At 35.9% G+C, this 144,179-nt stretch overlaps 2 long non-coding RNA genes across 3 annotated transcripts; both read left to right on the top strand.

Moving 5' to 3' along the window:
• Positions 1-23,903: 23,903 nt before the first annotated feature.
• LOC144305159 (uncharacterized) lies at positions 23,904-122,973 on the top strand. The gene is made up of 4 exons (XR_013372194.1): positions 23,904-24,006; positions 31,827-32,000; positions 32,982-33,193; positions 122,654-122,973. It is a non-coding gene; the product is annotated as an uncharacterized LOC144305159 (long non-coding RNA).
• On the top strand, positions 35,345-48,264 carry LOC144305151 (uncharacterized). 2 transcript variants are annotated; one of them, XR_013372191.1, is made up of 5 exons: positions 35,345-35,610; positions 37,287-37,371; positions 37,474-37,602; positions 46,870-46,993; positions 48,043-48,264. It is a non-coding gene; the product is annotated as an uncharacterized LOC144305151 (long non-coding RNA). The 2 variants fall into 2 exon arrangements; XR_013372190.1 differs by having other exon boundaries at positions 37,287-37,602.
• Positions 122,974-144,179: the final 21,206 nt, after the last annotated feature.

Below are 144,179 nucleotides of genomic sequence, written 5' to 3'. Positions count from 1 at the left end.
ATTTATATTTCCTCTGTTGTAACACTTGTCACTTTGTGTATACTTGCTTGTAGATTCCATCTTTTCTGCAGGATGAATGTTCCTGAAGACAGTAACCATGTCTTCTTCATTGTGATTTATCTTTAAATTAGCACAGTGCCTGATGTAAAGTAGATATTAGTATACTTTCAAAAGATAGGGTGGTATAGTGGTTTAGAGCATCCTGGAGCCAAACTACTTTAATTTTTGACAATGTGTGATCTTAGGTAACTTGCTTAGCCCTATGTTATCTCTAAAATGGAGGTAATAACAGTACTTACCTCTGAGACTTGTGGGAATTCTTATGGGAGGTGATATAGCTAAGGATTTAGAACAATGTCTGATGCATAGAACAATGTCTGATGCATACTAGAAAGGATTGGTAGTTACTGTTATTAGCACTTAAATAATGCTTAGTTGAATGAAGGGATGAATGGATGAATGCATTTTCAGTTGACATTTGGCAATAAGTTGCCAAGTTAGTATCACTAATAAAGTTTGAGGCATATTTTGTTCTAATTTTAAAAATACATTAGACAATTAAAATGTCTTTAAAGCAATCGCGCATTTTGTTTTACTATGAAATTTTTCTTTTCAGCAGTGATAACATGGACTCTGTCAGAATCAATATTCTGGATAAATGTTTAAGAGGGAATGGGCTAGGATATAGTTTCCCGTAGCATTTCTGATGGCATCTGGGATTGTATTCACATCAGATTTCCTTTCATAGTATATTGTCTTTTCATTTTTCAAAATCTATTTTCCTTACAGAGCTGATACATAGTAAGGCACTTAATATTTATTGAATGAATGAATGAATGCATAGGGCAAACCATTTGAGGAATTATTGTTTATGAAGTTCACTGCTAGAAAAATACTGGAAAATTACAACTAGAGAATATCTTTAAAGAATAGATTCATTATGGTGATATTCTTTATGTTGTCTTTGTTCCTTGTCTTATATTATAAAATAAGCTTTCATTGTGATAGAGTAGAAAGATCCTTAGTCTAAATTTTTGGATGTATGAAGGGTGAATGTCATTTAAGTTCCATGGGGCTCATAATTAAATAAGGATAATTATATAAGTATAATTTTATAATAGAGTGTATATTAAATGATATAGTTGTATTGAAATACCTATGCATAGTAGTATCTGTAAAGACTTTCATTTTCTTTCCTCTGGTTAGTCATCAGCCATATTTTTCAGTTTCTCATTGCAACAAGAGAATGGTGATGATTAATGAGACACTACAATTAAAAGCACCTTGGTGGGGAGCACTCTTTGCTCATTCTGAGAAGGTATTTAATACAAAAATTTCAAGTTGAAAATGTTAACTGTATGATGGAAAAATGAATATCAAGATCAGATAGCATTTTTCAAAGTATTGGAACTTTGGACAAATAATTGGAAGTTTGGCCCTCAACTACTTCAGAAATCTATAGACCAAAGAGTTTCTGTGAACTTGATCAAGGCCTAGAGGCCTCCAACTTGAAACAAATTATTGTAAGAGCAATATAGCTATAGGCATTTCTATCAATCATAGAAGTAAAAAGCAAAAATGAAATTCCCTGCATTTGAAACTATTTATATGTTTTTGTTTCAAGTTTTTATTTAAATTCCAGTTAGTTTATATGTAGAATAATATTAGTTTCAGGGGTAGAATTTAGTGTTTCATCACTTACTTGTAATATCCAGTGCTCATCAGAACAAGTGCCCTCCTTAATACTGTATTTGCATTTTAACCTATTTCTTTAATTTTTACAAAAGACTACCATTTAGTTATACAGGTACATCTTTCAGCTTACAATGGCTATTGTATGTCAGCTAGAGAGAGAGCTTGGGAGAATAGAGATGTGGTTTCTTGACCTATTCTGATTAGGTGTGCACTTTGGTCAAGTCACAACATCTACCAAACAATCTGCATGAATCCAGGACAGCCTTTTCCTCAAAGCTGTGAGGTTTTGTACAAGAAATACCCAGCCTCACCTATTCTAAGAGACTTCAAGGTAGAGAGGCCAGAAGAGGGAAAGGCTATGAAAGCAGTGGTAATTCTAAAAGCAACCAGTTGGCCCCATTTTAATGATAAATGACCAAAGAAGGTACCATATAAATCAACCATTAATCTGATTCTAAGTTTTCCCTTTTTCAGTTGAGTTCTTTTTTCTTTCTAATAAATTTTTGAGGTAGCATGGTGAAATGGAAAAGGCACTAAACTAGAAATCAGGAAGTACATTTCCTTTTTGGACAAAGGTTATTATTTCCTTCATACGTTTTCCTTGGACAAGTCTGTCTCTGATTTTTTTCAAAGTCTGACTTTTTTTTTAAGTGAGAACAAATTTTCAGCCCTAATTTATATATCCTTTGTGATAACTTAATTTGATGAATTTAACAAGTATTTGTGTGCTGTTACTGGGTGCCAGGGCACTGACTATTCCTTTATGCAATTCTTACATTCAACAAAAAATTCTTGGACATACACCATTTACTAGATGCCCTGCTTAGTTCCAGCCTACTGTCATAGATGCTACAATCTTGCGAGGGATGATGCATTAAATCCATTGAAGTGTTCAATACTATGCCAAAAATATGACTACATTACTATAGGAAAAGAGGATGGGATAATTAACTCTGCCTCAGGTAGTGGCAAGGTCACCAAAAGCCTCAGAGAGGGAGTGGCACATGAGTTTGGTCTTAAAGCATAGATAAGATTTTTCTAGGTGAAAAGATTAGCAAAACAGAGAGTAGATATAGAAATATTTGGCAAAATAGAAAATTATGACAGATTACTGCTATTATTTGTAGCACCCTCATAGTGTACTACTGCAGACATTGAAATAGCAGTGATGTAAATCAATCTTAATTAGTCAATTGTTCAGGAACACAAATTAGAGAACCCAGACCCTAAAACCATTCTTTTATCTTCAATGTTAAGTGTCCATTTATGTGACTGGTTTGGAATTGGTTAAACTATTTACTTCACCACTGTTTGTATCAGTTGGTCACACCATTGCTTTCTTAACATTTATAAAGTCTACTATAGACTATATGCCACAGGCTATATCCCAAGTGCTTTACATACATCTTTTTGCTTACTCAATGATAAGTAATGACCCAATGATAGAGATACTGTTATTACATTCACAGAAATAAAGTTGGACACCATGTGGATCGATGTGACTTGTCTGATGACAGAATTACTCAGGGAGGTGGGTAGGGGGATGGGGGTAACTGGGTGATGAGCATTAAGAGGACACATAATGTAATGAGCACTGGGTATTATATGCAATTAATGAATAACTGAACTCTACCTCTAAAACTAATGATACACTATATATTAACTAATTGAATTTCAATAAAAATTTTAAAAATTCATCAGTGATGGGATTTCAAAACTGATATATCTGAGTCCAGTTCTCAGCTTCCATATGTTAATTCTCTAATGTATAAGAGAATATATTTAAATGGGTATATTTAAATCTGCACTATATTATATGTAAATATGTTCAGCAGAGTCTGGTATATTAGATTCTACTTTGATAGCTGATTGATCTGCAATAATTCCTCCATTCACTTAGAGTAGTCCCATTCATAGAACTGGGACCCATGGTTATATTTGTGTTGTATGATTATGTCCCTCTGCCCAAAGCTGACAGTCTAGGAATGGACTCCTGATGAAATATGGGCCAATAATACTTTCTTCTCCCTTTAGATGTATTTTGCTCTCTTTGAACTCAATATGAGAGAGTTGGCCTTTGGTGATAAAAGCCACAGTATGACACCTGGAATTTGCCAGAGGCCATTTACTTCAACCTGGAGAGGAAACTATAGTTTGTTTTTTTGTTTTTTAAATAACAGCTTTATTGTTTTAGAATTCACAACCATAAATTTCATATTTTAAAATGTACAGTTCATGGGTTTTTGGTAGATTCAGAGTTCTACAACTATCACCACTAATTCTAGAATATTTTCATTGCAAAGCAGGTCAACTCATTGAACTCAGATTTGCAGATACAGTTATTTTGCCTATATGTAATTTAAACATCTTTCCTAGACTCTCACCCACTAATCAGGAGGAAAAACTTGCCCAATATATTGTAAAGCCCAGTCCAATCCAACAATATAGCATGTCAATTCAGCTAAAACTCAGATTCTTTTAAAGAAATAGGCAAATCCTGGTAATGTATGTGAATCCTCTTTAGTTCAGTGGATAGGGGATGTGCTTTGTTATCAGACTGCGCTAGATTAAAATCTGATCTGTCAAACCAAACAGCTCCATCACTTTGGGCTAGTCATATCTCTTCCATTGAATTATTTTTCTGATAAATCAGGATAATAATTCACGGAGCTTTCAGAAAGATTAAGTGAGATAATATATGAGAAGAATCTAATGCAATCCTTGGAATAGGTAAATCCATTCTCCCTTGAGAGTCTAGGCATATGTAGGGAATGTAGGAGTAGCAGAATATACTAGAAAGTAGTATTTCCTCTTCTATAGTGTGAGGTTATTGTTGGGGCTGTTGTTGGAGAGAGGTGAGGGAGAAGCTTTCCCCTTTTGTGGTGTAGGGTTATTGATGGGGTGGGGGAGGCGGGAGGCATCCTTATCTGGAGCTCTATTTTTTCAGCTTTCCTTGTGTGACCTGGGCATGATCTATATTTGTCTAGTGGTATGTGAGTGAAAAGGATGTATATTGCTCTGAGCCAGGGTTTTAAAGATGCAAATTTATCTTTTTCCCTCCCTCTTTCTCCATATCTGGCTCTGAAGCCCTTTTGGATGCCAAGCTATAAGACTTGAACTACTCCATGGAGGAAGACTGCACACCAAATAGGAACAGAAGTATGGAAGCTTGCACAAATGAGGAATAAGCTTTTATTGGGTTATTGAAATTTGGAATGTATTGATTATAGCAGTGAGTGTTATTCTAATACAATCTACAATAAGGCTCTATCCTTGGGATCTCATTGAGAAAACACAAATTATACTATCCTGGGGTCCATTGCTTTGTTTCTTTACAGAATACCAAATCTAATTCATTTGAATCCATTGCCATTTATGTTGCCTTTATGAGAGTATTTTTCAAAAAAGATCAATGAAATAAAACCGTAAAATTCATGAGGCTATTCCATGACCCTTGAATTATTTTTTTCTACCCTCCTTCAACATTCATTCAACAAATATTTATTGAGTGCATTGGTTGGATGAGGGGGACTAGTGGAGTTATATTTTAAAAAATAGAAATACCAGACTAGGTAATTGGAAGGTAGTGTGCTCAAGGCAAGCTGTAGATCATAGGTGTATTACAACAGCCTTCATGAAAACCTGCTGACTTTTCAAAGCATATTTGATGACTGTGTCTACCTTTAAGTCGTTAGCTGTTGCTTATCAGATATAATACATTTAATTTTAAAAATATTTTTCTCTCCTACGTATTAATCCTATGTGAGCTTATTGCTAGAGGAATTTCTACCACAAGATGCTGTTAAGAGAACAGAGACTACCTAGCAGTAGGGTTTTGTAGAAAAAGCGAGGCTTTGGAGCCATTGAAATCTACATTCAAAACCTGTTTTCAACCTGAGACTCATTTTCCTTATCTGTAAAATGAGAAATTTAATGGCTATTTCTCAAGGTTTTAAAGAGAATTTTAAGTCATTTATATATAGTTAATAGTAGCCTAGTAAATGACAAAAGATAACAAGTATGATATTTGCCCCCCCAAATTCCCATCTAATTAACTCAAATTTCTTATGAACTCATGACTAACAAACACACTGCAATTATTGTGTGATTTAGCTCCTCCCCCTCTTTAACATATACAAAGAGCTCTCTGACCAAGTCTGACTCCAGTATGTGGGTATAACCATATGTGTATGCATGGTCACACATGTATACCTACCTCATGTGCACACATGGACTCTTACACATTTTTATTCTGTCAGAGCATTCATGATGGGCAGCCTAATTTCCTCAATCTGAAGATTCTAGAGATTTTTCTATTTCTACCTACATTTTAAAGTCTCTACTCAGTTTCCTGAGTGAAATTTGTTAATTTGTGTCACTATTGCATGCTTTAGGTTGTCTATTATTATTGTTTAGTCCCACTGAGAAGTGAAACCTCAGTGTATCACACCAGGAAACAAATGAAAACTCAGAATTTTAAAAACGTCATCCTAAGCCACAATCTATAAATAAGCTAAATTAAAATTTAAAAAAAATTATCTGATGTTTTTGGAAATTGTAAAAGCCCTAGTGTGAATCGAATATGCCCAAGTTTGTTTTGTTTGTCTGTTTGGTAAAAACACTTAATTTGATGAGATGCTTAATAAACTTTGGCCTTTCCTCTGACAGTATGTATCTACCCAGGTGTGCTTTTTGGCTCTTTGCATCCATGTTATTGAGGGAGAAAGCCAAACATGGAGTAAATTTAGTGGTAAGATTTGTTTTCAATAGTTTTTAGGTGGGAAGGACAGATTTAAGGTATGAAATGGTGAGGACAGCACTAAATGCTTCGCTCTAACTGCTTCTGTGCATGAAGGTAGACAGTCTGATGCTCCTTTCAGATTTAAGAAGATTGATAACTCAGTCCCTGTGGTATACAAGAAATAAAAAATCTTTTCCATTCTGATTTTTATGCCTACCAACAGGGCTGTCACCAAAACCCATTTCAGAGGAATGAAAAATCATTGTCCTAATGAACAGGGTATAATGAACATTTACTGAGTATCTAAATATTTTGTCTATTTCATTAATTCACAATATTCTCAACAATGCTTTGAGTAAGGTACTGTTTTGAGTAAGGTACTGTTATTACCCATGTTTGTGAGGAAGGAGACAGACACAGACTAAATACATGGTCAAGTAAAGAGATAAGGCTTGAACTCAGGCAGTTTGGCTTTTTACAACTTGGCTCTACCTGCCCTCAAAAGCATGTGCCCAGAGGTACCTGTGGTGGGCAGCTGTGTAATCATAGTTAAGTATATGGGTTATGGTGTTACATATCTTTAAATTGTGGTCCTGGGTGTGCCATGCATACCTGTGTGTGACTTTGAGCAAAGTATCCCATCTACTTGAAGTTTATTACTGAGTAACATGATGAGATAATACCATCTACCTGATAGGATTCCTTAGATATGTAATGGAATTTGGATGCTGAGCACTCAATACATGTTAGCTATTACAATTATTTTTCTCCTACTAGCTTTTAAGCTCCTCAAGGATAAATTGTCCTGGTCATTACTAGATTGCTCAGTGCCAGCACCATGTTTAGTAAATGATCAATAGAAGTGGAATGGTTGAAGAAAAAACACTTCCTTTTTGAAGGGCATTGACTGTTCTCTGAATGTGTGTCTCTTGTCCCAAAGGGTCTCCTGTTTTTGTCGTTGGGATACTGAACATATAGGGGCCTTCAGGCAAAGATAGGCTCTTTCCATAAATAGGTCAGGTTATTTTCCCTCCATGAGACTCTATACACTAACACAAAGTACCTTTGGGCCAGAGTCTCATGAAAAGTGGTAGGCTGGCTGGTGGCAGAGTCATCTACACAAAAATATACATGGATTTCTCTGGGTCATTCATTCATTCACCAAATAGTCATGATATAATTTTTGTGTTTCTGGCTCTATAAAGCACAAGGAAGATAAAATCAAGTGACATCAGTTCTCTCTCTTCAACAAAACTGTAACCTGGGTTAAAAATGGCAAATACATGTTCCCTACATCCTCCCTAACCATGCCCACAATAGAATATGATAGTTGTCTTCATGTTGCTATGCCTGGGCCAAGAAGTTACTAGAATAAAACTCCTTAGTAGCAGAGTTTCTGGTGTATTTGCTATGCCATTACCAGGATGTGGTCATAATAGGTGTTCAGTATATACTTGTTGAATGAAGGGATTAAACACAATTGGCACTAAGGGTGAAATCTATTAGAGGTCTCAAGAGTTTGGGAAGTTATAATTCTGATTCTAGGAAATAACAGCTTATCAAGGAAAACTAGTCTTACCCTCTAGACTTATAATTGGCAAACCCTTCCAATAAGGACTTTCACATGGTTAGTTTAGAAAGGGTATATATATATATTTTTTTTTCCTTCCCACATGCTCCTTGTGACATATCTATTGTATATTACAGGTGGTATATGCTAATGCCCTTACCTCCTCTTTAATATTAATGAAAAATAAAGCAGAATGAACAGAAAACTGTCCCAATGTGTGACAAACACAAAAACTTCAAAAAACATTTGAGTATAACACATCTGGCATCTATAGTCACTGAGTGGTCATTAAAGTGGCAGAGACTCTATAGGCTAGGCTAGGTGGGCAATGGCCCATAACTAGACTATTATAAAATTGAATGATTATGAAAAAAATGGAAAGAAGAGATTTCAGAGACAGACTGAGGTTTGTTTCCAACTATTGCTATGTGTTTTTTTTTTTTTAAGATTTATTTATTTATTCAGAGAGAGACAGAGGCAGAGACACAGGCAGAGGGAGAAGCAGGCTCCATGCAGGGAGCCCAACATGGGACTTGATCCCAGGTCTCCAGGATCACACCCCAGGCTTCAGGCGGCGCTAAACCGCTGCACCACCAGGGTTGCCCTGCTATGTGGTTTTGAGTGTTACTCAAAGCCTCTCTGGGTTTGCTTACTTAAGTTGAAAAATAGCCATGTGATCCAGCAATCCCATTTGTGGGTATACATCCACAGGAAATGAAATCAGTATCTTGAAAGGTATCTACACTTCCATATTCACTGAACCATTATTCACAAATTGGAAAGGCATGGAAACAATTGTCCGCCAACAGGTGAATAGATAAAGAAAATGTGAGATATACATATATATATGTACACACACATATACACATATGCACACACACAATGGAATATCATTCAATTATTAAAAAAAAGGGAAATCCTGCCATCTGTGTCAACATAGATGAATCTGGAGGACATTATGCTATAAGTGAAATAAGCCAGACACAGAAAGACAACTGTATTATTTCCCTTACATGTAAAATATCAAAAAAAAAAAAAAGAAAAGAAAAGAAAAGAGGAAAAGAAAAGAAAAGAAAAGAGAAAAGAAAAGAAGAAAAGAAAGAAAAGAAAAGAAAAGAAAAGAAAAGAAAAGAAAAGAAAGAAAAGAAAAGAAAGAAAAGTTGAACTCACTTAAGCAGCAGAGAGTAGAATGGTGGTTACCAGGGTCTGAGAAATGGAGAAATGAGGAGACATTAGTCAAAAGGTACAGACTTTCAGTTAGAAGATGAATAAGTTCTGGGGTCTAATGTAGGGCATGGTGACTACCAGTTAATAATACTATACTGTATACTTAAAATTTGCTAAGAGAATAAATATTAAGTATTCTTACCACACACCCAGGAAACGGTAATTATATAAGGTGATAGAAGTGTTTAGCTTGATTGTGGTAAATGTTTCACAATGTATATGTATATTAAGTCATCACGTTGTATGCCAGAATTTTTATTTGTCAATTATACCTCAATGTAGCTGGAAAAAAATTAAAAAGTCAGAATAAGAGTTAATACTACATACTTCATAAAGTTCTTGCAATTAGTTATGTGAAATTATCCAAACTGAGAGCCTAGTTCAGTGAAAGCCGAAATTATTAGTAATTTTTAGTCATAGCCATTGTTTTCTTGATTCATCTTTTACATCACAATGCAGTCAGTAGAGGACAATGTGCTTAATGTACCTACCACTTTTCTAATTGTCTGCTGGTATATGATGCCAATTAAATGAGTTTCAATTATGCAGCACTTGAATTAAAGGAGGTTGGAGAATTGAATTCTAATCAGCAAAAGAGCCACTTTCAACCAGTGTGTATCTGTGTCCCGTGACCACTTGTGTTTGTTATATTATGAGTTTCAATTGACCAGAGTGGACTTCCTTTGCCTCTAATCCCTTGAGCCAAAAGTTAGCCATCTTAGCATTCTTTCAGCCACGTAGTAAAGTACATCATAATATAATGAAAGGACCCATATTTTGGAATGAGAAAGATCTTGCTTTAAATTCTGCCCCTGTTACCAGCTCTACTGATTTGGGGAAGTCACTTAACCTCTCTAAACATTAGTTTCTCATCCCAAATGTATAGCAATATAATGATTACTTTAGAGGGGTTCCCTGGCTTTAGTCCTTACCCCTTCATATTTGTATTCTAGTCTAGTACTGAAATAATCTATCTAAAATCTAAATCAGAGACACCTGGGTGGCCCAGCGGTTGCACGTCTGCCTTTGGCTCAGGGCATTATCCTGGAGTCCTGGGATCGAGTCCCACGTCAGGCTTCCTGCATGGAGCCTGCTTCTCCCTCTGCCTATGTCTCTGCCTCTGTGTGTGTGTGTGTGTGTGTGTGTGTGTGTGTGTCTTTCATGAATAAATAAGTAAAATCTTTTAAAAAATAAAATCTAAATCATATCATGTTTCTTCCTTGCTAAAACTCTTTAAAAGACCTACTACATCTGTATTAGGTGTTTGTGGGGGGGTTGAAAATATAGGTTCTCTGCTCCTCCCCTCAGACTTAGTAAATTATAATCTCCCAGCATGAGGCCAGTTATCTAAAATTTCATGTGGCTCTCCTGTGAATCACAATGTTTACATTCATTAGCTTAACTTTTCCGTGATTTGATCCCAGTATCATTTTAGCATTATTTCACACCCACCTTATCACAGGCTCTCTGCAGCTATACCAAATGCTGATCACTAACATGGTACGTGTCTGCCGTTGCTCACGTCACTTTCTCTGCTGGAATGAATTTCATATCTCATTTTTCTACTAGGTAATCTCATCTACATTTTATAACACTCAGATAAATCTTACTTCATCTATGAAGATTTTTCTCGCCCTCCTCCCAGAAAGAACTGAATACTTTGTTTAGGCCCCCAAATATGATGTACAGACTTGAAAATCAAGTGGATGACGATTACATTCATTTTCTTGCCTATACGCCTCTAAATGGCTGGATTGGAGTTGTCTTATTTGTCTTCGTGTCATCAGCACTAGCACATAGTACATGGGCAACAAAATTTGATGAAGAAATGAAGCCCATCTTTTGAAATTATGCACTCTGGTACAGAAATGTGTAGCTTTGATGAATGAGGGCATAGAAACTACAAGTTGTAAATGATCTCTTTGCCTTTGATATGGTAAGAAACAAATCAGTCTCTCTCTCTTTGGATCATTAAACTTGGACCATTTCATTTGGAGCTTCGGAGAAGCTGTTTCTACTGAATACTGCCTTCTATTTTTTAGAGCAGTGAGTAGTTTCAGAGGTTGGTCTGCAGCTGTGGCATTAATACAGATGCTGACATGTCAGTACACCCAAGGAGCAATGCTTTTTTGGGTGGAAAGATTATCAAAGATTTTCATTTCAGTCCAACCCAGAGGTTCAGGGATGATATAAACAGTATGCTGTTTTATCCATCCATGATTGCCCAGGGAAGTGTGCTGTATTTTATGGGCAACCTGGCGGCAGGAGATATATTGTCCAGTGGTTTTTCTACCTGCTGTTTGATTTATGATTGAAGGTCAGCTATATTATGGCTCACCTGCCAATGCTAACTACCTTTTATAAAATTATGGTCCTTCTGAATGGATGAATGCTTCTTGGTTCACACTTTCCATCAGAGTTTTGTAGGTAACAGTTACTGATGCCAGTTGGTTCTTGGCAATAGCATTAAACTTCAAGCCATAGATGATGAGGACCCTTGGACCTTCTGATGTGTGGCTCAGGCCTTAAAATCTTTACAGGGAATACAAATGGTGATGCTAAATCAGGTTGATCTTTCTCCTACTCTCCTTAAACTTCTTTTCCTCTCTAGTGTCATGTTCCACTGCTGTAAAGAAGTTAAGGGTCTGTCAAACTGGTATTTATTCTCTGCTGAGTCAGGAACTCACTTTATAGCTGCATATTTTTTATTCCCTTTCCATCTAGGAGCAGTGATTTTGGGCTCCAGTTAGGTTATGAATTTTGTTGAGAAATCCTTATAGGAAGAGGGTACATCCACATAATATTCTGAAGTACTCAGTTGGCTATCACTCAGAAAATGAAGTATATAGGTTTGAAGCCTGACACCCCTTATATTCCTACAGTTCTTGACCTCTTATAAGATGTTCTCACTTACAATCTCAAGGTGATGCAGTAGAATGTTGACAAAATATACTCCAAAGCTAGATAGAACTATGTTTGAGTCCTGCTGATGTCATTACGTGATTGGCCCTGAGATTTTCTCTGTGCTCACCAGCAATAGTGCTGACAAAGTGTCATAGACAGCATATAGTAAGCATCCATTAAATATTATTTTATAGTTTTTTGGTAGCGTTTTTAGCTGGTGACTTCATCAATGCCTACTTTCTCTTGTGATCATTAATAACAACATATTAACTCAGTGGATGTCTTTGCTTCAACTTTACACAAGGTTAAGAATTCTCTAAAGGTCATCTCACTTATAGTTCTCCACATATATTTATATTGGGATTTTAGCAAAAATATTTACCTTTTAGTATAATCTCAGTATTTTTCCAGAAATACAAATTTCCTAGAAATGATTATTCTAGTCATGCTATCTGAAGGAAATATGTCATTTTAATAATTTCTTACTAAGAATCTGACTTTGTATTGAGCCCAAGGTATAGCAGGAGAGATTCAAAGTATGCGTTCAGGTATAGCAAGACATGTAACAAGGCTATGCTTTGGCTCTTTTGATTACATGCTGTCCGAATTTGGGTCAGTAATCTACCTCAGTTCGTTCTCTCTCTCTCTCTTTCTTTCTCTCTTTTTTTTTTAAATGAGTAACAGTGTACAAATATGAACAACAAAATTCAAAGGAATTTTTTGACAATGGATGAAGAAAACACTTAGATAAAACACTTATAGTGTCTGGCCCATATTTAGCACTTAACATGCAAGCTCCCACCCCAATAGCGGACTTGGCCTGAAGATGTCCAAAATCTAGTACCTACAGAGATAGGCAAAATGGAAACAAAAAACATTCTTAGCAACAGGTAGGGACTTATAGTAAGTATTTACTATTTACTACTGTAATTTCAAAGAACTTCTGTTCCCCAAACAGTGGTATTGGGAAATGCCATTTGGAAAATGTCCAGGAAACTGCATGCATAGTACAATATATGACCTCTTTGAAACGTTTTTTGTTCATAGCCTCCCTAATAGTGACACCCAGGGGGAAAGTGAGGCAACACAGCTCAGCACTGCGGTCATCTGATCTCCAGGGCTACTAAGTTACCTAATGATTGAGTCCCTGAGTACAGAGATCTCTTTTTTGGCTTTGCATAGCAGAACACAAGGCTCAAAGTCTCAAAAATTGCTGTTGAATTAACAGATAAATGAATGGAATTTAAAGATATTCAACAAAAGCTGCATTTATAATTTGCCTTGCATAAGATAGGAGCTCAAGAAATGGTTAATTAACTAATTAGTTAATGGGGATATAGCAGAAAGGTAGGTGACTCTTGAACCCCAGTAACTCAGGCATAATTGTAATTTTTCTTCAACATCTCAAAACATTTCAAATAACCTTTACTTTTCCTAATGAATGATTTTGAGATTTTTCCAAAAACTTACTAGCCAAAAACAGTCAGCATATTTTCTACCACTTGGACAGAATTATAATGTGTAGGGAGAAGGATAGGCTAATTTTTAAATAGAGTAAGAGAGGCTCCCTGTGGAGGACTCGGTTGGCCTAAGAGTTCTTAGCTCTTACTGACTGGTCTAAAAAATCTTTGAAGGTGCAAAATAGTACATTTAGTTTTTGGTTTTCACTCAAGCTCCTAACCACAGCAATATGCCTAATTCTCTCCACTTATAAACTAATAAGAAAACTTTTCTTATTGAAATAGACCAACAGCATGTTGATTCATTACTGGTCCCCTTTATAACTCTCCATTATATTGAAGACTGGAGCTTCATAGTACAGACTTTAGGCCATCTTTAAGACATAACATCTTTCAGCTATTAGAAATTGACATGGACTTTTTGAGTTATTTAAGCATCTGTGGAAACATGGACTACTACATCTCAAAGTGAAGTTCACATTTTACCAAGTATCATCTATATGTCTCATCAGTAGTTTGAAAATGATTAAAGGAACACAACATAAAACTACAATACTGGCTATTACAGGGGCACTAATTCCCAAAGCAGCATATTCTTTCAGTTACACTAAGTGTTACACTAGTGTAATCACTAAGCCATCTGGGTCTAATTGATTTCCATACAATAGATAGGAATGCTTTCTAAGAGATTATTCTATTACTAAATGAAGACTGCTGAAACCTTGGATTGGTTTGTTATTAGATTTTGAGATATATTGTTGATTCAATTTAGGCTTATCCACTTTTATTAAGACAGTCCTATGGGTTAATTGTTCTAATGCTAAGAATATATTCATGCTGCATGATAAAGGCCCTATATATTTTAATAATTAACTAAAACACAACACATGATGACTGTTTCATCACTGCAGAATCTAGAGCTGCACTGTCCAATATGGTAGCCACTAACAGAGTGTGGCTATTCAAATTTAAAATTTAGTTAAAACTAAACAAAGTTAAAAATTTGGTTTCTCAGTAAGAGTAGTCATGTTTTAGGGGCTCTATTGCTGCATATAGCTACTGTATTGGGCAGCATGTACATAGAACATTCCTACCATTGTTGAATGTTCTATTGGACAGCACTGATCTAGGGCGACCAACGAAGATATCCCAATTACAGCAGCCTTAATTAATGTCTGCAGGGTAAGCCACATGGTGTTGCATTTATCTCCATTAGCTCTGTAAATCAGAAGGAAATGTGTTTATCCTGGATGACCTGGAGTTCTCTATAGGTCATTTCTTGATTTGAGCTTCAGGATTCTGAAATTCCATATCATTATTTTTTTACCTGCTGCTCTCCTACCATTTTTCCAATTAACTCTTTGTTTCTCACATATTTCTTTAAGAATGGCGGCACACTGTCTGGCAAGGGGTAAGGAGAGTAAGGAAAAAGGATTAGAGGGTACACTGATGTCTAAGCAATAAAACCCTAGCATTCTGGGTTTAGACGTTCTCACATTGTAAGAAGTTCTAAAGTTTCACTTTAGAAAAAGAAGGAGCCTTTAAAGGGTTGATTTCTGCTTTTTCTGGCAAACCTTAACTTCCTGGTTCAAAGAAAAGACATGTATAAATGAGGCCCACAAGGCTTCTTTGACATCAAATCACTCTTACAGCACAACATTTTGATGAGTTAAGTGTAAATGAACCAGAAACATATGGATTAAATTTCCCCCATGATAGTAAGAGGTTAGAAAAATGGAGGAGGAAACGTGCCTAGGAAAATGCATTTGGGGGCTTGCTGGGCCCTCCCCTAGTGCTTAACACTCAGAGTGTACCGTTTTGCTGGAAGCAAAATGTAAAGTAGAAGCAGTCACCTCAGCTCTGTTCCTTATGCAAAGCTTCCAGGGGAAATTGGAAAAGACATTTGGGTTTCCCTTTTAGTTGATAAGACAATAATCCAGGTAGAGTGAAAGCTATGGCTATGTCTGGCACAATGGTGAATAAAAGGGAATGTGTGAATGTGTATGTGTGAAGGGGGTGCTCCCTTCCCTGTGACAGTGAGCAGAGTCAGTTGATTAGGTGGGGTGGCCCTGGCCCATCAAGGTCTCTTAGAAGAAATAACATTTTGTGAAAGGCAGAGTTTTTTTTTTTCATTTGAATACCAAGAGTCTCATTTGCCTTTTTGGGAGCCACTGAAAGATTTGAAGTGGAGGAAGATACATGATCAGATTACTCTGGCAGCCTTGTGCAGGGTGCATACCGAAGGGGAAAGATGTAGGTGAGGGAGAACAAGTCAGGGAGAGTAGGTGAGAGATGATGAGGTCTAGAAATCAGGGGAAAATGTAAATATTTATAAAAAAAAAGGATTTTAGGGCTTGGTGATCCACTTGATATAGAAGATGAAATGAGGTAATTAGGTAGAAGTTAAGTAATTTGTCCAAAGTCATAATTTTTTTTTTACATCCAGCTCTTCTTTACCCCAACGTTTGTGACAAACATAAACCAGGCAACCAATTTAATTGTCGATTCAATTCAATCACTGACAAGTATTTATTGAGCACATACCCTGTGTAAGATATTGTGTTAGATGTTTGAGATAATGCTGCTGAGTTTAGAGATAATTATTGCTGTAGCAGGGAAATTAGCTCATTAGTATCTTAAGATACTGTCTTCCAAAATCACTCCTGGAGGGCAGCCCAGGTGGCTCAGTGGTTTAGCACCACCTTCTGCCCAGGGTGTGATCCTGGAGACACGGAATCGAGTCCCACATCAGGCTCCCTGCTAGGAGCCTGCTTCTCCCTCTGCCTGTGTCTCTGCCTCTCTCTGTCTCTCTCTCTCTGTCTCTGTCTCTGTCTCTCTCTCTCATGAATAAATAAATAAAAAGTTAAAAAAAATCATTCCTGGAGACAGACCAGGTAATCAAAGAAATCTGATTTACTCATACTCCAGCGAGATTACTTTAGAACAGTTGCTGTTATACTTTGGTGTAAAGGTTTTGAAATAAGTTTGAGTTAAGGGAGAGCTGCCTGCTTTCTCTAAATCAGTTTATCTGTCTGTAACAAGCCCTTGGCCAGTCTCACTTGGCAGGCAGCAATATGCTGCATTAGAGGAAATTGCCACTGTTAATACTTATGGGCCCTTCTAAATCATTACTGCCATATAGGGTTTTAGATTAAGATGTACCAAATTAGGTCATTTACCCAAAGAAGTAACCCATTCCTTCAAAAGGACAATATGTTCCCTTTTATTATCAATAGAAGCAATAGCCTTTCTGTACATGGCTGGCCTTGTTCAAGAAAAAAAAAAAGCATCTCTGTTTTTCTTTCACTTCAAGACTGTATGATTCAATGAATTCCCACTTGATGAATTCTTGTTTAACATAAGGGATGAAAGAGGGAAATGGTAGGATCACTTCCCAGAACTTATTGCACTGACTGAAATACTCCCACAGCAAAAAAGGGGGTAGAGCTGATTTAGATGAGGTCTATCCACCTCTAATCCATGATCTTTCCATACCACCACCAGTTATGGAGTTGAGAGTGAGTAAATCTAATGTACCAAGTTAATCATCTTTCCTCCAAATTTTCTCTATGAAGAGGTGCCACAGAGAGGTGGGGTAAGGAGAAGATACACTGTAGACCAAGGAGTAAAGAAACCAAAATCTGTCACCTCTCCTGAAAGCTACAGACCCCTATACTTCACTATAGTATTTTTAACACAAGTTAAGCTTAAATGTAAAAGACATGATGGTCTCCAAATATATAGTATATTGACTGAGAAATACATGATGATGTGGAGATATGTGTATTCTTGACTGGGACTTACCATATCTGCTGTGTTTTGAGAAAGATCATTACCTTCATGTTATTGTCAACTATCAATTGCTGAGTTATGCTAAGTCCATGTTTACCTATATGTCTTCTGTGAGAAGAATAAACTGTGTTTACATACACAAAAAGGAATGCTAGTGAACATTAAATATTTACTTTAAGGAAGATTTAATATTTTTTCTCTCTTCTAAAACTTCCAAGGGCCATCCATTGTTTTCAGAAAAAAGTTCAAGTCCCTTAGAGTGGCATGGGTCCTCACAAATGGCCTATATAAAATAGAGAAAATAGACTCTAGGGGTTAAGAGGAAGATCTGGAAATAGTGTGAGTTTGTGCCTGGGCTTAGTGAGTTCCCTGCTGTGTAAACTTGGCCAAGTCACATATCTTTCTCCATCTCAGGTTCCTCATCTTGATAATGAAAAAAATAATAACACTACCACCTAACGTTTTTTGAAGATTAAATTACTGTATTTAAGGTCTTAGAATAGTGCCTGACATATAGTTAATACTCAATAAATGTCACCATTACTCTTTTTTCTCCTATATTAACTCTAAGCTACTTTACCTAGTATTCAGTGTCTAAGCCCAGACTGATTGAATTAATGTTAGTCATTTCTAGAAATTACCATTTCCTTTCAATACATGTGAATTATTTTTAAACTCAGGAAAAATATAGACTTTTTTTCAATAAAAGACTATTTGATTAAATCTTCATGTCTATAATAGAAATTTTTTAAATTTTTGGCACTTTGTATCTTTTCTAAACTTTTAACCTTCTTAGGAATATAATAAATTTTTTTAATACTGCTCTTTGCTCCACTACTATTATTTTTACTATCATAACACTGTTGCTGCTACCATTTCTTGGGAATTTACTATGTCAGGCAGTGTACCAAGTACTTTGTATGAATCATCTACTCTAAGTCTTAAAAAAAAAAAAAAAAAAAAAACCTTAAGGGTATTTATTCATTCATTCAACTCATATTTATTCAGGGCTTTCTTCTTTTTTTTTTTTAAGGTTTAAGTGGTTTTTTTCTTCCAATTTTTATTTAAATTCTAGTTAGGTAACATATAGTACAATATTGGTTTTAGGAGTATAATTTAGTGATTCATCACTTACCTACAATACCAGTGTTCATCATAATAAATGCCCTCCTTAAGACTCATCCCCACCCTTCCTCCATTAACTCTCAGTTTATTTTCTATATTTAAGAATCTCTTACAGTTTGCTTCCTTCTCTATTTTTTTTCTTCCTTCCTCTATGTTCATCTGTTTTGTTTCTTAAATTCCACATACTAGTGAAATCATATGGTATTTGTCTTTCTCTGACTGACTTATTTTGCTTAGCATTATAGACTCCAGCTCCATCCATGTCATTGCAAATGGGAAGATTTCTTGTTAATGTTCTAGGCATTGAGAAGACAGTGCTTAGGTTAAAAAAAGAAAAGAAAGAAAAGAAAAGAAAAGAAAAGAAAAGAAAAGAAAAGAAAAGAAAAGAAAAGAAGAAAGAAAAGAAAAGTAAAGAAAGAAAAGAAAGAAAAGAAAGAAAAAAAAAGAAAAGAAAAGAAAAGAAAAGAAAAGAAAAGAAAAGAAAAGAAAAGAAAGAAAAGAAAAGAAAAGCTCCTGCCTTCATGGAGCCTCTAATCTGGTGGTACCTTCTGATGCCTCGTTTTAAGAAGGTACCTTTTTCCTCTGCAGTTCAGAGTGAGCAATCAGCCCAAAGTAATTGGATGCTAAATCCCATGCAGAGCCCCTTTCCAAAGGTGCCATTGACAGTTTTTGTTTTTCCTCCTATTTCCTACTTTTCCCTTCCTAACATTCTCCATTTCCTGTTTGGAGATCCATGGAATTCTGAGGAAGCTGATTCTATCTTAGCTTGAGAGAAACAGGTCTAGTCTAAGGGAAACAATGCATGCTTTCAACTCTGCCAACTGCAGAGATTGGTTCAGGGCTAGGGAGGTGATCTAAGCTGGTCAAATCACAGTGAATTTTCATATCTTTCCTTTACAAGCAGGGATAAAATTACTCTTTTTGTGGACAGCATGTGTATACAAGAAGCCTGAAATAGCTTTAGCCATTTTTACCTCCATTAGGGAACCCAGAGTAAGAATGAAATCAACTCATCAAGGAAAACAGAGCCAAGAAAATTTGAGAGAAAAGATTGGAGTCCCAATGACAACATGAGCTCTAGTTCAAACTATGCCTGAAGCTGCCATATTTCAGAATCTGTAAGATTCACGAGGCAAGAAATTCTCTTTATTTTTAACTAGCTTGATTTTGGTCATACATGTTTTTACTGTTGTTTTGTTTGCTTTGTAACTGAAAGCATCTTAAATGATAGAAAAGTAAAGGTCAGTGCCAGTTCTTCTCCCTGCCCGTCCTTATCACTTTCATCTCCCTATCATCTTTACTTTATCCTTCTTTTACTTTTCCTTGCTATCTTCTCTTTCCTACTTCCCTGCTGTTTTACTCTCCCAAAATTCATATGGCTCCTATCAACACTGCTGGTAGAAACATTAACAGACATAATAATGAACTCCTGAAATATTTATTTCATAGAAAAATACGTTAGGACTGGAAAGGACTTTGAGAGATAATGTGTTCCAGCCCCTTCCTTCAGGCAGATAAGCTATTATTATTCTCAGGAGGCAAATGAAGTCCAGAAATACTAACTGACTTGCTCAAGCTAGTTAATGTCAGACTGGGGAATAAACCTCCAATCATAGGATCAGAGAATCTCAGCACTCAGTAGCTTTAAGGATTTTAGAGATCGTCTGGATCCAACTCATTTATTTTCTAACTAGGGAACCTGAGTATTGGTGAGGGTTAGTGACATGCCTAAGGTCACATTGCTGATCTGTGGCAGATCTAGAACAAACACATGAACTTTCTGAATTTTTCTCTAGTGCTATTTCCACTAAGTTAAACTTTTTCTTGCCTTTTTAATTTATTTTTTAAGTGTTAGCTATTTATTGAAATTAATATGCCAATACTTGATGTTCAATTCTCATTCCAAATGGCTTGTTAAATCCTCTATTTTGCCCTGATCTCTGTGGGAACTACATCCATTCATAACACCAGACTCCAGGACTCAGAAACAACTTTATTTTTTTTTTAAGATTTTACTTATTTATTCATGAGAGACACAGACACAAAGAGAGAGGCAGAGACACAGGCAGAGGGAGAAGCAGGCTCCATGCAGGGAGCCCGACGTGGGACTCGATCCTGGGTCTCCAGGATCATGCCCTGGGCTGAAGGCGGCGCTAAACCTCTGAGCCACCCGGGCTGCCCACAGAAACAACTTTAATTGTAAATACTTTCTTCTTCTTTGTTGAAATCAGTTGCTTTACACATACAGTATCCCCAACTAATTTTTAATACAGTATTTTCTTTCTCTCAGTGTTAACCCTCTAGCATTCATGGTGGGAAGGGGATTAGATGCTAAAAGCTTGCTTCTCCACCATGGCACTTTGGTGAAGTCTGGATTTTTATTATAAAAGTACTTCTCTATCAACAATTACTTGGATGAGATTGTTTCTGGATTTTAAAGCTAAAAGAAACTGAGGCAGGGTTTTAGCATCTATAACAACAGGAAATTTCCCATGTTGCTCATCCAAACAAGTACTGTTTTTCAGTCCAGTGAACTAAGAGTTGAAGAGTTTACATTTTTCTTTTTTAAATTCAAATTTAGCATCTCTTCTTTTTGTCTGAGACTAACATAGCCAGAGGTCAAAAGCTTATCCAATCTTCCTTCTAAGTCCACAGTTCTCAACACTGGTCATGGTGAGAGGGAAAATCTTTCCCTCACTCGCCTTCCTAAATGTTTTTCACACTTGATAATGTTTCCTAAGGAAATATCTACAATTGTATCAGCCAGGATTTTTGTATTTAAAACAACTCCAAACTCTCAGTTGGATAAAACAAAGTGTTTTTGGTTCCTCCCCAACCCCTGCCCATTATTCATGCTGTTTGTGCAATCAGGGTCAGCCAGAGATTCCCCTTTGTGTCCTTATTGTACTTATTCACTACCCAGGCTAAATGGGAAACTTAATATTGCTATTACAGAAAGGAGAGAGAGTTCTAGAAGGTTAACATTAGCAAATAGATACTCTCGTCCCAAAGTGATATGTATATTACCTGTGTTCAAATTCATCGCTCAAAGAAATGGCCACATCTAATTACTAGCAGAGTTAGAAAAAGACACAGTATGTGTGCAAACCCCTACATATCCTCACAACAACATTTACATTTTCTCTTGAAAAAGTGAGTTAACTGAGGAAGAAGGAGGAGAATTAGGAGGAAGCTGAGAAGGACAAAGAGGAAGGGCATGAGGGCTAGTGAACTTTAATAATTTACTTATGGGGCTTAAACATGGCGTTTTCTTTATCTTGCTACTAGAATATAGACTTAGTTTTGTCCCTGGGAGATGAAAAGGGGCTGGGAACACACAGGGTAGGTTACAAACATCATTAAGTAGCTAGTAAGGGTCTTTATGACATGGATCCTGCTTATCTCTTTTTTTTTTTTCCTATTCTTTGCTACGCTCCATCCAAGTAAAAATTCTTGAGTTCTTTCTTTATTACTATTCCATATTTTCAATAACAATTTTATTTAATAAGCTTAGTTAATTTTTTTTACATCAACTGAATGATTACATTAAAATCAGCCCATGGGGGCACCTGGGTGGCTCAGTTGCTTAAATGTCTGCCTTCAGCTCAGGTCATGATCTTGGGGTCCTGGGATCAAGGTCCTTACCTCAGGCCTCCCTGTTCAGTGGTGAGTCTGCTTCTCCCTTTCTTCTGCTCCTCCCCACCCCGTCTGCTCATTCTCTCTCTTTCAAATAAATAAACAAAATTAGAAAAATCAGTGCACAAGTTCTATAACTGAAGTTGCCCTTTCTAATCTATTGCTTGTTTCATAAAGCTACAACTAATAAAACACTTTAGATCTTCATAGATTATTTTTAATCTATCAGACATACTGTTTTTTTGCAATATTATTTTGAAATAGAATAGGCCCAAAGTTTACAGATAAAACCCAATAACTTTCCATCTGCAATAAGGGTGACAACTTAAAAAACACTTGTTCTAGCACCTTTTTGCCCTAGTGTAGACCTTTTAATCTTTGAATATCTGTTAAAGATGAAAAACAGTTGTGCAAATCATAGCCTTAGAGACAAATGATCTTATGCCAATGAATTGTTTTCTTTAGGTGATGCTTGGTTTTCTTGTCTATGGATTATTTTTAGTGTCCAACTTTCTGGTTAAATTACAACTTTTATTTTACCTGAGCTTTAATACTGAAAACTTATTCCTGAGTTCAATTCTTAGTTTAAAAACTAGAAGCCATTTGATATGGAGTCATGGATTGGAAGCAACTTGTCACTTTCAATGTCGCATTCAAACAGAAACAACCTCTCTAGTAAGAGAAAGAAATAAGCCTCTTTAAAACTCTTGTAGCAACAGAGAACTTACTACATCAAGCTTCTAGTCCATTCTTTTTAGGAAGGACTGGAGTAGGGGAAAATTGGGGTTGATCATAATTTTGGAATGGGTTGAAATGTCATAACACTTACATTTAAACAAATCCGTGTTTATGTGCCTCTATGCATTAATCTTATTCCTGTTATTTTTGTACATATAGAACAAAAGTCTCCCTTTTTATATTTAATCTTCACAAATTTGAAGTTAGCTGCTACAGCCCCTAAGCTTTTTATTTTCTTAATCTTATGTCAGATGTTCTTTATATGAGATGGATCACCATTTTTATTGTTCTCCTTTGGACACAGTCATTTGTCACGGTCACTCCTTAGGATATAGTGCAGCATATATGAATCTTCTTGTATTGGGATTCCACAAGATGTTGCATGATGTTACTTGTCATCATGTTTGGAGTAATTGTGCCTTAGAGAAGCTGAGTAAGTATACCTTAGGTAAATTTTTGTGGCCAATTAGGAAATAGGAGATCTCAATTGTTTTAAAAGTTGGTGTGAACATAGCATCGTTTTGTGTATAAGTAGACAAATGGAATACAGATAATAATCTATTTCCAAGTCTTATAAAGATAGAACCATTTTAAAACAGAACAATAACTACAGTAGTCAAATGACACTCCTAGTGACTCAAGAGGCCCTCTTTAAAATCAGGCATCAATTTACCCTTATGTTGAGGCTCTCCAACTCCAATATAACTCAGTCCCTTTTCTGGGTCTACTCTTAATAATGTATTCCCTTTTCTTCTACCAGAATTAATTAAACTACAATTGTCTTATATCGACAGTTCATGTCCCCAAAGGAATTTAGTTGGCATATGAAAACATCTTTCTCTAGTAGACAGAACTTTTGTATCAGTGTATAGTATAGGCTATGGTGCAGCCTATCAGTTGTCTGTCTTTAGGTTAGATAGCCACCCCTGGGCAAATCAGGCCTGGTCCAGAGAGAGTTGGGACATGTGTTATAAAATGTGAATTCTTTTTAATAAAAAAATACATATGGTTGTCACCTTATCAACAGCATGGAGACATGGAGAGATTATGGCTTCTTTTTGGGGATCAAAGGAAAATGAGAAGAAGAACTCAGCTATACACCTGGATCAACTCTTGATGTAAGTGAGAACAAGACAACTTTTCAGGATCTTTTCTGAAGACAATTTCCTTAAGTCTTATAATTCCGGAAGCTGCTACTGCTAAATAATGGGCTATTGATTAGAAAACCTCCAGATAAGAGAAGAGTAGATGGAACCATTGCCTGGTACATTAAAAAGCTTCATGAAGGCAGGGACAATAAGATACTTATTTTTAAAAACCCAAGCCTAATATTTAGCACACTGTAGATCTCAATAATAAGGGTAAAAATCCCTTAAATGAACAACCAAAGTACATCCCAGGATTGCTCTAAATAGAAATCTCTGAAAACAGCAATATAGACATTGGCCAAGCGGGAAGCAGGAGATAAAATATTATGATGAATTTGTTTTGGTGTAGTCCCAATAATTTTTTTGTTTCTCTTGCCTGAAGAAACACATCCATAAATATGTTACCAAGGCTTATGTCTAAGAGATTAATGCCTATATTTTCTTTTAGAAGTTTTATGATTTCAGGTCTTATGTATAGGTCTTTAATCCACTTTGAGTTCGTATGTGTGTATGCTGTAAGCGAGTTGTCTAGTTTCATTTGCATGTAGCTGTCCAGTGTTCCCAACACCGTTGTTGAAAAGATTCTTTTTTGATTGCATATTCATGCCTCCTTTATATAGATTAATTGATCATATAGGTTTATTTCTAGGCTCTCTATCCTGTTCCATTGATCCTTGTGCCTATTTTTGCACCAGTAGCATACTGTCTTATTACTATAGATTTTTAATATATCTTCAAATCTGGGAATGTGATACCTCCATCTTTGTTGCTCTTTTTCAAAATTGCTTTGACTATTCAAGGTCTTTTGTCATTCCATACAAATTTTAAAATTTGTTCTGGTTCTGTAAAAATGGTTTTTATATTTTGATAGGGATTGCATTGCATTTCTAAATGACTATGGGTGGTATAGACATTTTAATAATATTAATTCTTCCAATCCATGAACATGTACATCTTTCCACTTGCATTGTCTTCAAATTCATTCATCAGTGTCTTAATGGTTCTCAGATTATAGGTCTGTCACTTCTATGGTTAAATTTATTCCTCAGTATTTTATTCTTTTTGGTGCAGTTATAAATGACATTTTAAAAATTTATCTTTCCACTATTTTTTATTAATGTATGTAAATGAAACAAATTTCTGTAAATTAATTTTTTGTCCTGCAGTTTTACTGAATTCATTTATTTTAATAGTCTTTTGGTAGAGTCTTTAGGATTTTCTTTATATAGTATGATATCATCTGCAAATAGTGGCACTTTTTTATTCTTTTTGACTGATGCTTGCAGCTAGGCTTTGAGTACTATGTTAAATAAAAGTGATGAAAGGGAACATTCTTGCTTTGTTCCTGATGTTAGAGATAAACCTTCAGCTTGTCATCACTGAGTATGATGTTAGATGTAGGTTTGTCATATATGGCCTTTATTATGTGTGTTACCTATAAATCCACTTACTTGAGAGTTTATATCATGAATGAATATTGCATTTGTCAAATGCTTTTTATGCTCCTATTGAGATAGTTCTATGGTTTTTAATCCCTTTTTTTATTCTTACTGTGACGTATCACCATTGATTTGTGAATATTGAACCATTCTTACATCCCTGGAATAAATCCCACTTGATCATGGTGAATGATTTTTTAAATGTATTGTTGAGTTTGGTTTGCTAACATTTTGTTGAGAATTTTTGCATCTTTTTTGGAGAGGTCTTTGGTTCTGGCATCAGGATAATGCTGCCCTTGGAGAATGAATTTGGAATTTTTTTCTTCCATTTTTGGAGAATAGTTTGAGAAGAATAGGGACTAACTCTTCTTTAAATGTTTGGTAGAATTAACCCATGAAGCCATCTGGTCTTGGACTTCTGTTTGTTGGAAACTTTTTGATTACTGATAAAATAGTATCAGATTGATTAATAGTAATCAATCTCTTTTTTTTCTTCCTGATTCAGTTTCTAGGAATTTATCCATTCCTTCTAGATTTTTCAGTTTGTTGGCATATATTTTGTCATAATAGTCTCATAATTCTTTGTATTTCTGTGGCGTTAGGTATTCCCCCTTCATCTCTGATCTGCCTAAGGTTTATTAATTTTGTTTATCTTTTCAAAGAACTAGTACTTGGTTTCATTGTTCTTTTTAATTTTTTTTAAAGATTTTTATTTATTTATTCATAGAGATACACACACACACACACACACACACAGAGGCAGAGGCACAGGCAGAGGGAGAAGCAGGCTCCATGCAGAGAACCTGACGTGAGACTCGATTCAGAGTCTCCAAGATCATGCCCTGGGCTGCAGGCGGCGCTAAACCGCTGCGCCACCGGGGCTGCCCCTCTTTTTAATTTTTTAAGCTCTGTATCATTAATTTTCTCTCCAATCTTTATTAATTTCATTTCTCTACTAACTTTTGAATTTGTTTTCTTTTTCTAGTCATTTAGGTGTAAAGTTGATCTATTTGAGATTTTTATTTTTCCTTGTGATAGGACTGTATCACTATTAACTTCTGTCTTTGAACTGCTTTTGCTGGGCCCTGTAGATTATGAATCATTTTTTTTTTTAAATTTCCTTGGGCTCTGCGTATTTTGATTTCCTCTCTGATTTCTTGGTTGACTTGTTAGTTGTTTAGAAAATGTCACTTAGGGCAGCCTGGGTGGCTCAGCGGTTTAGCGCTGCCTTCAGCCCAGGGCATGATCCTGGAGACCTGGGGCTGAGTCCCACTTCAGGCTCCCTGCATGGAGCATGCTTCTCCCTCTGCCTGTGTCTCTGCTTGTCTCTGCTTATGAATAAATAAATAAAATCTTTAAAAAAGAAAAAGAAAAAAAAAGTCACTTATCCACGTTTGCATTTTTTTCTACGTCCTTTTAATTGACTTGTAGTTTCATACTATCATGGTTAGAAGGATGTTTGATAGGATTTCAGTCTTCTTAAATTTATTGAGACTTGTTTCATGGCCTAACGTGATCGATCTTGAATGTTATGTGTACACTTGAAAAGATGTGTATTCTGCTGGGTTTTGATAAAATGTTCTATGTATATCTGGTTTGGTCTATCTGGTCTAATGTGTCATTCAAAGCCACTGTTTCCTTGTCAATTTTCTGTTTGGGTGGTCTATCCATTGATGTAAGAAGGTTGTTAAAGTCCCTTACTGTAGTACTATCAATTTCTTTTTTATTAATATTTGTTTTATGTATTTGGGGGCCCCTATGTTTGGTACATATTTACAATTGTTATATACTCTTGTTAGATTTTTTAACTTACTTTTTCTGTGGTACCAGTTATTTCTCTTCCTTCATCTCTGATTTGAGTCTATTTTTGTTTGAGTCTGGCTAAAGGTTTATCAATTTTATCTTTTCAAAGTCCAGCTCTTAGTTTCATTGATCTTTTCTATTGTTTGTCTTTGGTCTCTATTTCATTAATTTTCTCTCCAACTTTTATTATTTTATTTCTTTACTACTTTGGGGTTTGTTGTTCTTTTTCTAGTTCATTTAGGTATCAAGTACCCTTCTTTGTCTTTTGCTACAGTCTTTGTTAGTATCTGTGTTACTGCCCTGGCTTTTTTTTTTTTTTTCTACTTCCAATTGTATGGACTACATTTTCCATCCTTTCGCTTTCAGTCTCTGTGCCTTTAGGTCTAAAGTGAGTCTTTTGTGAGCAGCATATATAGATGGTTCTTATTTTTTATCCATTCTGTCATTCTGGGTCTTTTGATTAGAGCAGTTATTCCACTTACAGTTAAAGTAATTATTGATACATATGTACTTAAGCCATTTCATTAATTTTTTTTCTGGTTGTTTTTGTATTTCTTCTGTTCCTTCTTGTGGTTTAGTGGCTTTCTTTAATGGTAAGTTTGTCTATTTTTTTCTTTAAATTTTTATTTAAATTCTAGTTAATAACAGTATATTAGTTTTAGGAGTAGAATTTAGTGATTCATCACTTACATATAACACCTTTTTGTTTTTATGGATCAGTCATAGGTTTTTTATTTCTTGTTACCATTGGGCTCATATGTAACATCTCAGGTATTGGGAATTATACATTGAATTTGTGATCCCTTACTTTCAAACACATTCTAAAAGCAATAAATTTTTATTCCCTCATCATTTTATGTATATAATCTCATATTTTATATCTTTTTGTGTATTTGACTTTGTTTTGTAGAGTTAACCTCTATTCTGTAATTAATCTACATTTACTATATATTTGTTTTTACTTATGAAAATTTTTCCTTTAATAATTTTATTTTAGTTATGACCTCTTCTCTCCACTTAAAGAATCCCTTTAACATTTCTTGTAAGATTGGTTTATTGGTAATGAAGTACTTTAATTTTTATCTGCAGAATTCCTTCTCTTTCAGTTCTGAATGACAACCTTGCCAGGTAGGGTATTCTTGGTTGTAGTTTGTTGGTTTTCCCAGCACTTTGAATATACCATGCTACTCCATTCTAGCCTGAAAATTTTCTGCTAAAAAATCAGCTGATAGCGTTATGTGATGTCACTGTATCCTTTTGTCTTGCTGCATCTAAAATGCTTTCCTTAACGTTGGTGTGGACCTCCTCGAATCTTTTGGGGCTCTCTGTATTTTCTAGTCCTGGATGTCAATTTCTTTTGCCATATTAAGAAAATCTTCAAGTAAGTTTTCTGCCCCTCTTCTACTTCTGGGATCCCTGTAATGTGAATGTTATTGTGCTTGATGTCCCAAAGTTCTTAACCTATTATCATTTTTTATTCTTTTTGCTGTTCAGCTTGGTTGCTTTTCATTACCCTCTCTTCCAGATTGCTGATCCATTCTACAACACCTAATCTGCCATGATTCCCTCCAGTCTATTTTTCATTTCAGTTATTGTATTCTTCAGCTCTATCTCTTCAGTTATTGTACTCTTCAGCTCTCTTTGTTGAAGTTCTAAGTTCATCCACTCTATTTAATTATGATGAGTATCTCTAGGATCATTACTTTGAACTCTTTATCAGACGTATTACTTATCTTTGTTTCATTTGTTTCATTTACTTTTATTGTGATTCATTTAGTTTTACTGTGATCTTGTCTTGTTCTTCTATTTGGGACATATTCCTTACTCTTCATTTCATCTGTTTGTATGTATTAGATGAGCTATGTCTCCACCCCTCCTGTCTACATATGGCTGTGGAAGATCTGTTCTGTGTATTCAGGTCATTTTCAGAGTTAGTCATATAGATGTAGCTGTTATCTCAATGTATCCTCGGGATAAATGCAGGATTTTATTTTTCTGCCATCTTCCTGCTTTCAAAGCTATCTTGTATATACTATTTATGTACTCGTTTTACAAATGTGAAAACTAAGACTTTGCATGATTAATATATCTTGCTGTTGGTATGCAGATGACAATTCAGAAGGTTTGTTATAGTAGAATACAACCCCCAGCCATGTTAAATGAAGAAACAGACATTATTCAAACAACTACTTGTTAAATGGACACTTTTAAAGTCAGGATAATATCTAGCATGTATAGATTTTGGACATATGGACCAAGGAAAATGTAATAAATAGAAAATATTCTTTGATACAGCAAAATGAATGGATTATTCTTATCCAGTTTAGCAAAACACTTAATTCTAACCATTGAGATTTCTCAAGCTGATGTGGCAGGGTATCTGCCTCTGTAAAAATCAAATGAGATATTATGTTAAATCACTTTATAACATGCTGTACTCTAACACAAATATAAGAAATTATTAGACATATATGTGACCCCAGTTGACCTGGTGAAAACTTGAATTTTCCTTTTATAAAATATTATATTTAGAAAAAGTATCCAACATTTGGAAAACAAGAACTGTGTAGTTGATATAAAGAAATGTATTAAGTAATTGATTCTGGTAGGAATTTATGAAAAATTTGGCAGTGAGTAGACAATCCAAAATTACCTAATAAATTATAATTTTACTTTAAGCCTCTTACTGATCTGCCAAAGAAAATCATTTCAATCATTTCTACATCTATATGTCCATTTCTTTATCACTAGCTGAGAGATTGATGTATAATAGTTCTTTCATATTAGGGTAGCCTTCTAATATTGTTAATAACATTAGGTTAACAGATATTACTAGCAATAACAAAAATACTAAGTACTAATGTGTTATTGCTAGTAATATCTGCCCAACAGAATTTTACAAATTATGATCTTAAGTCCAAATTTTTTTTTTTTTTTTTAGTCATCACACGTTTATCATACTGTTTTAATTCAAGTATATGCCCAACCTAGCCATGGAAGTTGAAGAGAAAAGATGGGATCTAAAGACTCAAAGCCAAGTTGAGAGAAATATCAAAAACTATGATTCCTTCCAGTTTTAGTCTCAGATTGACAATTACTGAGACCAGTTTCCCCCCGTTTGAGATATACAATGGTAAGATGTAGTTTTAATGTTTAGATTAGTTTTTTTTTAGAAAAACTAATGTTAGTTTTTCTAAAAATATATTCTCTCAATGTATTGAAGTCTACTTTCTCATATTTAACATTAATACATTGCACACAGACACAACATACTGTATTTAAACTGCATAGGGATGCCTGAGTGGCTCAGCAGTTGAGTGTCTGCCTTCAGCTCAGGACATGATCCCGGACTTTCAGGATCAAGTCCCACATCAGGCTCCTGCATGGAGCCTGCTTCTCCTCCCTATGCCTATGTCTCTGCCTCTCTTTGTGTCTCTCATGAATAAATAAATAAAATCTTAAAAAAAAAAACTCTGCATAGAAAAAGACTATATTTTTTTGCTTTTAACTTATTCAATAAAGCTTTCCTTGTCCTCTTATCTGCATTAGGAAAAGTTCCAGATTTCAAATAATCTGCAATTTAGAAAGAGGGGCTTAAAATAAATAGGACTAATACAAAGTGATCCATGCTCAGATCACGCTGTGTGGTAGAGAGCATGGCAGAGAGAATGTTAGTATGAAAATTGTGCTAAAGAAAGGGTTTCTGGGTGAGAGAACTAGTCCTCATAAATACTGGGAAATGCGGTTTAAGTATTTCAGTAGAACCCACAGGATAGGATGCACATAAGAAAATGTGGTCAGAAATTAGACTGGACAGTCAGTAGCTAGATCCTGAACTGATACAGATGTCCTATTAAAAGTCTGTGCTTTATTCTAAATGAGCTAGAGCAATTGAAAATAAAAGTCAGACTGACAGACTGACACTAAGTTTTAGAATGATCTCTCTTGTATCAGAGTGGAGGGCATATTGGAAAGATACAAAGAAAAAGAATGGGGGTTTGTAGTAGAGATTAAAAAGGAGAGGAATAAACTCTCAAAATACTTACAAATAGAACTGATATACCTTGGATGTGGTAGTAGTGGGGTGAAAGAGGAGGATGAATAATTCAATTTTTACTTGCTCAAGGTCTAACCTCATGCTTGACATATTGAAATCACTCAACAAGATGTTCATAGAATGAATGAGTAGAAAACTAAATGAAGCCTAAACACCATCATTACTATCTCATTATCATCAATATCATTGACTGGATGCTTATTAGGCACCATGCTCCTGTTAAGTTATTCAAATATATTAACACACATTGGATACTCACAATAACCCTATGTGATGGGTTCTTTTAAATTTCCATTTTATAAATGAGAGAACTGAAGCTTTCTAAGTTACTAAGGGGAGAGTTAATACCTTGGGCCTCAGAGGTGTAACTGGAAAATTTTATCTCCTATAATATTTTAGAAATTGACATATATCCACTCTTCTTAGAATTTAACAATGCTATAAAAAAACTAGTCTTAATTTTTAAGGAGACTGCCTTCTATATTTTACAGAATATTCCAGACATTGTTGTCAGAGAATTAGTCAAGTTGGAACGTCATGAAAGATCTATTGAACCATGCTCCAGTAAAGCCTTGAAACTTGGGAAAATATAACCTGTGTGAAAGAGAGCAATGTTTCTTTTCATCTGTGAAAATCCACTTACAGAAACAAAAACTAGGAGAAAGGTAACATGGTGCTTTGCATTCAGTTGCTCCAATGTCACTAAAAATAACACAAGTGATGCTGCATTTTTCTTCTCTCCATAATGAATGGCCTAAGTGCATTTGATAATTGCATATGACTGAGAATAATTTAATTGAAAGTGAACTGTGGCTTTGCTTTTTGCAAATGCAGGCATTTTGGGTTTCTCATTGGTTTATTATGTCTTACATGAGGCCTTGCCACCATAAAGAGAGGAAGCCCCTCAACACTTGAGACCTCATGGAGAGGTATCTTAACGGACACCATAGATGTCAACAAGTTAGGGGCAATTTGATATTATTCCTTGAATTTTTTCACCTCCATAATACTAAAAAATAATTCATCATTATCATTATCATCTTATCACAATTCCTATAATCTGTATAATGCTTGAGAATCTACAGAGCAATTTCATTTACAGGTGAAAAAAAGCAGGGTTTTTTTATTGCTTATTAAAAACAAAATTCAGAAAAATTAAGTGACTTCCCTAGATTGCATATTTGAAGAACCAGAGTTTGTACCTTAGAATCTAAACACAATATTTTCCCACTCTTAAGTGCCTACCTAAAGACATGATAAAAAGAAAAAAATCACAATATACATGCCTTTAGGACACCTGAGGAAGAGAGCCAAGAGGAATGGGACTTTATTACAATAAGAATTTTTTAATTAAATATTTTTAAATGTTTAATTCCTAATAATATTAAATGGCATTTAATACCTGCAGTATTAAATCAGCAGTGAGCAATAATGATAAGAAACTACAAATCAAAAAGTGGTAGGCAGACCATTTGGGTGGCTCAGTTAGGCCTCTGACTCTGGGTTTTGTCTCGGGTCATAATCTCAGGATCCTGGAATGGAGCCCTGCATTGGGCCTTGTGCTCAGTGGGGAGTCTGTTTCTCTGACTCCCTCTCCCTCTGCTCCTCCCCTTACTTGTGCACCCACGTGCTCTCTTTCTCTCAAGTAAATAAAAGGTGATGGACAAGGGAAGATACAGAGGATTCAGACAGTAAACTAAAGGGTATGGCTCCTTACCTGCACTCAGACATTAGGAGCAGTACTGAAGACAGAAGCTAAGAAGATTGAGATTGAATCTCAAGAGTCAATACTTTCAAATTGGAAAGGAGGCTGGTGACCAGGTAGTCCTAAGAAGATGTCAAGTAGTATTCCATTAAGGTACAGCATATATTTTTTTTCTTTTTTTTTTAATTTTTTTATTGTAAAATATAAAGTTTGCCATCATACCCTTTAAGTATAAGGTTCAGTAGTATTAAGTACATTCATATTTTAACAATTGCCATTTCATCTTACAAAACTGAAACTCTATGCCCGTTACACAATAACTCCCACTTCCCTCTCTCCCATCTTCTGAAGACTACCCACTATCTCATTGATTTTGAGCACTCTAAGTACTTTATAAAAATTTAATAACACAGTTTATCTTTTTGCGACTGGCTTTTTCACTTAGAATTATGTCCTCAAGTTTCATCCATGCTGTAGTAGATTCCAGAATTTCCTTTTCAAGGCTGAGTAATATTTTATTGTGCATTTATATCATATTTTGCCTATCTGTTCTGCTGATGGACATTTGGGTTTCTTCCATGTTTCAGTTATTGTGAATAATACTCCTATGAATATGAGTGTCTTAGTCAGCTTGGGCTCCTGTCACAAAATACCACATATTGAATAATTTAAACAATTGAACTTATTTCTTAAATTGTTGAGGGTGGGAAAATCGGAGACCAAGATGCTTGCGGGTTAGGTTCTTAGTGGGAACCTCATCCTGGCTTGCTATATTCTCACATGACCTTTCCTTACTGCATGTGCAGAGAGAGAGAGAGAGATCTTATCTCCTCCTCTTATAAGTGCACAAATGCCATCATGAAGGCACCACCCTCAGGACATCATCTAAATCTAGATACTGATTTTAATTCTATTGGGTATAGCCACAGAAATAAAATTGCTGGATCATATGGTAATTCTATTAACACTGTTTCCCACAGGGGCTGTACTGTTTTTACATTCCCATTAAATTCTCCACATCCTTCCAACACTTTTCTTCAGTTTCTTTGATAGTAGCCATTTTAATGGGTGTGAGGTGATAGCTCATCATTGTTCTGATTTGCATTGTCCTGCTGATTAGTGATGTTGAATATCTTCATGTGCTTAGTGGCCATCCACATATCTGGAGAGCAATGTCTATTCCTTTGCTTATTTCTAAATTGGGCTGTTTTTATGTTGTTGAGGTTTTTTTTAAAGATTTTATTTTTTTATTTATTCATGAGGGACAGAGAGAGAGAGAGAGAGGCAGAGACACAGGAAGAGGGAGAAGCAGGCTCCATGCAGGGAGCCTGATGTGGGACTCGATTCCGGGTCTCCAGGATCATGCCCTGGGCTGAAGGCAGTGCTAAACCACTGAGCTACCTGGGCTGCCCTATGTTGTTGAGTTTTAAGAGTTCTCTATATATTCTGGATATTAATCCCTTCATAAGTATATTATTTATAAAGAGTTTATCACATATGGTGTCTTTTCACTGTTGATAGTGTCCACTGATGCATGTAATTTAATTTTCAAGAAGCCAAATTTACTTCTTTTGTCATATCTAAAAAATTACTGTCAAGTCCGTCATGAATCTTTGTCCTGTTTTCTTCTAAAAGTTATATACTATTATTGAATTTTCAGGTAATTTTTATATATGATTTTAAGTAATGATCCAACTTCATTTTTGTATATGCAGATATTCAGCTTTCCTGGAACCATTTATTAAAGAGACCGTCCTTTCCTCCATTGAATGGGCCTTGTCACCTTTGTCAAAAATTGATCATATATGTGAGGATTCATTTCTAGGATCCCTATTCTATTCCATTGGCCTTCATGCCAGTACCACACTGTTTTGATTACTATAGCTTTGTAGTTTTGAAAGCAAGAAGTGCAAGCTCCTTAACTTTGTTCTTAGGCTATAGGGGGAGAAGTTTGCAACAATGTCTGTCTGCTTCTGTGTCTGAACCTCTATGATCAGAAGCAGCAATCAGTGATCAGTATGCAGAATCCTGATTTTTGAAAGACATGATCCTTACTGCCCACCCTGGCTCCCATAAGCTGCATGTAATATGCCTGGAACATGCATACAGATGTCTACCACAGGGCTGGAGGACTGCTGCTGAGCTAAGAGCTGATTTTGGTTGAAATTAAATACAGTTTACTGGCTCAAGCCCTTCCTTAGAAGTTATAGGCCTTCAATAGATTCCAGAATTCCAAAATAGTTACATCAGACAGAATGTTCTAGTGCAATTGTTGTCCAGGTGGGAAGACTGATTCCTAGGGCTTCTTACTCTGTCATCTTCCTAGAATACTCCTCCTATAGCATACTTTTAAAATTCATTGTCTCATTAATGGTCATGTTGATTATTTACAAATTTATAGCTATCAGGAATAAGACTATTAAGAGAATTCTTGTACATAACTTCTTAAGATGACTTATTTTCTTTTATCTTGGTTAAATAGGAGTATAATTACTGCTTAGGTCATGTGTATTTAACTTTGTGATTATATACACTCACCAATAGTGTATGAGACTTCTACTTCAAGTTTGGTATGTTTTCTTTTTTTTTTTCATTCAAAAGTATTTTGTTTCATGATTTTTTTGACCCATGAATTATTTATAAATTGTTTAAATTCCAAATATTTTTAAGACATACTTTAAGTTTCTACTTAAATTCCACTTAGTTAATATACAGTGTAACATTAGTTTCAGGCATGCAATATAGTGATTCAACACTTTCATATGACACCCAGTGTATATCACATGTGCAGTCCTCAATCTCATCACCTATTTGATGCATTTTCCTCACCCCCTCTACCCCACCTCCATTCTGGTGACCATCATTTTGTTTGCTATAGTTAAGAGTCTGTTTCTTGGTTTTCTTTTTTTTCCTCCCTTTGCTCATTTATTTTTTTAAATCCACAGATGAGTGAAATCATATGACTATTTCTAGTTTAGTCCTTGGGATAGAGAACATTCCCTTTATTTTAATCCCTTAAGACTTGGGACTAGTTTTATGGTCAGTCATATGGTATACTACAGAATATACATTCTTTATTTTTTTTAAGATTTTATTTATTCACGAGAGACACAGAGAGAAAGAGAGGCAGAGACACAGGGAGAGGGAGAAGCAGGCTCCATGCAGGGGGCTCAACATGGGACTCGATCCCCGGTCTCCAGGATCACACCTCAGGCTGCAGGCGGCTCTAAGCCGCTGCGCCACCGGTCCGCCCTATACATTCTTTAAGTATACATTTAACATTCACCAAGAAATTAATATAGTGTTTTAAACATGTCCACGAGGACAAGTTGGTTGGTAATATTGTTTAGATCCTATGCTGTCTTAGTTGATGTTCCCCCAAATTTCTTCTCCCAATTTCCTACTATAAATTGTTTAGAAAGGGTTTTTTAAATCACCAATTATAATCGCAGATTTTCTGTTATCTCTTTAGTTTCTCTTTCATGTATTTTGAAACTATTAGATGAATACACATTTAGAATTATATCTTTTTAATAGATTTATTTCTCATTATGAAGGTCTCTTTTTTCTCTGAGTACATTCTTTCTCTTGCAGTTGACACTAATATAGCCACACCAGCCATTTTACACATAATATTTGTAATGTACATTGTTCCCTATCCTTTAATTTTCAACCAATCTATGATGTACAGGAGGCAAATGATTGACTCTTTTTCTATCCAACTTGACAAGCTTGTTTTAATACTTAGTATATTTACATTTAGTATAATTATTTGTATGGCTGAGTTTGAGTCTAGTGCTTTGGAATTTTGATTTTCAGTGGGCCTATTATATGTCCATCTGCTTGTCGTTGACTCAAATATTTCAATTAATCTTTTTTATTGTGTTTAGGTGTACTTTTTTAAAGTAAAGCTCTAGAGATTATGAAATTTTAACTTATGTCATTTATATCCAATATTGCTTAGCCATTTGTAAGTTGTTTCATCATGTGTTTTACTTATACATGAACTATAAACCATACTATTTATTAGTATTATTACCTTAAATTCTTTTATAGAAATTTAAAATCTATTTCTTGCCCTTCTTCCTGAAGTTTGGGACATCTACTTGGTATTATTGCTTTTCTTTTAGTGTGGGTCTGTGGAAGACAAATTCTTTCAAATTTTATCTTAAAATGACTTCAGTGTTGCCTTTATTCTAGAATATTTTTTACTTAAATATTTAGTTACCTTTCCTTTTATTTCTAGATCTCGTGTCAAATATTGGAATAAAGTACATTAAAATCAGTCACTGATATCTCAAAGAAGGAAGAAAGTCATTTGATTGTTCAATGTAAGATTCATGGAGATGACAGGGTTTAAACTGAACATTAAGAAAACTAGAAAATTAGGGACAATAGACATACTGGGGAAGGATCTTTCTTTTAACCCTCAGGTTGGGGGCCTCTACTCCTTATGTACTTCTTTCCAAGGAAAAGGGAGAAATATATAGGACCATGAAGATAATACATCAGATGAGAGAATGACATTCATTGAATCACACTGGAGTCACCGCATTGAAAAGGTAACATAAATCCTGTTTCACTCTTCCGAACTCTCTGGAACTCTGTGCTTTTAGTAAGATTGTGTTTCTAGGAGTATGGAGATTCCTCAAGAAGTTTAAAAGTAGAACTACTGTACAACCCAGCAATTGCACTACTAGGCATTTATCCAAATGATACAAACATAGTGAGTCAAAGGGGCACCTGCACCCCAGTGTTTACAGCTGCAACATCCACACTAACCAAAGTATGGAAAGAGCCCAGATGTCCATTGACAGATGAATTGATAAAGAAGAGGTGGTGTGTGCATGTGTGTCTGTGTAAAATGGAAAATTACTCAGCCATCAAGAGAATGAAGTCTTACCCTTTGCAATAACATGGATGGAACTAGAGTATAGTATGCTAAGCAAAGTAAGTCAGAGAAAGACAAATACCCCATGATTTCACTCATATATGTAATTTATTTTTTAAGTTTGTTTTTATTTAAGTTCTATTTGCCAACATATAGTATAACACCCAGTGCTCATCCCATCAAGTGCCCTCCTCAGTGCCCATCACCAAGTTACTCCAACTGCCGCCCACCACCCCTTCTGCAACCCTTTGTTCGTCTCCCAGAGTTAGGAGTCTCTCATGGTGTGTCTCCCTCTCTAATTTTTCCCCACTCAGTTCCTCCCCTTCCCTTATAATCCCTTTCACTATCTCTTATATTCTCCGAATGAGCAAAACCATATGACGATTGTCCTTCTCTGATTGACTTACTTCACTCAGCATAATACCACCCTCCAGTTCCATCCACATCAAAGCAAATGGTGGGTATTCATCTTTTCTGGTGGCTGAGTAATATTCCATTGCATATATAGACCACATCTTCTTTATCCGTTCACTTGTCAAAGACATCATGGCTCCTTCCACAGTTTGAGTATTGTGGACATTGCTGCTATGGACATTGGGGTTCAGGTATCCTGGCTTTTCACTGTATCTGTATCTTTGGGGTATATACCCATTAGCGCAATTGCTGAGTCATAGGGTAGCTCTATTTATAACTCTTTGAGGAACCTCCACACAGTTTTTGAGAGTGGCTGCACCAGTTCACATTTTCACCAACAGTACAAGACGGGTGCCCCTTCTCCACATCCTCTCCAACATTTGTTGTTTCCTGTCTTGTTAATTTTTGCCATTTTCACTGGTGTGAGGTGGTATCTCATTGTGGTTTTGATTTATATTTCCCTGATGGCAAGTGATGCAGAGCATTTTCTCATGTGCTTATTGACCATGTGTATGTCTTCCTCTGTGAAATTTCTGTTCATGTCTTCTGCCCATATCATGATTGGATTTTTTGTTTCTTGGGTGTTGAGTTTAATAAGTTCTTTATATATTTTGGAGACTAGCCCTTTAGCTGATAATGTCATTTGCAAATATCTTCTTCTATTCTGTTGGTTGACTTTTAGTTTTCTTGACTGTTTGTTGTGCTGTGCAGTAGCTTTGTATCATGATTAAGTCCCAGCAGTTCATTTTTGCTTCTGTTTCCCTTGCCTTCATAGATGTATCTTGCAAGAAGTTACTGTGGCTAAGTTCAAAATAGTTGTTGCCTGTGTTCTCCTCTAGGATTTTGTTTTTTTGTTTTTTTTTTAATAAATTTATTTTTTATTGGTGTTCAATTTGTCAACATACAGAATAACACCCAGTGCTCATCCCGTCAAGTGCCCACCTCAGTGCCTGTCACCCCTCACCCCCACCTGCCGCCCACCTCCCTTTCCACCACCCCTAGTTTGTTTCCCAGAGTTAGGAGTCTTTCATATTCTGTCTCCCTTTCTGATATTTCCCACTTCTTTTTCTCCTTTCCCCTTTATTCCCTTTCACTATTTTTTATATTCCCCAAATGAATGAGACCATATAATTTTTGTCCTTCTCCGATTGACTTATTTCACTCAGCATAATACCCTCCAGTTCCAAACATGTCGAAGAAAATGGTGGGTATTTGTTGTTTCTAATGGCTGAGTAATATTCCATTGTATACATAAACCACATCTTCTTTATCCATTCATCTTTCGGTGGACACCGAGGCTCCTTCCACAGTTTGGCTATTGTGGACATTGCTGCTATAACCTCTAGGATTTTGATGGATTCTTGTCTCACACTTAGGTCTTTCAACCATTTTTTAGTTTATCTTTGTATATGGTGTGAGAGAATGGTCTAGTTTCATTCTTCTGCATGTAGTTGTCCAATTTTTCCAGCACTATTTATTGAAGAGACTGTCCTTTTTAAGTGAATCTTTTTTCCTGCTTTGTTGCATATTAGTTGACCTTAGAGTTGAAGGCACATTTCTGGATTCTCTATTCTGTTCCATTGATCTATATGTCTGTTTTTGTGCCAGTACCACACTGTCTTGATGATCATAGCTCTGTAATACAGCTTGAAATCCGGCATGGTGATACCCCTGCATCTGGTTTCCTTTTTCAATATTCCCCTGGCTATTCGGGGTCTTTTCAGATTCCACACAAATCTTAAGATTATTTGTTCCAACTCTGTGAAGAAAGTCCATGGTAATTTGTTAGGGATTGCATTGAACATGTAAATTCCCCTGGGTAGCATAGACATTTTCACAATATTATTTCTTCAAAACTATTACCATAGAATATTTTTCCATCTCTTTGTGTCTTCCTCAATTTCTTTCAAAAGTGTTCTGTAGTTATTAGGGTATAGATCCTTTACCTCTTTGGTTAGATTATTCCTAGGTGTTTTAGGATTTGGGGTACAATTGTAAATGGGATTGATTCCTTAATTTCTCTTTCTTCAGTCTCATTGTTAGTGTATAGAAATGCCACTAATTTCTGGGCACTGATTTTGTATCCTGCCACACTGCCGAACTTTTATGAGTTCTAGCAATCTTGGCGTGGTCTTTTGGGTTCTCTATACAGTATCATGTCATCTGCAAAGAGGGAGAGTTTGACTTCTTCTTTGCCAATTTGAATGCCTTTTAGTTCTTTTTGTTGCCTGATTGCTGAGGCTAGCACCTCTAGTACTATGTTGAATAACAGTGATGAGAGTGGACATCCCTGTCATGTTACTGATCTTGGGGGAAAGGCTCTCAAATTTTCCCCATTGACAATATTTGCTGTGGGCTTTTCATAAATAGCTTTTAAGATATTGAGGAATGTTCCCTCTATCCCTACACTTTGACAAAATACAGCACCAATTCCTGATTAAAACTCTTCAAATGGTTTCTCTGCATCTATTGAGAGGATCATATGGCTCTTGTTTTTTTCTCCTGTTGATGTGATCTATAATGTTGATTGAACCACCCCTGCAACCCAGGGATAAATCCCACTTGGTCATGGTAAATAATCCTCTTAATGTATTGTTGGATCCTATTGGCTAGTATCGTGGTGAGAATTTTTGCATACATGTTCATCAGGGATATTGATATTGGTCTATAGTTCTCCTTTTTGGTGGGGTCTTTGTCTGGTTTTGGAATTAAGACAATGCTGGCCTCATAAAATGAGTTTGGAAGTATTCCTTCCCTTTCTATCCTTCAGAACAGCTTTAGTAGAATAGGTATTATTTCTTCTTTAATATTTTGATAGAATTCCCCTGGGAAGCCATCTGGCCCTGGACTTTTATGTCTTGGGAGCTTTTGATAACTGCTTCAATTTCCTCCCTGTTTATTGGCCTGTTCAGGTTTTCTGTTTCTTCCTGTTCCAGTTTTGGTAACTTGTGGTTTCCCAGAAATGCATCCATTTCTTCTAGATTGCCTAATTTGTAGGCATATAGCTGATCACAATATGTTTTAAAATCCTTTGTATTTCCTTGGTATTGGTTGTGATCTCTCCTCTTTCATTTGTGATTTTAGTAATTTGAGTCTTTTATTTTTATTAATGCTTGCTAGGGGTTTATCTAATTAATTCTTTCAAAGAACCACCTCCTGGTTTTGTCGATCTGTTCTACAGTTCTTCTGGTCTTTATTTCATTGAGTTCTGCTTGAATCTTTATAATCTCTCTTCTTCTGCTTGATGTAGGTTTTACTTGCTGTTCTTTCTCCAATTCCTTTAGGTGCAAGGTTACCTTGTGTATTGGAGTTTTTTCCAGTTTTTTAGGGAGGCTTGTATTGCGAAGTATTTCCCTCTCAGGTCTACTTTTGCTGTATCCCAAAGATTTTGAACAGTTGAACAGTTGTATCTTCATTTTCATTAGTTTCCATGAATCTTTTTAATTCTTTTCTAATTTCCAGGTTGACCTATTCATCTTTTAGTAAGATGCTTTAACCTCCATGTGTTTGAGTTTCTTCCAAATTTCTTCTTGTGATTCAAATAATTGTGGTTTGAAAATATGCAGAAGACAATCTCAATCTTTTGGTATTGGTTGAGACCTGATTTGTGACCCAGTATGTGGTCTATTCTGAAGAAATTACCATGTATAGTTAAGAAGAATGTGTATTCAGTTGCATTCAGATGGAAAGTTCTGTATATATTTATGAAAGCTATTTGGTCCATTGTATCATTTAAGGCCCTTGTTTATTTGGTGATGTTCTGCTTAAAATATCATTTACTGAAAGTGCTGTGTTGAAGCCTTCTACTATTATTACTATCACTATACTATTACTAGTATAATAGTATACTAGTATCAGATACTATTATTGTATCATTATCTAAGTATGCCTTTACTTTGGTTATTAATTGATTGATATACTTGGCAGCTCCCACATTAGGGGCATAAATATTCATGATTGTTAGGCCTTGTTGGATAGACCTTTAAGTATGATGTAGTGTCCCTCTTTATCCCTTACTATATAGTCTTTGGTATGAACTTTAATTTATCTGATATGAGGATTGCTACCTCAGATTTCTTTTGAGGACCATTTGAATAGTAAATGATTCTGCACCCATTCATTTTCAGGCTGGAGGTATCCTTAGGACTAAAATGAGTCTCTTGTAGACAGCATATAGTTGGGTCTTGCTTTTTTATCCAGTTTGATACCCTGAGTCTTTTGATGGGATCATTTACCCCATTCATGTTCAGAGTAACTATTGAAATATATGAATTAAGTGTCATTGTAATACCTATTCTGTCCTTGCTTTTGTGAATTATTTCTTTGGGCATTCTCTTTCTTTTACAGGGTCCCCCTTATTATTTCTTGCAGAGCCAGTTTGGTGGTCACATATTCTTTCAGTTTCTGCCTATCTTGGAAGCTCTTTATCTCTCCTTCTATTCTGAATCAGAGCCTTGCTGGATAGAGTATTCTTGGCTGCATGTTCTTCTCATTTAGTACCTGAATGTATCCTGCCAGTCCTTTGTGACCTGCCAGGTCTCTGTCGAGACATCTGCTATTAATCTGATATGTCTCCCCATATAAGTTAATAATCTCTTTTCTCAAGCTGCTTTAAGGATTTTCTCTTTATCTTTGAAATTTGCAAGTTTTGGGCAGCTTGGGTGGCTCAGCAGTTTAGCACTGCCTTCAGCCCAGGGCATGATTCTGGAGTCCCAGGATTGAGTCCCACATCAGGCTTCCTGCATAGAGCCTGCTTCTCCCTCTGCCTGTGTCTTTTCCTCTCTCTCTGTCTCTCATGAATAAAATTTTATTTATTTATTTATTTTTTTTTTATGGTGAAAAAAATTATATTTAGATTTATAGCCGGCTGGACTCAGTTTAGATGATCCCAATTTTGTTGGCAACATCCAAAGCATCATAGTCAGGAGCCAGTCGAACATATGCTTTCTTCTCTCCATCAGGCCTGATCAAGGTGTTGACCTTGGCCACATCAATGTCATAGAGCTTCTTCACAGCCTGTTTGATCTGGTGCTTATTGGCCTTGACATCCACAATGAACACAAGTGTGTTGTTGTCTTCTATTTTCTTCATGGCTGACTCAGTAGTTAAGGGGAACTTGATGATGGCATAGTGATCAAGCTTGTTTCTCCTGGGGGCGCTCTTTCGAGGATATTTCGGCTGCCTTCGGAGACGCAGGGTCTTGGGTCGTCGGAATGTAGGTGACGTGCGGATCTTCTTTTTTTTGTGACTGTGCACGCCTTTCAGCACCGCTTTCTTAGCTCTCAAAGCCTTTGCTTTGGCTTCGGCTTTGGGAGGGGCAGGGGCTTCCTTCTTCGCCTTCGGCGCCATCTTCGTGAAAGGCTAAAATTTTAAAAAGAAGAAGAAATTTGCAAGTTTCACTATTGAAGGTTGAGGCGTTGAACAGTTTTTTATTCATTTTTTTTGAGGGGGGTCCTCTCTATATCCTGGATCTGAATGCCTGTTTCCTTTCCCAGATTTAGGAAGTTCTCAGCTATGATTTGTTCAAATATACTTTGTGGTCCTCTCTCAGCCTCTTCTGGAATCCCAATTAGACGAATAATCTTCCTTCTCAAGCTATCTTTTATTGCCTAAGCCTTTCCGTGTGGGCTCTTAATTGTTTTTCTCATTTTCCTCAGCTTCCTTCCTTGCCACCAACTTGTCTTCTATGTCACTCACTCTCTCTTCCACCTATTAACCCTAGCAGTTAGAGCATCAGTTTGGATTGCGTCTCATTTAATCCATTTTTAATTTCAGCCTGATTAGATCTAAATTGTGCAGTCATGAAGTCTCTAGAGTCCTTTACACTTTTTTTTTTACAGAGCCACCAGTAGCTTTATAATTGTAATTCTGAATCGAATTTCTGATAACATATTTAAGTCCAAATTCTGTAACTCTGTGGCAGAGAGTACTGTTTCCAGTTCTTTCTTTTGTGGTGAATTCTTCTGTCTAGTAATTTTTTCCAGTGCTGAATAGCTGTATGAGTGGGCTGAGTCAAAAATATCAACCATGACCTAAGTAAAATACATCTTAGATGATTCCAAAGAGCTCAGAGATCAGAAAGTAGAAGAAAAAGAACAGAAGAAAATAAAGCAAAAGGACCACTAAAGTGGAAAACAAATTTTAAAACAAAGTAGTAAAACTAAATAACCAAAAACAAAGAAGAAGAAGAAAGAAAAGAGAGAAAAAAAAAAGGGAGGGATGGTGGTGGTGAGGAAGTGGTAGTGGAGAGAGAATATAGAGTACCTGAGGGGTCCTAGAGGGTGATACTCTTGGTTCAGAGTATATTTTGTGGTGTATGTTAGAAGATATCAATCCCAAATTTATATAAACCATCAATATTTATATAATGCCCCAATAATGACCACAAAAATATAAACAAGATAAGAGGGGGGAAGAGTGAGAAGGAAGGAGAATATAATCTCACAGAATGAACCAACATGGTGTTCCACTTGGTTCTGAGTGTATCCTGGTCCTGTGTTAGAAGGCATTAACTTCCACCATTGTAAAACAAAATGAAGCAGAAAAGACAAAAAACAAATACCCATATCTCATATCTATCAAAATTAAATTGAATACGTTGAAGGGAATCCAGAAGTGAAAAATACATCTAAGACATGTAATTGTAGAAATATCAAAGTCAAAAGGAAAAAAAAAAAAACTTAAAAATGAAGAGTTGGTAAAATATAGTTAAGGTGGGAAATGAGAAAAAGTATTGGAAATTTTTAGTCTGATATAAAAATGAGTCATAATAGAAAAAGAAAAATTAAAGACCCTCTAGTTCAATACACTATTTTCCCTCAGTCCTGGAGCTTTCCAATTTTGCTTGTTCAGTAAACTTGCATTTCCCTTGTTCTTCCAGCAGTTCTTCTGGGGGATGGTTCTGCTGCACTGGTTCTCAGCAGAGATGCCCCGCCCCTTGCCAGGTCTGGGCTTAGTGTGAGCTGTTTATCTGGGAGGCCTTTGTCCCCTAGAGCCCCCACCTTTCCCAGGCACAAGGCGAAACAAAGAGGAAAAACAAAAATGGCAACAGCCAGATTTCCAGCTCTGGAGTTGAGCTTGCTGTGAGTAACTAACTGCAGTCTCCCAGTCCACACTGGCCTAGATGCTCTTGGGGGCAGGTGCAAGTTCACGGATCTGCACAGCTTGCCTAGTGCCTAGCAGCAGGAGAGTTCTCACTTTCCTGTGTGTCCCTTCCCGCCCCCCCCCCCCCCCCGGCTTACCCCTGTGGCAGGGGGAATGAAGGATTGCTGGCTTTGTCCACTTGGGCACCCTGGGATCAGGGGCCCTGTGCCGCTTGACCTGCACTCCTGGGGACCACTTCTCCTGAAGGGAATGGAGTACAGCCACCTCTGTCCCTTGCCAGCCTCTAGGGTAAAGGCACCTCCAGAGTCAGCCTGCCTAACCAACTGGCTTCTCCCAAATGCCCCGGAGGGCTGCGGCGCTCCAGCCCTTTACCAATATTGGACCATGGTTTGCAGTGAGCTTTCGCCCAGGTGCCCCTCCTCTTATAGTGACTCCAGGAAACGAGATTTCACTGCTCCTCCTGTGATTCTGCCCGATTTCCCTGCTAAACAGTTTTCCACCAGGGAAAACTCTGGCGTAGATTTTTAAAGTTCCCGCTTTTCCGGGGCTGGGCTTTTTTGCTCCAGAGGCTTTCGTTGCTCTGCTTTAGCCTTGCTAATCATGGTTCCCCTCCTCAACATTATTCCTTTTTTTTTTTTTCCTTCCTACCTTGTTAGAAGCAAAAACTTTTCTCTCTGTAGCATTCCAGCTGTTCTCTCTTTAAATCTCAGGTCGAATTCGTAGGTGTTCAGGATGTTTTGAAAGTTATCTAGATAAGTTTGTGGGGCCAGATGAGTTGAGGACCCCTACTCTTCTGCCATCTTGCCCCTCTCTCCTCCTCATATATAGAATTTAAGAAACAAAACTGATGAACATAGGAGATGGGAAGGAAAAATAAGATAAAAATTGAAAGAAGGGCAAACCATAAGAGATACTGAACTCTAGGAAATAAAGTGAGGGTTGCTGGTGGGGGGGTGGGAGGTAACTGGGTGATGGGCCTTAAGGAGGTCACTTAAAGTAATGAGCATTTGGTGTTATTGCAACTTATTATAATTACTAAATTCTACCCGTAAGACTAATAATACATTCTATGTTAACTACATTGAATTTAAATAAAATATTTTTTTAAAAAAATTTTAAATATTGGGTTTCTAGGTCAGGTCACAATACTCTAGTTTATTGGAGGTACAGATGTGAAGGCAAGAGTTATTTAATCTTTGCAGTATTAATTCTCCCCAAGGTTTCAATTCAGTATCTGGTTTAGAGTAGAATGGTAAGGATTGCTTTTTCTGGCCTCAGGTAACTCCTTAATACTTCAATCCATTTCTGCCAGGAACACATGGAAAGAAAGAGTTATCAGTTTCTCTATTTATAAGGGTGATAATTTATTTCCCATTTACCTCTTAACATCTGTTCCCTCTTGTTGGAACTCGGTTTACAGCAGAGAAATTGAGAGGTGTAATTGTATCTCCAAAACTTCGACACCTATGAAAAAGTAGAAGGGAAGAAAGAGACGCTCACATTTTATAGATAGCAGTGCTGAAATATGAGAGACAGGAAAACAGGTAAGAGGGATTTTATGCCCCACGTATATCTGATCTCTAATTTTGGATTTCATATATATTGAAAGGTAATGTGGCTTTGTTATGTAAAAGCATAAAAGCATAGAAATTCCTTGGCCACTATTCTTTGAAGAACATCATTGCAGCTACCTTTCTTCTCCTTTTTTCCTTTTTCATAGAAATGCATAACTCTATAATAATTCTACATATTAGACTTCCAGACTTTGAAATCAACCATGTACTGGCTATATAAACTTCAGTTTATTTCTCTTTTAGAGTTTATTAATCCACATATAACATATATAAAGTGTATCTAATTATATACATAAAATACTTGGCCTAGTTGCTGGAATATGGTGTTAAATAAGTGGTAGCTTAAATAAAAATAAACTCGACACCTTCTTTATTCTGTTGGACTTCTGTAGTATAGGAGGAAATCAAAGGGTTAATATGGAATATTATATTTAGGGGTTAAGAAGTTCTTAAATATACCTAATCTAAGCCTGTCATTTGAGAATTATAAGGAGGCTCAGATTCACAAGATTCAGAGCAAGCTACTGGCAGAGTCAGAGGACTAGGTTACACTAAGTCACAGTGGGAGGAGACAATATAAATTATGTTTTATACCATCAGGACCAACCCAAATGTCTGGTGCATGGTTGATGTTGAATAAATGATTATAAGAGTGGAATACAAATAAAACACAAAAATTAGGCACACTATTGTCATCCCTTAAATAAATGGAGCTCCTTTTTCTTTTAAGAAGCTTTATCTTTGGCCTTATACCTTTAACTCTGGTTGTACTATCCTGGATTATGAAGGGGAGAAAGAGTAACTGGGACTTCCTTCACTTGAGAAGGTCATTTATGGTTCTAGGAACCATAACTTTGTTCTCATGATGGCTATGCAGGAGCAATGAACTGCAGAAATAGCCATTTTGAAGAGTCAGGTGGTAGTCATGGACAACAGATAATGTTGAGGAAAAAGGGGCTGTAAGAAATTACTGTCAGGAATGGCTAAAAATCAAGACCTATTTATATCTTCCCTCCAAGAGACTTATTTTAGACCTAAAGACACCTGCAGACTGACCATGAGGGGATGGAGGAAAAAACTATCATGCAAATGGATGTCAAAAGAAAGCCAAAGTTGGGATCCCTGGGTGGCGCAGCGGTTTAGCGCCTGCCTTTGGCCCAGGGCGCGATCCTGGAGACCTGGGATCAAATCCCACGTCAGGCTCCCGGTGCATGGAGCCTGCTTCTCCCTCTGCCTGTGTCTCTGCCTCTCTCTCTCTCTCTCTCTCTGTGACTATCATAAATAAATAAAAATTAAAAAAAAAAGAAAGCCAAAGTTGCAATACTTACATTAGATAAAATAAACTTTAAAACAAAAGACTCTTACAAGAGACAAAGAGGCCACTATATAATAATAAAGGGGACAATTCAATAAGAAGATATAACGATTGTAAATATTTATGCATACAAAATAGGACAACCCCAAATGTACAATAAGAAACATAAACAAACTCGTTGGTAATAATGCAATAATGGAGGACTTTAATATCCCACTTACCTCAATGGACAGATCATCCAAACAGAAATCAACAAGGAAGCAATGGCTTTGAATGATAGACTGCAACAGATACATTTAACAGACTTTTAGAACATTACATCCTAAAACAGCAGAATACACATTCATTTCAACTGCACATGGAACAGCCTCCAAAATAGATCACAAAGTAGGTCACAAAATAGACATTGAAGACTGAAGTCATACCATGTGCCATGTGCCTTTCTGACCATAATGCTGTGAAACTGGAAGTCAACCACAAATACATGGAGGTTAAATAACATGCTACTAAACACTGTATGGGTTAAAGAAGAATTAAAGAAGGGAATTAAAGAAGAAATAAAACGTAGACAAATGAAAATAAAAACAGAATGGTCCAAAACCTTTGGGATGCAGCAAAAGAAGTCCTGAGATTGTAATGCTGTATAATTCTGTCTTACCTTCAGAAGCACAAACAACCTAACCTTACATCTAAAGGAGCTACAAAAAGAATAAAGCCAACAGAAGGAAGGAAATAATAAAGATTAGAACAGAAATAAATGATATGGAAACTAAAAAACAATAGAACAGAACAATGAAACCAGAAGCTGGTTCTTTGAAAAAATAAATATAATTGATAAACCTCTAGCCATAATCATTAAAAAGAAAAGAAAAAGACACCAATAAATAAAATCACAAATGAGAGAAGGGAAATAACAGCCAACACCACAGAAATACAAATAGTTTAAGAGAATATTATGAAAAACTATATGCGAACAAATTGGGAAATCTGGAAGAAATGCATAAATTACTAGAAACCTATAAACAACCAAAAATGAAACAGGAAGAAACAGAAAACTTGAACCGACCAACAACCAGCAAAGAAATTAGTAATAAAAAAACTCAACAAACAAAAGTCCAAGACTAAGAATATCTACCATACATTTAAAGAAAAGTTAATATCTATTCCTCTCAAACTATTGCAAAAAATAGAAAAAGAAGGAAAACTTCCAAATTCATTCTATGAGGCCAGAATTACCCTGATACCAAAATCAGACAAAGACTCCACTAAAGCAGAGAACTACAGGCCAATATCATGATGAACATAGATGCAAAATCTACAACAAAATGTTAGCAAACTAAATCTAAGAATACTTTAAAAATATCATTCACTGTGATTAAGTAGGACTTACACTTAAGTTACAAGCATGGTTCAATATTTACAAATCAATGTGATACATCAATCAATTAAAGAAACCATAAGATCATTTCAAGAGATGCAAAAAAGCACTTGACAAAGTACAACAAACATTCATTAATAAAAGCCCTCAACAAAGTAGGTTTAAAGGGAGCATACCTCAACATAATAAAGACCATATATGAAAATCCTACAGCTAACATCATCCTTAATGGGAAAAAAACTAAGAGCTTTTCCTCTAAGGTCAGGAACAAGACAAGGATTCCACTCTCATCACTTTTATCCAACATATTACTGGATGTCCTAGGAACAGCAATAAGACAACAAAAAGAAATAAAGGCATCCAAGCTGGTAGGTAAAAAGTCAAACTTTCACTATTTGTAAAAACATGGTACTCTACCATAAAATTGCTAGAACTGATAAATTCAATAAAGTCACAGGATTAAAAACCAATGCACAGAAATCTGTTGTATTTCTATACATCAATAATGAAGCATCAAGAAGAGAAATTAAGGAATCCAACCCATTTGCAACTGCACCAAAAAGAAGATATCTAAAGAAAAACCTAACCAAAGAGGTGAGAGATGCATACTCTGAAAACTATCAAAGACATTCCATGCTCATTGATATGAAGAATAAATACTGTTAAAATCTATACTATGAATCTGCACATTGAGTGTAATCCTTATCAAAATACCAAAAACATTTTTAAGAGAGCTAGAACAAATAATCCTAAAATTCCTATGGAACCACCAAAGATCCTGAATAACCAAAACCAGACAACAACTTTGTAAAAGAAAGGCAAAGCTGAAGGACTTACAATTCTGGACTTGAAGTTAAATAACAAAGCTGTAGTGATTAAAAAAAAAAAAAACATGGTACTGGCACAAAAATAGACATATAGATCAATGGAGCAAAATAGAAAACTCAGAAATGAATCTACAACTATATGATCAATTAATCTTCAACAAAGCAGGAAAGAATATCCAATGGAGAAATGGAGAAATCTCTTCAACAAATGGTTTTGGGAAAACTGGATAGCAACATGCAAAAGAATGAAACTGGACCACATTTTTATATCATACACAAAAATAAATTCAACATGGACACAAATGAAAATGAAAATACAATGGTCCAAATCTTTGGGATGCAGCAGAAACTGTTCTAGGAAGGAAATTTATAGCAACACAGGCCTATCTGAAGAAACAAGAAAAATATCTAATATAGGAATATAGGAATAACAATAACAATATAGGAATATCTAACAATGTAAAGGAATTTAAAGAACAAACAAATCCCAAAATTAGAAGAAGGAAGGAAATAACAAAGATCAGAGCAGAAATAAATGAGTAGACTAATAAAATAATAGAAAAGATCAATGAAATCAAAAGCTGACTCTTTGAAAAGACAAATACAATAAACATTTAACCAGGATCAACAAGAAAAAAGGGAGAGAACACAATAAAATTAGAAATAAAAAAGTAACAACCAATGCTATAGAAATTCAAAGTATTATAAAACTACAAAAAATTATATGCCAACCTGAAAAAAATGAGTACACTCCTAGAAATATACAGTTTTCCAAAACTGAATCAGGCCGAAGTGGAAAATTTAAAGAGATCAATAACTATGAACAAAATAATGATGGAAAAACTTCCAACATACAGAAGTCCAGGGACAGATGGCATCAAAGGATAATTATATCAAACATTTAAAGCAGTTAATACCTATTCTCCTCAAACTATTCCCCCCCCCCAAAAAAAAAATATAAGAGGAATGAAAGCTTTGCAGTATAATCTATGAGGCCTGAATTACCCTGATACCAATATCAAGCAAAGAAACTACAAAAAAGAAAACTACAGGCCAAAAATCCCTGACAAACATGCATGCAAGAATCATCAATAAGGTATTTTCAAACCTTCTCACTCAACAATATATTAAAAGGATCAAGTGGGATTTTTCCGCAGAAAAGCAAAAATGGTTCAATATTCACAAATAAATCAATGTGATATACCACATCAACAAAACAAATAATAAAAATCATATGGTCATCTCAATAAATACAGAAAAAAATATTTGACAAAATTACACATCCGTTCATGATAAAAACTCTCAACAAAGGGGGTTTAGAGGGACATTTCAATATAATGAAGTCTGTTTATGACAAATCCACACCTAACATCATACTTATTCATGAAATTTTTTTTTTCCATAAGAGCAAGAATAACACAAGGATTTCTACTCTTGCCACTTTTATTCAACGTAATTCTGGAAGTTCTAGCTACAGAAATCAGAAGAAAATTAAATAAAATTATCCAAATTGGTAAGAAGGAAAACAAAGGACAGCTATATGCCGGTGAATCATCCTGGATGACTTTCTTAGTCCATACACAAAAATAAATTCTAACTGGTTTAAAGACCTAAATATGAGACAATAAAGCCATAAAGCTTCTAAAAGAAAACATAGACAACAATTTCTTTCACATCAGCCATAGAAACATTTCTCTGCATGTGTCTCCTCAGGCAAGGGAAACAAAAGCAAAATTAAACTATTGGAACTATATTAAAATAAAAATCTTTTGTATAGTACAGGAAACCAACAAAACAAAAAGGCAACATATTGAGTGGGAGAAGATATTTGCAGATGATATATCCAGTAAGATGTTAATATCCTAAATATATAAACAACTTTGATGACCCACCATCAAAAATACAGATAAATTGATGGAAAAGATTATGGAGTTTCCTCAAAAAATTATAGTAGAAGTACCATTTGACTCAGTAACTCCACTCCTGGTTATTTACCCAAAGAAAATGAAAACACTGGGGCACCTGGGTGGCTCAGTGGTTGAGCATTTGCCTTTGGCTCAGGTCATGATCCCGGGGTTCAGGATCAAATCCCACATCAGGCTCCCTGTAGGGAGCCTGATTCTCCCTCTGCCTATGTCTCTGCCTCTCTCTCTGTGTCTCTTATGAATAAATAAATAAAATCCTTTTTAAAAGAGAAAATGAAAACACTACTTTAAGAAAATATATGCATCCCTATGTTTATTGCAGCATTTTTATAATTTGGAAAATATGGAAGCAACCTAAGCATCCAATGATAGATAAATGGATAGAGAAAATGTGATATGCATATAAAATAGAATATTACTCAAGGGATGCCTGGGTAGCTCAGCAATTGAGCATCTGCCTTCAGCTCAGGGCATGATCCCAAAGTCTGAGGATCAAGTCCCACCTCGGGTCCCCTGCTGGGAGCCTGTTTCTCCCTCTGCCTATGTCTCTGCTGTTCTCTCTCTGTCTCTCATAAATAAATAAATAAAATCTTAAAAAAAATAAAAGAATATTACTCAGCCATAAAAAAATGAGACCTTGCTATTTGCAACAATGTGGATGGACCTAGAAAGTATAATGCTAAGTGAAATAAGTCTGAAAGAGAAAGAGACAAATACCATATGATTTCAACCACATGTGGAATTTAAGAAGCAAAAATGAACAAACAGATAAGACAGACTCTTAAATACAGAGAACTGAAGGTTGCCAGAGGGAAAATACCTGGGGAGATGGGTGAAAAGATAAAGAGGATTAAAAGTATACTTACTATGATGAGTGCTGAGTAATGTATGGAATTATTGAAATATATTGTACACTTGAAACTAGTAAAACAAGCCTCAACAAATTCAAAAAGCTTGAAGTCATACCATACATCTTTTCTGACTGAAGCACTATGAAACTAGAAATCAACCACAAGAAAAAAATCTAGAAAGACTACAAATACATGGAGGTTAAATAATATGATACCAAACAATGGATGGTTCAACCAAGAAGTCAAAGACAAAATTTAAAAATACATAGAGATAAATTAAAATGAAAACACAACATCCAGAATCTTTGAGATACAGCAAAAGCTGACCTAAGAGGGAAATTTATAGAATACAGGACTAAAGAAGAAAAAATCCCAAATAAACTACCTAACCTTACATCTAAAAGTATTAGAAAAAGAACAGCAAACAAACCCCAAAATTAACAGAAGGAAATAATAATGATAAGAGCAGAAATATAAAAAATAGAAACCAAAAAACAAAACACAAGAATATATCAATGAAACTAAGAACTGGTTCTTTGAAAAGATCAAAAAAATTTCAGTAAACCTTGAGCCAGACTCCTCGAAAGAGAGAGAGAGAGAGAGAGAGAGAAACCTCAAAATCAGAAAAGAAAGGGGAGAATTTCTGACACCATAGAAATACAAAGGATGGTAAGAGAATATTATTAAAAATTATATGCCAAAAAAAGGATAATCTGGAAGAAATGGATAAATTCCCATTAACATGTAATCTCCTAAAACTGAATCAGGAAAAAATAGAAAATTTGAAAAGACCAATGACCAGTAATGAAATTAAATTGTAATCAATAAAACTTCCAATAAACAAGAAGTCCTGGGCTGGATAGTTTCACAGGTGAATTCTACCAAACATTTACATAGGAGTTAATACCTAATCATTTAAAAATATTCCGAGCAGCCCAGGTGACTCAGTGGTTTAGCGCTCCCTTCAGCCTAGGGCCTGATCCTAGAGATCCAGGATCAAGTCCCACATCAGGCTCCCTGCATGGAACCTGCTTCTCCCTCTGCCTGTGTCTCTGCCTCTTTCTCTCTTTCTCTCTCTCTCTCTCTCTCTCATGAATAAATAAATAAAAATTTTTAAAAAGAACATATTTAAAAATATTCCAAAAAATAAAGGGAGGATAACTTCCAAATTCATTCTATGAGGACAGCATTACCTTCATAGCAAAACCAGATAAAGACATTACAAAAAAAATGACAGGCCAACATCTCTGATGAATATAGATGCAAAAACCCTCAACAAAATATTAACCAATCAATTCCAACAATACATTTAAAAAAATCATTCACCCTGCTTGAGTGAGATTAATCCCTAGGATGCAAGGGTGATTTAATGTTCACAAGTCAAACAATGTGATACATCATATCAATAAGAGAAGGGATAAAAACCATGAAATCCTTTAAATAGATGCAGAAAAAGCATTTGACAAAGTATGACATCCATTCATGATATAAGCCCTCAACAAATTAGGTTTAGAGGGAACTTGCCTCAACATAAAGGCCATATATGTTAACACAGTTAACATCATACTCAATTGTGAAAAACTGAGAGGATTTCCCTTAAGGTCAGGAAGAAGACAGGGATGTCTACTCACCGGTATCATTTAACATAGTACTGGAAGTTTTAGCTGCAGCTATACAATGGAAGAAAGGAATTAATGGCAAGTTTGTAAAGTATTAATAAAACTTTCACTAATTGCAGATGACATGATTCTGTATATACAAAACCCTAAAGACCCCACCAAAAAACTACTAGAACTGATAAATGAATTCCATAAATGTACAGGATACAAAAACCAATGTACAGAATCTGTGGCATTTTTATATACTAATAATGAAGCAACAGAGAAATAACAAAGCAATCCCATTTATAATTGCACCAAAGATAATAAAAATACCTAGGAATAAACCAAAGAGGTAAAACACCTGTACTCTGAAAACTATAAAACATTGATGGAAGATAATAGAAATAACACAAACAAGTGGGAAGATAGTCTGTGCTCAGGTATGGAAGAACAAATATTGTTAAAATGTCCATACTACTGAAAGACCTACAAATTTAATGCAGTCCCTATCAAAATACCAACAACACTTTTCACAAAACTCGAATAAACAATCCTAAGATTTGTATGGAACCACAGAAAACCCTGAATACCCAAAACAATCTTGAAAGAGAAAAAGAAGGTTGTAGGTATTATACTTACAGATTTTGAGTTATGCTACAAAACTATAGTTATCAAAACCGTATTGTACTGGCACAAATATAGGCACATAAATCAATGGAATAGAACAGAAAGCCCAGAAATAACCCAATATTTATATGGTCGGTTAGTCTTTGACAGAGGAAAAAATACGCAATATGGGAAAAAAAGGTCTCTTCAACAAATGGTGTTGGGAGAACTGGACAGCCAAATGTAAAAGAATCAGACTGGACCACTTCCTTTCTCCATACACAAAAATAAACTCAAAATGGATTCAAGACCTAACTGTGACACCTGAAACCATAAAAATCCTTGAAGAGAGGCAGTAATTTCTCTGACATGAGTCATAGCACCATTTTTCTAGATATGTCTCCTGAGGCAAAGGAAACCAAAGCAAAAATAAACTATTGGGATTACATCAAAATAAAAAGTGAAGGAAACACTCAACAAAACTAAAAGGCAACAACCTACTGAATGGGAGAAAATATTTTCCAATGACATATCTGACAAGGAGATAGCACCCAAAACATACTAACAATGGATACCACTCAATACCCAAAAAACAAATAACCCAATTAAAAACTGAGAAGACATGAAAAGACATTTCTCCAAAGAAGACAACAAGAGGATAATAAACACATGAAAAGATGTTCATCATCACTTATCATCAGGGAAATGCAGATCAAAACTACAGTGAGATATTACTTCACACCCATCAGAATTGCTAAAATAGAAAACACAAGAATCAACCAGTGTTGATGAGGACATGGAGAAAAAGGAAGCCTCTTATAGTGTTGGTATAAATACAAATTTGGGCAGCCACTATGGAAAACAGTATGTAGATTCCTCAAAAACGTTAAAAATTGAACTACCTTATGATCCAGTAATTGTATTACCCCCAAAATACAAAAACACTAATTCAAAGAGATACATGCACTCCTATGTTTGTTGCAACATTATTTACAATAGCTAAATTTTGGAAGCAGCCCAATCCAAGTGTCCATTGATAGATGAATGAATAAAGAAGATGTGGAATATCAGCCATAAAAAGAGAATGGAAGTCTTGCCATTTGCAGCAGTATGGATAGAGCTAGAGAGTATAATGATAAGCAAAATAAGGCAGTGAGAGAAAGACAAATACCATATTTTTCACTCATATGTGGAATTTAAGAAACAAAACAAATAAACAAAGGGGGAAAAAAAGGAGTGCATTTCTGGGTTTGTCTCTAGCAATAGAGAACAAATAGATGATTACCAGAAGGGAGGTGGGTGAGAGAGAGAGAAATAGATGAAAGCATACACTTATCATTTGAGCACTGAGTAATAGAATTGTTCAATCCCTACATTGTTCATCTGAAACTAATATAACACTGTTAACTAAACTTGAATTAAAATTTTAAAAATACAAATAAATAGAACAAGTTTGAATAATTTAAGATTAAAATAATATCAAGCATCTTTTGAATTACAACCACATAGCCTAGAAATCAATTACAAGAAAAAGTTAGAAAAAAACACACACAGGGAGGCTAAAAAACATGATACTACTCAACCAATGGGTCAAAAAAAAGAATCAAATCAAAGAGGAAAAAAATGAAATAATACCTGGGACAAATGAAAATGAAAACAATGGTCCAAAATGTTTGGGGATCTGGCAAAAGTAGTTATAAAAGGAAAGTTTATAGTAATACAGGCCTATCTCGAGAAACAAGAAAAACAAAACAAAACAAAACAAAAACCCCTAACCTTTCACCTAAAGAAGCTAGAAAAAGAACAAAGACTAAGTTTAGTAGAAGGAAAAATAATAAAGAATAGAGCATAAATAATTTAAATAAAAAGACCAAAAATAAATAATAATAATAATAACAACAACAACAGAAAAGATCAGTGAAACCAAGAGCTGTTCCTTTGAAAGATTTATAAGCTTTAACTAGATTCATTAAGGAAAAAAAAAAAAAAAGACCCAAATAAACAAAATCAGAAATGAAAGAGATGAAATAACTACCACACCTCAGAAATTCAGAGGGTTAGGAGGGCACTACAAAAAAAAAATATGTCAACAAATTAGACAAACCAGAAGAAATGGATAAACTTCTAGAAACATAGACCCTTCCAAGGAATAGATTATTTGAATAGATTAACAGTTATGTAATTGAATTGGTAATTAAGACTTCCAACACACCAAAGTACATGAGCATATGGCTTCATAGGTAAATTCTTCTGAACAGTTAAAGAAGAGTTCATATCTATTCTTCTCTAACTATTCCAAAACATAAAAGAGGAAGAAAAGCTTCCAAATACATAGGATTAGCCTGATACCAAAAAAGACAAAGATACTAGAAAAGAGAGAGAGAGAAACAGAAAGAGAGAGAGAACTATAGGCCAAGATTCCTAATGAACATAGACGCAATGATTCAATGAAATATTAGCAAAATAAACTCAACAATACATTTTAAAAAGCCATTTATTGCACTCCTGGGTATTTACCCCAAAGATACTGATTTAGTGAAATGCCGGGACACCTGCACCCCAACGTTCATAGCAGCAATGTCCACAATACCCAAACTGTGGAAGGAACCATGTCCTTCAACAGAGGAATGGATAAAGAAGATGTGAGATACACACACACACACACACACACACATACAATGTAATATTAGCCATCAGAAAGGATGAATACTTTGCTTCGACATGGATGGAACTGAAGGGTATTATGCTAAGTGAAAAAGGTCAATCAGAGAAGGACAATCATCATATGGTTTCACTCATATGGGGAATATAAAAAATAGTGAAAGGGATTATAAAGGAAAAGAGGGACTTGAGTAGGAAAAATTAGAGAGGAAGACAAACCATGAGAGACTCCTAACTCTGGGAAACAAACAAAGGGTTGCAAAAGGGGAGGTGGATGGCAGATAGAGGGTAACTGCATCACAGGCACTAAGGAGGGCACTTGATGGGATGAGCACTGGGTTTTAAATGTTGGCAAATTTAATTTAAATTAATTTTTTAAAAAAACACAGTCTTTCTAATGAAAAAATAAAATATTCTATAAACATAATTTTTTTAAAAAAACATTTATCACATCAAGTATTTATTCCAGGGATGAAATGGTGATTCAATATTTACATATCAATGTGATATATTACATTAAGAAAAGGAAGGATAAAAACTATATGATCATCTCAATAAATGCAGAAAAGGCATTTGGCAAAATGCAACATCCATTAATGATAAAAATTTAAATCCAGCAATTGCACTACTAGGTATTTACCCAAAGAATACAAAAATACTAATTCAAAGGGATACATGCCCCCTCCCCCAGTTGTTTATAGCAGCATTATCTACAATAGCCAAATTATGGAAACAGGCCAACTTGATTGATGAATCCATCGACTGATGAGTAGGTAAGAAAGTTGTGTATGTATGTATGTATGTATGTATGTGTATGTGTGTATATATATGCATATATATGAATATTAGTCAAAAAAAAATAAAAGCTTGCCATTTGCAATAACATGGATGAAATTAGGGATTATGCTAAGTGAAATAAGTTAGAAAAAGACATGATTTCACTCATATGTGGAATTTAAGAAAAAATGAGCAAAGGGGGGAAAAAAGAGTCAAATCAAGAAATGGACTCTTAACTATAGAGAACAAAGGGAGGTAGGTGGGAGCATGGGCTAAATAGGTGGTGGGAATTAAGGAGTACACTTGTGATGGGCACTGAGTGTTGTATGGCGGTGTTAAATCACTATATTGTATACCTGAAACTGATATTGCACTGTATGTTAACTAACTGGAATTTAAATAAGAACTTAAAAAAATAAATAAGTAAACAGTAGGTTTAGACAGAACATACCTAAACATAATAAAGGCTATATATATAACAAATCTACAGCTATTGTCATACAACTCTCCCATTAATGGTGAAAAAAAAAATGAAAGCTTTTCCTTTAAAATCAGGAAGAAGATAAGGATGTCCACTCCTGCTACTTTCATTCAGCCTTATACTGGAAGTCCTAGCCATAGTAATCAGATAAAATAAAAGAAAAAAAACAGATCAAATTGGTATAAAAGTAAATCAGTCACAATTAGCAGATGACATGATACTAAGTATAGAAAATCTTAAAGACTCCACCAAAAACTCTTGGATTTAATAAATTAATTCAGTAAAGTTGCAGGATACAAAATATACAGAAATCTGTTTCATTTCTATATGCTAATAGCAAAGTATCAAAAAGAAAAAAATGAGAAAACAATCTCATTTACAATTGAAGGATAAATAACTAGGAATAAATTTAACCAATGAAGTTCAAGACTTGTACTCTAAAAACTGCAAGATATGCAGAAAGAAATTGAAGACAACACAGTAGAAAGATGTACCATGCTCATGGATTGAAGAATACATTTTTTAAATGTCCATAGTACTCAAAGCCATACCACAAATTCATTGCAAGCCTTATCAAAATACCAATAGTATTTTTCACAGAACTATAATGAATAATCCTAAAATTCATATGGAACCACAGAAGATCTCAAGTATCTAGAGCAAAGTTGAGAAAGAAGAACAAAGCTAGAGGTATCACAATCCAAGATTTCAAGATATAGTACAAAGCTAGAGTAATCAAAATAGTATAGTATTGGCACACACACATGCAAAAAGACACATAGATCAATGGAACAGGATACAGAACCCAGAAATAAGCCCACAACTACATGGTGAATTAATCTATGACAAAGAGATAAGAATATACAATGGGAAAAAGAGTCCTTTCAATGAACAGTGGTGGAAAAACTGGACAGCTATATAAAGGAAGGAAAGAAAGAGGGAAGGATGGAAAGGTGGAAGGAAGAAAGGAATATCCCTTTTTTGCACCATACATAAAAATTAACTCAATGGAGTAAAGACCTTTATGTGAGACCTGAAACCATAAAACTCTTAAAAAAGAAAACATAGACTGTAATCTCTTGTATACTGGCTTTAGCAACATATTTATGGATCTGTCTCTTCAGGCAAGAGAAACAAAAGCAAAAACAACTATTTGGGTTATAACAAAATAAAAGGCTTTTATGCAATGAAGGAAACTATCAACAAAACAAAAAGGTAACCTATTGAAAAGGAGAAGATATTTGCAAGTGAAATATCTGATAAATGGCTAATATCCAAAATATGCGAAGAACTTAACATAACTCAACACCAAAGAAACCCAATCTGTTTAAAAAATTGGCAGAGAACCTGAAAAGACATTTTTTTTTTCCAAATCAGACAAACAGATGGCCAACAGACATATGAAAAGGTGCTCAACACCACTAACCATCAGGGAAATGCAAATCTAAACCACAATGAGGTATCACTTTACACCTGTCAGGATAGTTATAGTAAAAAAAAAAAAAATGAGAAAGAGGATATTGGTGAGGATATGGAGAAAAAAGAACCTTCATACACCATTGGTGGGAATGTAAATTGGTGCAACCACCATGGAAAACCATATGGAAATTCCTCAAAAATTTTAAAATAGAAATACCTTATGAACCAGTAATTCCGCTACTGGGTATTTATCCAAAGGAAATTAAAACACTAGTTTAAAAAGATCTATACACCTGTATGTTTATTGCAGTATTATTTATAATAACAAAATATAGAAGAAACCTAAGTGTCCATCAACAGGTGAATGAAAAAGAAGATGAAAAAGATGTGGTGTATACACACACAAACACACACACACAGAAGACTATTACTCAGCCATAAAAACAGAATGAAATCTTGCCATTTGTGGTAACATGAATGGATCTAGAATATTACAGTAAGTTAAATAAGTCCTACAAAGAAAGACAATTACCATATGATTTCACTTGTATGAATCTATTTTAAAAACCACCAACAACAGAAAAATCTCCAAAAGTCTTGAATACAGAAAATGAACTGGAGGTTGCTAGAGAATAAGTGAGTGAGGAGGACGGGTACAATAGATGAAGGGGGTTAAGAGATAATAAAAACTTCCAGTTATAAATATATGTCAGAGAGATGAAAAATAAAGTATAAGGACTATAGGCAATAATATTGTAGTAATATTGTATGGTGGAAGATAGTGTCTACGCTTATTTTGGTAAGCACGGAGTAATATGTAGAATTGTAAAATCAATATGTTGTACATCTGAAACTAATAGAACATTGTATGTCAATTGTATTTCGATTAAGAAACAGAAAACATACAACTATAGGCATATCTCATTTTATCATGCTTTACTTTATTGCATTTCACAGATACTGCATTTTTTTTATATAGATTGAAAATATGTGGCAAACTGTGTCAAGCAAGTCTATCAGCACCATTTTTCCAAGAGTATTCGCTGTCTCTGTGTTTTACATTTGGGTAATCTTGCACTATTTCAAATTTTTGCATTATTCATCATTACAGTACCTGTGATCAGTGACTGTGACTGCTAAAAACTGAATGATTAGAATTTTATCAACAAGGTATTTTTTAATTATGCTATGTACTTTTTTAAGACATGATGCTATTGTATGTTTAATAGGCTATAGTACAGTGTAAACATAACTTTTATATGCACTGGCAAACCAAAAATTTGTTTGCCTTGCTTCATTGCAATATTTGCTTTATCGAGGTGATCTAGAACTGAACCCACAATCTCTAAGGTATATCTGTATACATTTTAGCTTCAAATATTCACTTTAAAAATAAACTTTTTGATTCAAAGACACAAATAGGGTGAAAGCAAATGGATTGAAAATTATATGCCATATAAATAGTAAGAGGAGACAAAATGCTTTATGATAAAAGTAGTCATTAGAGCTTAAAGTATTTATAATAATAAAAAGGGCCAATCCATAAAAAAATAATTATAAACATAGATGCAACTAACAACAGAGCTCCAAAATACATGAAGCAAAAATTGACATAGTTGAAAGGAGAAATAGACAATTCAACAATAGAATTTAGACATCTTAGTACCTAATTTTCAATCATAAAAGAAATAAGCAGAATGTCTACAGCAAAAACTAGACTTGTGCAACATTATATAATCAACTAGATATAACAAACATCTTAAATTCACATCATACAAGAATGCAAAACACATATTTTTCTCAAGTTCATAGGAAAAGCCCAACATTCTTTCATGATTAAAACCAACCAACACAATAGAAATAGAAGACAACTTCTTCAACTTGATAAAAGACATCTATGAAACACTGACACCAATCATGGTATAGTAGAATGAAGATTTACATCCCAAGATCAGGAACAAGACAAGGTTTTCATTTCTATTCATTATTGTAGATGTACTAGCCAGAGCATCTGGGTAAGAAAAAGAGGGTGGGGGAAATGCATCCAGATTGAAAAAGAAAAAGTAAAATTATCTCTTTCAGCAGATCTTTTACATAAATTCCTAGGGAACCCACAAGAAAACTAATAGAAGTAATAAGATTCAACAAGCCTACAAGAAATAAAGATCCAAAACTTAACTGTATTTCTAAACACCAGTAATGAACAATCTGAAAATGAAATTAAACAATTTTATTTATGATGGCATTACAAAGAATAAAATGCTTGAAGCAAATTTAACCAAAGAATTGCAAGTCACGTACACTTAAAACATTATCAAAAGAAATTAAATAAAATCTTTTTTTTTTCATAGCCTTTATTCTTAAGTAAATCCTCAGGGTTTTTTTTTATAATAAATTTATTTTTTATTGGTGTTCAATTTACCAACATACAGAATAACACCCAGTGCTCATCCTGTCAAGTACCCCCTCAGTGCCCGTCACCCATTCACCCCCACCCCCCACCCTCCTCCCCTTCCACCACCCCTAGTTCGTTTCCCAGAGTTAGGAGTCTTTATGTTCTGTCTCCCTTTCTGATATTAAAATCTAAATAAGGGGAAAAACATCCAGATGTTACCAGATTTAATTGATCTACAGATGCAGTCCAATCCCTATCAATATCCTAAATGCTTTTCTGAAGATACTGACAAGCTGATCCTAAAATTTATATAGAAATGAAAAAGACCCAGAAAATCTAAAACAATTACAAAAATAAAGAGGATACATGATTTCCTAATTTCAAAACTTATTACAAAGCTACAGTAATTGAGATAGTGTGTTGGTATCATAAGAACAGATGTATAGAACAATGGGACAGAATTGAGAATCCAGCCATAGCCCAGATATTATGTGATTCTATCTGTATAAAATATTCAGAGTAGGAAATTCATAGATGTAGAAAGTAAATTAAGGACAAGGGATGGGAGTGGGTTGGTGAACAGTGACTGCTAACGGATACAAAGTTTCTTCTGAGAATGATGGAAATGTTCTAAAATAAAAATCAATAGTCATGTTGATGTATAACTGTAAATATACTAAATACCATTGGATTTTATATTTTAATAGGTTGACTATTATGCTGGGTGAATATTATCTTAATAAAACTGCTATATAAAAAAGAAATCACCTCTTTAGTTATGGGTTTTTTTTTAAGTGAGATTTATGACATGTAGGATAGTTTGATACAAAATTAAATATTTCTCTAAATTTAATATAACAATTACAATAGACTGTTATATAAGAGTTTTATTTTCCTCTTCCAGATTTCTGATTCTTTTCTATCCAGTTAATGAGTGTCCCAGAGACTTATCTCTATTGCCTTTCTTTTTGTCCCTTTCCTTTTTCATGAGGTATTAAGTAATACTTCTATAACAAGTAAGGCAAGAGGATAGCGTCTAATTATTATTATTTTTTAGAAAACCTGGAATTTTCTGCTCTTCAAATTTTCCCCAAAGAACATTCTCTGAAGATACTCATTTTTTTAGGAATAGCTAGTTCATCCACTAATGCAAGTGGAGGCTGGGGGCAAGGGGAATGATGGAAAAGGTATTTCACAATTTTTCAAGGTAAAAGCAACAGCTTTTCATTTTGCATTTAAAAAGGTAAATAATTAGAAAAGGAAAGAAAGAAAACAGTGCTCATTGTTGGTAAGCACATCAAAGTTCACTTGCTCCTTTTTGAATTCTAAAAGTAGAGGTCAGAGGTAAAGTATGTGGGTAAGGAAATTGATTCATACAATACTTGAGGTTGAGAAGAATCTCAAAAATATCTTGTTCGGGTAGCCTGGGTGGCAGTTTAGCGCTGCCTTCAGTCCAGGGTGTGATCCTGGAGACTACGGATCTAGTCCCACGTTGGGCTCCCTGCATGGAGCCTGCTCCTCCCTCTGCCTGTGTCTCTGCCTCTCTCTCTCTCTCTCTCTCTCTCTCTCATGAATAAGTAAATGAAATCTTAAAAAAAAAAAAAAAAAGACAAAAGTGCAAGAAGGAAAGGCATGGCATGGAAAGACAAAAGGGGAAATTGTATTTGTTAGCAAAACAACAAAACTACTAGTTAGTGAAAATTAAAATTGCCTTTAGGTTGCTTTTCCACAGGATCTTTCCTCTCTTTCTCTGCTGTCACAACTTAGAGTCCATAGAGTTATCCACACTTAATTAGAAGTATTTTGTTGTTGAATTCCCCCTGGCTTCCCCTGGAGGGTCCAGACTTGCCTTGCCCTGATTCTGATTGGAATCTTACCTTTTAATAGAAAAGTACACTTGTAGTTAGTTTTTAAGAGCACAGAATCAGCATTATTCCAAACCACCTGAATATTGTGGAAAAGGTTATCTGTTACCCACAATGTCATGTTTTTTTCAGCCTGTGGTAAAAGCTGTGTTAGAATATAGATAAACCAGACAAGCCAGACCTAGTTGATAAATGGGTGACTAGCACTAGCAAGGTATACCTTTAGTTTTTTAAGACTTTTAAAGGGAGGGGTGGGGTGATGAACATGCTTGAACCCCATCCCCCACCTCAAATAAGAGATCTATAACATGCATAGAGATTAGATTCCATTCTGGCCCTGAGCAGATCCATTTTCACTCTAAAAAGTACTTTCTGTATTAATATTCAACTAGATAATGGCAATGCCTTGAAAACAAAACTAATGAAAATTTTTTTAATGAAGGCAACAACATGAATGCACAGGAAGTTGTACTATGGAAAGTAGGACTTTAAGGGACCTATCAATTCATCTTGTACATCCTTGGCCACTAATGGATTGTTCCCCAGAGTAAATTTCTAATTATTTTAACCAGGCTACTTTTAAATGACTCAGGTGGAGAGGGTTTTTACAACTTCCATTGGGGGAAAGTTTTCTGCGGTCTGATACACATCGCTGTTTTGAACTGGTTGGTTTGGTACGAAAATTTCCTTTTTAAATTTATTTGTTTTGTTATTTTCCACCAAGAACTTGCTATATTGGGAAGAATTGGGTTACCACATGCTGGTTTCTTATTCTACTCATTTCAGTGTGAATCTTTGCTCATAGTAAAGTTTCAATCAGACTTCTGGATGTCACAGCCTGCTTTATCAATTCTATCCAGCCCTAGGATCCTCAGGTGAAACTCCCTGGAGAGGGACTCATGTGCCATCAGGAATGATTTCTATCCTCACCTGGGGGCATCCTTCTGACTGATCCACGATATTGTTCCCTTTCTATAAGGGCTGATCTCTTCAGGTATTCTTCTCTTTATACGCAGAAACTAAACCTTATCATTAACTGTTCATTCTACTCTAATAGTGTATGATAATTTTTTTTATTTTTTAAAACATAACGTAAATATTACAGATCGTAGAACACTTTGTAATAGCATTTAATATATTCTTTCTACTGAGGCATCTGTCATACTCTTTACTAACTTTCTCCAACCCAAATACTGTGGGCAAAAATTATGTCCTTTGCTTTTTTGTATCCGAAGATTTTGTATCTTATGGAGCTTTGTGTCTGACATGTAGCAGGCACTAAGGATACAGTTTTGTTGGTTTTTTTTTATTTAAAAAATTTTTTTAATTTATTTATGATAGTCACACAGAGAGAGAGAGAGAGGCAAAGACACAGGCAGAGGGAGAAGCAGGCTCCATGAACCGGGAGCCCGACGTGGGATTCGATCCCGGGTCTCAAGGATCGCGCCCTCGGCCAAAGGCAGGTGCCAAACCGCTGCGCCACCCAGGGATCTCAAGGATACAGTTTTTAAAAACATAACTGAAAGAATGATTATCTGGCTTTTTTCAAGATTGCTATAAGTCATTCATATATATATATATGAATATATTCATATACATATATTCATATAAATATGCATATATATATTCACCAACTGCTTCACCTTAATAAAATAGCCAGCATGTTGTTGTCTTCATAATTAAGTTAATATATTTTCTAACTAAATTTGCATTTATGCCACAGTCTCTCCAAAGAGTTGTCTTAGTGAGGTAAAAAATGCATGAACTAGATTCAAACAGTTTGGTTTCATTGACTATTACTTGTTTTCAGTGTAAAGTTGTGTAGGTCATCTAACCTCTCTGAGCTTCTGTTTCTTCCTCTTCAAATTGAGCATAATAATAATTATTTTATGGTCATGTCTTCAAGATTAAATGAGATACTTATTTGCAGGTATTTAATTTGGTGCCTGGCCTATTTAGTTTTTAAGTTGAATCAGGATGCTTTAGCATAAGGAATAAAAAAGGCCAACTAAAAGTAGATCAGAACAGCAAGATAAATTTATCTTATTTTATGAAGAGACTATGTTAGAGCATTTTGGGTTGCTGTAACAATATACCATAGACTGGGGGGGCTTAACCAACAGACATTTATTTCTCACAGTTCTAGAGGCTGAAAGTCCGAGGTCAAGTTGCCAGCAGATTCAGTTTCTGGTGAGAATTCTCTTCCTGTCTCATAGATAACTGCCTTTTCACGGTGTAGTCAGTTGGCAGAGAGAGAGACAGAGAGACAGAGAGAGAAAGAGAGAGATCTGGTGTCCTCCTCTTCTTATAAGGACACTAATTCCATTGTGGGGCCTTACCTTAATAATCTCATCTAAACCTAATTACTTCCTAAAGGCCCTATCTCTAAATACCCACACATTGGGAATCAGAACTTCAATATATGTATTTTGGGAGGATATAAATATTTGATCCATGATAGGCAGAGTCAAGGTTGGGAAATTCAGAAGCTCTACAGTGCTCATCATTGTGCTTTCTACCTTTATGCTCTATCATTCTCCACATGACCACAACTTCTCTGCTGGTGCTCATTGATTGGTTGCATGTATGCTGCTTAAAGACATATTGTCCTATCCAGCAAATAGGATCTTCTTGGGCATCTCTTTTTATTTAGGAGGCATGTTTTTTAGACCCTATTAATCAATACTGTGTTGTATTTTATGTTCCAGTAGGCAAAAAATTCTAGAAAAGCAAGTTCCTATCATTTTAAACCTTTATATAAAAAGCAGCAGGATCTGCCAGATAGGAAGAAACTGATAAGAGTTATTGAGAAGAAAAACTAATGAGTTGTTAACTCCTTTCCCCCTTAATTAGATCCATGACATGTTTTAGTTGGTAAGCATATAGTAGGTGCTTTATAGATTATTTAATGCTTATAATTTTACTTTCTAAATGGAAAAATGAGGCAGATGATTATATAAGAAACAGAATCAACCTGAATTGTAAATGAATCCCAAGTCTGAAATGCAGAAAAGAGCTCTGGAAGTACACATTTGAATTATTTATGTGCCTCTACATCTTCTTACTCAATGTTAACACTGGGGGCAAGTCATTTGATCTCCGTAATCTTCTGTCTCCTATCTTCATGAACAATTAAATAAATAAAGCTCTAGTCTAATAAGCTCATTGTGAGCTTTAAAATAGGTAATATTCATGTAGGCATCTAAAATAACAGCGGACATAAAAAAAAATAAAAAATAAATAAATAAAATAACAGCGGACATATTATAGGCCTGTCCCCACTGTCAATTCAAATAAAATCTAGGTGATTGTTTAAAAGCTTTTGCTTTTTCCCTATTACAACTATTCTGAAAATCAAGTTCATCGCAGAAAGATGATTCTAGAACCTGAGGATCCAAATTCTATCTCTGACTCTATTTTTTTCTGTGATCCCAACAAGCAAGTTTTCCTCTCTGGCTTACAAGATGGATTCTCCCTCTTTATAGAGTGTCACAGGAAATCATATCAACCAGTCACTGTGCCTGTCATATAGAAGGCACTCAAGTAGTGAATGAGTAGCATCTTTAAAGTATTTTTTGGAGAAAGAAATTATAAAACTATCAGGTATAAGTGAAGATACGGAGAAACTAGAACTCTCATATTGCCACTGGGTGTACAGTTGTACAACTACTTTGGAAGTTTCTAAGATATTAAACATACCTACGATACTATCCAGCCATTTTGCTCATATATATTTACTCAGCAAAAAGGAAATATATATCCATACAAAGACTTGTACATGAATGTTCATAGCAGTTTTATTTGCAATTGCTGAAAGCAATCTAGATATCCATCAACTAGTAAAAGGATAAATAAAATTCAATATAAATCCACACAATGAAATGTTTGACAATATAAGGAAATTAAAAAATAGCTATTAGTTCATGAAATAAAATGGATGAATCTCAAAATAATTATGCTGAAACATTCTAGATCAAAAACATAATAAATAATGATTCTATTTATATAAACATCTCAAGAATGTAACTTAATTGATAGTGGCAGAAAGCAGATCAGGAGTTGCTAGGGATAAGGATCAGGGATGGGCAAGGAAGGATTACCAAGGGACAAAACTTTAGGTGATTGGTATGTTCACTATTCTGATTATTGTGATGGCTTCATAGTTGTATATATATGTCAAGCCATATCAATTGTGCACTTTAAACATGTACAGCTTATTGTATGTCAGTTATACAGCAAAAGGTTTTTTTTTAAAAAAAAAAAAGATGGTAAAAGTCATAACCCAGTAGGTGCACTCTTCTGAAGCATAGAGATACAACCAAATGATTAAGTTAAGTGGACCAGGAACAATTACCATGTAAATGCATTTGTAGGTCAATGACTAACCGAAGTCTAATGAATTATTTTAACCTACATGAGGATTTTCAAGTAAAAGTGGCTTTGAAGCTAGGATGTGGTCTCAATTAGAATCTTAAGCAAAATAGGGCGTGCCTGGATTCACAATTCTCACCTTGCTTAATTGAAGTGAGTTTTGCCTTTGCTGTGGAGCTGGGAGCTTGCTTGTGCTTTCCATTGTCCCCATTTTGCTTGATCCAGAGCTCTTGATTTATTGCTAATCCCTCCACCCCCTTGCAATTTGATGGCCATGTTCTACTTCTCAAGCACCTCTCTAGCTTATTATTTCTTTAATTGCACCCCTTACCCATGCTGCTTTTCCTTTACCATTTGCTCAATTAGTTTCTTAATTTTAGACCAGGGACATAGCCTTGTGCATCGCAGTTTTTTAACTGCCCTGACACTCAAAATGATGAATGTAAATACCTTTAACGGAGTTGCTGTTCCCATTCCAAATCCAAGACAAACTTGTAATTTTTTAGATGGTTCTATAATCAGGTATTTTATTTTTGGAGAAAAAATGAAACTCAAAAGTAGATAAAACAGAGGAGAAATATAGCTTTCAGGGTGACCTATGTGGAAAATACAGGGGAGAAAGAAAGGTGAGATTTCAATTACAGAAAAATATAATGCATGTCTAAAGTTGCCTACCTATGCTCAGACTTCCTAACCTCTGCTTGGAAGCCTTGGCAAGGCATTGTATTCCAGATGTGCTTCACATTTCCCATCTCCTTTCAAAACAACTGTTATCTTTTCCTCTCTTGGCAAGAGACTGTGGTGAAGAGAAAGATGTCAAGATTCTGAGTGGAGATGAAGACTGAGGTTATTTAGAAGCCAGCAATAGGAGATAACCCAGTGTAGGTGATATCCAGCCTTACCTCTGGATATCTCTTACTCCAAATGCTGGGCACTATTTTATGCCATTCAAAAGTCTTATGGAAGGAGATATGTTCCATGAGGTCAGTGTGGTCTTGAATTCTATATAAGATGTTAAAAGACCTCATTTAATCCAGTCTTTTCATTTTATAGGTAGAAAAATAATTAAAACTCAGAAAATTATTTGCTTAGGTCACATAGCTAAAAGAAACAGCTGGAGATGGTCAGCCCAGTGGCCCAATGGTTTGGCACTGCCTTCACCCTGGGGTGTGATCCTGGAGACCTGGGATTGAGTCCCACGTCGGGCTCCCTGCATGGAGCCTGCTTCTCTCCCTCTGCCTGTGTCTCTGCCAATCTCTCTCTCTCTCTCTGTCTGTTGTGAATAAATAAATAAAATCTTTTTAAAAAAATAAAAAGAAACAGTTGGAGAAATTGGGGGAAAAAGAAAAACTTCTCTGGGGAATAGAGAAGTTAGACAGTGACCTGGACTTAAGAAAGCAGTATGCATCAATGGCAGCTGAAGTCTAAAGTTAAGTAGACAAGGAACATTCACGTGATGCTGAAAACAAGGGCAACAAAAAGGCTGTAGTAGATTGTTGACCAATTCATCCTGCTGCTAGATGGGCCTCTTGTTGAATATGGTTTCTCAAACAACCATCTCTAGTGGACGTTGCAAAGCAGGACAAACACTCAAAATTCAAAACGAAAATTGTTTCCTCTGGGCTGGCAAGGCACAAAATCAAAAAGCTCTGTAAATCTGGACTCCCATATGTGATTCTCAGCTGGTGTGAGTCCCTGAATGAATTACATGCAGCCAGAGAAATTAATGCTACACACATGGGGACTCAACTTGAAAGGAAGAATTGCATCTGAGAAGACTTTGCCAGGCATTAAGGAACTCTGGAAAGCAGACAGAGTCCACATTGATACGGTATGCTAACTATGGAAGACCCCCAGTGACATTATGATCAAGCCCAGGAATAATGTATAATAAATGAGCAAGGACACAAATTGAAAGAAGAGCAAAAATGCAATATAAAGATGACTTAATATTTAGTTTCCACTAGTTGGGTGAACTAGATTTTGTTAACTCTCCCTTTCCTGCCCATCGGAAATGCTACCTTGTTCTGAGTGAATTTAGTGCTCTTTACACCCGTTATAGCCTGTAGTCAAATGATTTAGGATGACCCCTTTTCCTTCTGGCCTCATGCTAATTGACTTGAGAGTGAGTTACAGTCCCAAGAGAATAGCAGCCACACACTGGGTATATTTTTAATGTCAATTTTTGCAGGAGCTTTCACATAAGGAAATTGTTGTAACAATTATTCTATCCTGGGCCATAGGATAGATATTGATTTTTAGCCTATTAGATAAGGAAGGATGGACCGGTCTATGTAAATGCAAAATGGGATGACAGTCACCTGCATCTCTATGTAAAGAAGTGATACCCAGATACTTGGGGAGTTGTGCTATTTTTACCCCTCTTTGAAGAGTCTTATGGATTTGGAAAGCTGGGAAACAAGTCAGCTAAAGGATGTTTATGGCTATAATTACAGGGTTAGTAGATAAAATTGAGAGGAATATCAACAAGTAATGTCAACACATGTATTCAGAAACGCTTTCATTTTGCCATTGATGGGGGCTTTTTGTATTTCTGACAATTATAAAATGTCCAGGAGAGAGGGTTGCCATGATGTACAACTCAAGGAGCAAAATTCACCAGCAGGATTGCCTGGAGAGACCAAAATTACTCAATTGAAAATCATGTCTTTGTGACACCTAGGAGGCTCAGCAGTAAGCATCTGCCTTTGGTTCGGGTCAGGATCCCATGGTTCTGGGATCTAGTCCTGCATCGGGCTCCCTAGAGTCTGCTTCTCCCTCTACCCATGTCTCTGCTTCTCTAGCTCTACCTCTCATGAATAAATAAATAAATAAATAAATAAATAAATAAATAAATAAATAATAAAAATCTAAAAAAAAAAAAAGAAAAGAAAATCATGTCCTACATTGCAGCATAGAATATATGTGTGCAATTGAAAGGTGTTATTACAAAGATATGTTAGAAATAGGAATTACCTTTCCAAATTTGAAAATAATTTACTTAAAAACAATTAAGTTGGCTAAAGATTATAGTGACATCATTCTATTTGGATTTGTTGGATTTATTTTCTTGGGTAGAAATGAAAAGATGGAATACATTATGCAAGAGACAGGCATCTGATATAAGTTTTGGTCAGAGGAAAAAGAAAAGCCCTGAGTTACTAGAGCAGGCAACTTCAACAATATTTGCCAGAGAAGTCTGGACCCAAATTTATAGGAACAGACATTGTGGTAAGAAAGGAAAAACCAAAACATGTTTCACATTTTGCTTAAGGTCTGTATCCTAAAGTGGGTAAAGGGCTAGATTTTAGAAGTCAATTAGGAAACAATCTTTAAAGAAAAAAACAAGATCCAGATTGGGAAAATGACAGATTAAGAGGACTTTTTAAAGATTTTATTTACTTATTCATGAAAGATACAGAGACAGAGAGAGGCAGAGACATAGGCAGAGGGAGAAGCAGGCTCCATGCAGGGAACCTGATGTGGGACTTGATCCCGGGACTCAAGGATCACGCCCTTGCCTGAAGGCGGTGCTAAATCACTGAGCCACCCAGGAATCCCCAGTTTAAGAGGATCTTAAGCTCTCCTCCAATAGGTAAATGGAGGCAATAATTACATCTATACAACAAACTCTAAAAACAACCACAAGACTGGGAGAACAAATTTTATATAGAGAGTCATAGAGAGAAGGCGACATTGAAAAGTGTAAGAGGGGTGGAGATGCAGTTGAGAACCAAACCTGGGTTGTGACTAACCACAAACAGGAGGGACATTACAAGCCCAAAGTAGTGCAGGGATCAGACCCCACACTGGGCATTCCCAGCCCTGGAGACTGGTACTGGGTGGAAGAATTCCCATAACATCAAACTTTGAAAATCAGTGAGGCTTAACTCTAGGAGCTTTGAAAATCAGCAAGGCTTTCCTCTAAGAGAGCCAGAGGATGATAGGAAATCAAGCTCCCCACCCTTAAAGAGTCAGCAAGCTAAATGACTCAGCCTGAAACACAGCATAGAAATAGTTTTAAAAGCACTTGGCATATACATAAAGGGAATATATCAATTAATCTTATGACATGTGCCAGAGGGGCAGGGATCTGTAGGAGATTCCTCCAAGAACAAAAGTGCTGGTGGGTACCATTTTTCCTACCCTCCTCAGAATAGATAGCCAGATGCTTGTGGAAGCCAGTTCTAACACTATCTGCCTTGCTAACACCGCATGGCGCATCTCAGCATTCCCCTACAGACCCTCCCCACCCAACCTGTCTGCTTTGGCAGGTGTTCCTCTAAGCAGCTCCTCCCTGCTATACATAGGCAGTCAGCCCCAGTTGGGACTAATGCCACACAAAATTGACTCCTGTCCTGGGGAGGGAGGCAGAGATAACTCCACACACCAGAGTGCCTAGTTTCTGTAGCTGAGTCTTCTAACTGTCTGTACAGGGAACAAGCCCTGAAATTTGGTGCACTGGCAGCTATGACAAATAATATTTACAGACAGCTAAGCTAAGTGCTGGTGCTACCCACCAGTGAGCCTAGGCAGCTGTAGCCAGCCTTCTTAAAAGTGTGGGGAGCAAACCCTTCTCAGTGCCCCCACGGTGACAAAGCAGGTCATTGCAGCTGGCTCAGATAAAGACCAGCTACATTCACCAAAAGGACCACAGCAATTGTGGCTTGTCATAATACAAGAGTGCATGACAACTATACAGAGGATAGGCCTCTGGAGTGCCTGATTCTACTGACCAGTAGAAATTGCATTATAGGACACCAAAGGACCCTTTATACACAAGGCCACTGCTTTCAAACCAGGAGACATAGCTGTCCTACCTAATGCACTGAAACAAACAGAGTTAGACAAAAAGAGGAGGCAGAAGAATATGTCCTATGAAAAACAAGAATCACAGAAAAAGTGCTAAATAAAATGTATATATGCAATATGCCTGATAAAGAGTTCAAAGTAAGAGTCATAAAGCTCCTACCAAACTTGAGAAAAGAGTGGATGGACTTGGTAAGAACATCAAAAAACAAATTTTAAAAAATGAGCATACTTGAATACAATAACCAAAATAAAAAATACAGAAGAGAACAGCAGCAGACTAGAGGATGTGGAAGAATGGATCAGTGATCTGAAAGATAAGGTAATGGAAAGCACCTAAGCAAAAAGGAAAAAAAAAATTAAATGAGAATAGGTTAAGTATCATCATCAAGTATAATACATTTACATTTTAAGGACCCCAGAGGGAGAAGAGAGAGAAAGAGGTAGAAAATTTGAAGAAATAATGCCTGAAGACTTCTCTTCCCTAATCTGGGGAAAAAAAACAGACATCCAGATACAAGAAGCAAAGAGAGGCCCAAATAAGAGGAACCATCAGACACATAATTAAAATGACAAAAAAATAATAAAGAATTTTAAAAGCAGCAGAAGAAAACAATTACATATAAGGGAAAGCCCATAAGGTTCTTGGCTGTTTTTTTTTTTATTTTGTTTTGTTTTTTAGCGGAAACTTTGCAGGCCAGAGGGAGTGGCATAATATATTCAAAATTCTGAAAGGAAAACACCTACAACCAAGAATATTCTACTGGCAAAATTATCATTCATAATTGAAGAAGATAAACAATTTTCTACAGAAACAAAAGTTAAAGGAGTTCATTACCACAAAACCAGCTTTATAAGAAATATTCAAGGAAATTCTTTAAGGAGAAAGAAAAGGCCATAACCAGAAGAAAATTATTAAAGGGAAAAAATCCACAGGTAAAACCAAATATATAGTAAAGAAAGTAGATTATTTATAAAGCTATTATGGAAGTCAAAACAGGAAAGCAGTAAAGTCAATTACATCTACAAAAATTAGTCAAGGGCTAGTCAAGGGATACATGAAATAAAAAGATGTAAATCAGACATATACATAATGCATGGAGAGGGAAATAATAATTTAGTAGTTTTAGAATGTGTTTGAACCTAAGCAACCATCAAATTTATATAAAGGCAGAGTTAATACCCATTCTTCTTAAACAATGAAAAAAAAAAAAATACAAGAGAAAGACAAACTTCCAAATCAGAATAGTCTGAGGGCAATATCTTCCTGAAATCAAAAACCAGATAAAGACACCACAAAAAAAAAAAAAAAAAAAGAGAGAGAGAGAATTGTTGGCCAGTATCTCTCATGAATATGGATGCAAAATCCACAACAAAATGTTACCAAGCCGAATTCAACATTAAAAAAAAATCACAAACCAAAAAAAAAATCATAAACCCTGACCAAGTAGGATTTATTCCTAGGATACAAGGGTAGTTTGATATTTGTAAATCAATGTGATAAGTCACATCAATAAGAGGAAAGTTAGAAATCACAAGATCATTTTGATAGAGGCAGGAAGAGCATTTGGCAAAGTATAACATCCATTCATGATAAAAAACTGTTTGCAAATAGGTCTAGAGAGAACATATCTCAACATTATAAGGGCCTTATGTGAAAAACTCACAGCCAACATCATACTCAATGGTGAAAAATACTTTTCCCCTAAGGTCAGGAACAAGACAAGGTCCACTCTCACACCTTTTATTCAACATATTACTACAGGTCCTGACCACAACAATTTGACAACATAAAGAAATAAAAGGCATCCAAATTAGTATGGAAGAAGTAAAATTCTATTTGCAGATGACATGATACTGTATAGAGAAAAACCTAAAGACCTATCAAAACACTACTAGAACTGATACATGAATTCAGTAAAGTCACAAGATGCAAAAATCAACGCATAGAAATCTGTTTCATTCTTATACACTAATGAACCAGCAAACAGTGAAATTAAGAAAATAATTCCATTTACTTACACCAAAAACAATACAATATCTAGGAATAAAACTAATCAAGGACGTGAAAGAGTTGTACTCTGAAAACTAAAACATTGGTGAAAGAAATTCAGGATGATGCAAAGAAATAGAAAGACATTCCATGATCATGGATTGGAAGAACAAATATTGTTAAAATGTCCATACTACCAAAAGAAACCTACAAATTTAATGCAGTCTCTATCAAAACATCAACAACATTTTTCACAAAACTACAAAAAACAATCTTAAGATTAGTATGGAACCTGGGATCCCTGGGTGGCTCAGCAGTTTGGCGCCTGCCTTTGGCCCAGGGCACAATCCTGGAGTTCTGGGATCGAGCCCCGTGTTGGGCATGAAGCCTGCTTCTCCTCCCTCCTCCTGTGTCTCTGCCTCTCTCTCTCTCTCTCTCTCTCTCTCTATATATATATATATATATATATATATATATATATATACATATATATATAAAATATATAATATATAAATATATATATATATATATATAAAATGAATAAATAAATAAATAAATCTTAAAAAAGAAAGATTAGTATGGAACCACAGAAGACCCTAAATACCCAAAACAATCTTGAAAGAGAAAAACAAAGCTGTAGGTATTATACTTCCAAATTTTGAGTTATACTACAAACCTATTGTTTGTAGTATACTACAAACCTATATTACCAAACCAATGGTAATCAAAACTGTACTGTACTGGCACAAATATGGGCACATAGATCAATGAATAGAACAGAAAGCCCAGAAATAACCCAATCCCAAAATTTATATGGTCAATTAATCGTTGACAAAGGAGGAAAGAATATGCAATATGGGAAAAGACAGTCTTTTCAACAAATGGTGGATTTGGATAGCCAAATGTAAAAGAATCAAACTGGACCATTTCCTTTCTCCATACACAAAAATAAACTCAAAATGGATTCAAGACCTAACTGTGACACCTGAAACCATAAAAATCCTTGAAGAGAGGCAGTAATTTCTCTGACATGAGTCATAGCACCATTTTTCTAGATATGTCTCCTGAGGCAAAGGAAACCAAAGCAAAAATAAACTATTGGGATTACATCAAAATAAAAAGTGAAGGAAACACTCAACAAAACTAAAAGGCAACAACCTACTGAATGGGAGAAAATATTTTCCAATGACATATCTGACAAGGAGATCACCCAAAACATACTAACAATGGATACAACTCAATACCCAAAAAACAAATAACCCAATTAAAAACTGAGAAGACATGAAAAGACATTTCTCCAAAGAAGACAATAAGAGGACAATAGACACATGAAAAGATGTTCATCATCACTTATCATCAGGGAAATGCAAATCAAAACTACAGTGAGATATCACTTCACACCTGTCAGAATGGCTAAAATAAAAAACACAAGAATCAACAGGTGTTGATGAGGATGTAGGAAAAAAAGAACCCTCTCGTAGTGGTGGTGGGAATGCAGACTGATGCAGCCATCATGGAGATTCCTCAAAAAATAAAAATAGAACTACCTTACAATTCAGGAATTGCACTACTGAGGATTTACCCCCAAAATACGAAAAAACACTAATTCCAAGTGATACATTCATCCCTATGCTTACTGCAGCATTATTTACAATTGACAAATGGAAACAGCCCAAGTGTCCATTGATGATGAATGAATAAAGATGTGGTATACATATACAATGGAATATCATTAATCCATAAAAATAATGAAATCTCATTTACAACAACATGGATAGAACTAAAGAGTATAATGCTGAGTGAAATGTCAGCTATTGACAAATACCATATGATTTCACTCACATGTGAAATTTATGAAACAAAATGAGCAAAAAAAGGCAGAGACAAACACGTGGAGGCTAAACATTCTTCTAATCAAGTAAGTGATCAAAGAGAAAAATCAAATAATACATGGAGACATATGAAAATGAAAACACAATGGTTCAAAATGTTTGTGACACAGAAAAAGAAGTTCTAAGAGGAAAATTTATGGTGGTTCAAGAAACAAGAAAAATCTCAAATAATCACCTAAAAGAACTAGAAAAGAGGAACAAACTCCAAAGGTAGTAGAAGGAAGGAAATAATACAGCTTAGAAAAATAAATGAAATAGAAACTAAAAAGCAATTGAAAAAAATCAGTGAAATCAATAGTTGTTTTGAAAAGGTTAAATTTATAAACCTTTAGCTAGACCCAGAAACAAACAAAAAAAGATGACTCAAAAAAATAAGGAATGAAGGAGATATAACAACGCTACAAAAATAGAAACAATTATAAGGCAATACTATGAAAACCTATGTGAACAAATTGGACAAACTAAAACAAACAGATAAATCCCCAGAAACATACAAACTTCCAAAACTGAATTAAGAAGAAATAGAAAACTTGAATAAACCAATAACTAGTAACAATTTGAATAAATAATCAATAAAATCCCAGCAAACAAAAATCTAGGACCAGATGGCTTCACAGGTGAACTCTACCAAATATTTAAAGAGGAGTATTAACTCCTCTTTAAATATTAATAGTTTAATTTAAATTTAAGTTAATTTAATAGTTAATTTAAATGTTAATAGTTTAATATTCTTCTTAAACTATTCCAAAAAAATAGAAGAGAATGGAAATTTCCCAAATTCATTCTTGAGTGTCAGCATTATCCTGATACCAAACCCAAAGACACTATTAAAAAAAAAATGAAAACTACAGGCAATATCCCTGATGAACATAGATGCCAAGATCCTCAACAAAATATTAGCAAAGCAAACTCAAAAATACATTTAATAATCAGTCATCATGATAAGTGATATTTATCTCAGGGATGCAAGAATGGTTCAATATTCAACATGATGTGATACATCACATTAACAAAAGGAAGGATAAAAATCATATGATCATCTCAATAGATACAAAAAAGCATTTGACAAAATACAACATCCACTCATGATAAAAAAAACTCTCAACAAAGTTGGTTTACAGGGAACATACTTCAACATAATAAAGGTCATATATAGAATACCTACAGGAAACATCATACTCGATGAAGAACTGAGAGCTTTTCCTCTAAGATCAGGAATAAGAAAAGAATGTCCATTCTGACCACATTTGTTCAACAAAGTAATGGAAACTGTAGCAGCAGCAGAAAGACAAGAAATAAAAGGCAACCAAATTAGTAAGAAAAATGTTAAATGGTTACTATGTGCAGATGACATGATACTATATATAGGACTCTAAAGACTATCAGAAAACTGATAAATGAATTCAGTAAATTTGCAGAATGCAAATTAATATACAGAAATCTGTTGTATTTCTGCATATGAATAACAAAGTAGTGAAAAGGAACGTTGAGAGAACAATCCTACTTAAAATTACACAAAAGAGAATAAAATACCTAGGAATAAATTTAACTGAGGAGGTGAAAGACCTATACTCTGAAAATTCTAAAATACTAGTGGCAGTAATTGAAAATGATACAAAGGGAAAGAAACCATGCTCCTAGACTGCAAAATTAATACTGTTAAAATGTCTATACTCTTCAAAGCCATAGCTTCAGTGCAATCCCTATCAAAAGTGCAAATCAAAACCACATTGAAATATCACCTCACAGCAGTCAGTTTGGCTGGTATCAAAAAGACAATAGTGTACTTCACAGAACGAAAACTAATAACAAAAAAATGCATACGGAACCACAGAAGACCTTGAATAGCCAAAGAAATCTTAAGAAAGAAAAAAGCTGAAGGTATCACAATCCTGTTTGAAGATATATTATAAAACTGTAGTAGTTAAAACTGTATGGTACTGGCACAAAAATAAGCACATAGGTCAGTGGAAAAGGATACAGATCTAACAGCAAAACTATGCTTATACAATTAACCCATGAGAAAGAGTGAAGAATATACAGTGGGGAAAAGATAGTCTACTCAATAAATAGTATTGGGAAAACTGGACAGCTACATGCAAAAGAATGAAATTAGGCCACTTTTCTGACATCATACACAAAAATAAACTTAAAAAAGAATTAAAGACCTAAGTGTGAGACCTGATGTCATCAAAGTCTTTGAAGAAAACATACATAGTACTCTTTTATTACACATCAGCTGTAGCAACATATTTGTGGATAGATCTCCTTAGGCAAGAGAAACCAATAATAATAATAATAATAATAATAATAATAATAAACAACTACTGGGACTAAAGTAAAAAGCTTTTGGGACCCTGGGTGGCTCAGCGATTGAGCGTCTGCCTTTGGCTCAGGGCCTGATCCCAGGACCCATGAGCGAGTCCTGCATCAGGTTCCTTGTCGGGAGCCTACTTCTCCCTCTGCCTATGTCTTTGCCTCTCTCTCTTTCATGAATAAATAAATAAAATCTTGAAAAATAAAAAAAGCTTTTGCACACAAAGGAAACCATCAACAAAACAAACAGGCAATCTACTGAATAGGACAAAATATTTGCAAATGATATACCTGATAAATGGTTAATATCCAAAATAGACAAAGAACTTATACAACTCAATGCTAGAAAAACACAGCCTGATTAAAAAATGGGCAGAAGTCAAGTCAGGGGGATGATGGTGCAAATAAGGAGGACCTTAGGCTTGCTTTGTCCCACAAATACAACTAGATAACAATCAAATCTTCCTAAATACCCCAAAAATCAAACTGAAGACTGGTGGAACAAGCTCCACAACTAAAGGTAGAGAACAGGTCACAATTGAAGAAGTTAGGAAATGTGGGGATGTGGTCTGGGAGACCAATGGATTGTGGCTGCTGAGGTGGGGAGGGAACAAGTGTCATGAGGAGTGAGAAATAGACTAACAATCAGGGGAATGTGTGGGGAAAAAACTAATCCCCATAGCAACTGGGTTGGAAAGTGAGAGGGACTGAATTTTATGAGTTCTTGCAGCCAGTGGGGGCTTAACACCTGTAATTTTAAAGGTCACTGGGCTTGACTCTGATAGAGCTCAAAGGGCATTGGGGCTGCTCTTGGAGAGAAGGCAGGGAAAACAGCCCATGGCCATACAGTAGGGAAGTTAGTTGCTCATCTTGGAATGAGTTCCAGAGAGGCAGCATTCATGGAAAGACTCCTCAAAAACCAAGGAACCATTTCCCTCCCCCACACCTCAACATAAGGACAGGACCACCTGCAGGAACAAGTACAATTCAACACTCCCTAACTAACTTGTTTACACAAAGCCCCAACCCACCATGCTCCAATGAACCCCTTCTTCCCACATACACTTGCCTCAGACTCAGTGCAACAGGCTCCCTCCTCTAAAAAAACTAGCCCAAACCCCTACTCACAATACATCTCCAAACCCAGGAGTTTTGTAGGGCCTCAGTTCTAATGGCAGTGGCAACACCTCTCACTTCACAAGCAGACCAGTGTATCCTAGTTAAAACTTGCTACATTTGGGCCAAGAACCAAACACCACCCACAAGAGGCAAAGAGTCTCTTCAGATAACTGACCTGAAGGATGAAGCATCCAGTATACAGTAACAGAGTGCTTGAAGCACATATTGGAGACATTCCCGGAAGCACCAGGCCCTAGGGGACAGAGGCCACTACACAGCAGGGCACTGCAGGATCTCTTCTTTATAAGACCATTACTCTTGAGAACCCTTAAAGATAGCTCACTTTTCTAACACACAGAAGCAGGCAGAGATTTTGACAAAATGAGGCAGAAGAGAAATTTGTACCAAATGAAAGAGTGAGACAAGGCCACAACCAGAGACCTAAGTGTAGCAGATATAATAAACATGCCTGCTAGAGAATTTAAAGTAATGATCAAAAAGTTACTCACTGGACTTGAGAAAAGAGTGAAAGGCATCAGTGAGACCCTTAACAGAGATAAGGAATAAAATAGCAGAAACAAAGAGCTTAATAAACAAAATAATAAACAAATTTGATGAAATGAACACAAGCCAGAAGCAGCTGAGGAACAAATTAATGACCAAGAAGACAGAGTAATGTAAAGTAATCAAGCTGAACAAAAGAAAAAAGAATTATGCAAAATGAAAATAGACTTAGGGAGCTCAGTAGCTCCATCAAATGTATGAACTTTCATATTATAGGAGTCCCATGAAAAAGAATATGGAGAAGAAAATTTATTTGAAGAAATAATAGTTGAAAACTTCCCTAATCTGAGGAAGGAAACATTTCCAGATCCAGGAATCTCAGAGAACTCCCAATAAAATAAACAAAAACAGATCCACACCCAGACATATTGTAATTAAATTGGCAAAATATAGTGATAAAGAAAAAAGTTAAAAGCAGCAAGACAAAAGAAGACAATAACGTACAAGGGATATCCAATAAGGCTATCAGGGACTTTTTCAGCAGAAACTTTCCTAGCCAGAGAGTGGCAGGATATATTCAAACTGCTGAATGGGAAAAATCTGCAGCCAGGAGTACTCTATCCAGCAAAGCTATCATTCAGAATAGAGGAGAGGTAAAGAGTTCCCCAGACAAACAAATACTAAAGGAGTTCATGACGACTAAATAAGCCCTGCAAGCAATACGAAAGGGGACTCCGAGTGAAAAGGAAAGACCAAAAGTGACAGTATGAAGGTAGGAAACGTAAAAGCAGTAAAAATGAGTATTTTTCTAAAATAGATCAGTCAAGCAACTCACAAAATAAAAGGATGTAAAATGTGATACCATATACCTAAAATGTGTGGAGGAGAGGAGTAAAGAATGGGTTCAAACTTAAATGACCATCAACTTAATATAGACTGCTAGATGCTGAGGATGTTATATACAAGTTAATAGGAAACACAAATAAAAAAAAACACTAATAAATATACAAAATATAATAAGAAAGAAATCCAAATATATAACTAAGGAAAAGAAGCAAACCTGTAAGAAAGAAAGAGATGGAATCATCAGTGAAAATCTTCAGAAATAACCCCCAAAGAGGTGATAAAATGGTAATATATATCAATAATTACTTTGAATGTAAATGGATTAGATGCTCCAGTCAAAAGACATAGGGTGACAGAATGAATAAATAAATAAATAAATAAATAAAAGGACTCATCTATAAAGCTGCTTACAAAATACTCATTTTAGACCTAGAGATACCTGCAGATTGAGAGTGAGGAAATGAAAAAAACATTTATCATGCAAATGGATGTTAAAAAAAAAGGTAGCAATACTTATGTGGACAAAATAGTTTTCAAAACAAAGACTGTAACAAGAAACAAAGAAGGACACTATATAATAATAAAGGAGATAATCCAACAAGAAGTAGTAACAATTGAAAATATTTTTGCATCCAACATGGGAGCATGCAAATACTTAAAATAGTCAATAACAAACAAAAGATCTATACCAATAATAATATAATAACAATAGGTAACTTACAACCCCACTTACTACAATGCACAGATCATCTAAACAGAAAATCAGCAAGGAAACAATAACTTTGAATAACACACTGCACCAGATGTATTTAACAGATACATTCAACATTCTATCCTAAAACAGGAGAATACACATTCCTTTCAAGTGTATATGGAACATTTCCCAGAATAGATCATATATTAGGCTACAAAACAAGCCTCAACAAATTCAAAAAGTTGAAGTCATGCCATGCATCTTTTCTGGACACAAGGCTATGAAAATAGAAATTAACCATAAGAAAAAATCTGGAAAGGCCAGAAATATGTTGAGATTAAATACCATGCTGCTAAACAATGAATGGGTCAACCAGAAAGTAAAAGGAGAAATTAAAAAGTACGTGGAACCAAGTTAAATGAAAATACAACAATCCAAAATTTTTGGGATGCAGCAAAAGCAGTTCTAAGAGGAAAGTTTATAGCAATAAAAGCCTACTCCAAGAAGCAAGAAAAATCTCAAATAAAGAGCTAGAATAAGAACAAACAAAACCTAAAACAAGCAGAAGGAAATAATAAAGATTAGAGCAGAATTATATAGAAACTAAAAAAAAAAAAAAAAAAAGTCAATGAAACCAGGAGCTGGTTCTTTGAGAAAAAAAAAAATCAATAAAATTGATAAACTTCTAGCCAGACTTATCAAAAATATAGTAAGGACTCAAATCAAACACAAACAAGAATGGAGAAATAACAACCAATACCATGAAAATACAAACAATTATAAGAGGATATTATGAAAAACTATATGCCAAAAAATTGGACAACCTAGAAGAGTGGATAAGTTCCCAGAAATATATTAATGATCAAAACTGAAACAGGAAGAAATAGGAAATTTGAACAGACCAATAACCAGCAAAGAAATTGAATCAGTAATCAAAAATCTCCCAATAAATAAAAGTCTAGGACCAGATGGCTTCACAAATGCATTCTACCCAACACTTAGAATAATACCTATTCTCAAACTATTCCAAAAAAGAAAAGGAAGGAAAACTTCCAAATTCATTCTATGAGGCTAGCATAACCATGATACTGAAACCAGATAAAGACACCATTTAAAAAGAGAGAGAAAGGGAGAGAGAGAGAGAGAGAGAAAGAGAGAGAGAGAGAGAGAACTATAGGCCAGTATTCCTGATAAGCATAGATCCAAAATCCCCAGCAAAATTCTAGCAAACAAAATTTAGGAATACATTAAAAATACCATTCACCATGATCAAGTGGGATTTATTCCTATGCTGCAAATTTGGTTCAATATTCACAATTCAATGTGATACATCACATCAATAAGAGAAAAGATAAAAATAATATAATTTTTCATTTATCATCATTTCAAAAGATGCAGAAGATGCACTTGACAAAGTACAACAATTATTCACAATAAAAGCCCTCAGCAAAGTAAGTTAAGAGGGAGCATACTTCAATATAATAAAGACCATATATGAAAATCCCATCATCCTTAATGGGAAAAAACTGAGAGCATTTCCCCTAAGGTCAGGAACAAGATAGAGTTGTCCACTCTCATCACTTTTATTCATCACATTACTGGAAGTCCTAGCCACAGAAATCAGACAACAAAAAGAAATAAAAGGCATCTAAGTTGGCAAGTAAGAAGTCAAACTTTCATTATTTGCAGAAGACTTGATACTATATAGAGAGAGCTGAATGGGTCCATCAAAAAAAAAAAACTGCTAGAAATGATAAATTCAGTAAAGACACTGGATACAAAAATCAATGTACAGAAATCTATTAAATTTTTATACTCCAATAATGAAACATCAGAAAGAGAAATTAAGGAATCAATCCCATTTACAACTGCACCAAAACCAAGGAGACACCTAGGAAGAAACCTAACCAAAGAGGTGAAAGACATGGACTCTGAAAACTATAAAACATTGATGAAAGAAATTCAAAGACATTCCATGCTCATGGATAGGAAGAAGAATATGGCAAAATGTCTATACTACCAATCTGCACTTTGAAAGCAATCCCTATCAAAATACCAACAGCATTTTTTTTTTTTTGGAGAACTAGAAGAACAATTCTAAAATCTATGGAATCTGAAAAGACCTTGAATAGCCAAAGCAATCTGGAGACAGAAAAGCTGGAGGCATTGCAATCTGGACTTCAAGTTATATTACAAAGCTATAGTAATCCAAAAAGCATGGTTTGACACAAAAATAGGCATAGATCTACGGGGCAAAGTAGAAAACTCAGAAATGAACCCACAACTATATAAGGTCAATTAATCTTTTTGAGAAAACAGAAAAGAATACCAATGGGAAAAAGACAGTCCCTTCAACAAATGGTATTGGGAAAACTGGCCAGCAAGAGGCGAAAGAATGAAACCAGACCATTTTATTTCACTGTACCCAAAAATAAGTTAAAGATAGATCAAAGAGCCAAATGTGAGACCTGAAACCATAAAAATCCTAGAAGAGACACAGGCAGTAATTTCTCTGACATTGGACATAGAAACTTTTTTTCTAGATAGGTCTCCTGAGGCAAGGGAAACAAAAGCAAAAATAAACTATTGAGACTACATCAAAATGAAAAGCTTTTGCTCAGCAAAAGAAATGATCAACCAAAACTAAAAGGCAACCTACTGAATGGAAGAGAGTATTTGCAAGTCCTCTGATAAAGGGTTAGTATCCAACATATATAACGAATTTATAAAACTCTACACCTCCAAAACAATCCAATTGAAAAATGAGCAGAAGACATAATCAGAAATTTCTCCAAAGAACACATACAGATTGGCCAATATACACATGAAAAGATGTTCATCATCACTTATCATCAGGGAAATGCAAATCGAAACTACAATGAGATATCACCTCATATCTGTCAGAATGACTAAAAAAAAACCTCACAAGATAAAACAGGTGTTGACAAAGTTGTGGAAAAAAGGGGGGCCCTCTTGCACTGTTGGAGGAAATGCAAACTGGAGCAGTTTGGAGTTTCCTCAACGAGTTAAAAATAGAACTACCTTATGATCCAGGAATCACACTATTGGACATTAACCCCTCAAATACAAAATCACTAATTCAGAAGGATACATGCACCCCTATGTTTATTACATCATTATTTACAATAGCCAAGATATGGAAACAGCCCAAGTGTCCTTCAACTAATGGATAAAAAAGATGTGGTATACATACACATATAAAATGGAATATTATTCAGCCATAGAAAGGGGTGAAATCTTGCCATTTGAAGCAATATAGATGAAGCTAGAGAGTATAATGCTAAGTGAAATAAGTCAATCAGAGAAAGACAAATCCCTATGATTTCACTCATAAGTGGAATTTAAGAAACGAATAAGCAGAGGGGGGAAAAGAGACAAACCAACGAACAGACTCAATTATAGAGAACAAACTGATGGTTACCAGAGTAGAGGGAGATGTGTGGTTGGGTTAAATAGGTGATAGGGATTAAGGAGTGACTTTGTTGAGCTCTGGGTTATAAACAGATTTGTTCAATCACTACAGTGTAAACCTGAAACTAATATCACTGTATGTGAACAAACTGGAATTAAAATAAAAACTGAAAAATGTGGGCAGAGGACCCAAGCAGACACTTTTCCAAAGAGGGCATATTAATGGCCAAGAGACATGAGATATTCAGCACCACTAGTCATCAGGGAAGCGGAAATCAAAACCACCTCACAGCAGTCAGAATGGCTAGTGTCAAAAAGATAAATAACAAGTGTTGGTGAGGATTTGGAGAAAAAGGATCCTTGTGCACTTTTGGTGAGAGTGTAATTTAGTGAAGCCACTATGGAAAACAATATGGGGGGTCCTTCAAGAATTTAAATAGAAGTATCATAATTCCACTACTGAGCATTTACCCAAAGAAAACAGAAACATTAAGTCAAAAAGATGTGTGTGCCTCTGTGTTTATTACAACATTATCTACAATAGCCAAGATATGGAAGCAACCTAAGTGCCCATCAAAAGATGAATGGATAAAGAAGATATGGAATATTACTCAGCCATAAAAAAGAATGAAACCTTGCCATTTGAGACAACATGTATGTACCTGCAGGGTGTTCTGCTAAGTGAAGTAAGTCAGGCAAAGACAAATACCATATGTATTTGGTATTTACTTATGTGTGGAATCTAAAATTAAACAAAAATATAAAAAGGTTCTTAAAGAGAAAAAACTATTAATTGCTAAAAAGGAGGTGAGTTGGAGGAGTGAAATAGGTGAAGGGGATTGAGAGGTACAAACTTCCAGTTATAAAACAAGTTACACAGATGAAAAATACAGCGTAGAGAATATAGTCAACAATACTGTAATAATCCTATATGATGACAGATGGTAACTATGCTTAACATGGTATTGAATAATGTATAGAATTGTTGAATCAATATTATATGCCTGAATGTAATATAAACTTTTGTATCAATTATACTTCAATAAAAAATAAATACATAAGTAGATATCGAAAAAGAAAAATCTCAATTTCACTAAAGGGATTATTGGATTTGCAATGATTTATATAACCTACAACTCACTGTTCATTCATTCACCAAGCGAGAATGCACTAGCTCACATTTAGATATATCAAGGTGGAGTGTTTCGTCTGAGGTCACAAAGTTAATGATCGCCAGAACCAAGGTCTTCTGACTCCTGAGCCATGAGATTTCTTCTGAACTAGAATAGCCTTCTCCCTTTCCAAACCGGGCAAATCCCTGGCACCTCACAACCTCCCCTTCCTCTTGTGCCCCATGACAAACATTTCTCATCAGTCACTATACTCGTCAGGGTAAAGCTCCTGTCAACTAAGTTTCTTCTCACAACAGCCCTGAAGCAGCTGCTGTCATCTGATTGGAATTGGCATAGATATTGAAAACTGGTTATTTTAGTGCCTTACACTAAGATGCCTACATAGTATATAACCAGGCTAACTTTTTTGCCCTTTTCACTTTTCAATTTGTTTGGATAATAGAACTAGATTGGTCAGCATCATTTGTGCTGATTTTACTTTGCACCACTCTTACCAGCCTGGAGTTTTGCTGGAATCTATGATGCAATGGGGAAACATTTAGCTCTTAAACAGTATTTCATATATCCTAGAGGCAAACTGGGAAAAGGGCAGGAGGGTGGGGAGGTAACACCTTCTAAAATTATTTTCCTTTTAGGGGAACAAAATTTCCTTTAAAGAATCAAATTATAAACCTGAGATTTTATTTTGAATCTTATAAATATAATGTGAAATAACTGCCCATGCCTTGCATTTCCCTGCCTGAATAGTACCTCAACTAGTATCTTCACTGACAAATGAGAACTTCTGAAAAATGTTTTATTTAAAAATAAGCTAAATAGTTGACAAAGTCTTATGAAGAAAAGCAATAAAATGGGGTAGAAAGGGAATAGGGAATATAGAGAGAAGACCAGGGTTTCTATTGGGAACTGAGTCAGCTTTGTTCCTCTGAATAACTGGAAAAGCAGTGAAGATCAAGGTGAAAGTATTTTATATACTGTATATAAAGATCTCTCAGTTACTATCACTTTTACTAAACTCTTTTCATATAAATTATGAGATAATGGGGACAATGGTTCTCCCACAACTTCTAAAACATAGGCAGGGCTGGCAAAATCCCCATTACTCAGATCAAGAAACACAGGCTCAGACATGTTTTCACACTATTAGGCAGTGGGGCAGTTGGAATGAAATCAAAGCTCTCTGAGTGCGAGATCATGGCTCTTTCTCCTGTCCCTTGGCATTTTAATACACCGATCATAGGAACGACCCAAAGCTTTTTGGACTGGACTCCCTGCCAAAGCCTCTGGATAGGGCATATCCTAGAGTGAGATTTATGTATCTATTTATTTATCTAGTTCTTGAAATCTTGGACATAAGATTTTCTGAAAGTAGATTAGGGACAAATTACTGATTTTATGGCGTATTCTGTAATAAAACAAGATGTGCATTATGCTGCGGTCTTGGAAGAATACCCTTAAATGACATCCTTTTTAGAACCCATGCTCTTCATCATGCTGCAACTAGAGTGACCTTTCTGTTTCTTGAACATTCTAAGCTCTTCTTTGCTTGGTGAACTTTGCAGTATTTCACCTCTCCCAAGATTCAGTGTCCCAAGATCTTTGCATGTCCAGTTCCTTCTCATCATTAAAATCTCATCTTAATAATCACCTAATCAGAGACGCCTGGGTGGCTCAGTGGTTGAGCATCTGCCTTTTGGCCCAGAGTGTGATCCTGGAGTCCCATGATCAAGTCCCACATTGGGCTCCCTGCATGGAGCCTGCTTTTCCCTCTGCCTATGTCTCTGTCTCTGTCTGTCTGTCTCTCTCTCTCTCTCTCTGTCTCTCATGAATAAATAAATAAAATCTTTTTTTTTTTAAATCACCTATCAGTAATACTCTCCCTGACCACAAGTAGCCCTCTTTCAGTGGATCTCTGCATCATTATTTTGTTTGGTTTTCAGAGGATTTACCTAGAGGAAATCATATTTGATTGTGTGTGCATGTGTTTGTTTATTGAACCTATTGAAAATTAGGTCCCATGAGGACAGGTACCTTGCCTGTCTTTTTCACCAGTGTATCCTTACCATTTAGAAGAGCCTGGCACATCATAGGTATTCATTAAATATCAGATCAATGATGAATATAATCTTTGAAATTACCTTAATTTGTTAATTAGCACATTACTCACTTTGATTGGCCTTTCTTATGTCACTGGTTCTTATCTTTTGGTCTTTGGCTGCCCAGTGATGTTTAAACTGAAAAGCCTAGGTAACTGGTATGGTTACCAGATCTGGACTCCTCCAGAGAAGTTTCTATACTCAATGCACAAGCAAATAGCACATAGAAGATTGCTCAGGGCACTTCAGGGCCAGGCTAAAAAGTATCCTACATCATCAAGTCTTCCCACATTTTCTTGGTGGGAAGCCAATAACCCAAATTTAACCACAAAGGACAGAGAAACAATCTTCCAATATTCCAGGAAGTAGAAATATTGGTGATAATCTGGCCAGTCTAGCTATATACTTCATTGGTAGTCTCAAGAGAACTATATTCTAAACAGCCAGTATCTCCATTTGCTATATTCACTAAACTGCTCCCAATTTTTCTCATTTCAGAAACTTGTTGGAATACCTTGTTCCATTTTACTTTGCTGTAATGGGTTAATGGGTTTGTTTCTTTTTAGACCTTAGTATTTTCATCTTGGTGGATGAAAATTAAAATCATCTCGGGATAAATTTTAAGAAAGAAGCATCTCAAACTAGAATAAGATAGATCTTTTTTTTAAGTCTTTTAGCCCTTTCTCCCTACTGAATTCCTCAGTGGCTGTATTTCACCCTTAATCTCAACTGCTAAAAGTCTGTATCTCTCCATCTCTTTATCAAAAGAAATATACCAAAATTCAATATTTGGAACTTAGATTATAAAAGGAAATTATTATGGAAAATTATATTTAGACATTCACTTGTTCTCTTGTTTGATCCTTCAGCTTTGTGAGATGTACACCTTTAAACTTTTATACAAAATATGAAGACTAAATAATTGATCTAATTTTGTAAGACATACAGAGAGTAGTTCCTGTTTAAATGCCTGTGAATATTGTCTTCAACATGGTTGCCTAGATTGTAATATGGTAAAAACACCGGAGATCTGTAGTCAGAGAAATCAGGTAGAAGGCCCAGCTTTGTAACTTATTATGTGAGTCTGCATATGCCTAAGCTCTTTAAACCTCAGTTTGTTTACCTATAAAAAGGTTGGAATGTAATCACTTCATAGGCTTGGAGAGGGTATTAAATATAAAATGACTAATATAATGACAAGATCAAAAAATACTCAATAATGTTAGCTATTCTTATAATTACATTCACATATTAATTTTTTGGCTAAAAGAATATGGAAACATCTTGGTCAAAATCATAATCTAGCTGACTCAAGGACAAACCTGGAATAGGCAGCGGTACCTCTAAACAGTAGACAAATTCCAATTTCTCTTCCATGACACTTTCTGCTATCTAGGGCCGTAAGAAATAAGAGTTACCTGGCATGGTTATAAATATTGAGCTTCAAGAAATTGGGGGAAACCATTATTTTCCATTGACTCATCCTTGGAAGGACTTTAACAGTTCCTCTCCTTTGTACAGAAGAATTTAAATGTCAATCTTTTTAGAAGGAAAGATACGGTAAATGAACTCTCAAGTACATCTGTAGATCTGGGAACATGAGCCTAGATGCACAATAGAAATGAAGCGATTTAAAACTGGAATGGATAGGCCTATTTGTTGAGCATCAAGGCCTAAACTAGAACATTTTATCTTGATTAAAATATTTTTTATGGGGTCAGGAGAATGGAGGCACAAACCATGACATCCTATACTCTCTCTTCTTAATAACCTACGGTACACACACACACACACACACGTATGTATGTACAAGGCCTAGCCACCCACCTGCACCCAACCTCAAACAATCCATACATGCTTTTGGCAGAAAGGATGAAAATCTTGTTCAAATTTTTTTATCCCTTCCACTAAGTAGAGCTTTCTCCATCTGATTTCCATAATTGTCTGAAAACTCAGGGGTTCAAACTTAACATACAAGAAAAATAATTCTGTAATACCTCAGTATTAAGAACCTTGTGAAGTAAAAATAAGAGTATTGATTAAAGCTATTTGACCAACCTCAACTTATCAAGTTAATAAAGTATAGAAACATGAGCATTAAAGTCACAACTTGGGATTTTCGACATTCTTTAACTTTAGCCACTCTTGAGCAATTCATATCTTTAGGGTTCAGCTTCTTCATTCGTTAAAGGAATGTACCATTAATTCCTATGCTATAGAGTTATTTTATTGAACTACAGTTGACAAATAACATTATTTTCAGGTATAGAGCCTAATTTGATATTTGTATATATTATGAAATGGTCAGCACAATAAGTTTACTTAACATCCATCACCTCACAGAGTTACAAGTTTTTCTTGTGATGACATTTTTGAGATTTTCTTAGTAGCTTTCCAAATGTATAATACAGTATTAACTATAGTCACCATGCTATACATTACATCCCCATGATTTATTCTTAACTGGAAGCTTGTACTTCTTAACTTTTTTTTTTTTTGCCTATTTTGCCCACCCTTCTGCCATCAATTTGTTCTCTTTGCGAGTTCATTGTGTTGTTTAGATTCCACATGTAAGTGAGGCTATCACAGTATCTATCATTCTCTGACTTTTTTCACTTAACAGAAAAGTTTTAAGAAAACTTTTAACAGAAAAAAGACAAGTTTTCACTAATCTTCAAGGTCCATCCATATTGCTGCAAATGCTAATATTTCCTTTGTTTTTATGTCTGAGTAATATTCCATTAATATATCCATATATTACATGTATTCTTTCTTTATCCATTCATCCATCAATCAACACTTAAGTTGTTTCTATGTCTTGGCTAATGTAAATAATGCTGCAGTGAATATGGAGTACATAGATATTTGAGTTGGTATTTTTGTTTCCTTTTGGATAAATACTCAGAAGTGGAATTGCTGAGATGTCTACCCTATGGAATTTATTCATTTTACAGATTTTTAGCATTTTCTATATTCTGGGCTGTGCTCTACTGATACAATATGAATTAAAACACAGACAATTCTCTGAAGTAGCCCACAGTCCATTGGGGAAGAAGTCATGTAAAATGTTATTATAGAGTCATGTCCAGAATGCAGTGGCATCAAGGACATCTGAAGGAATATATAGGGTATCATTAGATCACAATGAGAAAAGTCAATTATCTTCTCAGTGATGCATGGTACTTTCTCAAACAGAAAAGCCATTCCAGAAAGCCCTCAGATGGCTCTATACTGTTCCCCAGGACTAGCAGCCATCAAATAGTTCCTCCTATAATACTCAACATTTTCCCTCTGCAAACTCTACTTCTGTCCACATGCCTCCCTGATTATGGAGTTTTCCAATAGTCAAAGAAAATGAACTAAATTACTTGATCTTACACTTTGGCCATAGATCTTTATATTGAACAACAAAGAATTTAGTACCTTTGACCTTTTGTCTTGAGAACTTCCTCCAAGATGAAGAGTACAAGGACAAAGGGTGGGAAGTGAGGTGATTGAGGATTAGACCCAGTAGTCCTTTCCAAATGTGGTATTTCTGGAAGCCAGAATTTGGCAAAGCCAGATTACACCATCATTTTAGGAATCCATCCTGCCTCTAGTTTTAAAATGGCATGGGGCATACTTTATAGCCTCTGTTAGATAGCAAATTTAGAGAAATAGAATGATTTGCTCAAACTGACATAGCAAAGTCAAGGCAATATCTCACTTCCAAGTTTAGGCTTCTTCCCAGATCAGTCTTTTCCATCATTTTGGGCTTTTGTTTTGTTTTCTTAGATTAACATTTTGTTGTTGCTATTGTTTTGTTTATTGTGCAACCCTTAAATCAGACTCTTTTCTTGTTCTAGTCCTATCCTCTGCTACTTAGATAAACTTGAGCAGTCAGTTTATTTCTCTGTGCCTCCGATTCTTCTCTGAGATTCTCATCAGGGGGAAATAATGCAAGCCCTTTATCATTATGGTGAAGAGGATGATTTAATTTATGTAAAGCCATCAGCACAATATATTATATATGATAGTTGCTCAGTAATCTTTAAAGACATTTTAGACACAGTATTTTCTAAAATGGCTCTCCGGTTGTTTCTCCCTTCTTTAAAATTATGATTATTATGCATTAAGTGCTATTATGTGTGAACACTATGCAAGGTAAACTCACTTAAAAGCAGGATTATAAAAGATATACATTATTCTCTGGATTTTATGAATAAAATTTATTTTTAATTTTTACTACATTTATTATTATGTTCATGATCATATCTATTGTAACTGCATGGTAACTATGTAATGGTATACTACTGTGTATCTCTTCCTAACTATGTTCAGTGACATTATCTTGATAGCTTGAAATAATCCATTGGAGTATTTACACCATAGAAATGGCAAATGTTATAAATCAAAGCTTGATTTGTTTTGTTGATTTTTCTAAACTTGATAGGTTAATAAGGCAGATTCAACTCATGAGTGAACTGTTTCTAGTGCATAGTAAACAACACAAATAATTGAGGAAATATTTCAGTATTCAGACACTATTATAGGATTTAGCAAAGTATTAGTTCATGCCATTAACAAGAATATGAAGTTTCAACATATGTCTTTGTTGTTTCATTTTTGTTCTCCTCGTTAACATAAGTGAAAATATCAACCAACATTCATGGCACCACCACTCATTCTTCAGTGAGGTGATTTCTTTGCTGAACCAGCAAGAAGTCAAGCATATTTGTAGTCTGAATTTGTCAAATCATGACAAGTTGTCTGTGGATACAAGAGTTTGGCAAAAATTAACTGATATAGTCAGTTACCTGGCTATATGGAATTTATAATAAAGATTATATGTTTTATTATATGTAAGCTATGTGAACCTGTACGTCAGTAAAATGAATTATAGATTTATGTGTATTTATACATATGCACACACTTCCTCCCCCCCCCCCCAAAAAAAAACTGGTTATTAAATACTTATCAGTACCACTGACCAAGACACATTAACCTTCTAGTCATCACTCCTCTGGCTCCTGAGCAGATTATAAATAAATTCAAGGATCCAGAACCAATCCAATACAAATCCCAAGCCCTACAGAACTTCTCAGGACCTGTTTTCCCAAGATGACCTTGTGTGAGCTATGAGTCAACAAGACCTGGTTTCTTTGATCTGCCCTGGGCAAAAGGAAATATACCCCATTTGCATGAACAAAACTTTCTGAGGAACTCAGCTGGTAAATAAAGCATTAAGAAAAGTTGAAATGCACTGACATTCCTACAAGCTCGGTGTGCAAGAAATTGTTAGGGTCATTCATTTCGGAACTTTTGTCTTTGTAGAATGAGTATTGTAACAGGCCAGTCTCAGGCTCCTGTCTCCATGCTTTATCATTTTCATTCATCATGTCTAAGGCTGAGCTGGCCTTGCTTTGCTTGTCTGGGCCGTGGATGTCCCCTGCTGGAAACCAGAGCTCACTGCAGTTACGGGAATTGGAGCAATATCACAGCAGTATATGTGTGTGAGAGAAGGCTCCCTTTTGCTGCTGCCTTCATGCATCTCAACAGGAAACCACTTAGAAGATTTACTTTCCTGTCCTAGTTTACAAGGCTGTTCTCATTTAGTAGTTCCACCTATCAAGTAGTCAGCATAGTGTCCATCACATGGTACGCTCTCAATAAATATTTATTGGGGAAAAAATGAACATATGGTTAATCCTTGGCAAATCATTACACATCATCTCATTTAACAATCAGTCAAGCTAGGATCTATGATTAACCAGTTGTCTTGTTTTTAGATCAAGGAACTAGGGTATAGAGGTTAGAGAATATAAGGCTAAATAACTTGGAGGTGGCAGGGTCAGCATTCCCACAGGGACTGGCTCTCCTTGTCCCCTGGGTCCCTCCTGTTATACTCTGCTGCATGCTGTCTCCAAGAGTTTTCTCCAGTCTTTCATTTATAAGCAAAGGACCAATTCCCATTTGCTTTCAGACTTCCCCACCCCCAGCATTCACCCAGGATCAATGGCTTCCTTTGTCCTGCTCACTATGTACCTTGGCCAAATCCCTTCCACTTTCAGAGCCCAAGTTTTTCTTCATCAGATAAATTAAGAGGATGGATTAGCTGACTCTTAATTTTCCGTCCAATTCTAAAATGCTGATGCTTTCTGAATTTAATTTCAGAACAGACATGCTGAAGTCCAAACTGCTGGGGATTTCCTCTCTGGCCAACAAAACAAAAACTCAGTCATGTACTGCTTGTAAATTTGCATCAAAAGGATGGAATTCAGCCCCAAAACAGGGCTGCCCTATGGGAATATATTTTTCGGATCAGAAGCTACTGATCACTTACAGCAGAGGTTATCAGTAGGTGGACGAAAAGTGCTATTTCTCCCTTCTTTCCGGTGAGCCAAGCATGGTTGGCAATTCAGACAGCCAGTTGGGAGTTTTCACCATGTGACAAGCCCAAAGGCATTTCTAAAGCTGCCAGCACAGAGGCCTGTCGAATCTACTAAGGAACCAGATGCAGCAGATAAAATATCTTCCACAGCTTGGCATCTGGGGCCTATGCTTGCCAGCTGAGAAAAGGGGCTGGGTGGCACAGTGCTGGAGGTGGGGGTGGTAGAGGGATGGCAGCAGAACAAATGACATACTTTCTCATTAAAGTAGGGGGAAAAGCAGCTCTGGAGAGCATGTCACAATTCTGGAAGTACTTGATTAAATGAAGGTGAATTGCATGTAGGTTATTATTATAGGAAATAGATTATAAGTAGGTCAATTATACCTTGTCACCTTAGACACTATTATCTTATTGAAAATAAAATTGTTACTGTTTTGCATTTCTAGAAAATGATAGTCTTTTCTGTAATTGATTCAGTATAATTGTATTCATCAAGGCAATCTTTATTTATATGTCTTGGATATTCTAGTTCTGCCCCCAATAGGAAATTTAAGATTAATGTGGGTTTTTTGTTGTTGTTGTCAAGCAGTAAATGACTATATGTTGAGCAATGTACCCTGATTTTTTTTTCAGAAGTATGTTTCCCATGTAGATTCTTCACATGATATTCATTCCATTCCATTCCTTTGGTACAAGTCATCATGTATATACTACATACATACATTCATTCATAGGGTGAGGATTACAAAAAGGAAGGAAAGTGTTTGTCTTCAAGGAGCTTACAGCCTAGAGGAGATACTGCTCTTAGGATCAGTGTAGGGGGAGAGCAGTACATGAGTAGAACAGTAGCCAAATTAAGGACATCTTTCTGCGTGTCATGTTTATGGCCAGACCTCCTACTTTCTAATACAAAAGATATGTATGTGCACATATGTGTATTTTTCTTCTTTGATTTGATTGAAAAAAACAAGAATATACTAAATGTACTTTTCTAACTATGTCAATAGTCTTTTTGAAAATAACTTTTTGCGTTTTTTGTTTTAATATAGTTTATGGATATATTAAAATGACAAAAAATGGTAAAAAAAAAAAGTGGCCCATAACTCTGTGCCATTTTCAAGTCAATGTTTTAGCTTCATGCCACTTTCTAGAACTTGTTTTTATGCACTCATATAATATGTTAAATATAGAACATTCTAGTTTTTCCATTATCTAATGTCAATCATTCCTCTACAGCTTCTCTCTTTTCTTTGTCCTTACCCTTCCCCACTTTGCACCATTACCCCCAAGCCCAGGGGGAAAAGAAATTGAAGACCACCTAGGATATATCTTTCTGTATTCCAGCAAGCAGTCCTAAGCCAGCAGTATTTTATCTTTTTTTCTCTCTAAAATAAAGGCCCTACCACATACTCTCCGCTTTTAGGTTGCATTTTTCACTTAATAGGATTTTTATCAACCATTCTACTATTGATGAGTATTATTTTCAACCAGTGTGCTTTAAACGACAACTAATGCTGAAAAGACCATTCTGTACATCTATCCTCATACACTTTTATTCTGTGGAGTAGATTTTCAGGAGTAGGATTAATAGATAAAAGGGTATATATATATATGTATATATATATAAATAGCTACTATGAAATTGTATTTCAAATTTCTATCAGCAATATATGCCAGAGTGATTTTTCTCCTGCATCTCCACCAGTACTAGTTATTATAACTTTTCACATTTTGCCAATTTAATGGATGAGCAGCACTATCTCATTATTCACTTGATTTACATTTCCTAACTACTACTGATATTTGTGTTTTCACAAGTATTGTCCTTTTGAATTTGTTGTTCAGTGGACTGCTGTTCTGATATTATAAAATGAGAGTTCTTTCCCAAAGTTCACAGTATTCCTTTCATCTAATTTCTGATAAGTGAATGGACTGTTAGGTTCTAGATGTCATGAAATAATTACGAGTCAGAGTAGTCATCCTGGCCACAGATCCAGCAGTGTCTAAATTGGAAAGGAACTTTGTGATTATGTAATATTCATTCACTCAACTAATTCATTAGAAAATACTTAATGATTTATGTGGTTGATACTATCCTAGGCACTAGAGGAAACACGAATTTTCCAAAGATAACAATTCATCTAATCATAAAAAGTATAAAAAGTCTCATCTAGCTAGGAGATCAGGAAGAGGAGTATGAAAGGTTACTTATTTTTTTTTAAGATTTTATTTATTCATGAGAGACACACAGAGAGAGGCAGAGATATAGGCAGAGGGAGAAGCAGGCTGCCTGCAAGGAACCTGATGTGAAACTCAATCCCAGGACCCCAGGATCACAACCTGAGTCAAAGGCAGATGCTCAACTACTAAGCCTCCCAGATACCTCCAAGACAGTTTATTTTAAATGGAAGGAAGAGGAGCAAAGTAAGGTTGTATGAATGTATATAGGGAATGGCCAAATAGTGCCACAGGATTTTAGAATAAGGTTTCTAGAGCCAAATTTAGGGAATCTTTAAAGTGGATAAATAGAGTCTACTAGAGTCAAGCATGAGCATTTAGTACAACTGATGTTGCCCACAACCAATGTTAAAAGAAATTACTTACTATTAAAACCTTCACCTAATATTCCCATTTACTTCTGGATCCCAAAAGGATCCCATATGGATTTCACTTTACTGACCCAGCATTGACATTTCTGTTAAAGAAGCCTTATAACAAACACTTAATATCATCCCTGCCATGTATCTAAAATTTCACTCTGTCTTTTCCCAGCATGCTTATTTTCAAACCACTTTTGGCTACACTCTATTCTTAAAGACTTGATTTTGATAACTCATTCTATCTCATCCCATAGCCCAACAGGATTCCCAAGGCCAAGGAGTAGACTCTAATGCCAGTTTTAAAAAGCTTTGAATACCACTCTTAAGATGTGTAGATTTCATGTCATTAAATAAGTACCTACTATGTTCCAACCACTGTTCTAGAAGCTGGGAACACAGTGATGAACAACACAGACCAAATACCTATGCCATGGAAGGACAATCTAGCAAGAAGACTTACAAGTGTTAAGTCTGTAGAAAACAACCTGAGGTAAAATCATGAGTCTGCCGCTTAACCAGCTGAGCCACCCAGGCACCCCAGAATCTGTATTCTTTTTAAGCACACTCAAAATATTCACCTAGATAGATAATTTGTGGGTCAATAAACCAACTCACAATAAACTGAAGGGAACTGAATTCATTTGAGCCCTGTTTTTTTTTTTTTTTACAACAATGAGATTAAACTAGAAATCAATAACAGAACAATATCTGAAGGCTCTATCAAATATCTAAAATTAAACCACTATTTCTAAATACATATATCTTGAAGTAAAAGAGCACAAGGTAAATTAGGAAATATATTTAATTGGATTGAAATGAAAATGCATCACAATGTGGGATGCAACTAAAACAGTACTTAGAGGAAAACTGATAGCATTGAATGATTTCATTTGGAAAAAAATTTGTCTCAAAGCAGTCACATAGTCTTTCATCTTAAAACAGAAAAATGAAGAGCAAATTAAATTTAAAGTAAGGAGAAGAAAGGAAATAATAAAAATAAGCAAAAAAAAAAAAAAAGAAAAAAAGAAAAATAGGGGAAAAAACTGTATCACTGGCAAGTCAATAAAATTAATAAAACTCTAACCAGACTCATTAGAGATAAAAGAAAGAATATAACAAATTAGCAATATCAGATTGAGAGATCCAAGATGACAACGTGGAAAGACCCCAACTCCCCTCCCCTCCTCCATGAACACAATCCCCTCCTCCTACACCTACACATAGAACAATTTCTCCCAAAGAAGAACATAGGGCTGATAGACAGCTTCTGCTCAATAAAAGACCCTACACAGAATGGCAAGAGAGACAAATGGTAAAAAGAGGAACCCACTTCCCCAACACCAAACTACAGTGGGGAGGGATAACACTGACTAAGCAGATTAACCCAGCCTGGGGCACAGAAAAAAAAATGCTATGGTATAAAAGAGCAACTAGAATTTAAAGGAACCAGCCAAATGATGGGGGACCTGCAGAATACTCCACATGGTCATGTCATGGCTGACAAATGCCATTGTTTATGTTCTCCCTCTACTTTGATTGCAGATAGGAGCAAGATATGGATACCTTAGCTCTAGATTCACCAGGACATTGTATGGAGCACCCCAGGATCTCCCAGCCCACACACTTCAGTTCCAACTCTCCTGCCAGAGCTCTCCCCACCCTACATGAACCACCACAGACCTCCTGGCCTGTGCCCATCTCAGCTTCAGCCATCTAGCAAGGGCATCCCTTGTGTATAATGCTCTCAGATACCTTGGCCTGTGTCTATTTCAGCTCTAGAATCCTACCAGGGCATTCTCAATGTAAAATGCCCCAGGATCTCCAGCTCACACCCTCTGAAGCTCTAGCCAGCCAAAGGAACCAGAAATACACAGTCTAGATGTTTCTACACAAGGCCATTCCTTCGAGATTGAGAGAAGTGCCTGTTCTAGTTCATAGAGACAAACAAAGAAGTCAAATGACAGAGGAATATGCTTCGAACAAAGAAACAAGATAAAAGTTTAGATAAAAAACTGAAATGAAATGGAGATTGACTTCTTTATCAGGTAGATTGCCTAAGTAATTGTTATAAAGATGCTCTCTGGACTGGAAAAGATTAGATGAACTCAGTGAGAACTTTAGAGATAGGAAATATAAAAAAGAACCACCCAGAGCTGAAAAATATAGTATCTGAATTGAAAAATACCATAGAGGGAATCAACAGCAGATTAGAGGGTACAAAAAAATATATCAGTGTTCTGACTGACAGGGTAATGGAACACACCTAAGTTGAAGATTAAAAGCAAAAAAGAATTATTTTAAAAAATGAGCATAGGTGAAAGCATCTCTAAGAAAACATTAAACATACTAACATTTGCATTAAAGGGGTTCCAGAAGATGATAGAGAAAGGTACAGGAAATTTACTTGAAGAAATAATAGCTGAAAACTCCCTTAACCCGGAGAAGAAAACAGAAATCCAGTTTTAGAAAAGAGTCTCAAACAAGATCCCAAAGGGGTCCACATTATGATACATAATTAAAATATCAAAATTAAAAATAAATAGAATATTAAAAGCAGTTACAGAGAAGCAATGAGTTACGTATAAGGGGAGAGCCATTAGGCTCTCAACTGATTTTTCAGCAGAAGCAGACAGAAGAGAATAGCAGGATATATTCAAAGTGCTGAAAAGTCAAAACCTACAACCAAGGATACTTTACTCTGTGTAAGGTTACCATTCAAAATTGAAGCAGAGATAAAAAATAAAAGTTAAAAATCTTTATCATCATTAAATTGACCTTACAAAAAATGTTAAAAGGGACATCTTTAAGCACACATACACAAAAAGGTATTAATTCAGGGGTGGGGGGAATGAAAAAATTTCATGAGTAAAAGCAATATATCAAAGGTAATAGATCAATCACTTGTAAAGCTAGAAGAAAGGTTAGAAGACCAAAGTAATAAAATCAATTTTATCTAAGTAATTAGTTAAGGGACTCAAAAATATAAAATAAGACATCGCATACATAAAACATGGAAGGGGAAGTAAAATATAATATTTTTAGAATCTGTTCAGCCATCAACTTACTATAGACTCCTATATGTATAAGATGTCATATATGAGCCTCGTGGTAACCACAAACCAAGAACCTATAACAGATAACATTAAAAAGAAAGAAATCTAATCATAACACTAAAGTAGGTCATCAGTCACAAGGGAAGAGAGCAAGAGAAGGAACAGAACTACAAAAAAATACCAGAAAACAATTAACAAACTGACGGTAAGTACTTATAATTTCATTAAATGTGAATGACCTAAATGCTCCAGAAGACATATGGTGACTGAATGATTATTTAAAAATAAAAGTGAGACTCATTTATATACTATCTATAAGAAACTCACTTCAGACATAAAGACATATACAGACTGAAAATAAAGAGAGAAAAGATTTTCCATACAAATAGAAATTTTTTTTAAAAGCTAGGGTGCAACACTTACATCAGACAAAATAGACTTTAAAATGAAGACTATAGGGACTCCTGGGTGGCTCAGCGGTTAAGCACCTGCCCAGGTGCTTGATTCTGGAGTCCTGGGATGGAGTCCCACGTCGGGCTCCCTGTGTGGGGCCTGCTTCTCCCTCTGCTTGTGTCTCTCCCTGCCTCTCTGTCTCTCTCTGTCTTTCATGAATAAATTAATAAAATATTAAAAAAAAACCACGAAGGACTATAATAAGATACAAAGAAGGGCATTATCAATGATAAAGGGATCAACCCAACAAGGACAATTGTAAATATCTATGCACCCAACATAGGAACATCTGGATACACAAATCAAACATTAATAGACAAAACTAGGAATTGAAAATAAGACAATAGGAGACTATAACATGCCACTTAAATCAATGGATAGATCATCCAACAGAAAATTCAATAAGGAAACAATGACTTTGAATGACAAATTAGACCAAATTAGACTGAATGGATATATATAAAACATTCTATCCAAAAACAGAATACACATTCTCTTCAAATGCATATGAAACATTCTCTAGGATAGATCACATGTTAGGCCACAAAATAAGTCTTAATAAATTTAAGAAGATTGAAATCATATCAAGCATCTTTTCCAACCAAAAGGCTATGAGATTAGAAATCAATTACCAACCAACCAACAAACAAACCTGAAAAAAATACAAATACTTGGGGGCTAAACAACATGCTACCAAATAACCAATGGGTCAAAAAAGAAATCAAAGAGGAAATTAAAAAATATGTGAAGACAAATGAAAGTGAAAACACAGCTTCAAAATCTTTGGGACACAGCAAAAGTAGCTCAGAGAATGTTTATAGTGATACAGGACTACCTACCTCAAGGAACAAAAAAAGTCTCAATCTAACTATACACCTAAAGGAACTAGAAATGAACAGGCCAACAAAACCCCAAGTTAGTATAAGGAGAGAATGGAGTGGAAATAAATGAAATAGGGATTTCAAAAACAACTGAAAGGTGAAACCAGATTTTTTTAAAAGATCATCAAAATTGATAAGCCTTGGGATCCCTGGGTGGCGCAGCGGTTTGGCGCCTGCCTTTGGCCCAGGGCGTGATCCTGGAGACCCGGGATCGAATACCACGTCGGGCTCCTGGTGCATGGAGCCTGCTTCTGCCTGTGTCTCTGCCTCTCTCTCTCTCTCTCTCTCTCTGTGTGTGTGACTATCATAAATAAATAAAAAAAATAAAATAAAAAATAAATTGATGAGCCTTTACCCAGACTCATGAAGAGAGGACTCAAGTAAAATTTGAAATGAAAAAGGAAAGTTGAAACTGACATCACAGAAATATAAAGGATTCTGAGACTACTACAAAAAAATTCTATGTCAAAAAATTAGACAATCTAGAAGAAATGAATAGATTCCTGGAAACATAATCTTTCAAAAGTCACTCACAAAGAAATAGAGATTCTGAATGGACTCATTACTAGTAATGGAGTTTAGTTAGTAATCAAGAAACTCCTAACAAACAAAGTTCAGGACCAGATGGCTTCACAGGAAAATTCTCCCAAACATTTATTTTTTAAAAGATTTTATTTATTTATTCATGAGAGACATAGAGAAAGAGAGGCAGATACATAGGCAGAGGGAGAAGCAGGCTCCCTGTGAGAAGCCTGATGCAGGACTTGATCCCAGGACCCTGGCATCAGGACCTGAGCTGAAGGCAGACACTCAACCACTGAGCCACCCAGGTACCCTTCTCCCAAACATTTAAAGAGTTAACGCCTATTCTTAAATATTACCATAAAAGAGAGAGAGAGAGAGAAGGAAAACTTCCAAATGCATTTGATAAGGCCAGCATTACCCTAATAACAAACCACACAGAGATACTACAAAAAAGAAAACTACAGGCTAATATCCCTGATGAACATAGTTGCAAAAGTTCTCCACAAAATATGCATTCAACAACACATCAGAAGGATCATCTACCAGAACAAAGTGGGATATTTTCCAGCGATGCAAAGGTAGTTCACTATCTGCACAACAAATGATATGATCCATTGCATCAACAAAATAAAATATAAAAGTCCTATGATCCATTCAAGAGATGCAGAAAAAGCATTTGACAAAACTCAATGTCCATTCATGATAAAAACTCTCAATAAGGTGGGTTTAGGTAAACTTACTTCAACATAATAAAGGCCATATATAATAAACCCACAGCTAATATAATAAATGGTGTAAAACTGAAAGCTTTTCCTCTAAGATAAGGTACAAGTCAAGGATGTTCATTCTTATCTTTATCAACATAGTGCTGGAAGTCCTAGCTGTGGCAGTCAGACAAGTAAAATAAAAGGTATGACCAAATTGATAAGAAGTAAAATGATCATTATTTGCAAATGACATGATACTATATATATAAAACACTAATGTCTCCACCAAAAAAATCTCAGAACTAATGAATTCATTAAAGTTGCAAAATATAAAGTTAGTAAGCAGAAAGCTTCTATGTTTTTATGCACTAATAATGAAGTAGCAGAAAAATAAAAGAAAAATCCCATTTATAATTGCACCAAAAAGAATAAAATCTTTAGAATAAATTAAATCAAGGAGATGAAAGGCCTATACTCTACAAACTAGAAAATATCAAAGAAACTGAAGACAACACACACAAAAAATAGAAAAATATACTATGCTCATGCATTTTAAGAAATAATATTGTTAAAATGCCCATACTATCTAAAGTAATCTACATATCCCTATCAAAATACCAAAATATATATAGAACAAATGACTCTGAATAGCCAAAGCAGAATACTCATCAATCTGGAAGTATCATAATCCCAGATTTCAAGATATACTACAAAGCTGTAATAAACAGTATGGTACTGTCACAAAAATAGACACGTATCTATATGGAACATGATAGAGAGCCCAGAAATAAACCCATACTTATATGGTCAATTAATCGACAACAAATCTATAAGAATATACAGTGGGGGAAAACAGCCTCCTCGATAAGTAGTATAGGGAAAACTAAACAGCTACATGCAAAAGAATAAAACTGGACCATTTTCTTTCTTTTTTTTAAGATTGTATTTATTTATTCATGAGAGACACAGAGAGAGGCAGAGATATAGGCAGAGGGAGAAGCAGACTCCTCACAGGGAACCTGATTCAGGACTTGATCCCTGGACCCCAGGATCATGCCCTGAGCCAAAGGTAGATGTTCAACCACTGAGCCACCCAGGGGTCCCAAAAACTGGACTACTTTCTTATACCATACACAAAAATAGACTTAAAAAGAAGTGAAGACCTAAATGTGGGACCTGAAGCCATAAAAGTCCTAGAAGAAAACATAGGAAGTACATCGGCATTAGCAACACATTTATGGATCTGCTTCCTCAGGCAAGGGAAGCAAAAGCAAAATTAAACTATTAGGATCACATCAAAATAAAAAGCTTTTACACAGTAAAGAAAACCATCAACAAGACAAAAAGGCAATCTACTGAATGGGAGAAGATATTTGCAAATGACATTATTGATAAAGAGTTAATATCCAAAAGATAGAAAGAGTTCTTTTTTTTTTTTTATATAGAAAGAGTTCATAGAAAACCACCACCCCAAATGATCTGATTAAATAAGTAGAGGATCAAAGTAGACAGTTTTCCAAAGATGACATCCAGATGGCCAACAGACACATGAAAAGATGCTCAACATCACCAATTATCAGGGAAATGCAAATCAATACCACAAAGAAATATCACCTCACAGAAGTCAGAATGGTTAGTTTCAAAAAGACAAGAAATAATATTTGTTGGCAAGGATGTAGAGAAAAGGCAACCCTCACACAATGTTGATGGGAAGGTGAATTAGTACAACCACTATGGAAAATAGTATGGAGTTTCCCATGAAAATTAATAGAAATACCATACGATGTAGTAATTCCAGTACTGGGTAATTACGTAGGGAAAGCAAAAACAGTCATTTGAAACAGATACATGCACACCTATGTTTAATGCAGCATTATTTACAATAGCCAAGGTAGGTAAGTAACCTAAGTATCCATTGATGGATAAATGGATGAAGAAGATGTGGCAAATATATATACATTGAAATATTACACAGTCATAAAAAATGAGATCTTGTAATTTGTGACCATATAGATGGATCCAGAGAGTATAAAGGTGAGTGAAATAAGTCAGAGAGGTGAGCAAGAAAAGAAAAGAAACTGGTGGTTGCCAGAGGGAAGGTGGGTGGGGGAATGACCTAATCGGTGAAGGGGATTAAGAGGTACAAACTTCCAGTTATAAAATAAGTCACAGAGATTAAAAAAAAATACAGCATAGGGAAATAGTCAATAATACTGGAATAATTTTGTAAGGTGGCAGAGGCTAACTACACTTACTGTGGTGAGTACTGCTTAATGTATTTTATTGTTAAATCACTATGCTGAACACCTGAAACTAATATAACACTGTATGTCAAACATACTTCAATAAGAAAATTGCCCATATCAGAAATGAAGTTAAGTAGATAGAAAGGGAGAGGGAGAGAAGGAAAAGGAAGGGAATGCAGGAGGGAAAAAGAATATCTCTGTAGAGTCAACAGACATTTAAAAGGAATATTGTGAACATTTGCTGATCAGTTGAACAATTTAGAGATGGGAAAATCATTTGAAAGACATAGATAGATACCAAAGATCATTCAAGAAGAAATAGATATATTTAATAGCCATACATATTAAAGAAAGTAAGTTTGTAGCTAATAACTTCACCACAAAGGAAACTCCAGGCTCAGATGACTTCACCGGTAAATATAATCAATCATTTTGTGGAAAAATAATATTAATTCATCAGTTGCTCACAAACTCTTTTAGAAAATCAAAGAGATGGGATACTTCCCAACTAATTTTATGAAGCAAATATTACCCAGATGGTTAAAGCAAAATCATTGTAAGAAAGTGAAACTCAAGACTTTGTTGAGCCATCCATTGTATGAAATCTTGTTATGACAGCCCAAGATAACTAATACAGCAACTATGAATAATGAAAATTGAACTAAAAACAGTTACAATAGCATCTGCAATGTAAAATGCCTAGAAAAAAATGTAACGTATAAACATGTACATGCATATTATATACACATGTAAGTCTATATATCCTTATGCAGATTGTAAAGTCAATATATAAAATACATATAAATAATATCAGTGATGAAGCTGTTATGAGTGGCTTTCACCTCTGTAGGTTATTAGAAAAACATTAGCAGATGACGTTAGGTGGTAGGCATTTATCATGAAAACTCACAGGGAACGAAAGAAGCCTGGGGGATGCAGCTCAGCAGCTGTGAAGATACTTGTAGACACTAAGTCTTTGGTTACAGTACGTATTTAATTATTATAATTTCTGAATGTTTTTCGGAATGAATGTGTGAAATGCTTTTTCCTGGTATTTCTTCCTGCTGACTGCAAGATTCCAGTATGCTGATTAGCTGAAATCAGTCACCATAAGTCACGCCAGAGACACTGTTAGAGTCAGATTGTGAATCTGGAATGCCAAATAAGTTTCAAGCTGAGGGCCAAACTCTGATAGATTAGTAGTGACTGCCTGGAGCAAAAGTTTTGAGAAAGGACGTTGAGACTTTACTAGAACTCAGTAAGGGAGAGGACTACAGTCAGAGGCCTGTCTACTGTGGGGGTGTCAGCATACACACCTTACATTAGCCATTCATGTCTGAAACATCAACTTTGGATCCAGGGGACAGAATCTGGCCCTCTATTGGCATTAAATAATGGTACAGAAAATCAACCTTTGACTTTTGGTGACATTCAGCTTCCTGCTCTATGCAGAATGACCTTATACATTTTTCTTGCCCTTTTCACAATTATTAAACCCAAACACAATTACTGACCTTCTGAATGTCATCATTTGATTAGCTATTCTGCAGTGTTACAGAAATGAAAAATTCTTTTAATGTATGCATGTGCCCGCCCACACTCCCACACCACACATATCACACACAAAGTAGAAAGATGTGCTCTAACAGAAGGAAAAACTAAAGTTCACAGATGTGTTTTGACTTGCCCATTCAGGCAACTGCTAAATGACAAACACAGACTTAAAATTTAATTCTTTTGTTCCCAAGTCCAGTGTACATTTCAGTATCACAAGCAAGGATCTTTTTTTTTTTTTTTTTTTTATTTATGATAGTCACAGAGAGAAAGAGAGAGAGAGAGAGAGGCAGAGACACATGCAGAGGGAGAAGCAGGCTCCATGCACCGGGAGCCCAACGTGGGATTCGATCCCGGGTCTCCAGGATCGCACCCTGGGCCAAAGGCAGGCACCAAACCGCTGCGCCACCCAGGGATCCCAAGGATCTTTAAGTTATAAGACACAGAGTCACATGTAAGAACAATATGTAATTTGGCCAAAAGCAGAAAGTTATGGAGTTGCCAAAGAAAGACTCCATTTATAAATCTCATTACAGTTAGGATCACTTTTCTTTTATGGTTAGAGATCCTTTCTGGGGGGATTACTTCTATCATATGAGGTTTCATACTGTTTTAAAATAATCTATTTTCTGGTTTCTTCTCTACTCCATCAGAAGCAACTTGAAAACATTCCTTTAATCTATGTCCATAGAGAGAAACACAGTATCTGGCATAACAGAGGTACCAAAAAATGGTAATTGAGTGACTAAATAAATGAAAATGATTTTCAAACCTTTATAAGATTGTTGCATTTGTCACAAAAGTGATCCAGGGATCTGAAGAAAAGTAATGATGTACCTTCAAATACAGTCTGTCACTTATTAATGTCAGCTAGATACCTGGCACTGAGCCAGGCACTTTAATACACTTTTTCTTTCCTTGACCACTCACACTAAGTCTGTGAAATTAATGTTTGGCCCTTTGTACAGAAATTAATGCTCTGAGAGACCAATATATCCTATTTCACACAGTAAGATCCAAACCTTTACCTTCAAAGCCCAGTGCTCTTTCCAAATATTAAATTAAGGAACTAAATACATATCTGGGAATATTTCCTAGAATGATATTGATCAGGATTCTACATAATTCTAGTCTTTGAGATTATAAGATCTAAGAGCATATTTGTAAAATATTTATCTTCTATTTTTAAATTATATTCTTTGTGTCCTAGAATTTGAAGTAAAATCTACTTCACAGTGTCATGGCATATAATGTTTTCCTCTACAGATCCCTGAGCAGGTCCAACCAGGTTGTAATTCAAACTTACAACAATTTTCCACTTGTAGCATAGCTTTCCTCCCCATTTTGTCCTTTGGATAACCTTATAATGACTTTTACTGTATTTATGCAAGATCTTTCCAATTAGCCCATTGGAACCTTCAAATAGAGAAGAAACAGAAAAGAATGAAAAGAGAAAAGAAGAGAAACAATGATCTGGGGTAGCATTTAACTAGCAGGAATTTTTTACACTGTCAGGTCATAGAAACACAGAAAGTCAGAAGAGTCCTAGGGTTCTCATAATCCAGCCCCATGATATTTAGCGATATGTTTACTTTGGCATTTGTAAAAGAACAGAGAGTTTATAGTCAGCCAATCTGGGGTCAAATCCTGACTTTGCTACTTTTGGCTTTATGAGTTTTATTTGGTATGTTACTTTACCTTGTTTTCCCTAATGATAAAATAAGAATACAGATATTTAACTCATAAGATCACTTTAAGGACCAAATGTGGCCATATATACAGCACTTGGCACATGCCTGGCACATAAGAAGAGCTTATAAGGGTCACCCTCTCTGTCGTTATTGTCATTGCATGGTTCATGGGGGCAACTATTGCTTGGTAGGATTGCACACTGATGTTATTGATTGTTCAGCTACTCTTAGGCAATGGCCTCCAGCTTAGTAAAAGTGTCAAAAAGTAGACTGGACCACAACGCCACTAGTAAGCTTTTTCATTTTGATACTTAAAATAGTATTCTAGTGGTAATATCTACAAATTTCAGAGCAGGATTTTCTACTTCAATATGTGTATTTTCCAGTGGAAGCTTCCTTTTTTCCCATTCATTTATACAAACTTATTTTATTAAAAGTTTAGGATTGATTTCAGTCTCCTTGCCTCAATTTCTGTAATACTACTGAATGTTCTCCCTCTCTTTACATACCTCAGTCAAGGGAAAGTGAAGTGACATACATGTCAATGGTGCATACATTTGGGAAGTGTAAACTGGGCATGCTCAGTTTAACCCCTTCCTTTCTTCCACCATCCCCCCTTGGAGCAGTATTTCCCAGGGAGCACACATTCCCCCCCTGTCCCTAAATGCCAAATATTTTCTGGGGCCCTGTGGATGTTTGGTTTTGTCTCTAGGTAGGGGATAAATCTGTAAAATCTGTATTAATATTAGGAGTTTACTGCCCCATGTATAAAATACATCCTCCAATTTAGTCTTATCAAAGTTGGGAGCCAACATATTTTGGCTCACTGTTTAAGAACTTGAACTATAAGGGAAGTGCTGTTTTGAGAACTTCCCCAAAAAGCCCTGGGTTGAATCTGGGATGACAAAATCTTTGGTTCAGGCTATTTTTATTAGTTTTCCTTCTAGTCCTTTACTAAACAGTTGTTGTGTGCACTACATTAAGATATGCCATCTAACATATTTGTCAACTAGGTCTGCATATGATTCCAAGATATTTTTCAGATTATAAACATGGACCTTGTTTGGAACCAAGCCAAGGCTAGTCTGGAGTTTCAGGGCTTTTCTGCTTATATATTATTTCTGAGGCTGTATGTTATAGTATCTGCTAATTATACTTATGAATATTGGAGGTCCAGATTGTGGTTAGGATTTGAAATAAAATAGATTAATGTGCAAATAAAAAGAAGTGTGGGCTACTATCAAGTTAGAGATTCAAATTCTGCTTGTAGAGAGAAAAATAGGAAAAATAATCACAGATCCCAAACCAAAAATTCATTAAAGCATTCCTGTGATGCCTTAGTCTTGGGAAATAAGCTGGCTCAGAAACACGCAAGGGCCAAAAGCAGCAAAGTAATTAAAGGGTGCTCTGTAGGTGAAGAAAAAATGGGGTCTTAGGAAATAATTTTAATTCTGGCAATGGCAAAGGATAATCTATGAAGAAATCAAAGAGTAAAGAACGTATTTATAAAGATAATCAAGCTTTCAGAGGACAAGCTAGACCTATATAAATACAGGGATAAAAACAGTGTATCAAACACACATCTGATTGATTTAAAGGATGAAACTGGAGAAAATGGAGGACTTAGGCTGAGAGTGTCTTGTTTATTCTTCTCAGATTTACCAGTCAGATGAGTCACTCCATCTCCCTTGGGATATACTGAGTAAAGAAGCAGAAAGAGGTCAGAGGTATAAGACTACCTGGACTCAATTTACCTAAAAGAAAATACAAGAAATTGAGAGAAAGGATTTCTTCCTAATACTCAGCAATGAACTGCATAGGATTAAAATGAAATATAAAATTAAAATCCATAGAAGAGCAAACCTCTTAACCATTAGTGTTAATTCATCTGTTACTAGCATATAGTTTATAATTTAGCAAAAAAAAAAAAATCCCTACAATCTTCATACCAGGTACTATGCTAGTTACTATAGATGAACTAATATAGAAGATACAGTCCCTACTTTTAGAGTCTTCAGGTAAGATGATGAATAAATTTAGTGTGTAACTGAAATATGATGTATAAATGGTAGCATGGAGGTATTCATAGGAGGGCTGGACAAAGAGCAGACTTAACACAATCTGGAAACTGCTAAGCTTCAGGGTTGGCTTTTAGCTTTTTCACAGCCAAGATGACGAGGTAACCATGGTGAGTTTCATAACTTTCAACATCTTGAAGGAAAAAAATATATCAATTCTTCAGGAAAGACTGTCTTTTTCTTTTCAGCACTAAATTAGAAATTCTTTTCATGGAATTTTGTAGGAAACATTGCATGATGTAATTGGTAATGTTCACAGCATCAGTTTTTCAGCCATCACAGAAGTGATATAGATTTGTCTCTGATCATGGATTTTAATGATAGTAAAGAACATATTGTACAATATACATTACCAAACTTATTGCATATCAGAATCACTTTGGGATCTGTTTTAGAATACATATTCCCCAGCATTAATACTCATTCTCCAAATCTTAAATTCTAATAGCTTATATTCAGACTGTAACTCTTTCTTTTCTGTTCTTACACTGTATTCCCACTAGAGCTGCCATTAGACCTTATAGAGATTTCTAGTCCATAATCTTCCCAACCTATCTGTTCTCTTCTTGGTGTGCTTCCTTTTTTTATTTCAAGTTTTTATTTAAATTCTACTAATTAACACATTTGGTAAAATTGGTTTCAGAGATAGAATTTGTAGTGGTGCAGAACTTACATATAATACACAGTGCTCATCACAGCAAGTGCCCTCCTTAACAACCATTACCCATTTAACCCATCCCCCACCCATCTCCATCCATTGACCCTGTTTGTTCTGTATAGTTAAGAGTCTCTTATATAAGTAAAATGTCTGAATTAGAATTTAAAACAATTATAAAGATAGTAGCTGGGCTTGAAAAAAAGCATAGAAGACACTAGAGAATCCCTTACTGCAGAGATAAAAGACTAGAAACCAGTCAAGCTAAAATTTAAAAGGCTATAGCCAAGATCCAAACTTGAAATGGGTGCCATAACAATGAGGTTGGATGAAGCAGAGTAATGAATCACTGACATAGAAGATAAAATAATGGAAAATAATGAGGGCCTCCTGGGTGGATCAGTCAGTTGAGTATCCAGCTCTTGTTTTCAGCTCAGATCATGAGATTGAGCCCTATGTTGGGCTCTGAGTTCAGTGCAGAGTCTGTTTGAGAGTCTTTCGCCCTCTCTTTCCATCCCCCTCTGCTCCTTCCCTTGCTCCTCTCTCTAAGAAGTAAATAAAATCTCTAAATAATTAAAAAAAAAAAAAAAAAAAGGGATGCCTCAGTGACTGAGCATGGTGACTCAGTGGTTGAGCGTCTGCCTTTGGCTCAGGGCGTGATCCTGGGGTCCTGGGATTGAGTCCCGTCAGGCTCCCTGCAAGAAGCCTGCTTCTCCTTCTGCCCCCCCCCCCCACATTGTGTCTCTCATGAATAAATAAATAAAATCTTAAAAAAATAATGAAGCTGAAAAGAAGAGGGAGATAAAGGTAATGGACCATGAAGGTAGACTTAGAGAACTCAGTGATTTATTAAAATGGATAACATTGGTACCATAGGAGTCCCAGAAAATGAAGAGAGGAAAGGGAGGGGAAGGAAGATTGGGGGGGGGGGGGAGAGAGAAGCAAACAATGAGACTCTTTAAAATGTATTTTCTTTCTAATTTTTATTTAATTTCTACTTTAGCTAACATACAGTGCAGTATTGGTTTCAGGAGAATTCAGTGATTCATCACCTACATACAATACCCAGCCGTCACTGTATCAAATGCCCTCCTAAATACTCATCATCCACCAGCCCATCCCCCACCCATCTCCCTCTATCACCCGTTTGTTTTGTCTTTAAGAGTCTTTTGTGGATTGCTTCCCCTCTTTCCTTCCCTCCCCCTTCTATATGCTCATCTGTTTTGTTTCTTTTTTGTTTTGTTTTGTTTTGTTTTGTTTCTTAATTCCACATATGAATGAAACTATATGGTATTTTTCTTTCTCTGACTTATTTCCCTTAGCATATTACACTTTACCTCCATTCATGTCATTGTGAATGGTAAGATTTCATTCTTTTTGATGACTAAGTAATATTTCATCACACACACATACACCCCTTCTATATTCATCAATTGATGGACTTTTGGGCTCTCTCCATAGTTTGGCTATTGTTGATAATAATGCTGCTATAAACATTGGTGTACATGTACCTCTTTGAATTAGTATTTTTGTATTCTTTGGGTAAACACCTAGTAGTGCAATTGCTGGATCACAGAGTAGTTCTCTTTTTTGCTTTTTGAGGAATACCCATACTGTTCTCCAGAGTGGTCCCACTAATGTGCATGAAGAATTCCCTTTCTCTGCATCCTAACCAACACCTATTTTTCTTGTGTTAACTTTAGCCATTCTGACAGGTGTTAGGTGGTATTTCATTGTGGTTTTTATTTGTATTTCCCTGATGATAAGTGATGTTGAGCATCTTTTCATGTATCTGTTGGCCATCTAGAGGTCTTCCTTGGAAAAACGTCTATTCTTGCCTTCTGTCCATTTCTTAGCTGGATTAGTTGTTTTTGGGTGTTCAGTTTGATAAGTTCTCTATAGATTCTGGACACTAACCCTTTATCAGATATCTCATTTGCAAGTATCTTCTCCCATTCTGTAGGCTGCCTTTCAGTTTTGTGAGCAGTAAGTTGCTATGGTGAGGCCAGAGTGGTTGCTGCTTATATTCTCCTCTAGGATTTTGATGGTTTCCTGTCTCACTTTTATGTCTTTCATCCACTTTGAATTTTCTTTTCATGGGTAATTACTTAAGCTACCTTCTTCCCAGAATCCTCAATCCCTCAAGATATACATCTTCAATCATCCCATGATAAAACTTTGATCCTCTCTGATTTACCAGAATTCTAGACTTATGGATGCAAGAAACAAGCAAGGATTTTAGGATTTTAAGAGTATCAAATTATCTTTAGAAAAGGTCTCCAAGTTCTAAGAATATAATCGTGATAAAGAGCAAAGAAATTGTGTAGGACATCTGCTTGCTATTTCTGTAAGATATTGGACTGAAATTTAAGTATTTACCACATGGAAACTGAGAGAGAAGAGTAGGATGCACTTACTAATAATGCTTTTACTTAAGGAAATTATGGACTAGTTAAAGAGATATAGCAGATAACAGTACCTAAGTTTCTTGAGTGCCTACTATCCTCCAGACACTTTAAATCCATAACTAGGCTTTAGAGTATCTTTGCCAGGTAGCTTTTAATATATTATCACTTCAACACCTAGCAGTGTAAAATGGTCATTTCCAAAATATGGTACCTGGACCATGTGCATCAATATTATAGGGAAACTTGTTAGAAATGAAATTTGGGGAACTCAACCCAAACCTGTGAATCAGAAACTCCAGAGGTGGGGTAGAGTAACTGTTATTTAAAGAAGCCCTAAAAGTGCTTCTGATGAAAGCTGAAGTTTGGGAACTACTTGCTTAAAACAGCCATATATTTTTAAGCTCACAATTTAATTATATGTGTTGGTAATTTGTGCTGGGCTGTCTGTGGGATTCTTTTCATATCACCTGTGTTCACTGTTCACTTATTCATCTTCCTGTGAGTCAGATTGTTGCTGGCTTTTCTACAATGTCCTTAGGAGGACAGCTCATCTCTGTTCCAGGTGGGCTCATATAATTCAGGAAGCTAGTGTTAGTTTGTTCAAATGATAGCTGAGTGGGAATCAGAAGAGCAGAAGTGAACATGTAAGGTCTCTTGAGGCCTACGTTCAGAACTAGCACATTCACATCCATCATATTTTATTAAAAAAGGTCTCAAGACTAGCTCGAGTTCAAGGAGTGGGAAATCAGACTCCACCTATTGATGCATAAGCTACAAAATCACATTACAAAGGGAAAAGATACGAGGTCAAGAATGGAGGCCATCATTTGCTAACAGTCTACAACCTAAGATACACTTACATTGAATCTGTTAGGTTAAGAAATTGAAATTCAGCAAATTTAAATAAATTTTACAAGGTCATTCATCTTGTAAGTGCAGATTCTAGATTTGAACCTAAGCTTGTCTAGTTGTAGTTTGGTACTACCATCAGTGAACACATAAAATCTCTTCTGGCTAGAATTTAGGGTAAAGAGGAAAAGGACATACATTTAGAAATATAGGCTCTGACAAAGAGACCTTGGTTACCAAGGTAAGGAATATGAGCTTGAAGATTTTTGAGGGAAACTTGAAAATAAAGTGTTCTAAAGTTCCAATGATACTTATCTTTATGCAAGTTATCTTTTTGTGGATTTATTCATGGAAACATTTTATTTTGGAGTCCCTTTCTATAATTTTCAACTGTCTTCTATCCTCTTTAAGTAAGTATTGTTCAGGGAATACAGAACTACCAAACTAATTTGGACACATTTAGATATGATACTAAATAGACTGAAGAGTTGAGTTAGGTCATACTTTCTCTAAATCAAAGCTTCCCAACTGAGCATTGTGCAGTAGCACACAAATATAACTCAGCAATCTGGGAACTGCCATAGAGTGGCTGGAGAGCCCTTGAGAGGAGGGTTGGTTCAGGCCACAAGCTAGTGTTCCTTTTCTCTGATGTGTAGTACAAACATTAAGCATTATTCTTTTCTATGTGTTCCATATATATATATATATATATATATAGAGAGAGAGAGAGAGAGAGAGAGAGAGAGAGAGAGAGAGGCAGGCCTATACTATACTAGAGGCCCTCTGTGACTAGCATCCCAAATCCCAGAGGATGCTAAAAGAACTCCATCAGTATTTAAAGAAAAAAAAAAAGGGGGCTCTGGAACCCTGGAGCCAATTCTGGGAATATCCCAGAATTGTATTCTAGGACTCCCAAGTGACTCTAATAACCCACCAAGTTTGTGAATCACTGTTATAGAAAGTTCTATAGTCCAGTAACCTGGTCTCCTAATTTCTTATCTTTGGTTCATAACAAAGTATAAAAGGAAAGATAGCAGTCATACCCTATTCTAATTTGTACCCACACCCAATAGTGACCTCTTTAATAGTAGGGACCACATCCCCAAATTCTTTAACTACAAAGGCTTTCCAATTTCATTCCCTCCATGAGCCATACCTGGAATAGCCTGACTTCTCTGGGATGACCAGTCACAGGGAAAAACAGATACTCAAACACCTATTTAAATTTTCATGTGGCCTGGAACTTCCTATAAGGGGCCATAAATCTAGACCATAACCACACAATAAATGGTAAGTTTGTGAGGGGGCCTGGACTAAGAAAAAAAAATGTATATAAAGTTTCTAAGAGGAAAATCACACTAAGCGAAGTCTGGCAGAATGGAACAGACCAAATGGGCTTGACTATTGAAGAGAGCAGTATTTTCATTTATTCTAGCAGATTACTTTTGAGCATTCTCTCACCCAGACATAATACCACCACCACCATTATCCTGTGTCCAAAGTCTCTGCAAAGAAGAGTCATTTGAGAAGAATGGTATCACTAGGTGCACCAATCAGCTCTGTTATCGAAACTCCCACTGAAAGAGTTGGTCAGGTAAAGTGGAAAAAGTGAACCAGTTGGTGGGTGATGGAATCCTAGAAGTGGGCTCACAGAGGTCAGTGGTGGAATGGGTAGCTGTCTGGGGGCATAGAGTGCCATTGTTTAGACGAGGCCAGGAGGAGGCCATGTGGCAACAACCTGTGAGTGGATAAGTGGCTGGTGGTCATGGTCAATTAAGCAAGATGGTGAACATATAGGATGATAGAACGAAGGATTGTAAAGAAATAGTTAAATTATACTTGTTTATTACTTTTAACATAAAATACTTCTTGAGTTTTACTAGGTATGAAGTACTGTTTAAGGCTATGGGTGTTTGTCAGAACCAAAACTGAAAACAAAACAAGAAGGAACACTTGTTCTTATGGAATTAACATTTTGGGGTGATTATTTTATATAGAAAATTACATCTCCTCTGGAATACTCAGAATAATTTAAAATTATTGGCAAATAGTGGGAGTAGTGGTAAAGAACAAGAAAAGACTGTATTTCAGGTTAGTCAAATTAGTGGAGGCTCAAAGCTTTGATGATTAATGAAGGGATAAATTTTATTATATTAAACAAAAAATACTTAAAAGGGTTAAAGTCCTTACTTCATAAAATACATTCCAGCATATAATCCCAAACATTTGGGGAGTATTTCTGTTTTCAATTGTTCCAACACACATCTCTATGTGAACATATAGAAACAATAATAACTTGAAATTACATTCTAGCTATGAATGGTGACTCATGTTTTTGTTTTTAACAATTATGAATTAAGCATCATGGAGATCTGTGATAATTCTTGGGAATACAAAGATAATTGAACACAGCTCCTGCTCTTAAAGGGCTCACATTCTCATGGTGCATACACATAAAAATGAATATCCATAGTGATTCTTTTGCTCTAATTGAGGTAGATGAAAATTGTCAAGGAAGGGATATCACTGCATCTATTGGGAAGTCAAAGAAATCTCAATAAAGGACCTATCATTGGTGCTGGTTCTTGGACAACACAAAACGGTATCTATTAGTCAACAAGGAAGATGAAGGGTTTCTCTGGATGGATAAACAGGACTCACAGAGAATAGTAATGTTCAGGAGGATGGAGTATTCAGAGAACCACAAGATACTCAATATAGTTTTAAAAAGCTGGATAATGTATTTTCCTTTTCTCTGGCTTTCCCCAATCTTACCTCAAGGCGATATAGATTCTGACTCTGAGATGTATCAAAGAATATTAGAATGTTTCATTTGGAAAGGCTTCTTTAACCTTGTAGTTCATGTACAAATTATGTTTTGCACTGTCTATATTTTCTATGTTGCATATATGCACATAATTTTTCAAACAATTATAATAAAAAATAAGTACATTGTGCTTACCTATCTTACCCATTGAGAAGTCCTTAGCAGGCTGTTCATGCAACCACTCACACAGTGATTCTGTCCCTCAGCATAATCACAGGCTTACCAAGCCTTTTTATATAATTAGTTAGACTGACTACAGGTGCTACTAAATTAAGTTTGTGCTATTTTAAGCCCAGCAGGTGTAACCACATTCCATGAATCACAGTGATTACAGCTAGAAAATCATCTCCTGACACCCCCATTTAACCCTTTAGGAGAAAAGTTAAGTAAACTTGGATTAAACAGTATTCTTTTTTTTTTTTTAATTTTTTATTGGAGTTTGGTTTGCCAACATATTATAACACCCAGTGCTCATCCCATCCAGTGCTCCCCTCAGTGCCCATCACCCAGTCACCCCTTGCCCCACCCCACCTGCCTCCCCTTCCACCACTCCTTGTTCGTTTCCCAGAGTTAGGAGTCTCCCATGATCTGTCAACCTCTCTGATTTTTCCCACTCATTTTCTCTCCTTTCCCCTTTATTCCCTTTCATTATTTATTATATTCCCCATATGAATGAAACCATATGATGATTGTCCTTCTACAATTAACTTACTTCACTCATCATAATACCTCCAGTTCCACCCACGTTGAAGCAAATGGTGGGCATTCGTCATTTCTAATGGCTGAATAATATTCCCTTGCATACATAGACCACATCTTCTTTATCCACTCATCTTTCAATAGACAACAGTATTCTTAAAGTGAAATAAGGTAGGCGTTCATAGGAAGTGCCTGGAACCTTACCCCAGGAACCATGAAGCCGTCGCTCAAACATTGTTGCAATTAGGCTCTATGGAAGAGAATTTCATCAACTATGCAGTATTATAGAAACACGGTAAATGCATTTTATGTGGATTTCCTATGTAGGAACACTTCTCTCTAGATCTGCACTAATACAGTAGCCACTAACCAAATGTTGCTATTTAAATTTAAATTTGTATTAAATAATATTGTATAGAATTAAAATTCAGTCCCTCAGGTTGCATTAGATATGTTTCAAGTTTTCAATAGCTATGTGTAGCTAGTTGTCCCCATATTGAACAGCCCAAATATGGGATATTTTTACCATCACAGAAAGTTCTACTGGGTAGCTCTGCTCTAAATAATATCTTAAATGAGCCATTCATTTTATTATTTAACCAAAAGGAATAAAAATGATACATGTGTATTGTGTATCTATCAAATACAGAGGAGAAGCAGGAAGAATACAGACTGGACAGGTCCTTTCCTAAATGAACTGTGTGTGGTGGGGGGAGGTGGGGTTTTTTGTTTGTTTGTTTTTAACCTCCTTGGGTCCCAAGATAATATCCAATAGTAGAAGTTAAGGAAATAGTTATTGACAAAGGTACTGGTTGGACTAAATTGTCTATTTTCAGTCAAATCTTTTCTTGGCCACTTTAATATCCAATCTACTGCAAAATCCATTAGGACAATCAATCGAATCATATTGTGAAGACATCCAAATCCCACCGGATCACTTATTTTTCAATGCATAGCTTTTCGTAGGACAGATGCCATAGCAGGAAAAAGATATTAAAATACATTGAAATTTATTTTCCTCTTATTCATCCAGGGCTCCTAAAAAATATAATTACTCTTTACAAAGGCCTTGAAAGTCTGGCCCGACACTGCATGAAGTCCCAGCCTCTTCTCCCATGCAACTAGTTTGCTGACTTGCCCTGAATATGCATTGTTCTCTCCCACCTCTGCACCTCCCAGCACACATTCACTTGCCCCTAGGATCCTTTGCACTGCTTCCTGCCAATTTACCTAAAAATCCTACTATCCTTTAAGGCCAAGTCATCTCTTTTCCTCTATTAAGACCCATTTCTCCCTCCCTTAGCCTAAATGCATCTTTTCCCCTCTCTAATTAAATCTCTGCTGAAAGGATTTTGCTCAGCTCTTAGTGTAGGACCTTACATAACTAGATCCTCAGTAGATATTTGGTAAATGAAAGTGCCCACTGTCACAGAAAAGAACAATACATTTACAATTATAAACATTTTAGGAGTACTTTTAAATTTACAAAGTACTTTTTAACATATCTTATCCTCACAGAAATCCTATAAGTCACGTTGTTATTATCCCCATTTTACAGATGAGGACATTTAGGGTGGGACAGATAAAGGGTCTTGCCCAAAGTGTGTTAGTCCCTATCTTAACAGAAATGGCACACTCCGTGCGCTTTTTTTTTTTTTTTTTTTTTTAGATTTTAGTTATTTATTCATGAGAGAGAGAGAGAGAAGCAGAGACACAGGCAGAGGGAGCAGGCTCCATGCTGGGACCCCAACGTGGGACTGGACCCCGGGTCTCCAGGATCACACCCTAGGCTGAAGGCGGTGCTAAACCGCTGAGCCACCCAGGGATCCCTCCGTGGGCTATTTGAAGAGTTGCGTGAAAGTACTATGTATAGTGTAGCTAAGGTTAAGGGAAATGAGAGAAAATAAAACTCTTGGAAAACCTCATAGCCTGAGAAGCATTATCAACCTTGTGCCTGAATGGATAAGAGATGAAGCTACCACAACACCCTACAGGGTCACCACCACCTTTTGCTCAGGTCCCAAGATCAAGGAGCTGTCAGGCCCTTGTTGTTGGCTAAATCAAACCAGAAGGCACACCATAAGAGAGCCCGAGAGAGCAGTCCATGAAGGCCGGTGTCACAAGATTCAGGCAGGGCACACATGGGGATGGGCATGTGCTTTGTGCTGGAGGAAAACTAATACAGGGTCGAAAACAGATTTTATCCCAAATTTAAAGCTACACAGCTACTGGGCTACAGAGCCATGAACCAGGACTCAGAATTTCTATTCTTTTCATTTTGCTACAGCTTTGACACATAAGAAATAACTCTGCATGTGTGTGTGTGTATGTGTATATGACCTTAATTAAATTAAAACTTTCCCAAAATATAAGGATTACATCTTTTATGACCTTGAATAAGTGATTTAATTATATGGACCTTACTTCCCTATTTTGCAAAATAGAATCAATAGTACCTCCCAGGGTGTGGCAGAGATTAAATGAGACAATATTTATAAAATGCTAGCATGTAACTTGGCACAGAGTAGATGCTTCATGTATTTTAGTGATTAAATAAAAGTCATCACTCAAGGAAAGCAAAATATGATCAGAGTCTCTTGGAAATATTCAGAAAGAAGTTTGTTTTTTGTTTGTTTTTACTATGGCCTGATTATGAGGTTTTCAGATTGTTTTATGTAAATGATACCATGAGAAGAGTGGAAGTCAAGATATGATCCCCTTTCTCCAGGAGATCCCTGTCTGTGAGGAAAGATGGACATATAAACAGCTAATTGAGAAGCGGCTGAACATAGGCATGTGGAACATGAAGAGAGCCCCTACCAGGAGTTAAAGAAATCTTCAAAAAGAATGCAACTCTTAAATTGGGTCTTGGAAAATGTGTTAGAAGGGTGAACAAGAGAAGGCAAAAGAAAATTCCAGAAAAAGAAAGATGACTTGTGAATTTAAGAGATAATGTGTGTCATGCAAACTGTGGCAACTTTTCCACTGTTTTCTTACAAATATAAATGAGAATGTGGTCTAGAAATATAATTCTAAGTACCCCACCATGACTGCAGATTTTTTTCTTTTGAAAACAATGTTATCTAAAAAGGTCATGCTAATGGTGTATTGTATTCCACAATATATTAAAATTTTAATATATCAAATTATTTGTCCCACATTTTTCTTTAAAAAAATAATTGAATCCCTAAAAAAAAAATCTGTCATTCTGATCCTGTAGGGTATATATTTCTTGGAACATCTACCTTCTACGTGAACATTTATTATAGTTTGAGAAGGTGAGGCAGATGTAAAAGTCCTATGTAAACTCTTTACAAATGTGAATTACCCTTATTATTTACAGACTTTTAAACTAAAATTGGAAAAGTGTGGTCAATTACTCTGGCCTTCTCAACCCCACAGGAGAATTGGTTTCCATGCTCTTTCCTTCCTTCTAATATTGGTCCAAGCCCAGTGGTCCAATGGCTCATGGCCATTTAAAGCAAGATTGAGAAAATGCTTCTCAGTTTGGCAATGGAGTTGGGAACTGGCCAGCCCAACTTACTTCAGTGATTTTAATGCAAAGCACTCAGCAAATTAAACTTGTTGATTATAAAATATTTTCCATTTGCCCCAGTGTCGGCACTTTTATAGGAAATTTTGCATCAAGCAAAAGAGAAGTGCAAAGTAAGAATATGTATAGTTTTCCAAGCCCACAAAGATTGCCTAGAGGAAAAAGCAAAATAGGGCCTGATGCAACATGTGGTATGTCTCTTCCACCCCCAGTGCAAGAGAAAAGTTTCATTGCCTAGAGCTTCATTACCTAGAATAAGAATATTGAGAATTTCAGTCCTGAATTAGGGTATATCTTGGAATGTAAGACATCTCTAATCTTTTGCTCATTTACTTATTCACTGAATTTTTACCAAGGAATTTTTTTTTTGTACCAGGCGTCATGCAGAAGTAGGGAATGCAAAAATAGATATGAATTATACCTAGTCCCTTAGAGAGCATATCAGTCCAATGGATGAGACAAATACAGAATCAAGTAATTATGAAACGATGTGGTGATACTCATTCAGCATTCAGGGGGTACCAAGAGCAAGCAACAAATTTAGCATTTGCCTGCTAGTGGAACAACTGCCAACAAAACAAAGCACTAGATCTTGACATATTCCATCAGAGGCAAGTAAATTCCACTGTAGATGAATTCTACTCTAGACAAAGGTATGGACTAGATCAGAGTATTTTGACAGCAACACTACTGACATTTTGGACCAGATAATTCTTTGTTGTGAGGGGGCTATCCTGTGCACAGAAGGATATTTAACATCCCTGGCCTCTACCCTCTAGATGCTGGTAGCATACACTAGTTGTTAACCAAAAATATCTGCAGATATTGCCAAATAGGTCATGGGGGAAAAATTACTCCCAATTGAGAATCACTGGATTAAATGATCTTCAACATTCCTTCCATCCTTAAGGATTAAACTAGTAGCCCGCCTGGCGTTGCTATAAACCCCAGAGAATGCTCATTTCTCCCAACTGAAATGAGAGTTTCTTAGATTTGACCATAACTCTGCAGCCATATGCTCTTAAGGAAGCAATCTTAACCTAGAGAAAGAAAAACTCAAATAATAAATCTCAAAGCCATAATTACCCTCTATCTTCAATATTGTAATGCAGTCTCTGCTTGGTCAATGTTACTCGAACAAAGATATTCTGTGTTGGGAAGTTATGCTTCCTGGAAGCCAGAGTTACTGACTGAGAGGGGATATCTTACTACTTGGGCAGAAACAGCACTTAGAATAGAGAAGTGCATTTAACTGCGCCCTTTGTAACCCCTCCTTCAATCAAAGCAATTCTGTTCTTCATCTTATTTATCTATCCTCCTTAGCCTATGAAAAGATAGAAAATGTTTGGTAGAAACACTGGAGTTGGATCTGGAGCCCTGAGTTTGGATCCTAGTCAGGTCATTAAACCCACTGTGTTAATTTGAACAAATTACTTCATATATTGGCTTGCTCATTCAACAAACTTTTTCCAAGTGCCTGATGCACACGACAAACCACAACAGTTGGCTAGAGATACACAGGGAATGACACAGCCCTCCGACTAGTTTTTCTCAAGAGAGAAAAAGGAGAGAAGTACCATATCCCATGCGATAGTATTAGTGTGTCATTTTTGCAATACTTACAGGGAAATTATAACTAGTTCTGTTTGTTTTCACCTTGGCCAGGGAGCTAGGTTCTTCCTCCATGAGCTTGTCCCCACCAATTTGTCCAACATCCCTCTCTCTTTGCTCACTTCACATTGACTGGGACTAACCATGTTCAGGAATGTTAAAGGGCAAGTTATCATCATATGGAATATCCATGTTCAAGGAGAGCTTGTTCTGTATTTCTAGCATTTGATCTCTGGGCCCCTAAGGAATATTGCTCCTTCTGCCTCTAAATTAAAGGACTCCTTGTCTAGTTCCTCCCACAATGTCCTCCTCCCCTCTAAATCACTACTCCACCTTTTCTCTTTCTTTTTCCCATGTGTCAGAATTATCTAATTTCAGGGACTCTGCATGCATGCATCCAAGAATTTGAGACAGTGCCTTGACCACAGAGGTAAAGCATTCCTTCAAATCGTTATTTTTGTTTCATCTTGGATTGAGAGAAAGAAAAAAATGGTCCTAAAGACCAGTGAAAGAGCAAAGGGTGGTAGAAACACACAGAAAACAATGAAGTGAATGCTAGCAAGGTAGAATCATAACACCCTGTGGTAATTGACATGGTAGTAGCAAGCTCAGAGAGCTAGGGACCATGGCCTTTCCCAAGAGATGGCAGTTAGCAACCTGGCCATCAGTTTGTGATTATCTGTAGGCTTACCCCATGGCCAAACACTATTTCCAGCTGATGGGAATGGCTCAGTAGAATATTATAAACAAAAGCTTCAAGTTTTTACTTCTTTTAGGGCTTCAGATTCCTCCAGTATAAAAATCAAGAGCTTGATTCAGAATTCAGAATTCTGAATTTAGGTCTGAGAGAGCATTAATATTCTATTATTCAGTGTCACTTGGATTTCTTTTCCCACCAGTATCTTTCTCCTTACTTAGGATGTATTCCTTGATCCAGATGTGAAGGCTTCAGGACTAGGTGAAAAGAATAGGACAGACTCCCCAGGGGAGGAACTCGGTAAGGTGTGCATGGAATATGAAGATTTGAGGAGATCCAATGAAAGCTTTCACATCTTGCATGCATTTTTAAAAATAACATTCTACAAAATGTGATCTCATTTCCTTGGTGTGATATGGAACTCTTCTAATTAAAGTTTGGAAATAAACAAATAGGGATCATGAGCATAAACAAAACTTCTCAATTTTTAATCCACTAGATAGGTCCTCCTGAGCCTTCATTCCCTGGGTAGGAATTCTCAAAGTGATAACTCCAGGGATTCCCCCTAAGGGCTGCTCCACTATCATGTGAATATTGCTGTCTTTTGTGACTCTATAGGATGGACTTGAAGTCAGACTTGAGTGGATATCCTAGCACCTCCACTTACTTAATAGCTGCTGTGACACTGGGCATAACAACTGAGCCTCAGTTTGCTCATCTGTGAAATTAAGAAACAGGATATTGTCAGGGCAGTGCCTACTTCATGGTAGGTGCCCCTTCTTTCATCTCTACATTCTAGCATCCAGCCCAAAGTAGGCATACATTAAATGTTAGCTGCATTTACCTCCTCTGTTCTTACAATCTTTTTAAAGGGGACTTTAATAGGCTCTTGTGTCAGGCCACAGAGATATCTTCTTCCTACCATAATTAAGCAACTTGAGAAATCCTGTGAGGTCGATAAATTTGGAAAACGCTTACATAAAACAGAATATAAAATGGCAAGTCCTGCCATCAGAAGCCAGTAAAAGTCAATTGCTTTATGCGACACCTCTACAAATGGCATTATGTCATTGCATAATATTAGTAAGAAATTGTAAGATTTTGTTCAGGCCTATAAAATGTAATGAGTCTCACATCATCTACCAATATAAAAATAAATTGAAAGAAAGTAATATTTTAAAAAGAAAAAAAAAAAACAAGCTTCCAACTTCTTGGCTTTTTCTGTGTTTGAGGAAATTTAGTCCATAAAGAAATGGATTTAAATGTTTTTCAGTGTGGTTACTTGGCATTCTTTCTCTTTCTCTTTTTTCTTTTCTTTTTATTATTTTAATTTTTCATCTTTGCCTTTTTATTTAACTGGGAACACACAAAAACTCTGTTTCAGAAATCAGGTGGTCTTGGCTGAAAAATTCCCAATGCATAAAAAAGAACTTTAAACGCTCAAAAAATGGAAAGTCTTCATGGTGCCAATAAAGAGATGGATTTATTCATCTGGGCTAAGGTACAGGACATTAACTCTCACAGATGCATTTGTTCACCAGCAGTTCACACTAAACCAACCTGAAAAGTCTTTGTAAACATAAAGAAATGAGGCTATCTGTACCTGGCCTAGAACAGTGTTTCTTTTGGTAACAAATAATGATATGGGAATCCAGCCTTACCCAGTGATTACTTCTCTTAGGCAAGGTTGAATGCCTATTGGTTCTGGAGCAGAAAGAATTGATCATTCTGCAGAGATTATGCCACACTACCAAAAATCTGGCTTGCATCTATATTAAATATGGTCCAGAAAAATGGAAGGAATAATCTCATAGCTCCCCCACAGTGCAGTCTTATGGATGTAAGAAAACATGTCTATTAGGAATAATATATAACAAGAGCTGAGCCATTGGGCTCTCTAAATAAACTCTCTTCATATTTGGGGAAGGGAAAAACAAATGTGGTATGTTTGGCTCAAGGAGTGGGCTCTGTTTTTCTTCTTTGTCAGCATTACCATTCAGTGGTGCAGATGGACTTGACACCCTTGGGGATGGGGTACATTTGCTGGCCCAAAATGGAAACAGCATGGAATGGTTTAAGCCAAGGAGGAAAGTTTGGATTCATGCAACTAGTTCAAGTTACAGAATGAGAGAAATCCAGAGTTGAATGTAAACCTATAGATCATCTCTTCTACCTTTAACCAAGTGCTGGAATTCCTTCTTTAGATCGTTGAATGATGGCCACCCAGCCATCAGTTGAACCTTTTCCAGGAACAGGGAACTCATTATTTGTGAGTAGCTCTGTGTATATTATTATTGTCATTAGCATGTGGATCATTACCATTTTTAACAAAACTACAGCAATTTTTGTAACCCCTAAGGAGAGCCAAATCTGTAACAGTTGTGAAAGCTCATTTCCTTACTCTCAGTTAGTAGTTTTTCAGGAAGTTATCTCAATATTCCTGACCTAGACAGGAATAGGCTGATACCAGAGGCAGAATTTGGAAAGTCCTCCCTTTATAAGCAAGAAGTCAGTTAGATGGTCCCTACCTCTCTTCCCTTTTCAGAGGAAAAGTGTTATGGGTCACCTATTAGGTCACTTTGTGTGGTGCATTTGGTAGTACTCTCTGACTAACCCAACTCTCTGTGGAATGAGAACCCAGAGCTTTGTGTATACTTTCTCTCCACTTGTTAACCTTATTTTGGATTTATACAAGCAGGTGTGTATGTAGGACCCCTTTGCATAACATTATCACTGCCATTTATTGAGCTTTTATAAGGTCTTGAACTTTAGGCTAAATGCTTGAGATTATTTATCACATCTAATCTTCCAAACAGTCCTCTGAGGATTGACCTTATACTTAACCCTCTTTTGAAGAGGAGGAACCTAAGTCTCAGAGAAGATGACTGGTCATGGTAAAAACCGGGCTTCTAAACAAGAGCATGTTCTTAAACTCTGCTACATAGTTGACCACCATGGGTATTATGAATAAAGAAAAATTTTAAAGTCAGCCAGGCCTAGGTTCACCCCCTGACTCTTCCTCTTCCTGGGAGTGATATTAGGTACTTATACCTCATTGAGTCTCAATTTCCTTGTCAATAAAATGGCAATAGTGTTTCTTCATAATTTTTCACAAGGGTTAAGTGGAATATATCATGTATAGTAAACAATTTTTCCAATTGCTCTAGAACTGAAGAGCTGGACTCCAAACAGAGGGTTAAAAAGTATTAAATATCTGATATTAAAGAGCAAGAACAACCAAAAAACTACAAATAACTAGGCCTTTCTTGGGGCACACTAAGTAGCAAACACTTCTGCTACCACTAATGGATCAACCAGATCTCCCATTCTTCAGAACTTATGAAAAATGACAAGGAGAAAGCAAGCATTATGAGAGCTATAAGCAATTAATTAGTATCAGGAGTGTTGCTGCTTTCACCTCCTCTTCCCAGGGCCAATGAGGGAAGCCCCAAAAGAATCAATACCAAAGAACAAGAGTATCTATAAGAAGGAGGAACTTGTGTCTCATTCCCTGGTTAGAAAACTGTGTATGCAGTTCATCTTTGACCTACCCAGTGCTTCTTAGAGCAAAGAAAAAGAGAGTTGAAGGAAGATGGTAGAGTGGTAAGTGGAGATTTCAAACAGGTTCATGACACCACTTGATGTAGTAAGGACAGGTAACTTTCCTGTATCAAGAGGTGCTAGAGAAGGTGATTTGGCATCATCTTGCCAGTCTCAACCAAGAAAGCAACTCCACACAGCCACAGGGGACTCTGAATGCAAAAGAATAAGGCATACTCTCAATGGAATTGCTTCAAGTGTATTTTGTGGAAGAAATAATTAAAATAGGAATGGTATATCCCAAATATGAAACTGCAAGAACATATACATGAGCCCGCATTTGGACACCCACTGCACAGACCAATCTGTGTCCTGAGGGGAAGTAGCAACATCTAACAAAATATATAACTGCAAACCTAGTTAAATATAAATTTTTCCCCACTTCCCTTAATTCCTTCCTCACAAAGAGGTAGAATAAGAAGAGGATAGATAAGGGGAAGGAATTGAAAGTATGGAATCATGGATCACACCACGTGCAAACACACACACACACACACACACACACACTACATAGCTATAGTTCCCTGGAGCCATAGGTCATGCATGAGCTAGAAGGTGAGAAGTGGGTGGTTAATGAGTTTAGAATTTAATAATGTACTGGACTAAATTTTTCATAATTTAAAGTGACCGGAAATTATAGCATTCATAGCAAAAGTTAAAATGGAACATCTAGGGGTGGCACTCATTGGTAAAAAACAAATATTTCATGTGTTTACCCAACCAACTTTAGACTATTACTGGTTTATCCAGTAACATATGCCAAATACTGGGCAAATAATATCTCCTCAATAAATGTTAGTTCTCTTTTCTCTTTACCATTACAGCATGTATTTGATTTCTTCTCTGACTATAATATGAATTGTAATTTTTTAGAGAGAAAAAACTGGAAAATACAGAAAAATATGAAGAGCACAATGAACATCAATCATAACCCTCCTCCTACCTTTAGAAGCATCGTTGAGCAGCTCACTTAGGAAATTTTTCCTTATCATGAACCCAAGTCTGCTCCCTGATATTTCCATGCACTGGTCCTAGAACTGCCCTCTGAAGACATACAGACTCAGTATCCTCTTTCCTCCATGTGACACTCTTCTACATATGTAAAAAGAGATAGTTTGACTTTTGCCCACTCCCACTTTTTTTAACAGGTGAAACATTTTAAATTTCTTCCACCATTCTAAATGCCTCCTGATTTCCAGCCCTTTCTTATTCCAGTCAATCAACCTCTGAGGATGTCTTGCTATGCCAATGTCACTTTTAAAATATGACACAGAATCAAGCCAAGCCCTAAACTTGACACAGGACGATTATTACCTCCTTTATTTGAACACTGTTCTTAAATTTCTGTCATTGAGTACAGCCAAAGAACACAAAGAGACCAATTTGTCAAGTTGGAAATATTGCCTTAGCTTATGCTGACCTATTTTATTCCTCAGAACTTCTCAGGGCTAAAGGAAGGATCTGGCAGCTTGATTTTGAGATTTTCCCAACTCAACAGAGAAGTTTTTGTCAGCCTCTTGAAAGAAATAGAGATTCCTGACATCTAGAAGTAAAAAATAAATTGTTTCAGAAATAAATGCCAATGTGGTTAGAGGCTCTTTTTTCTTCATTCATCCATTCATAAATTGTGAATAATAAGCATAAATTCCAGAGTTTAGAGTTTGCTAAGATGTAGCATTAATGCTCTTTTCAAGTGTCCATTCACTGTGGTACTCTGGGGGTACCCTACCTAATTGGTAGTCATACCAAGGACTAACTCAAAATCTGTGTTTAACTCATGTGCTCTTAGGATCTTCCCAAGATGGGAGAGGAGAGAGAAACAGCAGTGGGAAAGCCTATTCAAGTGGTGTCCCTCCAAAATTCCTATGTTGAAGTCCTAACCACAAATACCTCTTTGAAGAGGTAATTATGTTGAAATGATGTCACTGAGATGGGCTCTACTCCAATGACTGGCATCCTTATAAGAAGAGGAGATTAAAACATGACACACCTTGAGGAAAAACCATGTGAAGAGTGTCTACAAGTCCAGGAGAGGGATCGCCAGAAGAAACCAACCCTCCTGACACCTTGATCTTAGGCTTCTGGCCTCCAGAACTATGATAAATTAATTTCTGTTGTTGAAGTCACGCAGTCTGTCGTAATTATCCCAGAAGCCTTAGCAGACTAATATAGGTGAGGACATGACCACAGGTGAGAAGGTAAAATGCAGAAGCCCAGTTGGTGAGAAAAGACCATTCACACATCCTCTGACCTTTTAATTTCCCCCAGGAAATCAATCATGACACTGCCCTAGGTGCCATTCGGACATTACTCCTTTGAGATGCATATGTTTTGTTCTGTAATCAATCGTTTTAACATACCAGAATTACAAAGAAGCCACTGGAAGTCTCCCCTGCTCCGACTTATAAAAAAATATTGTGAGGGTAGATAAGGGTGGTGAGTGTGATCTGAGGGCAGGGCACTCAGAGACAGTGGGAGAAGTTGAATCTATTTGCATTTAAGTGAACAAAAATACACAAGGAGCTATCAGAGTCATTTGCCCAGAGAAGAGTTTCAGGCTTGAGAAGAGAGCAAGGAAGATGGTAAAAGGAGGATTAAAAAGCCTAGGGCTCTGAGACTGGGTACTATAGACAATAAAGATCTGTTTGAAATTCCACTGTCTGGTGTTGCTGTACACTCCTCATCACTGAATTTTTAAGAAAACTTCAATAAATTTCTACAGTGCTTTTTTGAGTTAGATATTGTTTCATTTGGATACATTGCTTTGCTCTAGACAGCCTAAAAGTAATCCAGCCTATTTGAATTACATACAAATACAGTATTGGGGAAAAATTCTGTCATTCATTTGGGGTTGTCTTTCCTCCTGAGTATCACTGTATTGAAAGCCTGGGCTGTATAGAAGAAACTCTTAAGTGAGGGGATTGCACTCACTTTGATTGATCTGAGAATCCAGGCACCTAAATCCCATCCAAATGCACTTAATTTATTCTATACATGTATTCTACAGATAAGTGTTGGAAGTCTATGATTCTAGTATTTGTCTATACAACACAAATATGATAAAAGTGTTTCCTGCCCTTATGCAGCTTATGGCCTAAATTAGGTGGAAATAAATGGAGGAACAATGCCCCCAAATGAGCATTCTTTGAGGAAAAAAAAACTAGAATTTATAGAATGTCATGCTCCTGATATGTAACTTAATTCTCATAAAGCTACTACTATGACATAGCCATTTAGTAATTTACTTGTAAGATATAAATATTGCAAGTCAAAAGAGCAAGAATTAGTCTGTTCAACATCACACATCTGGTAAGAAGCAGGGTAGGATGAGTGCTCCTTGGTGGTATTCTTTGAAATACACCAACCTATCTTCCTTGAGGGCAAGTTCTTTGTCTTATAAATTTTGAAATCCTTCTTATGCCATAGAACATGGCCCACCTAAGGATAGGTCCAATGATTTTGTGTCGAATAAGGCCTTTGTTAATAAATTATTGAAGTACCCTAGGGATCAGTCTATCTTTCTAGGAGTTTCTCTTTTTCACCTGCTTTACTTCCTAGGTGATATCATCCAATTCCATCACTTTCGGTATATGAGATATTACCTACTAAATTTTTATTTTTAGCCTCAAATGAATTTTGGACTTACATCTACTGCCTACTTATCTCCTTATTAAACCTAGGATGGTTAATATATGTCTCCGACCTAATGTGTTGAAAGAGAGCTTTTGATTTCCTATATTAAACCAGATTCACCCTCTCCCACCCTATCCCACCTTAATGTACTCAGTTCAAGCCAAAACTTTGCTGTCAACAGCTTCTCTTTTCCCCCTCCCATTCTATATGCAGTATATTGGCAAATCCTTCAGGCTCCACCTTCAAAATACACTGTGAAACCTCTGCTTCTCACTATTCACCCCTATCTCCACTCTCTGGTCTATGCCAGTGCTGCTCAACCCTAGAAGCCAGCAATTGCATCTTCACTATTAATTATCTGAGAGAATGAGGGAGAGAGAGAGAGAGAGAAGGAGAGAGAGAGAGAGAGAAAGAAAGCATGCACAAGCAGGAGAAGGGCAGAGGGAGAGGGAGAAAGAGTCCCAAGCAGACAGAGCCCAACATGTGGTCTCAATCCCACAACTCTGAGATCACAACTTCAGCTGAAACAAAGAGTCAGCTACCCAAATGACTACATCACCCCAGTGCCTCTCCTTAGGACTTTTAGAACACACCGACATGCTCTCACTTTAGAGCCTTTACACATGCCCCTATCTGATAGCTGGTCCCCCAAATGTTCACATGGCTCACTTCATTAAGGGTTCTGTTAAAAATCATATTCTCAGAGACTGTATACCCTCCCCTGTGTGTATATGCATGCAGTACAGTAGGGGCATAGTAAATTAATATATTAAAAACATTTGAATCATACCAGTTATGTAATAACCAAGATTGGATAAAATTGGAGTTTCTTTCTTTCCTACAAGAGATTTTCTTTCTCTGTACACTCTTGTATGAACCCTCACAATTACTCATCTGCCAGTTTCATTGCCATAGATCAGGCCCAGAAGCTGCCAAAGAAACCACACATAACCTCACACTATCCAATGTCTATGGCCAAGAAAGTAATAGTACATGTCACCCTGAATTCATTTGCCTTTCACATTTGTCTTTGGTTACTTTTGGCAGCCATGGGAGCCTCAAGATCCTTGTTATCACTCTGAAACAAAACTGACTCTGGACATGAGGTCAGAAGGAGGATGTGTTCTTTGGAAAAGAAAAGTTTCTTAGAGGAAGTGCCAAAATTAGACAGAGGCTGGACCATGTGCTGCAAGGCAATGTCAAAGGAGCCTGCTCTTGCCTATGTCTTCCTCTCCCCACGTTAGAAGCCAAACAACCAAAAATCAAAGTCACCTTCAAGCATTTGGACAAGATCCCAACCTAGCCAGCTGCATAAGAAAGCCTGCTTTGCAGTCAGTCTCCCAGAAATGAAGTATAGAAAGATTGGGCTCAAATATGGACTTATTTCTTCTCTTCTGTTGTCTCCAAATTATTGTGAGATCCCTCTATGGCTAGAATGGAACCATATTCTGGTCACAAATAATTTGCCCTTACTTCACAAGTTTGCAGTTCATAGTTTACAAGGTGATATAATTTATTCTTGATTCACAGCTTTCTTTCCTGTAAAAACAGGGGTGGGGTTAATTAAGAAATTTACCCAAGGGCAATTTTTTAAAATATAAAAATTATTTGCCTTCACTCTCAATGTAGACTTTGGAGCTAGAGAGTTCTGGGTTTCAGTAGCTGCTTCAGCACTTAAGATCTAGGGGACTTTGGATTTATTGCTTCATTTTTCCAATCTCATCTTATTCATGTTCAATACAGGGTTATTGTGAGAATTTAATGAAGAAACATATGCAGGATGCTTGACAAACTATTTGCACATATCGAGTCTTAAATAAGCATTATTTATTTATTCATTTAACAAATTTTTACCTGTTACCTACCTACTACTATGTGCCAGGCATGATTGGTAACTAGACTTGGCAATAAATAATAGCTTTAAACTATAGAAAGAAAGACAATAAACAAACACAAACTAACTTGATGGGATGAGCACTGGGTGTTATGCTATATGTTGGTAAATTGAACTCCAATTAAAATTTAAAAAAACATAAACTAAAAGATTATATACATTAGTTGTTGCTCTCCCTTTCATTATCTCTTAGCCATACACTAAGAGGAAAGTATCACATGTTCACATACGCACGTTTACATGCACACCTAGAGAACCCATCTCCCAACATGGTCTTATTGCTCCCTCATATGTGAACTCAGTGTTTTTGAGTTGCTTCATAAATTGTGACAGTACCAGGCATTCTCTTTATTCAAACAATCATTTCTGAGGACACACTAAGCACTAGATTCAGTATTGGATGTTAGAAAAGAATAAAAAGGCAAAAAAAAAAAAAAAATCTTCCTATCCATCTGTTCTTGATTTTGGGATAGAAACACACCACTAAACACACAATTATAATTCCATTTAGTATGTGTTCTATGAAATGCTCATATAGTCTGGCAACCTAGAAAGTCTGAAAAGGATGAACATCACCTCATGTGGCCTAAAAGAGGCTTCCCCAAGAAGATGAAATTATTTGGGGTAACTCAGATTTAAACAGGTCAATAAATGGAGAACTTTCCATATACAGAGAACATTTTATGCAAACAAAAAATATAGAAAGCAGTTTTAAATGTCTGGGCATTAGGGAGCTTCTATTCAATTCAACATATTATACTCCAAGCAATGTGTTGCCAATGGAAAAAAATTTAGTGCACAGTTTAGTGCAAAAGGCCAATAAGCACATAAGAAACATTAATATATAGAGTAAATGCCATAAAATAAGTAGTACAAAGAAGGAGCAGGCTTCCAGCAGAATCTAAGATAAGTATGAGAAGTTAGATGAAAAAAGTGGGTATAGGGGCTAGCAGGAAAGCTTTCAGGACAGGACTAATCTATACAAGGAGACTTAGGTAGGACACTGGCAAATTCCAGGAACTTCCAGTAACTTGTTATGGCTAGAAAAAACTCATCCTTCAGAACTGAAACACCATTCTTCAAGAATGGCATTCCCTGAACCCTCAGGTAAGATCAGATTTTCCTCCTCCAATCCCAGTTAGAAAGTAAATTCCATTATGAGAAACAGGACTATATCACTCTTCTTCAGTAATGTATACTATTGCCTTTTACTATGCATGACACAGAATGAGCTTCAATAAATAATTGATTGAAAGAGTGATTACAGAGAGGAGGATTAGAAAAAGATGAGGTTAACGGGTTTAACCGGCATGATGACAGAAAAGCTTGTATTTCACACTAGGAATTTGAAATCTAAGACCGGTTGTCTCCAAAGTTTTATCACTTACCCTAGTCAGTCAATGTTTTGGGACACTCGCTCCTAATACATATGCACATTCATTAATGCATAAACTTAAATATATTGCTCTAATGGATCTGTACATTATAAAATATGCAAAAATAAAATTAGAAAGTTTGTTATAAAAAAATAAACAGAAATAGATATTTAATATGTTTTTCCTATGCCACAGCACCAAACTGCATGCCCCCAGGGTAGTCATATCACTTTAGAAAACACCTCAGCACAAAAAGCCATAGAAGCATTTCAAGAACAATAATATATATCCAAATTCGCATTTTAGGATGCTGTTGTAATTAACCTGGTGATCTGGCCTATTAGAAGCTCCTAAGCACTTCCATATCTGGTACCTTGCCCTAAAGTCTGTATTTAACTACCCAAAACATAGGAGTGAAAGTTAGCTATGAGGGCAAGACTAATTCTTCACTTCCTCTCTTCTCCATGTTTTTACTCTTTTATGAAGGAATACAAGAAATAAAGTAGTGATTTAAGTTATAGTTCCAGTGTTATTCTTAGTGAAGTTGGATTGAAAGTATGATAAAGTCTCCTACCTCCGCACTGAACACACAAATCAGAGCTCAGGTGAGGCTGACTTTCTGACCTCGTTGTAGCTGGCAGTGATGAAGCAAAGATTGGTCTCTGCTTGATCCCTTTATAGTGTAGAGACTAGAAGCATGGAACCTCACTACGTCTATGACTAGGTGGTTCACAAAAATTAGAGAGATGGGCCAACACTGCTGAAATGCCATTTCAATGACTGCTCCTAGTTGGCAGAGTTGTCTGTTTTTTGCCACCTCTCCAATTACATAAATCATTCCTTGTATCCTGAGGAGAGCAAGTGAAAGATGGAGAAAGAAACTGGAATTATTCTTTATTAGGCCATCATCTCTTGACAGTGGAGAATAGTAATCCCCTAATGATAATAGGGGATAAATAAATAAGAGTGACCCATAGCTTTGAAGAAAACCCAAACAACTGGAAATTAGATGGTAATCAAGAAAGCTCTAGCATTTATTTCAGCACCTTAACTAATGAGATATGCCACAATGAGCAAATCACTCCCCTCTCTGAGCTGCACTTTCTCCATCTGTAAAATAAAAGGTAATAGCGGATGATCTCTAAGGGCCCTTGTAACTCTGACATTTTATGGTTTCTATAAGATATTCAGAAATTATTCTTGAACTGCCTTTGTCAAAAAGCAATAAAATTTAATATAATATTTTAAAATCCACTATTCAAATACTAATGGACTTAAATGACAAGGGTGCGAGAAGAACTAAATGAAAATCTTGGGCTTTCTGACCTAATCAATCAACATAAATGGGTGGCAGGAAGAAGTACAGGGGATGAAATCCTGAACATTATCAGGAAAATGGACTTTTGAGTTAAGGAGTCAATCAGCAAGAATTTTACCAATTGTGAAAGGTCCAATGTTAGAGATCGTGTGGTACCAACTCAAGGCAGGACAGGACAAAGACTCCCATGGGCAGATAGTGATGAAAACCAAGGATGAGCACATTCCCTAATGGAGGACAAGGAGCTAGGGACACTCTGTGACTTGAGAAGCAGAGTGTACAGACAGCAGCTATTCCAAAAAAAGGACACCACTGTGCAGCTGTGCAGGCAGAAAGGGACCAGCTGTCAAAATATGGGAATATTTTTAAAGATGGTCAGGGACACCTGGGTGGCTCAAGAGTTGAGCATCAGGTGCTCAGGACTCTGGGATCCTGCATCAGGTTCCCCACAGGAAGTCTGCTTCTCCCTCTGCCTATGTCTCTGCCTCTCTCTGTGTGTATCTCTTATGAACAAATAAATAAAATCTTTAAAAATAAGTAAATAAAGATGGTCAAATCAGAGCTGGTGAAGCCTTTCTTCATCTGTATAGGATCTGAGCATCCTTCCTTTTAAGGAGTATTTTTCTAAGAAGCCCTGCCTAGGGATATTAGCATGAACAGCAATACATGGCTACTCTATCTGCAAGAGAGATTGGGAAATGTATTTTATTATCTGAGTGCATTACTTTGAAGAAGGTAGAGGGTAACCTTAGTAAAAGTAAGAGAAACTCTAGTGTTGAAGTAGGCAACTAACCAAATGTGCTTCTTTCCTCTAGATAGATAGATGATAGATAGATAGATAGATAGGTAGAGAGAGAGAAAGATAGATGATAGATTTATAATATAATATATATAGTGGGGAATTTTAATTTTATGCATTCTTTTCAAAATTTTGTGCAACATTTCTTCAGGAGAAGCCTTAAAATCAGAGATTAGTGAATTTAGTGATAATTAATAGCTTTCAAAAAGTGAATAAGCCCTTCTACATTTATTCAGTTTTACTTGAATAGTCCCTACCAAAATGTTATCGTTTTCTTCGTATGGGTTCTCACATGCTGTGTTTTTTTTTAAAGTATTCTAGATTCTATTTAGCTTTTAGATTTTTAATGTGATCTCTTTTATTTAAATTGTTTTTGCTTTATTGATGACAGGAAAGGTGTGATTTTTTTTTTATTAATCACATATCAAGCTAACTTACTGAACTCCTTTATTAGTCCTAAAAGATTTTCAGTTAGCTCTTAAATTTGTGAACTTAAATAATCATATTATCTGTAATAAAATCTTATCCATATTTGTAGTCAAACAGATTTTTATTTTTTCTTGTCTACTTGCATTATCTCAGGAGTGAAGGGGGAAACTTGCCTAAAATAATTTAATAGAACTGTGCTAAATTTTGTCAAATGCTTTTCAGTTATATTTTAAGATGATTATTTGGTTGTTTCTTTTTGCATTGATTAACAAAGTCAGTTACATTATTTTAATTTTTATTTTTGTAGTTTCAGGTTTTTAGTTAAATTCCAGTTAACATACAGTGTAATTAGTTCCATGTGTAAAATATAGTGACTCATCACTTACGTACAGCATCCAGTGCTCATCACAACAAATGTACTCTTTAATGCCCATCACCTGTTTAATTCATCCCCTGGCCCCTTTCCTCTCTATCAGTTTGTCCTTTATGGTTAAGAGTCTGTTTTATGGTTTGCCTCTCTCTCTTCCTGCCCTGCATTTGTTTTGTTTCTTAAACTCCACATTTGAGTGAAGTCATATGATATTTGTCTTTCTCTGACTTATTTCACTTAGAATTACACTCTCTAGCTCCATCCACGTCATTGCAAATGGCAAGATTTCATTCTTGTATACACAATATTCCACTGTGTATATACCACATCTTTTTTATCCATTTACCAGTCAGAGGACATTTGGGCTGCTTCTATAATTTGATTATTGCTGACAATACTGCCATAAACATTGGAGGGACCCTATGAATCAGTATCTTTGTATCCCAAAGTGAGTTACATTTAAAAAATTAAGATGTGAACAATTCTTGAATTTTTGTGACAAGCCCTAATAGCTGATGTTATTCTTAGTATTATTAAAATGCTTGATTTGATATACTAATATTTTGTTCAGGATTATTATACCTATGTTCATAAAAAGTTTGACTTGTTTTTTCTTTTTCCTTTTATCTACTTTTATTTATTTTTGGTATCTGGATTTTACTAGGCTCATAAAACAAGTTGGTAAGTTTTATATCTTTCTATTTTATCTTGAAATTTTATATCATAAGGGAAATATTTAATCATTGAATGTTAGGAATGATAATTTAAGAATAATGTTTAGTGTGTGTTTTAGAAGTTTATTTTAAGATTTTTCATTGTTTCCAGTTTATTACTTCTTGTGTCAATATTGGTAATTTTTAATTTTACTTTTAAATCAACTTTATAGAAGTATTAATTTTAAAACAATAAATACAACCAATTTAAATGTACAGGTTGATGAGATTTGACAAATGGAAAATCCCATGTAGCCACTTGAGCACCAAGGTATGGAACATTTATAACATCCTGATAAATGCTCTCAAGACACTATGCATTCAATTCCTCTACCCCAAACCTTAGGCAACCACTGATCTGCTGTGACTATAAAACAGTTTTCTTACAATAGAATTTAATATAAATAGAAGCATACTGTATGTGCTCTGGATTCTTTTGCTCAGCATAATGTTTTGGAGACTCATTTGTGTTGTTGCATGAATCAGTAGCTTGTTCCTTTTAATTGCTGAGTAATATTCCAGTGTATGAATAGACAATTATTTTTTATCCATTTGGCTGATGAAAGTATTTGGAATATTTTCAGTTTGAAGTTATTATGAATAAAACTGCTATGAACATTTGTATGCATTTTTTTCTGAGTAAGATGCTTTTATTTCTCTTTAGAAACTAGTTTTAAAATTGCTTATACAAATTGTAGTGCAATAAATATAGTTTTTATTAAAAAGGCAAAACTGCTGAACTTTTTCCCAAAGTACTTATTTTACACTCTCAACACCATTTCATGAAATTTCCAGTTGCACTAAATCTTCTGTAGAACTTAATTTTGTCATTCATTTTAATTATGACCATTTTAGTGGGTGTGTAATTGGTCTCTCTTTGTGCCTGAATTTGCATTTCCCTCATAAGTAGTGACCTTGAGCATCTTGTATATACCTATTGGTATATACTCATACATCTTCTTTTGTGATAAGTCTGTTTAAATCTTTTGCCCATTTTTTATTTGTCTTTATATTATTATGCCATTGGGATTCTTTCTGTTTTCTGGTAAAAGGTCTTTGCCAAATATAAGATTTGCAAATATTTTCTTCCAGTCTGTAGCTTAACACTTCATTTAAAAAATTATTTTGCTTATTTATTTGACACAGAGAGAGAGAAAGAGAGAGATTGAGAACACACGAGCAGGGGGAAGAGTGGAGGGAGAAGGATATGCAGAATCCCTGCTGAGCATGAAGCTCAACACAGGGCATGATCCCAGAATCCTGGGATCATGACCTGAGCCAAAGGCACACACTTAACCAGCTGAGCCATCCAGGTGCCCCTTAACATTTCATTTTCTTAACGGTATCTTTTTAAGATCAGAAACTTTTCATTTTGAATAAGTCCATTTTATTAAATGTCTCTTTTTTTATTTTTATTTATTTATGATAGTCACACAGAGATAGAGAGAGAGAGGCAGAGACATAGGCAGAGGGAGAAGCAGGCTCTATGCACTGGGAACCCGACGTGGGATTCGATCCCGGGTCTCCAGGAGCTTGCCCTGGGCCAAAGGCAGGCACCCAGGGATCCCAAATGTCTCTTAATAGGTAGTACTTTTCGCATCCTGCCTAAAAGATCTTTGTTTAGATCTGGTATATAGTATCACCATAGAACATTCATACTTGTCTCCTTACTTCCTAGAAATACATAATTTACTCTCACCTCTGAGCATCTAAGGCTGCTATTCCACCTGCCTGGAGTATGGAATATTATTCCCCCAGACCTCTACCTCTGCAGCTTATTTCCTCATTTCAATCCACTTTCTGTTCAGTGTTACCTCCTCAGGAAAACTCTCCCTTACAAGCCACTCTAATTTTCCCGTTTGCTTTTAGAAGTCTTATAGTTTCAGCTCTTTCATTTAGGTTTATGATCCATTTTGAGCTAATTTTCTTATGGTTCAAGATAAGCATCTAAATTAATCTTTTTGCATGTGTATATCCAGTGACTCTGTACCATTTGCTGAAAAGATTACAGAATTGCCTTGCCACCTCTGTCAAAATTAATGAGCCATAAATATAAGGCTGTCATCCTAAACTCTTAATTCTGTTTCATTGATCTATATCTAATCTTACTCTAGTACCACATGGTCTTGATTATTGTAGCTTTATAGTACATTTTGTAATTGGAAAGTGTGAGTCCTCTAACTTTGCTTTTCTTGTTTAAAATTGTTTTGGTGATTCTGGGTCCTTTGCATTTCCATATAAATTTTATAATCAACTTGTCAAGTTCTGGAAAAAAAGAAGAAAAACACTTTCAGGATTTTGCTGAGGATTAAACTGAAGCCGTTAGATCAATTTGAGGAGAATTGCTAATTAGTGATATTGAGAAAGCCAATCCATGAACATATCTCACTCTATTTATATCTTCTTTAATATTTTTTCAATAATGTTTTATAGTTTGCAGTGTACAAGGCTGATACATCTTTTGCTAAATATATTCTTAAGTATTTTGTTCTTTGTAATGCCATTGTAATTGTAATTGTTTCATAATTGTAATTGTTTTCTTCACTTCGTTTTCAGACTGTTCGTTGTTAGCATATAGATACACAATTGGTTTTTATATATTGATCTTGTATTCTATGATCATGATGAATTCATTTACTAGGTTTTTTTTTAATGGATTCTTTAGGATTTTCTACGTAAAGAATCATGTCTTTGCAAATAAAGACAGTTTTATAACTTCTCTTTCAATCTGGTTACCTCCAATTTTGTTTATTTATCTATGATGTATGTATGTATATATTCACACATTACCTATTATGCTGATTAGAAACTCCAGGATGATGTGGTAAGAGCAGAAATGCTTGCCTTGTGCTTGGTCTTTAGAGAAATGCAGACACGTCTTATGTAACACAGAGGACTTTCCCCTGATTTTAAATAAATCCTTTAGGAGAGATTGGAGGCCTTATCTAAAGTGAGAAATCTGAGTTTGATTCCTTTCCCACCTGAGGTTTCCAAACTGATTTTGAAACCAACAACCACCAACAAAATTGATTTTTGTTTGTGTGCTTTCTCTACCTCGTCCATCTTGACCTCAAGAAACCATCTGTAAATGTCCAAATTTCATGAGACAGCTGGAGAGATCAGAGCCCCCACCCCCACCCTACTCCACTGGGTCCCCATCAGATACAGTGGAAAAGAGGATACAAGGTGGCAGTGATCTAAGGATTTCTCTCAGGGCCTTCCTGGACACATGGCCAGGGCTCACGTGACAGAAGCCTGGCGGGTAGGAAAAGGAAACAAGAGACAAAGAGGGAGTGGAACTGATGTGTTTAAAAGTGTCATAAGATAATTTGTATGATCCTGAGGAAGTGATTTCAGTCTATCCCATAGTAAATACTCAATACATGGTAGCTCCTGATATTAATATTATGACTGCTGTTATCATTTGCCTCCTTATTACTATTAATTTGTGCTAGAACATACTCTCTTCTCTCCAAAGGGGTTTGATCATTCCTATTTTTCTGATGAAAAAAACCATTAGAATAAAAATCCATTATAACTGGTGACAAAAATGTACAAATCTGTTGACAATTACGACTGCATTTCTCCTGTGTGCTGTTCTCCAGCCTTAGAAGTGACTAGTGACCAGGGGGGGAATGCGGGGAATACAGAAGCTGTGAAGCTTCAGCTTCATGGGCAGGGGTGACCCCTCCCTCTCCATCCCCAGCTGTATGATGACAAAGCTGTCATTAGTTAGGGGAGCTCTGAATCCCAAGTGCAAGGACCTTATGCTGTGCTCGAGAGACAGGAAATCACTCCTGTCAGCTGGAGGGAGGGCGGGCAGGCGTGGAGAGCCAAGTGGGTAGGAAGAGGGAGGGGTTCCTGTCTTGCGGGATCCTTGGTCATCTTCCCCTATAAGCAATTGTGGGACGCCTGCTCTGAGAATCACTGCACAGACCTCTGCAATGACAAAGAGATCACCTGGAGAGGAGGGCATTCTTGGGTGCAAGTTCTCTTTAATTCCTGGCCAAGGCAGCCACAATTGATGGAAGGTGGGTTTGTGAAGCAGAGTTCTGCCAAGGAGAGATTGGCACAAGAGAAATGGAGACAGCTAATTCTCAGGGGGTCGTCTTTGGCAAAATCCGCTATTGAGGCCTCATGCTACTTGTGCTCATAGCTGCCGAGAACCAAGAGTGCCATCTGCAAACTGTGACTCATAAACACTCTGTCAGTCTGCCATCTACTCTGACATCATAAAATAACAAGAAGCGGCATTGTAATA

Source organism: Canis aureus, chromosome 3 (genome assembly GCF_053574225.1).
Source record: "Canis aureus isolate CA01 chromosome 3, VMU_Caureus_v.1.0, whole genome shotgun sequence".
NCBI classification, from domain to species: Eukaryota; Metazoa; Chordata; class Mammalia; order Carnivora; family Canidae; genus Canis; species Canis aureus.
The sequence above is the reverse complement of the archived record's forward strand: the minus strand, read 5'-3'. Positions and strand labels throughout refer to the sequence as shown.